This window comes from Sturnus vulgaris, chromosome 2, assembly GCF_052056855.1.
Source record: "Sturnus vulgaris isolate bStuVul1 chromosome 2, bStuVul1.hap1, whole genome shotgun sequence".
NCBI classification, from domain to species: Eukaryota; Metazoa; Chordata; class Aves; order Passeriformes; family Sturnidae; genus Sturnus; species Sturnus vulgaris.
In genome coordinates this window covers 79,398,045-79,524,654 of record NC_142244.1, presented here as the reverse complement: position 1 = coordinate 79,524,654, position 126,610 = coordinate 79,398,045, and the positions used below count along the sequence as shown (strand labels likewise).

At 40.7% G+C, this 126,610-nt stretch overlaps 1 protein-coding gene across 11 annotated transcripts; it reads right to left on the bottom strand.

Annotated features, from left to right (window-relative positions):
- Positions 1-17,118: 17,118 nt before the first annotated feature.
- Positions 17,119-123,028, bottom strand: MBNL2 (muscleblind like splicing regulator 2). 11 transcript variants are annotated; one of them, XM_088159829.1, is made up of 10 exons: positions 122,887-123,017; positions 84,921-85,710; positions 50,771-50,935; positions 47,589-47,789; positions 46,147-46,410; positions 40,528-40,581; positions 39,678-39,831; positions 36,422-36,457; positions 34,923-35,017; positions 17,119-20,055 (listed from the first exon to the last, which is right to left on the bottom strand). In XM_088159829.1, exons 2-10 carry the CDS (start codon positions 85,092-85,094, stop codon positions 20,041-20,043), a joined length of 1,158 nt encoding a protein of 385 aa, XP_088015955.1. In that variant the 5' UTR covers positions 85,095-85,710; positions 122,887-123,017; the 3' UTR covers positions 17,119-20,040. The 11 variants fall into 11 exon arrangements, with proteins under 11 accessions (XP_088015955.1, XP_014728868.1, XP_014728877.1 ...); XM_088159827.1 differs by lacking the exons at positions 34,923-35,017; positions 122,887-123,017 and adding an exon at positions 106,305-106,532 and having other exon boundaries at positions 19,535-20,055; XM_088159830.1 differs by lacking the exons at positions 36,422-36,457; positions 122,887-123,017 and adding an exon at positions 106,305-106,532 and having other exon boundaries at positions 19,535-20,055.
- Between the last annotated feature and the right edge of the window lie 3,582 nt (positions 123,029-126,610).

Genomic DNA, 126,610 nt, shown 5'->3' with positions numbered 1-126,610 from the left:
CACCGCCCCGTCACGTGGCGCGCCCCCCCTTCCTGCCCCCGGGCGCGGCGGCCGCACGTGATGCCAGCGGGTGGCGATGGGTGCGCTGCTGCGGCTGCTGTCGCCCGTGTCCCCTCCCGTGTCCCCTCCCGCGCCGTCGCCCGCCCTGCAGGCACAGCGTGCCCCGGCCCCGCTGGCCGGGCCGGCTCCGATCGGGAAGGGCCAGGCGCGGTCACGCGCGGGGCGGGACGAGCCAATGGGAGCGCGGGCCGGGCTCCCGCGGTTCCGCTTCCCGGGCTGCGGGGAGGCGGCTCCGGCGCGGTAAGTGCGGGCCGCTTCAAACCCGGCGGCTTTCCGGCCCTGCGAATCCCGCTGCTGGCTCTAAAAGTCAGCGGGGTTCGTCAAATCCATGGCAGTGATCCGCCGCGCGTTGGATCCCTTTGGACGCACTGCGGTCTGGGCTGTGCCTGCAAGGGGGCGGCCGGAGGTGTCTGTTTCCAGTGGGTGCCTGCCTTCTCGTCCCCTTCTCATAGAGAGAGAGGGCCAGAAAAGGTGGTGGTACAGTTTGGGAAAAGTGCTCCGTCAAAACAGTATGGAAAGTGAAAATGATTGATGGATGGAATTCACAGTTCCTCCCAGGAACTGGTATCGCTCCTGAAAGATGCTCACACTTGTATGCTTGTCTTTCTTCTATGAGACAGATTTCTTTAACACTTCTTTTATTTTTCTTTTTTTTTCTCAAACATAATTGTTTGGAATTATTTGATACAGGGAGTAAAGACTTTGTTTCTTTTAGAGGGTTAAAGGTCAGCCAGAACCCTGACTCTGCTGTTCAGATTCTTTCCGAAAGCTGTTGGAAATGACCACAATCCTGGTGCTGCATTTCTTGTTGTGCTGTTCTTCCCATTGCATTGTCATGTCCTCGTCTGAAGTAAGGCCCAAGGTGTCGGCCTGCTTTCTATGCAGCTCCGGTTCTGCTTCCTTTTTGGCTTGTTTCCACTTTTCCAAACCTAACAGTAGCAGATGTATTGAGGGCTTTTTGGAGCACATTTGTCCCCGTTCGAGTCTTTCTGTTAAATGCTTGCCAAATGCAGTATTTTAAGCTTTCCAGTGTTTTGCTTGGGCATTCTGTTTGGCTTTTCTTTAGTGTGTTTTTGATTTTCTTTTTTGATTGCAGAACTCCAAAACAAATTTTTCTTAGTAGAATGGCAATAGCTTTGGTGCATCGAGGAGAAAGAAGATTATTTGCCGCCTTCTTGCAGTTCCCATGTCCAAAGCTGCCGAAGCAAACTGGAAACCACATGTATTTGGGTGATTTAAATATATCAGTACCAAAGAGGCAGACCATTTTTTACAGGGCTTTAGGAATTCATTTGTAAATATTGCAGGGCTTGGTCAGAACTGAGTAGTAGTTTCAATTAATGATGTAATTTCTGTTGGTGATTTTAGACCTTCAAGTATTATAAATGAGCCTACGAGAATGTATAATATCACAAAATGCAAGATACTGCATGTACAGATTAATAACTATTTGTAGTGGAAATCCAGGAACTCTCCAGCAGAGTAATGGGAAAATATCTGCATTTATTAGTCAACAATGAAAGGAAGCTGCCAATTTAATGTGGTTGTGAAAAAACGGAGTGTGACAGTGGTGTGCACGCAGCCAAGCTTCTGAGTGACTGGTGAGACATTACTGTACCCAGTTCTGATAAGTCATGGCCAGGAAAGAGGAGTTTGTACAGAAGTACTTCTGGGAGGGTTACTGGAGATGAACAAAGCTTATCTACAAGAGTGCACTGGGAATATTTGTTTGATTAACCTAGGAAAAGCAAATGCAGGGGAGGGTTATGAGTAACCAGTAAGGCAGGGTGGAGTCAAGCTCAAGCGAGTAGGCATTTAACCTAATGAGCAACACTGATGGAAGAGCACGGATCTAAACTGATTATAATCTAGACAGAAAACTAAGCCCTGTCTCAGGGCAGTGAGGGTTTCGTCTTCCATGAAGAACAGTGAAGATGGACTTATCTAATAGGCTTTAAAATGTGTTGGGCATCAGAATAGGAAGATTATATGTAATTACACAAAACAGATTTAAGTGATCATTGTTGGAGGGAGGAGTTTTTTTGGGCCTCCCTGATTCATCCTGAGACCAGAGCAACCTCCTGATGTTCAGCAGAAAAAAGCTGTCAACTGCTGGTCCATGATGAGGAGGGTGGGAAGGCAACAATTCAGAAAGACGTAACAGGAATACTCCCGCTAAGGGGTCTTACACCAGGTTTTCAGTCTCTTAGATTTGATGGGCAGCAAAATAATATTTTGCTTAATAGTGCATGCAGAGACCTAAGAAATGTAGAAACTGGAAATGCAGAGGAATGGTGTAGACTATGGAGGATGTAAAAGAAAATGTAGGATGGTCAGCTGGAGGAGGTGCTGGATGCCATGAATGGATGACTGCCCAAGGATCTCGCCACTGTGGTTGAGAGCCTGAACATCTTGTCATTGCCTGTTTTTCTGAACTTCATTTTTGATTGTAATTCATCTGACAAGAGCAACAACAACATTGAAATTTTGCCTAATAAGTACTGGAGGCTTACCCCTAAAAACAAATATAGTACCAGCTATGTGGAGTTATTTCTAGTGAGGTGGAGAACATGGGGTCACTTAGGTGCTGCCAGTCTATTTTTATTGCATGTTATTATATTTCAGTTATTCTTTACTGAAGAACGGGAGAAAAAAAATAAGGTAGTAAATTGCAGGGAAAGAGAAACTTCCTGCCATAAAAGATTGAATTGGGCAAGGCTTGCCAGGCAAATATCTCAGCCCACAGCATGCTTTCCCAGCGTGACTTCCTTTGTAGCTTCTCACAGGAGACTCGAGAGTCATCTAGTCCCCCTGTGCTGTACAGCTGGGCTTTTGCCGGCTTCCTGGGATTTAGAAACTTCAGTTTTATTGCTCGCTTCTCAAATCTTTTTATGTCTTGTATCGAGCTGTCTTATTTCAAGCTTCAGTGGCCTGCGGCTTACTGCACTGTTATATGGTAGCCTGCAGTTTCTCAATAAATATTGAATTTTTATCTTGCGCAGCAACCAACATACTGGTTTGTAATTTTTTTGCTAGTTATTGTAGCCTCTGACTATGCATTAGGGTATGTATTTAAAAGAGGAAAATGGCTTCTAATATCTATTTCCATTCCAAAGCTAGGGTTTGCCAATTCTTCACTACTCTCAGTATCAGTCTCAAGATGTAAAGTGTAGCAGTATGAAGGATGGGGGAATCCTTAGTTCCCTCCCTCTGACAGCTGATGATGGGTTTCTGCCTCTGAAGCACAAGCAAATCTGTGAGATAAAGCTGTCTGTGCTACAAACTGTTCTGGCGTACATTTATTTTCCATGGTCAAGTGTTCTTTTAAGTGCATATTAGTAGAAGAACATGATTTCCTGTCCTTGTTTACCATCATGTCTTTACATTCAGGCTGTCAGTGCAGTTCCATCATCGCATGGATTTCTCCTAACTGTGTGTCATTACAGTATTTAGGAAGTGTTAAGGATTAAGATTTTGCTTAGTCTTTAATATTTCCCGCTAGATTAATTATCTTGTTAGTACAGTCCATAAAGTTGTTATCAAATTGAGGATGCAACTAGCTGTAGTGAAAGGCGGCTGACTTGGCTTATGCTCTCCTTAGCATTTTCAGGTAATTACACTGGTAATTTCCCTTTCATACCGGCAGTAAAGTTGTCCCATTCTTTTACCAAGTGCAGAATTCTAAATGTTTGACGCCTTTGTTGATTTCTAGGTGAGAGCAGGAACTGTCTGAGTGTACCTGTAAGACCAAGGAGGCTCCTCCGTCATGTCTGGCAGCAGTCGGGTGGCACTCGCATTGCCCAAGAGCCCATCAGTGACAGCTAGCACCATCTCCAGCCTGCTGGAGGGACTAGGATCTAACTTACCACACTGGAAGAGCATGTTACAGAAGCAAGGTTTCGTTAACTTCACTGCTTGCAGGCCAGTTTGGGTTTGCTGGGGGTTTTTGTTTTGTTCTTGAGCAAATCTGAGCCCTCGTTTTGGAAGGTATGGTGAGCTTGCTTTAGTTTTGTAGTGGTGAAACCTTGTGTGAGCTCTGAGTGAGCTGACTTTTATGTCTGTGTCTAGCCTCACAGAAGTCAGGGGTGCTCTGTGCCAAGATAAGATAGCAGCTCTCCACAGACTTCACTGTAAGGCAGAGTCAAAATCTGCAGTGATGAATTACAGTCATCATTACACATCTGCATTGGCTGGGGCTAGCCATTCCCTACAGGCAGGGATTCATTCCTGTGTGCCATCCTGGGCTCAGCACCCTAAGATGGTAGATTAGGCTGATCTGTTCAGTGTAGCAAGTGTGATGGTCATCAGTATTGCTATGCTTTAGTTCTGGTACCTGGTTTTGGGAGGACAATTCACAAAGCTGAGGTAAGCTCTAGGAAATTCTTGGCAAAACCGAGACTTTAGCACTTGGATTCCCAGCAGCTAAGCATGCTGAGTGGGGAGATTTTAAACTAGATGATGGGAAATGTTCTTTGGGCAACTCGTTTCTGATCAGTTTTAATTGCTTATAGCTTTCACTTAAGCATACTTAGAGTCAAAGTGCCAAAATCTGAAGCAGACTCTTGTACATCCTGTGATGCATAGCAATGAAAGCAGACTCTGGAAGCTGGCTCTGTTAGCTCCCCAACTCTGCCCAACCCCACACTGCCTTTCTCCCTCTGACACCTGTGCTGGGCCATTTCAGCTCACTGCATTTGTAGAAAGTGAACCCAGATTATAAATACAAATTGTTTTATAATTCCTAGCTTCCAAGGGGCTCAGCCATGAAACAGGAGCAGAGTTAACACCATCTTCAACTTAAAACAGTTTAACTCCCCACCTATTGATTCCCAAGAGACTGTTTTGTGTTGTGAGGGAAAACAAATGAGATTACATTCCAGCAGAAAGAGATTCAATTAATGTGTTTTACCTTGCAACTAGAGAGGACAACCAGTGTGAATACAATTACTGTGGCTCCACCAATAGATACTCATTAAATTGCTGTACCTGCCACTTTCAATTGTGCGATCCAGTCCCCAGAGTTTGGGTTCTTCTGTTTTTTAACAGTTTGAAAGAGATGGAGACAATAGGAGTAGACATACCAAAGTCTTCTCTCAGTCATAATTTAATTTTCTAACCAGAAAGGCACATTAAGGTGGCTTCAGTCCCATGGGTTTATTTCAAAATTTGATAGGTCTGCAGATCCCCACAGCTTTCTCATTATTGATCCTTCCTAACATTGCAGGTTAACTGTTGAAGGAAGGGGATCACTTGTTGAGAGGAAGGAAGGATGATTTTTTAACTACTTTATGCATTCGGATGGCCATCCCTGTCATGTATTAAGGTCATTGTGTTTAATTGAAGATGGTGGTTAAATTAAAAAAGAGTAATTGCTCCTGGCCCCTCTTTTTATTAATAGTGAAAACTTTGATCAAACCGTTCCCCAAAGTGCCAGGAAATCAAAGTGAAAATAGTATGAATTAGCTTGTGACCTGAATTTTACTGTTTTCAGTGGTTTTGGTGCACTTTTGCTGATGTATTATGACATTTCACAACAAAGTTTTCCTTGCTTCCCATAAAGAAAATGAGAAACCTTGATGGCGCTATTAATTTTAATTAAAACTTCCACTGCATATTTAAGTTTTGTAAGAAATGCTCATCACTAATAAAGTTAAGTTAAATAGCTGTTGTTTAGATGTAGTTTCAAAACAGGGGAAGTCAGTTTCAAGATATAAAAAACACAGCAAAACAAACTAAAAACAGGTAATTTATTATTCTATTTGACTCTTTCATTCTTTCTCCTTATGATGTTTAAAAATAAATCAATTCAATCACCAGACTTAAGAGAAAGTTAAGACAATGATAGTTTGTTTTTATTAAGATAGGAAACTTTTGCAGTATCTGTCACAAGTCAGCCTTTTTTTCTGAGTCAGACTTAATAATTCTTTATAATAATCAGTGTATAAGCATGAGGGACATATATTTCATAAGCATTAGATTTGTAAACATCAATAAATATTACAGTTACAATACTATTTTCTTTTTGTGTAGTTATTTTTAGCAAAATATTCAGAACTGAAATTGTAAGATGCCTTAATTGCTCTGAGTTATACTGTAAATTAAAATGAGATTTCCAATATGCTTTTCATAGAAAAAGGGGAAGCATTTAATGTTGATTTCACGTAATCCAATCATAACTTAGATAAGCTCAATTTAGTACATGAACTAAAAATCGAGTGGGTCATTTTGGTGCATATCTGAAGGGATAGGTTTGTTCTGAATGTTTGGATTTAGTTCATCTCTTCTGGTTGCTCTGCCAAGCATCCCAGTCTGGGTGGGAAAAGCCCCGGGGGTGTCCCTGAGGAGAGGCAGGTTTTAAGGGCAGGCATGGAGAGGTAGGTTTAGAGGGGGCTGGTCACTGCCTGGGGGATGTGACAGCCCAGTTTGCCACCAAGTGCTGACCCTGTCTCTGCACACAGGAGGTGGACAAGTGTGCCCAGCTCAGGCATGGGCCCTTCCCTGCCTCCATCCCTCCATCAGTGAATGCCCAGATGGGAGCTAATCCAGGGGTGATGCAGGGATGGGGAGGCAGCTCTCACCTGTACACTAACTTGTCCCTTTCTACATGAAGGTCTGGAGTTTCTACTTGTAGGAGCTTGTGGAGCCCCACCTCTAATTAGTGGAACAGGAAGTTTTAACTAAACGCTTCGGAATCATGTGGTTTATATATGATCTTTATCAACATAGGAGTAACTGACTGCTGGCCTACACAGATAAACATTAAAGGCCTGAAAATAATTGCCCTCTCAACATTGACTATTGGGTTTGCCTTTTGGTCTTTAGTTGTTGTTGCTTCTTTTTGCTGCTTCATGATAGATTGTTTAGATTTTTTTAACAGAAACCAGGAACCTCATTTTTTTATCCCAGTAGCTGATGCTTCAAGACAACAGAATATCATAAATTTATGATAAAATTATTTTGAGTTAGAAGAAAAGATTGATGCAAGGAAGAGCTAAAAGAAGCTGAGTTTGTGAGGTATACAAAGTTCTCATATTCTTTTTTAGGTCTTCAGTGCTATATGTGAATGCAACACTGGCTACTGTTTCCAAGTAACCTTTCAGAGGTGTGTTAATAGTAGGAGGTGTATGCAAGCAGGAGATCTGCTTATCCTACTTTGAGAACCACAGCTCATTTTCTTGAGGAAAATAATACAAAGAATTAGCTCCAGCCCCTCTTGGTATTTCCTCTTAGGCCTTCAGTGAGAGCTGATACAACTGGATGTAGGTGCTTGAAAAATAATTTGGGAGCAACCCACAGCACACTAAACAAATCCATAATATTAGATTTTTCCAGAATTATTTTGGGACGTTCACATAGATCTGGTCCCACTGCACAGAGATGAACTTTATCAGGATAGCTTTTCTGGGACAGATTCCAACAAGATTTCCTTGTGGGTTTGGGATGAACATACTGGGCATATTAGATAACTGATGAAAATGCTAGAACTACTCCATGACAATTTTCTCAAGGTGGTCATGCCTCCACTGGAAAAAAATTGTGATTTAGGTGAAAATATGTATGCTGGCATGCGTCATGGTGATTTTAGAGAAAAATGTACTTTTATCAGGTAACATGATGGGGTTTTTTTTATGCAGAGGGAGATATCAACAGCAAAATTAGTGGTCGCTGTGGCCCTGTAATGTTCTCTTAAACCATACAAATCAGCCACCACCTGTCTAGTTAAGGACTAGCTTTTCATTAAATACTCTTATAAGCAAAGTTTTAAAATTACTAAGAGCATGCTGGAAAAATTAGTGTAGTATTTTAAAAAGTGATAATTCCATTTGCATATGTTGTCTAAGTAGCTGTGTGTAGTTCAGAAGGCATAAAGGAGATTCCATGGACTTGAAAACCTTCAGCCAGTGTCTCAGCTACTATAAATTGCCAAAAACTACAATATCTTAAAGCTGTATTAATTTATGTGACCCAAGGAGATGACATCTGGAATTTGTGGCACCACTGTGTAAATACCAGAGCCTTCAAACATACCAGGGTCAAAATAAATAACGCTTTTGGTACAGACCTGGCTCCATGCTTACATTTTACTTCCTGATTTAAGCAACATTCTGTAAAGCAGAGCAGGGATAAGGGAGCCTTCAGCAACTCTGCACCTTTCCCCAGCAAAACTTCCCTACCAGGCTGTTGCCATTTTCATCTTGCAGATGGAAACTGATGAAGAGAGAACCTGTCTCCTTACTGGAATGCTAAAAAATGCACTTTCTTTTCGGTGGACAAAAGAGGCAGTGGCAGAGCTTTCCAGTGCTAAGTAAGGGGCAAACCCTTTTGAGGATCATCTGACATGACAAGAAACGTGTTTTCTCGAAGCCCTCACTTGCCTGTGGAGTGACACAGGAGGAGGTGGAGAAATGCTCTTGTAGTGCTGCAGCTCTGCCCTTGTGCCCACACAGCTGCTTCCTTTGTGTCAGGACAAAACAAATTAAATGGTCCCCACCAGCTCTGCTTGTGCAATGTGCCCCTCTGCAGGGGTGGGTGGATGGACACTTGGGGATGGAGCTGGGCAGGCTAAATTGTTACGAATGTAAATGTAAAATTGTTTCCTTTTCTCCCTGAGATAGAAAAGGCAGTAATGAAAAACATTAGGAGCTGAGGATTGGCAAAAGGTGCCAATCCAAGCTTTATTCAGAGGAAAAATGCAGCAGTCTGGGAGGTGCCAGGGATGCTCCTGGCAGGAATAGCAGAGGGCAGAGCCATTCTTCCCTGCAGGAGGTTTGCTGTACTAGCAGGCATAGCTGTAGGCTGCTATCACCATAAACCTCCAGCTATTTTCATTTCATCAAAACAAATGGAAAGTTTGCCTCTAAACAGATATTAAATGCCCGAAAAGAGTCTTGGGCTTTTTCTAACATGGGAAAGATGCAGCGAGCCAAGCCCTGTGTCCTGTGCCGGTGTGGGTAAAGGTGTGTGGAGAGACACCAGGAAAGGCTGAGGAGCAGTTGCTGGGATGCTGGGTTGAAGCTGAGGGAACAGCTGGCTGTGACCCTGTGTCACCAGCATTAAATTAATGGGGTGGCTGCATGGTTGAGTGCCTAAGCCACACAAATCCAGCCAGGGGTCTCTTCTGAAGGAGAAGGAGCTTTGGCAACCTCTTGGCTGCCAGGGATGGTGGCTCTACAGGGACCATCAATGGCCAAGGGATGCTCAAGGGCAGAAACAGGCAGGTGTGTTACAGGCCAGCTTTGTCTCACCTCAGCTGCTTCTGAGATCTGTAGTTACCCTGTGGAGCTAATCAGCCTCCTAAACCACCAGACTTCTTAACTTCTTAATTTTACTCATTTAAAAATAGCCACAGGCTCTTTAAGGGGCTGCAGCTGAGGAGGCTCCCTTGTAACCCAGCTGGCTGAAAGGGCCCTGTAAAACTCACCTGCTCCCTCAGGTCCTCCACAGGGATGTTTTTCAAGTGTTGTAGAAAAAGACATTTCTGTCTTTGCAAGTGCTCCAATTCCCCCATGTTTTGACAGAAGGAAACATGGCACAAGGGGATGGCTACAGGGGATGCCAGTGCTGGCATTCGGCAGAGATTTGGCAGAAGAAATCCCAACAAGGAGAAGCCAACAGGACTTACTGTAGAGGCCAGAGACTTTCCTTCTTCATACTTACTGACTTCTCAGAGAGGTCCTGCTACTTCTGATGCCACAGGTTAGGGGACTTTAGGTTTCATTTATTTGCAGTGATAGCATTTTTCATGTGGAGAACAGGATAGCTAGTGAGGCTGTTTGGATTCTGCCACAGGATGTGTTGAAGGAATGAAGACACATTCCCCAGGCTGTGCTTCTGAATCCTCTCCTTTGGGCCTTCCCATTACCTTCAGCTCTATCAGAAGGCTGTAGGATGCTCCTGTGGTAAATCTAGTAATCTGCTGGACAAAGCACCAAGCACCTGAGAAGATCTATGGCTTGTGGACAGCCATTCTAATTATCCCTGTGGTGATTGCCACAGGCACACACACTTTGGGATCCTGAAAGAAAAACGCTGTTTGAATAGATGAGGTACTTCATTTCTGTGAGACAGGGTACTTTTCACTGCTGAGGAGCTACCCACAGCTCCTGCAGAGCACGGGTAGTCCATAAATCCACACACTAGCTTCTCCTAATACTCTGCTGAAGTAACCTACTCTGAGTCTATTCCTTTCAGCTGTGCATCCAGCTCCAGTAATAAGTGTTTAATCCCAATGAAGCCCAACTGCTGCAGGTCTTGTTTCTGAGGGACCCCAGCACAAACTCTGGATGTTTCAATGGGTATCAGCCCCTGTGAATGGGAGCTTCTAACACCATGATGCTGCAGCATGCATTTCTAGATAACACTCACCTTGGAACATGTTTACATTGCTGAGCAAACTAAATTCAAGTTCTGCAAATGCCACATCTTATCAGGGCCATTTTCTTTATTAGTTTTATTGCAAATTGGCTTGAGTCTATAGACTCTTAGAGCATGAAGCCACATCCAGCTAAGTCTTAGAAGCTGAAAATTAAAGGAGATTCAGCTGTTTCTCTCTGGAGCATTCATGAGGTAATAATAGTAACAATAAGGGGAAGGAAAATATAGCAGTTTCATTGTGTATTTTTTTAGAAAGTAAGGATTCTATTGAATATAAAATGATCATTGATTTTAGGCACTTTGGTAGACTAATGTTTGGTTTTAATGGAGTAATTTTCTGAGAAGAGCAGAAAAAGCTGTGTCAAGAGGGAACAACCCTCAGTTTGTATAGAGAGGTGCTGCTGAGTAGAAGTGCTGGAGTCCTTTATTTAAATAGGAATAATTATATTACTCAGGAAACTTGGATTTGAAAGCAGTTCCTCTGATACATTCCTCTTCAGGAATAATTATCTGCTGCATTCACCAAAGCCCAAAGACTGATCTCATATCGCATCAGATCATCTGCATTAGCTAAAATTAAAACAAAGGGAGAGGAAACAAATAAGAAAGGATGTAAAACTCCCAAATGCTAGGTCTAAAAGGAAGTCCTTTTCACCAAGATGGAAGGTGGAGTGCCTTTTAGAGTGAACATTTGATAGAGGTGAAACACAGATAAGAGAATCATTATGCTGCACTTGGTTTCCACCAACTGGCTTCTCACCACTTTGCAACTTCTGCTTTCCATGCGGTTTCCATCATAACCAAGGAGCTCTCATCAAAACCTTTCCCGTGGACAGCATTCACTGGGAAAGACTGGAAGACTTCTCTGGCCAAATAATAGTAAGCAGAGAGCTGCTTCTGCTGTTGAGGTGGAGATTGGTTTGCAGTCAGCCTGCTCCATTTGTCTTCTTCCTGACCATAAAATGTTGGACAGAGCAGAGGGGACATTGCCTGCATGGAAGTCAAATCCTCTCCAGGAAGGCTTACACCACTTTACCTTCCATGCAAAACAAATCTGTTATTAAATGATGCTTTAAATGCTCAGACTGTTGTGGTTTCCTGCTTTCGTTATGAAAATTAAGTTCATTTGGTCAATTCCACGGGAACTGACTCACAAAGGCTTCCATAACCTTGCAAGGAATTTCTCTGTATGGTCAAGAACAGCATGGCCCATAATTTGCATCCAAGGGTCTCTTAAGGAAGGCCAGCAGAATCAAGTGGGTGAAGATGAAAGCCTCTGTGCATGAATTAAGACAGAACTGGCTAATGCTTCTCCTTAAGTAGTGAAAGGACATTTCCCCCCTGAAATTTCTCAAAACAGTAAAGGATTCACATTAATGTGCAAGTGTAATGGTGGGGAAAGGTGTTTGATTGCTGAGGAACAGCTCACTTAAATCATCTCCACAACTTTCAGGCAGTGTGCTCAAGATAAATCAGCTCATTGCACCCATTACAGTCCTGCAGTGGTGCCAGGACCACAGCGTGCTCCCCGACCACACGATGCTGTGAAAGCCTACATCATCTCTAGAGTCAAAGGAAGGGAAGGGGAACAAGACGCTTTGAAAAAACAACCACCCTCAGACAAAAATAAAGGCACGGAAGCCAGCAGGTGGCATGGGGTTCCATGGTGCATATATGCTTAGAAGAGAAGCTCAGGTGAAAGCCAGAGCACGGAGGAGCTGGAGGCAGGACTGGGAATGCACAGCGCCCTGCTGTGTGCCCCAGCTTGATGGAGGAGGGGTCTCACTAGGCATGTCTGTAGGCAGCAGGGCTGGAAAGGCTTCAGAAGAAAGCCTCAGTCACTCTCCACTTGCTTATATAAGAAGCCTGGGGCTGAATGCAAAAAGCCTGAATTTTGTGTGGTAAAAGCATGTTTTTGTTCTACCTGCATACAGAAGAGGATGTTCAGGAAGAAACTATTGTCACTGTTCAGGCAATCCATACTGTGCCACATCTGGCAAATAGAGTGGCTGCAAGTAAGAAAGTGCTGAGCTGGCTGACAATTGGATTTAATTTGGTTTCATTTGCTTTATAGGCTCTTTGTAGAGAGTGATAGAATGGTTTGGGCTGGGAGGGAATCTTTTGATGTCATCTAGTCCAACCCCCTACTATGGGCAGAGACATCAACTCAACCAGGTTTCTCAGAGCCCTGTCCAATCTGGCCTTGAATGTTTCCAGGGATAGGGCATCTATAACTTCTCAGGGCAACCTCTCCAAGGTTTTCCTCACCCTCATTGTAAAAAACCCAGCAATCTGTTTTATATCTAATCTAAATCTACCCTCTTTTAGTTTAAAACCATTATCCCTTGTCCTATCACAACAGGCCCTGCTAAAATGTCTCTCCCCATCTTTCTTATGGAAAGGTGCTCTAAGGTCTCCCTGGAGCCTTCTCTTCTGCCAATAATTACCCCAACTGTTTCAGCCTGCCTTCACAGGAGAGGTGCCCCAGCCCTCTGATCATTTTCGTGGCCCTTCCCTGGACTCATTCCAGGGGAATGTCCTCCTTATGTTGGCGACCCCAGAGCAATTGATTTAACAAGTAAGTTGGTGAGAAAAACACCTAACAAAAGTTTCCCTACATACCTGCAACTCCGGATAGAACTGGACTTGAAGAAGTTCAGCCTCTCGATCTAATTAAAAGGAACTAAAAGAATTCCCGTGTCACAGCAGGAGATGCAAGCATGCTTCTACTGCTTCCCAGAAGCACTTACCATGGATTCCAAGGAGGAATGGTAACAGCAGAAAAATGGGCAGTACCATCAGCCCAGGGACTTCGTCCAGTCCAGATTGCTCCTGCAAAGTTCACACTCATGGAGGAGTGCATTGATTTTCTATTAGAAGAGTTCAACCTCATTTATTTCCTCTGGAATGGGTATAAAGTAGCCACTTTTAAGGTCAATAGAAAAGGAGAACACTTTTTATCCTACTCTGTAGTTAGAAAGTCTATTGAAATCTGCTTAAGGCTGACCACTTTTTTTCCATGGGAGTTCTCTTTTTACTTTTACTTGCTTATGTAGCTTTTCTTTTGAGCCCATCTGGTTTGAGGAAGGACACAAAACGGGACTCTTGCCTTTCACCATCATTTATCCTGAAATGAAATTGTAGAGATGAAAGTGTAGGCTCCACCAATACCCGTCCAAGGACAGCTTGGTATCAAGACTTAGAGAAATTAAAGCAATATAACTAATTTGGATAGAGTAGGGTACAGTCATTTCACACATTAAACAGAACAATTTGCTTACAGGGACAGTCCATCCCATTGCAACTGAACTCAGCCTATGTTGTACTGACAACATTACACCTTCATTGGCATAATAATTGAATAAAGTCCATGTGGAAGTTAAGTCTGAAGAAATCGTATCACATCCTAAAGGGTTACCGTATTTTGTCACTCCTCCCTACAACATGGTAAGACACAAGAACTGCCTGAATTCCTGTTGTCAGTTTTCATGAGTTTCTCAAGAATTTTATGAACTACTCTCTAGCTTTACATCTGTGAGCACAGGAACACGTTAGGTGACTCGAGAAACATTTCTGGGTACCATAGTAGGAGAGAAAAAGATTAAATACACAAGCTGAACATTCTCCAAACACCTACAGAGAAGATCTGGATTTTTAACTATCAGACCATTTCAGTCGATCTCATGATTTTGTGATTTCTTGTGCATGATGGGTGTTTTAAAAGCCATCAAAACCATTGTCCATTGTGAAAACAGGTGGGATTCATTGACTAAACTAATCTAAGGTGTTGTAGAGTATCTGAGACACTTGCAGGGGGCTGGCAGACTTAACATACTCACCCAGACCTGTGCTCCTCTATGGCAGCAGCTTTAGGCCAAGTGGGTACTCTACAGTGTCTCATTTGAGACTCCAGAGCTACAGAAAGCTGGATCCCACTCTAGCAGTTTTCCAAACGTGATAAACTTGTCCACTTGCAGTCCTGAGCTGTGCTGTCAGCTACCAACGTTGGCATCTTTGGATGTGCTCCACTGGCATTCAGTGCTGTGGCTACAGCCATAAAACAAGGAAGTAAAAGCACTTCCTCCTAGCCCTGAGTGAAAAGGAGAGGCAGTCATGGCAAATGCAAACACAGCTCAGGTTTAGCACAGGCAGCACCTGCATGACCATCCCTGGGGGCTGTTCCTACAAGGTGAACCTCACACCACTGTGGTCACCCTCGCCACCTCCACATCCTGGCATCTCTTTGGTCTGGTGGCCCTCTGAGGAACCATACAGGCCACACCTTGACTGTTTTGTGACAAGACTAAGGAAGACACTCACCAGAATTTGTTTTCCTTAAAAGTGGTATCCAAATCCAGCCCTTTGAAGATGAGTGGAGCAGGGCGTCTTTCCTGTAGTGATTTTCCTAAATCATAAAGCCAAGTGTCTTCCTCACATTGCAAGAAGCCTTGATAGAAATAATGCAACTGCAACCCAGCATTGAATAAACAGCTCACACCAATACCTTCCTTTCACATTTCTTAGTGCTGCATATTTTCCACTATTACAGCAGAAGGTATTTTCATGTAACTAAACATGCAATTTATTTTCTACAATTTCTGTGGTTTCTATAATTTACAGAATTAGAAGAATAACAATTTAGAATGCATTTCCAGAATTTATCCATTCACAGATAATCAAACTACCTATTCCATACCTATATGCTTGAATACATCACATACCAGCAATAATGCAACACCTGAGGTGATTTTGCTCTCACACACACCCACTCCAGCACTAAAAATCATCTTGACCCATGTAAAAAAGCTTCCAGAACTGTCAATTATATGACATTAAAAAGGCAGGCTACTGGACAAAAGGCTTGGCTAGAGAACTGATTGCAGGCATAAAGAGCATGGTGTGCTCAGATGACTGTACAGATACCAAGGAAGGTGTTCAGCAATTCCAGGCGAAGTAATTTTTTTGGTCCCATGAATTCCTGCAATAAATGTCAGTAGCAGGAGATTCAATGCCTGCACTGTTGAGCAGCCTTGCTCACAAGTCCTTTTATCTATTATCACTCACAGTACAGAAATGGGTTGTTCCTGGGCTCTCTTCTGGAGTGAAACAACTCTTTCTGAAAGAAAACCCAGTTGCTGTTTAAGTAACTTGCTCAAGAGTGAGTCCCAAAGTGCAGCATGAACAAGGTTCAACCAGTTTTGGCTTCCTTTGCTGTATACAAACATGCAAAACTATCCCAGCAGGCTCTGATCCCACAAATGTCACACCCCCTTTTGTTTCATGCTTTTAATTCCAGTGGACTGCAAAAACACCCCAGTGCTCAGATTACTTGAGACTTTTGAACTGGCAACCAAGCAAAACATAAAGAATAAGTCTTATGGCCATGGGTACCCCACGTGGGGCCGGGGGAGATGTGTGGTACACTGCTGCAGCCCTTGGCCTGACATGAGGGCCACAGCAGTGGCCACAGACTGTCCACGAACATGTGCATGGCAGGGGGAAAAACCAAAGGTATCTAAAGGCTCTTCTCTCGGAGTAACTTGCTTCATTTTGGAAATGCTGATGTTATCTGAAGGGGGTATGCTCTGCATGTGGACACAGACACTGGGTTTGCTGTGGCACCTGAAAACTCACAGCTTCCATGAGCATTTCTCCAATGCCAAGAAGTGTCAAAGTCGACAAGAAACAAAGCAGCTTTTAGACAAGAAAAGTGGCATGTCCTGACCCTTCTTGGCAGCTGACAACTGTCCAGGGTGGGGTTTAACATAAGAAAGTGTCAACAAACAAGCTTCTCGCCCCTGAATCATTAGGAGTTGAATTTTAATAATTTGTTGCTTTTGCTCTACAATGCCCTTGCAGCCCTCTAATGCTCCAGTCCTTCCCTGTCCCTGCAAGTCACCCTGTTTCTCCTCTCCATCCCACACACTCGTTCTCAGCAGGCTTCTGGCTCAGTGCATATGTGATACATCCAAATAGACTGGTTGACCTGGTGGTTTTCCACATCACTTGTGACTCTGGGCTCCTTTCAAACCAGCCCTGTGCTGCGTAAGTGTAGACAATTTTATGACACAAACTCATTTTGATTCTGCAGGAACTATATTTCCTTTCTTTAAAAGCATTTAAAAAAATAAATCAGAGAAGGCAGCGTGAAGAAACCACGGAGCTGCTAGCCAGAGGTTTTAATCCCTCCTCTGTCACTAGCTTGCCATGCAATCTCTGCCAGTGGGCACACAACTCTGTGATACTGCTCTTTCCAGAGGAACTAGTAGATAACAGGGATTATTTGTTGGTGTAACACTCTTCAAGATGTAGGAAAGAAAAGAAGATGCAAAGGATGTGCCACCAAAAATTCCCACAATGGTCAGGCAATTGCGAGCCACACCCCTGGGATAACCAGTACCTGCCTGCAGCCCGGCATGCACGGGTGGGCGGGAAGGGCTGGGGATGGCTGCTGGAGGCTGCATCCTCGGCAGGAGAAGGGCATGGGCTTCCTCACACAGCATCTGCACGTCCTGCACCTGGGGACTGCACTAACGGATCTGCTACCTTAAGAAGAAGCAATTAAGGAAAAAATAAAATTAAAAAAAAAAAGATTCCCCCACCTTCTTTAGGCTATTTTTTGTTACTCCAGGTCCCTCTTCCCAGAGCACGCCACCACAAGAAAGGATCGCTCCGACTCCGCTCTCATTTTAAAATGCTTCTTTTTATTTCAGTGGTTGTACATTGGGTGAATGAATTTAACGTCACAACAGAAATCGAATGGCTATTTAACAGACCACTAGTAATTATATATGCTGGAAAAGAGTGAATGGAGGGGTTTCTTTTAACTGTTACCGAAATATTCATTGTACGTGTCGTCAATTATGCTGGATGAGAGAGGCAAACAAAAAGGTATTTTGGTGAGGTGCTGTATCCTTTGAAGAAAATAAGCACTGAGACATCTCAAGTTGCTTGAAACCATGTCCCAGCTACAGTATTCACTGTCTCCGTGTTGGCCCATCTCATGGTTCTTTTAGGGGGTTATATTTCTTGTTGTATTACTTTAATTAAACAAAGCATTTAAAATTTAATCATTTTCATTAGACTTTTTTTTAAAATATAAACAAAGTTTTGGCAAATAATATTTATACAGAAAAATAGTTTTAGATCTTCCCAAATTTTGAAATAGTCTATAAAATTACTTTATAAATAAATAAAATGCAGAATCTGTTGTACACGTATTTGCACATTTCTGTAATTGCCTCCTTACTGTTAGCATAGGTTTGTACTTGTACAGTTTTCAGGAATATTACAAAGTCATAAAGTCGGAAAGTGGATCTCTTATTAAAAATACATTTTCTCTTTTTGTCTGTCAGTTTATCTGGATGAAAGACCTGATGTATCTGAAGCTTCGTCATCCATGGGCAAAAAATAGTAATATTGGATTAATTGTAAAAAACATAGAATAACAGTAATTTTGAAACATAAAAAGTTCACACAAAACGATGTCTTGAAGAGTTATCTACATAAAATATTTAAACATGGATAATTTACCATTTAGTATTATACAATAAGCTACCCAAATGCCTAAATTAACTATTATAAAAAAATAAAAACAACTTTGACAGATATAGGCAAGTTGCAGTGTCAACTACCTAGTTATAATGACTGAGAAAGTCTACAAATATTAGTGTTTTAATAGTATATAATGGTGATACCTTAACTTCTAAAGTAACAAGTTAAGATACATTATTTTCCCACAAATTAAACTAACGCAACGTTACAAGCACTATGTTAATTTTACAACCGAATTGTAATTTTTTTCTTTCTTTCGGATGATCAAATCTCCAGCTTTATATATAAATAGATAGTAATTAGACATCGGACAAACAAGATTTAGCCTGGAAAATAATTTCCTAGACAAATAATAACATGGTTAGTGCCTTCAGTCGTTCAGAACAGGCAGTACTGCCAAAGTTTAAAATAGTTTACAATCAATCTGAAGAGGTTAAGTTAAAATACTGCAATCACTAGTAATGTCCACATAGAAAACTTATGCTGCAAACAATTATACATAATATCCACTTATAACAGCTGTCTTGTTTTTTTAAACAATAATTTAAAAACTATGTCATTTATGTGATACATGTGCAACATATAAAATGTGAAATATGAAATATTTGGTACAATAGTGCTTGAAACAAATCTCAAATCAAACAAATGAAATTTTAATTATACATATATAATTACCTTGTAAATCAACAAAGTATTTAAAAAAGTAAACAACATTAAAATCTGCTTCATCCATATATATGTATGTATGTATATATAACATGTATATAATTGTATTAAAGATATCTTCATACTTTTGTGACATAAAATATGTTTTTAAAGGAAAACAAAAGAACTATTTTTTCTCCACTCTAATCTGGTTACAATCTTATAATCCAATTAAAAAAATGCAAATACAGTAATGATTTATTAAACTGAATCTCATTCTACATTCTTAGTGTTCAGTTAATAGCCTAGATTAAAGTCACCTATGAAGTTTCAGTGACTCAACTGAATTTTAATTAAATTAGAGTATCATACAATCTCTTCATCTACAGCCTTCTTTTTTGCCTTTTCTTTCGTTAGTTTGGTCTTGTTTTGTTTGATTTTACACTTCTAGAAATTACTTCTTAACAGCTTGGATCTTTTTGGTAACCTGACTATGAGTTTCAAAGATTATTCACGTCCGGTGAGATTTGACTGTTGGCATCAGGCTCACTTTCATCAAGTCTGATGTGAAAAATTTAGGCACTTCTGCAAAGTCTATTTTAAAAACATTATAAATATAGTCGTAAAATAATATTCTCAAGACTTTGTTCTTTTGGGGATTGAAAGGGGTATGAAGTTCATACTGTGCAAAATTTTAAAAATTTTCTTCTGCTATTCTGCTATGATTCAAATGCAACTTCTCCATACAAGTCAAACACCAACCATGTGCATCTAAAGACTTTGTGCTTTACTTTGGACTTCTGGCTAAAAATATCAGATTGGCAGGATGATGTGCAGGACACCGGGCTGTGTTTCACTTCCTCTGTCTTGGAGTCAACTCACCAAGGGAGCAAAACCAAGATTTTTTTTTTTTTTTATTGAGAAGAAAACCCCGAATCATAGTTTGGGTGAAAATTAAACCTGCAACTGGGGAAAGTTTTTAGCCAATGCAACTCAATTATTGCTGAGCTCGAAAGATTCACAAACATGGAATCTCACGAGACTGACTGATCTGGACCATTTCCGTTAGGTGTAGTTATGGAGAAACGACAATATTTGCAATAATTAAACTATGCTTAGAAAATCTTTAAAACTAAATGTTATCCTTTATGTCTTGAAACATCACAGCTGGTATCAGGTAGTTAACTATTTTAGGTTGGAGTATAGTAAGCATACCATATTTAATATTCATATATGACATAGCAGCACTAGCTTTTTTGAGTTTTTGATTTGTCCATAAGAACAAATTCTTGACTTAGCATGCAGTTTGTGGCAACTCTAGAGAGGAGGAGACGGGGTAGTATGTACAGTAGCCGTGCTTGGCCGTCCGCAGGGAGGCTTCGTGACACTCGGTTCCGCTCCTGCCGGCTATTTCAGGATTATCTGTTGGGAGAAAGGGAAAGCGTGATCGCGCTTTTAGGTGACGCGGGGAGAGCAGTGCGCCCAGACGGCCGGCGCTGGCCTAACTGAGCTCACACAGGACAGCATCCCCTGTGGGATAGCATCCTGTGTGGGACAGCATCCCGAGTGGGACAGAGCCCATGTGGGACAGCATCCCATGCAGGACAGCGTCCCGTGTCCTCAGGCTGCCTGGAGGCGTTTGTGTCTCACACACCTGGTTGTCTTCCCCTGCACACAGGTCTTCGTGTGCATGAGAGTACGCAGAGGGGGTACTTTATGTGTGAAAATACTGCAGGGCAGTGCTGAATCCAGTGCTGAATCCTCAGCACCCAGCCTATCAGTTGAGGTGGAAGCCCTGCACCTCCCGGAGGAGCTCAAAGTGCATCCGTTGCTCCCAGAAAGTCAGGAATGACCAGGGCAAACAGTGGAGGCAGGGCTCCTTGCCACTAACAAGCAAAATGATGTACCGGGCTGGGTGTTTTCACGAAGCAAAAGTGGCTTTTCAACGCAATTCCAGCAGCTGCTAATTCCCTAAAAAAATTAACTGCAGATCAGTGAACTTGAGAGGTTTTCTCACGCTTCCTTATGGCAAGGATTCTAGGGGAATTACCTTAGTGGTATATCTGTACACCTAACTAGTCACTAACCTTGCTGCTTTACATTCAGGGTGTCTCAAATGGGGTGAAGCAATCATTTTACAGGTGCATTTTACTCGTGCTTCCAATATTGTGAAGGTTAAAGGCACAATGTGCTTAGTAACCAACTCTGCCTGCTCGCAGTTTTGGAAAATGGTTCAGATTTCCATCACCTGTCTGAAATGGCTGTCGGTGAAAGTGATATCAAAAGGCAGGGTGTGATATTTTATCACGCCATTGCTATCCTGTGCTCCAGACTTAAGCATGAGTCAAGGAATTAAGAGTGTATTGCCTGCTCTTCCTGTTTCATCTGGCACTTGGCATATTTTTAAGCTGTATTTGCAGGTGGTATGCAAAACAGTCAAGACAGCACTTGGACCTATTTGTGTATTATGAAGCTAGACCACTGCTTAATGCAATATTTATATTAAAAGGGAGGGAAAAAAGGGTGTTTGGAAAGTAACTTCAGCAACATACTACCTCTGACATACACATCACCAAAAAGAAACACGCTCAGCTCTGCGTGGCAGGCACTCATCCCAGTCCCCTGCCCATCACCCCCACTGCCCCTCACAGTTGCACTGCCTTGCTCTCTGTACACAAGCACCATCTCCCTGACCTCAACGACCTTGCCAGCAAGCCAAAAAGCCGTCTTTGATTGCCATCAGCTCTGGAATTCTGGTGACACGTGAGGCCCCATTGTAATGACACTGTACAAACACCTGCTGCTCCAAATGACTTAACATCTAAATACATCATGCACACAACAAGGACATATATTTTTAATGAACTTCCACCCATTGTGAGTTTGTTAGCTTATCGCCTATCTTCTGTTTCCTTTTGAAATAACAAAGAAATGCCTTTGCTCAAATAATGAAGCCCTGTCTGTGATAACCCTGGTCCAGCTCCAGCATGTGATTTGATGATACGTATAAAGGACACAGCCGTGCTGAAAAAAAGAAATGACCAAGATTTTCAGCACTGGTATTTTTAGCATGTTACAACCCAACATGTCAATGTAATTAATAAAGCAGCTTTAGCTATACTGGGTTAGCCATAATCACATAAGTGTATTTAAAGGATCCTAAGGTCTCACTTAATGGGACGTAACCCAAAACTTACTCAGTAAGTTTTTTACTCAGTAAAATCCCAGAATTTCAGACACTGCAGCTGACTACATCATCTGCCAACCTTTGAGGGGATAAACTTGCATTTTTCTATAGCTTTTTTTCCTCACGCTACAGGGAGACAGGTAACTGCCCCTCGTGCCAAGATTACTTTGGTCAAACAGTCCTATAAGACCAGTTCACAATTCCCCCAAAGTGTGTGACAGACAAGGCAGAGGGCCCAATCTCACGCTGTTATTGGGAAAATGCTAGGACTGTTCCTGGCATTGTGATTAACCCAAGTGCCACTCATCCTGCTGTGTGCCAGGCAGGACAGAGGGGTCCTGGGCAATGTGAAAGAGCAGGGACCCCTTCTCTTCCCTGCCCTGGTAAGAGGCAAAGCCCAAGGTAAGGACTTCATTGCCATATCCCTATTCCCACTTTTTCTCTCCTCCTGTCAAACTCAGGAAAACAGCGAAGACAATGTAAACGCTTTCCTTTTCTGTGCAAGCAAGTGCTGTTTATGGGTTGCAGGTGCCAGAGGAGCAGCTGGAGCTGTCGCTGCCATGCCTCTCCTGCTGCCAGTGGCTGTGGCGCTGGCTTGCTCCCACCACATCGTCCTCGATGTGCCGCCCCTTGTACATGGGCCGTAACTAGGGCATGTTGCATCCGGCTATTTCTAGTACACGTAGGAGTCCTCCCAGGAAAAAACCCTCAAGTGTCTCCTTCAGAACAAGCTTCTCCAGTGCAGAGCCGCAGAAATGAGGAGCTCCATTTCTTTTGAAACCTCAGCCACAAAGTGCAAAACGTCTCCTGTAGCCTCTAATTATATGTTCACACCCTATTTCTCAAAAGATATCACAACTCTGCCACAGCTACATACACAGGCATCAGCTTCTGCCACTGTTTTTTTTTCACTGTGTCTGACAGAGAAACAAAAAATTCTAAACTACTTTACATGGAAAACACACTGTGAACCTCTCCTGTTTAATTTACAAATGAAGTAATAAACTGTGATGGAAGGCAGAGGTTATCTAAATCTGCATCGCTGCTAATTGCTCCATCATTTGCATGCTGAAAAAGGAGAAGCTGTACTGGAGAAGGAACATTTCTGCAAACACTTTCTATGGAGTCTGCACTCCCTTGTTACTTGTAAATACGTCCAGCCACCTTCATGTTCACTGCTCTTTGAAGAATTACATCTCAAATGCACATATATATGACTTGTTGTATTTGCTCTGATACTATTATAACATTATACTTCATAGCAACAGGATGTAATGACATGACACTTTTACCATATTATATATAAGAAAAAACCCTGAAGAACAAGACTACAATGAGTGTGCATTGTCCCATGTACAAAGGTCTACGGGTCAAGCATGGGAAGCCATTTTCTCATGCTCTGTATGGATAAGATGCACAGGTGTGGATATGGACATGCCAGAAAACACTGCTGCTGCAGTAAAAGATCTAATAAGAAGACTATTTCTAGCATAAGCAGAGTGGCCTGGCACATAGATTCTTGAGTAGTACCTCACAGAAGATTTAATAAGAGAAAAGGGCACCTTTTGGAGGTAATCAGATACCTTTATCTGATCTCTCCATCATCTTCTTGCTTGGTACCCATTTGAAGTGGCAGAAGGCTGTCTACCCTTTAGATTAAAATTATTCACACTGTGCTAATGATAGTTAGCAGACCTCACTGAAACTAGTAACACAACGAGTGAACCTAAATTTCTGCAAACTACTTTCTAAATTCGCTCCTCAAAATTTTCCAGCTCTTTAGAGGTGACATTTTCAGCTCCTAAATGTCAAGACTTTCTTTCCTACCAGAGCATGGCTCTTTTAGACCTTTACCTTCAGGACGTCTGAGTGATCATAGTGGTCATTAAGCCCCTTGTGCAACACAGAACATCCCAAAATTCAGGGTTTGCTCTTAAGGGTGATACAGTTCTGCAGTGTCATCCAGGGGAATGACAACCGAGAGAGATGTTGCTGACAATGGTTTCTGCTTCTCACCAACTACTCGTGCAGATAAATCGATTTGGGAGTTACTCAGACCTGGCAAAGGTGGCTGTGATCAGTTATTGTCTCAAGACTTAAAAAGTAAAATTGAAAGTCTTTTAAATTAAAGTAGAAATTTCATTTTTGTAAATTCTTTTCTGACACCCAGGTTACTGCTTTACTTGATACAGTTCATGTAATTGACCAAAATACAGAGAATCATGACTAGGTTGTAGGAATTACAAGAACACTGTTTGGTTTGAGATTTCTGTTCTGAAGCTACAATTCACAAAGCTTCTTTATAGTCTCTGACTTAAATTCATTTCCCAAATTTATTATATAATGATGAATACAGAAAATTTACCATTCTGCATTAATTCAGTGTACATGAACTCTTGTTCAACTAAAGACCTGTCATTGTGGATCAGCTGGAAAACATGACTTTGCATCTACCAATGACATGTTTCTTTTTCAGAAGTTTTGAAATTATTACTCCAAAATACAATGTGCTTTATAAGCCCTAATATATTTTAATAAGATGTTAAGATTGTATTTGATCTCTACATTGCAAAGCATTTACCCTCCAAAAATTAACTTGTACATAGCAAACATTCTGGTCTGCTCAGCCTTCCATTTTGAAAGCAATGTAGTAATATGAGTTTCTTGTAAACAAGATTTATCTCAGAGCATTTCAGACACGAATGCCTCAGCCAGTCACCCATTTTACATCTTCCTAGGCTACCTCAGGCAACTTATTTTAGCATGAGACAGATTACCAACTCATGATGCTTTTTTGCCCTCCACCAAATGAAAGAGTCTGTGGTGAGCAGTTTGCACCAAGGTATTTAACTTTTGGACACCTGCATCAGGATAGATGAACCCTTCCACAGAGACATGTTCTGTTTTCATGTTTTTCACATGAGTAGCAGACTGGTCAGATATATCTGGGGTATACATTAAAAATGACAGATATTTTCAGACAGCCGGCTCATATCAGGCTGTCTCATAACTTCTCCCTCTTTCTAAAAATAAAAGTAACACCAAGTATTTCTTCCCTATGACAAGGAACCCAAGACTATTTATATTTCCCCATGCCTTTGGGAAATGCCTCCATGTCTTTATTTTTCATTTTCTCTTAGAATGTTCTCTTGTGGTATGTGCCTTGCTCCTTTTCTTCAAAATAAACAACTTCTTTTTAAAATTTTTTTTAATTAGTAGTGGAAAAAGATGAGTAAATGTTCAGACACTTACTGAAAGTAATCTCTATTGTATCAGTTATGCCCGGTCTTATTTAATTTTTACATAGTCTAACAGATGGGCTTTTTCCACCTCATTTTCCCCACAGATTGTGCAGCACCACCTCCATGGAGCACCATCCCAAACACTCCACTTGCCCACACCAGGCCTCCCACCAACACTGTCCCATGGGATTGGTTTTGCCCCTGTCTTGACCGCTGACAGCTGATCCAGCTTCAACTCCTGCTTGCATTAAATGCAGCCTGGACTTTTTCCTTTGCTACTCCTTCTCCCCTGAAACCTGTTTCTCATTTCCAGCATATTATAATTTAATGAATATGTGCTTTGTTTTATTCACTAACCATGGTTCTCTCCTCAATCCCGGGCTGAACAAGGATTTTATCTTATTGCTTTTCCATTAATCCAGTGCAACCCCAATATATTTGTGTACTTTGCCCATCAATAAGGTGATCTCTGATTTGAAAATAGTGAGTGAGATGTCTGAGCCACAGATGGCTGCCTGGGCCTAATATGGAGGCATCAGGTGTCTCATGAGGGCTGAAGGTTCTATTTCCTTGACCTTCTCACAGCCCATTCCCTCACATGGTAATTCTGGTGCTCTGCTCCATCCTCTCTTTTCTTCCCTGAGTGTGCCCAGTTTTGCCTGTCCCAATGTTGACAATGCCTCTAGAAATGGCTGAGGGTCAGATGTCCATGCTGAAGTGGACACATCTGTTTGCACATTTTCATGCCATCAGGCACAAGCTGTTGGCCATTAGGGTGTCATAAAGCTGACAAAGATCGTGTCTGAATCCAGCTCTTCATGACAATATAAAAAAAAAGTTCAAGGCAATTATGGGATCCCAACGGGTTCAAGGGTTCAGCAGCATAATTTTTCTCATTTAATTGCCACAAGGTCCTGAAAGAAGAGACTAAAGCCACTTGTGCTGCCAACTCCTTAGCTTGCTTATGAACTTTAATAGGTATTTACCCAAGTAATAATGTACAAAATTTAAGTTCAACTTAATAAGCATTTATTCACTCTGGAGAAACAGAGAAGTAGTTCGTTTAGAAATGAAAGCAATCTGGCTTTATTTATTCTTCTTTAAAGTAATAAATAATGCAGTGCTAAAAATTGATCATAACATACTCTAATATATTCTACCAAAATCTATTTTTAACTCATTACAGAGGCAACAGACAGACTAATATAAGTGAGAAAACCACTGCTATAGTATTTTAGGAGCACTCATACAGTGATTGCTTTGGATAGCCACTCAATTTTACTTCCAGCAGGTCTGAGCTACTGCAATAATCTATGTTTTCCACTTCCTACTTTTAGGTCATCTTTCTCCTCTTCTTGAATTCTAGAAACTGCCAGAATAGGCTTGCACAGAGAAACAGAGAGCACAAATGAGTGAAAGCCAAGCACAAGTTGTGCATTATCCATGGAAGTGCCCATATTCCTCTTGCAGGGATGTTACTTCTCCTCCACCCTGACATCCTCCCTTAGCCATTGCACTTTCCTTTTGGACACCAAGCATGCCCACAACGTGCAAGATGAGGCTGCCACTACATATACAGCATCCTTTTCAGGTGAAGGCACCACTGCACACAGAGCACAGCTGGCACATCTGCAGGCTCCTTAACAGTTATCACCACTCCAAAACCCCTCCTCTCCCAAAACCCGGCACTTCGGTTGAGACGCCCTTCAAAGCAAGAGACAACATCCAGAACTAAACTCAAACACAGAAAAGTACCAAATTTATGTTCATCGAGGTTACTCATAAAACCTTGTGTCAGTTTTATCAAACTCACTGTTATAACTCACTGTTAACTTGTCTGAGGAAATCTTGATCTTCCTGACTTTTGACTACTTTCCACTTCCTTTATTTTCTTCATATCTGATTATTCTCACACAAACAGACACACATACTTGTGTGTGCCATGGCAGGTAATATTGCACGAAAAATGAAGTCAGGCAAGTTAGCAAATTTCTGTGTCCAGCTGAAAGTCACAACAGATGCAATCAACAGACTGCATCAAATAAATATATAGATGCTTCCCATGCAGCCTCCTGCACACTTAAAGCCAAAGACTGGGATTTCTAGTAGACAATAAATCATACACCAAGATAAAAATATCATCTTTGTTTAATTCAAGGGAAAGTACTTGGAACACCTAGAGATGTCCAGATGAAATTATTTTAAAGGACAGAATCCTAGACAAGTACATCTGGAGCTCCATACAGCTCTGTGTTGTTAAAATTTTATGATGGAAAAATCCATACTCACATGGAGGGGTGTGCATAAACCATGAAACAAACTCATTTTCCTCCAAATCCCTACAAAATTACTGGACCCCAGAAATAATTTCTTATGTTTAAATAATAAATATATGCCCCACTCCACCTGCCAAAGTATCAGTTGTTGAATAATTGAAAGTAAGAACACAAAAAGAAGTTATCATATCAATACTTTAAATTTGTATAACAGGGAAGGGAAATCTGGTTTGATTTTTGTTATATAAAAGAATGAAGCCTTTGCTTACTGCTGATGTTGTGTGACACTGCCATCTAGCAGGATACCAGAGGAAGTCAGGTTTTAGTCCTATACCAGGGAGAGGGGATGATGGGAGAATTTCTAAAAAAGCCCAAAATAGAACAGAGATTTTTCCATTTCTTCCCTGCTGGCTTCTTGTATATGAACATGCAATCTAAAGTTCTGTATACAAGCCTGCTGGGACTTTTAAAAGAAACAACATGCTATGTTAAGAGGCCAAAAAATATTATTAAAACAAAAACTTGGTTTAAGTTTGCATGAGAATAAAATAGAGTTCCATTATATTTTCCAGGGTAATTTTTTGGTTTTGCTTCTCTGGTGCCTTAGAAAATAGTTTTGCCACTTATTTTGTAACATCAGTTGTTTCAAGGCAATTCAAAGGATGTTTTCTTTACACTGTTCAAGATTTGCTGTGGGCTTAAATGTTGGAAACTCTCACTTCTTGAGTCTGAGAGTCACAGCTACTTACCTGTAATTCGGTGTCAGACAAGATAACTTGAGTGAGATAAAGCTTGTGATTCTTGTGTGTCTAGCATGAAAGAAGCAGCAAGCAGTTTAAGGTTGCCTTTCCTACTGTGACAAGCTACTGCTATTTAAATATCTTCTCTAGAGAAATGATTCTTCATGACCAAGGGTCACTTAGGTTTGTTTTTCAAGCCTAGTGCAGGTAGAAAGCAAGATGGTCAGTCCTTGCATGGGCTTGCTAGGTGCCCACCACTGTTCTGCTCCAAGCTGGTTCCCTGAAAGTATTCCAACTGATAATGTGTCTGAGGATGGAACCTGTTCTTCTGTCTCCTTTTCTGGACTTTTCAAAATCAGATTCCAATCACTCTTTCTGTTGTTAGAAAAGAATTTTCTATAGAAGCATTTAACTTGGAACTTTATGGAGTTTTTAGATCAAAACTTTCAGCCAGAAAAAAAACCAACCAAAACTAAAATTGTTTAGATACTTATTATTCCCAGAAGTGCTTTCCTACCTGTAACCTCATTCCCTCAAGAAACTGCAATTAAAGGTTTTCAAACCAGTAGCATGAATTTTGCATAGGCTCTTATTTGTAATGTTCTTGGTATGTTGGCACTAAGGATGTAAATAACATTTGTTTCCACTTCCCACCTTCCTTCTCAAAAGCTTGCTTTTAAACGACAAAAAAAGTCCACTTCCTACTATTTACCAGATTTTTCAATTCATTTTCCCAGCATATTGCTGCTTTTCTCCCCATTTACAAGTGCAGCGGGTTTCCATGAGGAAGAAAGGGAATGTGAGTCAGTACAAGCTTAGTCAGCAGTGCTATGGGCAACTCTGCCCTGCCAGGCGGCCTCCTGGGGTTACAGAGAACGGAGAGGAGGCTGGAGACACCAAGGAATATCTGCACAAGGGAGCAGCTGGCACTTCTGCTTTTTGATCACCTCTAGTCAGTATCCCATGATGTTCTGGTCTGAGAAGAATCTGCTCCCTTGGGAGTGGCGCTGCCTTTGCAGGTACCTTGGCAAGGAGAAGTGCTCTGTTGCTGCACGTCCTGGCTCTGCTCCCTCCTGACAAAGCCACCACACATGGTGTCCCAAATCCCAAAAGTTTGGCATGTTTGTATTTCACGCTATGTTAACTAGTTTTTGAATCCTGGGGCAAATATTTTAATTGTCCTTTTGTTTGTGACACTTGAACATAACTATTTTTATTTTCGCTCCATTGTATTCTAACAGATTTTGACAGAACTGAAGGCTACTGAATGATTTCATAATTAATATCTGCATAATTGCCACCTAATTCAGTGCAAACACTGATGCATAATTTAAAGCAGCTGTGCCAGATAATCACAAGCCTTAGCATGAGCCAGCCTGTTGATCTTGTATTTCTTTTTAGACACAGGCTCTAAGTATTTCATTTTTCTTTTAGATTTGTTCTTTACTATTTCCTTCTTGATAAAAGGTCATATAACCAGGAGAATAATGTCACGAAATAACATCTTTAAGCAGCACTCTCTATTATGTTATTTTTATACTATTGGTCTCTGCCCATTTCTATTGGTACAAAAAATAAAGCCATGTACTGTATTGAACTGATGTGATATGAGCAAGACTCACATTGCTTGGAATTGTTTGGAATTTGGTAAATGTCCTCTAATAACCAGGAATTATGAAAACATTCTGCAGAGGATGCAGATTAGGACATAGAAATGCTGGGGTCTTAAGTTCCCCACCACACTTACTGAGGTGATACAACCTAGTCAGTAAGACAACAAAGCCTGGAGATTCTTTCATGTGACCACCAGCTGCAGGCTTGGGTCATGTGCCCACAGGGATTTTAGTACCACCTGAGCTAAGGGGTAATGTCTCTTGCCTGTCACTCAGCTGCCAGTTCAGAAGTAGGTGTGAAAATCTGTCTGTAGGTCCTGTGTTGCTCTGCCAAGCTTATGAAAATGTCTTGGGTAACCTAGACATCCAAAGTTATCTTAGGACAATCTCAAACGTCACCAGACACATGTTTAGGCAACTGAACCAAGCCCTGGGAGACTTTTGAAGGACAAGCTAGGCTACTCTCCAGATTTCATCTCGCTGGGCTGATAAACTTCACAGTCTACAATGGGTACTTAAAACTTTTATCTTGCACGTAGACACCCACACTTAGACACCAACACTTAAGTGTCTTAGTTTTGGGCTGAGTTTTAACCTTCTCGTCCTTGTAGGACTCATCAACATATATATATATATATATATATATATATATATATAAATATATGGAACAGTAGTGAGGCTTTCCAATTTAGAAATTTAAAGCCCCCACAAGGAGGTGTTTGCCATAATTTAAAATTGAACTTCAGCCCCAAAAGTCAGAATAACATCTCTCTCATATAAGGTCGGGATAAACTATCCTCTGTTAAACTATCTTTGGTGTGCAGAGTGGAGGAAATAACATTTTTCTGTGTTTCCATTAACATCAACATCCTCACCTCCAAGTAGGTTCTATCTAATCTTTCCCCAAGTTTCTAATCCTGTATTTTCTCACTAAGCAAACAGCAAAACAAGAAGAGAAAGGTGGGGATTGGTCTCTTCTCCCAAGTGATAGGATGAGAGAAAATCGCCGCAAGTTGTACCAGGGGAGGTTTAGATGGGATATTAGGAAACATTTCTTGTTGAAGGGTTGTCAAGTGCTGGAACAGTGCCCAAAGCAGTCACCATCCCTGCAGGTATTTAAAAGATGTGTAGCTGCTGCACTTAGGGGCATGGTTTAGTGGTGAACTTGGCAATGCTGGTTGAACAGTTGACTCGATGACCTTAGAGGTTTTTTCCAACCTAAATGATTGTGTGATTCTGCCTGTGAGTGAAGCTCAGCAGCTAACAATTTCCTTGCTTGCTTGAGTATTGCTAGTCCAGCAGCTGAAGGAGTAACAAAAGCTTTTTTAAAGATCTCTGAAGTATATATTTACACACAAAGACTGTATTAATATTTTAAGCAGGACATTTTATGTACCTCTGTCCACATGCATGCACTAGAGGGAGCTAAGACCAAACCCTCTGTACTCACATCCTAATGCTGCTTCTCACCATCATTTCACACGTTTTCAAACTTTGCTCCAAGAAAAGGCTGTCAGCATCCCCAAACAACTGAACTGAAAGTTCATCAAGCATCTGCTGCTGAAGTGGGGTTAAGCAGCTGAGGCTTCAAGCCCCATCCTGGCAGGAATGGCTGGAGCAATTGTGAAGGGCAGAAGAAGGGAAAAGGGAAGGGCCTTTTACCTCTGACCAGTCATGCTCCCGGACAGGTACCTTTCCAGCTGCCTTTCACTGAAAAAGTGAAGTCCTCTCCCCTCCATTCTCTCTCACCACAGCCTGGCAGCTACAGTAAGTGGGGCACTGCCTTGAGTGAACAGCAACACCACCAGCTCGTCAGAGATACCACCAGTATCATCAGAGTAAGATTTTAATCTCAGTTTGTAAAATGGGGTTTGCTAAAGCACTTTTGCTGCAGCCTGTTTACATTGCATTAAAGCAAATGCAATTCTCTTCCCCTCTGAAGTACACTGCTAGACAATTATTTTTAAAACCTAACCTTTGTAAGTCAGGAAAAGCAAGAGATGCCAAATTTTCCATATATTCTTAACTGGTGACCCTGCACAGATATACACAGCCTTTAAATTTACAAAATCTTCTCATGTGCCTCATGCCATAAATTGAGCACACAATGCTCAGAGCTGCTGGCCAAGCATGACTGACAGTGTGTGCCAATGGAGGTGTATTTTGAGCTCTTACTCATGTTATTTTCTGAAAGAAAGGATATTCAGAAGACATGGGACACAGTGATTTTTTTTTCAAAATAGAAGCTGACAGCACATACTAAATAATTTACTGGACCCAAAAGAGTTACTATGTTTTATTAGCCATCAGCTGAGACTCCATAACTTTTGGGATGTTGACTTTCTCCTACTACTTGTGCTTTAAAGACACTGGGATCACCACACTCAATCCCATGAAGACCAGCAATCTTTCCCCAGGTCAGAATACTAAACGAAATGATATTAAGATAAATTATTAAGCCCTACTACAACTTTCTTTTCATGCCTAGAATTGTGAGGTGAAGCCCTGGGAGTTGAAATGGGACAAGCTGAAGGCTGCAGGTTGCAAAAAGAGTATGGTAGAGACACTGGAAAGAGGAAACTGTACCTCACAGATATGTAAAGCACTGTGGCACAGACTAGAAAAGGAAATTTTATCTGGTTGGGAATAAAAAAGTCCTTTTCTGAAATACTCAGGAGAGTTTAAACCCATACAAGAGGACACAAAGAATGCTATGAGCATGAACAAAGTCATGCTAATTACCAAGTTAATAACCTGCTCCTGATACGTTGCTTGGGCTAAAGAAATACTGAGAATTTGAGCCACAGACTTACCGTGGGGCTTTCCCAGCATTGTAGCTTTGTCTCCAATCTTGTAAAAGAATGTTGTAAATTAACAGAAAACTTAGAGTTTTGTCTCTTATAAAGAAGAATGAACTACTACTGCTTTCCCTGCTTTGAAATATATGGATTTTTTACAGTAGCTTTAAAGACTTACAATGACTAAAACAGAGACGGGAGTGAGAAAAAAGAAGACTGTGATGGCACATGCTACAGAAGCCAACGAGCTCCTGAGGTGGGACTCATCTCGTCCATGTGCAGTGGTGCAGCTTTGGTAACATACCTACACTCATTCCACAGGCAAGGGACAGAGGCAAGATCCTCCAGGGCAATTTACCCTGCCCTAACACAGACTTCTAGAAAAGCAGATGATCTAAATGCAAACTTACAAGTGGATGAAGTTAAACAAGTGAAAACTCATCCTCCTGTTGAATGATCCATTAATTTCAGCATGGAATTGTATGTATACATGCATAAACACACAAATATATGCAGCTAGATAAATACAGACACTTCCTACAACTCCTGTTAAATTTAAAATGCTATAATCCTCCAGTGCAAACAAAATCTGCACTGGGAAAGAAGGGGCTCTGCTGCCATCCTGATAGATGAGGAAGAGCATTAAGGCACACCTTTGCCTTCTCAGTGGCACTAGGTAATTGCATGAAAGTGTTCCCATTAACTTAAAAAAAAATACTGCTCACTGGTCCTTTTGTAGGCATCCATGTATTTATTCTACCTTCAGCCACAGTCAGCCCCTCTGGCACTCAGGAGTGCAGGTGGTGGAGCTGCCCCAGCTGCATTCCTGTGCTGGAGAGGGTCCCTGGCTGAACCTCTCCCCAAACCATCCCATTTTCTCTTAGTCCCTTAGCATCTTCAAGCCCCTCTGTCACCACTTTGAGATCACAAAACTACATTGGATATCACCAAACAATTTTCTGCTGTAGACACTGTTCTGGGAAGGACTGTGTCATGCACCATTTGCCTGCTGCATTTTCATCCTTATCCCAAGCATTTTTTACAAGCTAGCTCTCAGAAAAGTAAGCACAAAACAACAACCATCTTTTGGTGAAAATGCTAGAAGCAAAAACTTCACAAAGTTGGCAAACGAAGCTTAAAAAAAAAAAAAGAAAATTGACTGGTTTGTGTTTCTTTAAGAAAGTAGGATGTATTTCAGAGGTAGTATATTTTCCTAAATTATTAAAAATAAACTCTTGCAGCAACTTCTATTTTTCCATGGGATACCTCAATAGTTTTGGGAATGCCAGTAAAAAAAAATCAAACTTGTTAGTATAACATTATTAAGCAAAACATTTTCACTGATTTCTTTCCAAGTCCTTGGCATGTGGAGGGGAAGGAACCAACAGGACAGTATTTCTACTGGGTCTGCAACAGCTTGTCAGTCTGTCCAGGAGAAACATAAGGAAAGATGATGGGGATATAGCCCTTTGCTTTCTTTTGCTGGGCAAATTTGCTTGTTTCCTTTTCCATCTGACCTCTCAGAACCTGAGGGAAAACACATCTCAGGTGGAAGTGCCTGAGCATGGTCCCAGAGCAACAGAAAAGCCAGAGTGGCCCAACTGCTGTGCAAACTCCTCTCCTGGCACATCAGGAGATGGTGGGAATCACCTCAACAGAGGAGTCAAAGCTACACACTCTGGGCTGCAATAGATATGTCTTCCCTGGGAATTAGGTCCTACAGGAGGAGGGAAAACCCAACCAAAATGAAAACTGCCATTAACATAAACTGCAGAAGAAGAGGAGGAAGTATCATCTTTCCTAGCCTGCCTCAGACAATAGCCCTTGGGATTCTTTCTATCAACGTTCTTCCTTAGGGAAATATAATTCCCAGGTTAGACTCTCAAATAAAAGCAGGCATAGACATAAATATTTTGATTGCTGTTTTGATCACTAGTATTTACAGAAAACATTCAATTTTTTTCCAGCTGCCTTGTCCTGCTTGTGATTCTTTGACAGCTTCCATGCTTACAAATTAGTCACTTCCACACCTCATGGAGAAGACTACATTAACACACCTGAATGTCTGAACTCTGTGATGATCTTCCTTTTGAACTTAGGAGTTAATAACAGACTTTTGTAAGTAGTCCAGTACTACGGTGATTCTAACTCCAGCTGGGTTAATTACACAATAATTAGGTACGAACATCGCAACACAAAACACAGCTACATCATTATTTGCAACAAATGTTAACTCTAAATAAGTGCAACCTGTCCCACAAACACTTGCTATAAACGACTTAAAAATAAAAGTAAAATTTGATGGGGTAAACACAGAAATAAAAAAAAAATTCTCTGTGAGAATTTTTTTTGTTAAAAAAAAATTAAAATAAAAATCTCAGCACTCATTTAGAGTTCAGGATCTTGTGAAAGAAAGCTTTAAAAGGAGCAAACCTGATTTGCTGTGGCTGTTGCGGCGAAGGGAACACTTGTTGCAGGAGTTGTTGCTGCAGAGACAGTGGCGGCCGTAGCGTTGTGCATCATGGGTACTTTCAGGAGGGGAACCATGGAAGCAATGAACAGGAGGGTGCAGCATTATGGTAAGAGAAGTGGTATTTTTGGCATGGTGAATATCAAGAGCGGCAAGCCATCATCATGGGTTAAACCGGCAGATGGCATGCAATCACAGTGCAAAGCGAGAAAGCGTGGCGGAGAAATAAAAAAAAAGGGAAAATAGCTTATTACAAGTACAATTAAAGGAAGGTTGTCAACACAATCGGCGATTCCCAGAAAAAAAGGAGTAAGGACCACTGAAAATGCCAGTGTTGTCTCCAAGAAGAAGATTACTTGTGCAAATGAGGCCTTTACCAAAATAGCCTGTTACCTGCGGATTGTTACATGCGTAATTTGTTTTCCCCCAGTACACCTACAAAGCAATTCAAAATAAAATCCTACTAAAAAAAACCCCAGTGGTTTGCACTGGGAAGAAAACTATTAAATGTTCATCTTAATTTTTAAACACAATTAAAAATAAATTATTTTCATGTATCTTCATTTCGAAGTAAGCTAGATACTCGCTATCTTCCTTATTTATGCATTTTTTCCTACTAGCACTGCATAACTGTTCGACTTTATCAGAGTTAAATTACCATCTGCTTGAGGCAAAAATCAGGAGAGGGATGATAATAATTATCCTGATATATATACACTACTTTGTTTGATCTAAAAAAGCAAGATCGATTTTGTGAAAGACACTGCTTTTGCTCATTTTAAGAATGAATTTTAATCAGCATCTTCATGGGGGAATTATTAATTTGACGTTTTAAAGGCTTGATATTTTAACTGTTTATGTGAGTAGGCCCAAAACCCAAAAATAAAATCACTTTAGATAGAGCAATAGAAGAAAGATTACTTTTCTGTTCAGAGGCTGTTGCATTGTACTTCCACTTTGCATGCCCAAAATGTTAATTTCAAGCTGCAAATATATTTAAAGGAGTGAGATTCAGATCACGAGTTTCAGCAGAACCTCTGTGGATCAAAGTGGGCATTTCTGGGAAACGCTGATAAAACTTTCTAACACACAGCAAAGGAGAAATAGGCACACCACTATGAAACTTTAAAACACTGATGAAATTTGCTGGCTTTTTCCAGTATTTTATGATTTTATAGTACTAGACAATATAAAATATAAAGAGAAATAAAACTTTGAAAACTGAAAAGCAGACTGGAATTCATGGTATTATGCTTTTGCAGCGTAGTTGTTATAGCAGGTGATATCATGTCTAAACTGCGGCTTTCATCTACAATCTAAACACTCTGCAAAGTCAACCAGAAGGACAAGCGAACCTTTAATTCTAGTCAGTGGCTACATCTCACCTAGGATTTTTGAAACAAGTGAATATACATCATATACAGTATAAAAAGAGAGATCAATAAAGAAATTTGGAACCTACCAATACTGGTAGCGGGTGTCATGCACAAAACTGACCCTGCGTGTCATGCAATGATAGGTGAAAAAAGTGGATAAAGGGAAGAAACAGGTTAGCTGTTTAGAGTTAACATTCAAAGTGAGATTCAAGCATAACCACAGAGAAGTAAGTTAGTTAAATGAAACTGTAAGGTCATTCACAGTTTTGCTTTAACACAAAAAGGTGATTGTGCTCTTACTAAACTCCTGTATATACTGTTTGGGTTTTGGCATGTTTCTGTACATATTCAAGATACTTCACAAACTTTTTTACTTATTAATGTTATCCTTTCACGTAGTGCTTTTGCAGCAACAGGTTTTTGTTTATAGAAGCATCTGTGGTTAAAGATCACAGTGTTTGGGACTTTTAGAACTCATTGCATAATTCAGACAGCTCAATGTTGTGCAGATGAACTTTCACCAATTTTTGGCCTTTTGGCTGGAAAAGAAAGTGGAATTAAGACAATATTCTACTGCAAAGGTTTTGCCAAATTTATGTTTGATGTTAATGTACTCATTCTTAACATAATGAAAACAGTACTTTGACAAGTCCCATGCTAAACACCTCAAAGTGTGTAACATTCCAGCAGAAAGCTCCCAGCGCACCTCAGAGGTGCTGTGGGATGACTGCTCACCTGCCATGCAATTTAGCTTTGGTGCCTAGCCCACCTTTAACCTTTCTGGAAAGGCCAAATGAAAGAAAGAGATCAGCCTATTTCCAGTACAGTGCATACAGCAAGCTGGTGAAGGCAAGCAGATAAGGAGACGAGTGCCAGGTTCGTGCATATTTGACACAGAGTCGAATATGCTTCCTGTGCTCCTGCTGAATGACTACTGCAGCCTCGCATCAGACCATTGCAGGACTTGTGTGACTATGAATGACCTTACCCAAGAACAGTCCCCAGAGAATACACAAAGTTCCTCCTCCAGAGGCTATAGAAACACTAACAAACAGCAATGGGAAGAGAGAAAAGATCTGCTGTTTTTAAGATTGTTCACCAAACAATAAGGAGAAGGTGACAAAGCAATCAAACTGATGTAAAACAAACAAAGTGCAGAACTTCAGAGGTAAGCCATGCTAAGTCAAGCCCCACACTTTTTATTAGGGGAGCCAGTGGTTAATAAAGCAGAGAAGTTATATAAAACAATTAAGTTTTATATATATTCCAGCAGCAAAACTTGTCTTAAAATTTAACACACACGCACACACACACAAGGAACACATTTGAAAATTATACCAGTTTAGAAAATATCACATAATCATTTAAAATCCAACAGATAATGTCATGCATTGCTCCTCAGACGTGGGTTGCATGACAGTCCTTACACCCACCAAATCCAACCTTCCCTGGAAGTGTGGGAATATCAGATGTATCATCTTTATTGGAAAGCTCATGACACCCATTCTTATAGAGGGCGTTCCCCTTTCCTGAACTCCTCCCATATCCCACTCCTCTCTTTAATATCCTTCCTTGGAGCTGATGGTGTTTGAAAAGAACAGGAGGTTGATCACTTTAAGAAAGGTTTTCTACTCTGGGGGCTTGGGTTCCATCCGCTACGTTATACCTCTGTTTCTTCTTTTTTTTTTCATGCACTTGTTTTGGGGCTTGAGAACAACCTGGCCCTTAAGGTTTGGGTTTAAGATCCACCCTTCCTACCACTAGAAATTTGTCAGCTAAAACTAGAATTGCAACAATTACTTGGAAAGAGGGATGGACAATAAAAAGTACAAAAAGTGAGCATGAACTTAAGCATGAACATTCCAAAAGTCTGGAAAAATATCCAAACGCTTTTTCACTGAAAAAGGTTTAAACTACTGTATTTTCCATAGTTAATTTGAAGTCCTTGTCAATTACAAATAAGAACAGTAAGCCCTGAAAGGGAGTGCCTAAGAAGGAAAAATACCTATCATGCTATAAATTCTCATAGTTTCAATGTAAAATAAATTAGTGGAAATTTCTGTATGTTCTGTAAGCACAGGGCAGTCTTCCATTCATGTCCAAATAGGCGGTCTCACAATTTATTTATTTTTTTTCAAACACTCCCATAAATGTCAGTGTATTTTCTGCCACACATATTCTGGTGCACCAATGTGCTAAAAATAAGGCTATGCTATTACTTACTATTACAAATACGGGGGCAGGCTCCAAGGTTGTTACTGAGGCCTTATAGAAAAATTCCATGAAGTCAAAGACATCTGTGTTTGTTTTTTATCTTTAAAAACATATGGGAATGCTGATAGATTGGGAAATCATCATGTGTTGCCTTTCATTCCTTGTTTAACCGATATTATTTCTATAAACTAAAATAACATTGCTGAAATATCAAGCACATTTGCAAACACGTAGTTTTAAACTATTCTGAAGTTCACACTTGAGAACACCCTGACACTAAAATACGTAATTTGTAAATTAGGAACGAAGTCGCAGAATTCCTTAGGAGGGATGTTCTGCTTTGGGAAGTTGGAGTGGGGGTGACTGACACAATTTAGAGGGTTGTGTTGTTACTGCTTACACGAGCACCCAGCATATCCCTTCTCTCACAGTGTTAAAGAGAAGCCCTGCCACCAGCCAGGGTGCAGGTCAAGCAATTTCTGAACGCTCTGACTTTCACAGAGCTCTGAGCAATGAAATGTAAATTACATTCACTCATCTTCAGATCATCCCTATGAAGAATTATAACCCCAGCTATGAGCCACAAATGCTAGTGGAAAAGTTCTGGTGGTGCTCCAAACCCACAAAAATGCAGCTGATGCCTAAAAGCCCTTTAGTGCAGCTGCAGGGAGCGATGTGTTTTGCCAGTGCTTCCATGAAGGTATTGACTGGAAGTTTATTGCTGGCGTTCCCCTTCTCAGGGTGCTTGTGCGGGGCTGGGGAAATCCCCACAGCTGCAAGACAGCAGCTGAGGGAGCAGGAGGATGCTGTGGCATCTCTGAAGCGCGATGTTTTTTTCAGCATTTTTGTTGGTGGAAACAGATACATGTTAAAATCCATCCAATTTATAGTAGGCAAAAAGGGGCAAACTCTGGAGAATGATGAGCAAGGCTATGAATTAACGGCATGTTGAAATTTCTGCTTGAATTCTTGTCCTTTGCAAGAGGAATTAAAATAATGTGCAATCATCTGTGCAGACTTCAGCTCAAGTGGGGCAGGGAGCATAATAAAACCTTCTGTTAAGTGCAACTGCCTGACACAGAGGCTACCTCAGGGACACAAAACCAGTTCAATGTGGATACAACATACCTGTTGGGATAAACGCTGCATGCTGCTGCAACTGAGCATTGGCAAGAGCCTGTTGATAGTGCAAGACACTGGGATTGAAAACGGCACTGGCACCATTGCTTTTTTCAAGTGCTTGTCTCTTTGGTAAAGGGTGAAGAACACCAGGAGGAAAGGCCTGCAAATAATAAAGTTAGTTAAAATGGCGCCATTTTTAAGACTTTGTCCGCAACATATACGTAAATACAAAAATTTAGTATTTTTTAAAGCGGCTAAAGATGCCTCGCCATGCATATTAACTCAAAGCACAGCAATGTAAAATGAGTGAAATTTTGTTATTGGTAGCAAAAGCATGGTACTATTAACCTAGAACTGTAGCAGCACAACTACTGAAAAGAAACGTTTGCTTTAAAGCAACGAAAATGGCATTGCCTTTAAGTAGGTTTTCAAATATTACAGGGAGAAAAAACCACTTGTGTTTCATTGCCAAGTATTTTCATTTATTTTTAAATTTAAATATCATTTCCTATTATTATACAGATTAATGGATTACTTTATGCGTTTTCAATTACAAAAGCAGTTTTATCTCAATTTGACTTTTCATGAGAGATTTAAAAAAGATGAAACTGTGTTAGGAACCAAACTAAATCGTCTGCGGTCTATTACGTATGAGAATGAGATGGATAAATAGAGCTTCCGGTAAATTAACGAGTATGTGAAATCATTTCCGGTTGATGTTTGAAAAGTAAAGCGATACAAATTTCATTAGTTGCTTCTCTGAAGGAAAAAAAAAAAAATTATAATAAAATAAACAAAAAAAAAAAAAGGAAAAAAAAAAGCTACATGCAAAGCAAAAGGTGAAAGGTCAAAGTACCAGGTCTACAGTTGCTTCGAGAGGTCGCTTCATTGCTTTGGCAGTCGACTGAGTCTTTTAATAACAGGCAGCGAGCACATGATGGCAGTGGGCCAATGGGAGTCAAGCGAATTAACATACAGGTAAACAGCAAGCAGAGGTGCGTCATGGGAACGGCATTGCATTTGTGGATAGGTGAGAAGGAAAAAAATATTCTGAATGCAATATACAACATACAAAACACTAGGCATGCACAACAACAAAAATGTCTTCTAAAGAAATGAATATTACATTTTGAATTAGTACCGAAGCAAAAATGCATCTACTATACCTTAGTTAAAAGCATATAAGAGAGTAAAATATAGATGTTTGAAATTCAGGAAAGTTGAGTAAAACAGCAGCTTGCAGACACTATTAAGCATCATATAAACACTTCACAGAGATGCAGAAAGTTCTAAGGATACACCTACTGGAATTCCTGATAAGTTAGTTCGGTCACATTTTGAAGCGAGAAAATTGATTTGGGAGGCTACATTTGCAAATACAAAACACTAGTGAAAGGTGTAATGCATTAAAAATGCTATTAATGTCAGTGCTTACAAGGTGAGTGTCGCTTAATTTAGAGAAGTGAATCATTCGATGGTCAAAATGAGAAAGGTTCTCCATTGCCAATACAAAATAGAGTATGTAGTATGTCCAGTTACACCAACTTATCATTAATTCCTTTTCTTTTCTCCTACAGCTGGGTCATTTTTGCAGTTTTTAAAAAATCTTGTAACTTACCACATTACATTGAGAGGGAAAAAGGTCTTTTAGATTGAAAATATACTTTCTAAATATTGCTACAACCTTCAGTACTAGCTTCAGGAGCAGGGAGTAAAACTGGGCTCCCAGTTCATAAGCCAACATTAATATATGAGTTATGATACTAGTCCAGCATTATTAATTTTTCAAAAGAAAGTATTTAGGCAATAGTACATAGGCATATACATTTATGCATTCTTTCAAACTTATGGCTGCATTCTGTAAAAAAATTTCTCATATAAAATATTATTTTCAAGTTTTATAGTGTAAATAATTCTTACAAACCTTTAGAAAGGAAAGAAAAATTTACGTAGAAATTGAAATTTTTACTTTTGTTTTTTAAACACAGGCTGATATTCAGCTCTTTTTAGAATATGCAGATTATGTCTACCTTGAAATCAGTATGTGGAAATAGGGAACAAAAGCTGAAATAGACGAAGACGACAAGGCACAAAATACCTGCAAACTATCTTGTGGTCATAAGTTTATCAGATGCCAACAGGGTATTCTGCAGGACAGTCCTCATTTTACTTTTTCCTTGTTCCTGTCTACGAGCCTTCTCAACACCTCCCTCATCTCTTCATTAGCACTTTTCTGGATTACATACCCTGATCTACAGGATCTGCTCATCTCTCTGGGCCCAAGAGCCAGACACAACAAGAAACACCCAGTCTTGAAGTGGGGATCTGGACAGACTTCTGCCTGAGCAGGGCACGGTGCAGGTACCACTGCAGAGAACATCACTGCCTGGGGCACAGCCTCAGAGCCACTCTGCCTCCACCACAGAGGGAAGTCTACACAGAGGTGATGCAGTACAACTGAATTCAGCATCATGCGATGATGAAGCCCACAAGTTCAAATCAACATCGCTAAGAGTGAAGTGTTTCAGTTAATTACCTTTATTATACAAATACAGATCTTATCTAATCTCACTTGGTAACTTATTATCTCTCTGTTTATTATTGCCTTTCTGCAATTCTTCTCCATGCTCTACATCACCTCTCTACTTTGAAGCTTTCTTCTGGCTTTCCCCTCATATTCTTCAGCAAGTTCAGTCTCAGCCTTCCCAACTCGAAGGCTTGATCTGTTCCTAAACATACTCATCAACCTTGGTTCCATATAGTCTCACATTCTTTTCAGGCCTTGAAACTGCTAATTTTGCTCTCCTACATTAATATTTTCTTTTATTTCATCCTGAAAACTTCCTTTGCCTCTTTCTGTTCCATCAGATTATCTTCTTCTCCTCAATATTTGATCGACATAACAACCAACGAATCAATAGCTACAGGCTGGAGAGGAAGAGGATACAAAAAGGAAATAAAGATAAAATTAAAAATGATCAAACATTCAAGGCATGGTATTGGCCTGCCATATCGCACATTGGTATTGGCTATAATATCTCCTGAATACAAACAAGATCCACACAGCAGTGGCCTCCATGAATGTGCAAGGAGCCTCTGACTAAACTAAAAGGAAAGAAGGAAAGCTCACAAGAGGTGGGAGCAGGGACAGATGGCTCAGGAAGAACAGGGACACAGCCTGAACACGCAGGGATATGTTAGGAGAGTCAAAGATCACCTGGAGTTCAATCTGGCAAGGGATGTGAAAGACAACCAGAAGGGCTTCTCAGCAACAAAAGGAAGACTAGAGAAAATGTGTTTCCACTGCTGAATGGGGCAGGCAACCTGGTGACACAGGACATGGAGAAAGCTGAGGTTCTGAAAATCCTTTCCATCTCAGTCTTTACTAGCAAGACTGGCCTTCAGGCCAGTGGGAGACCAGTGGCAAAGTCTGAAGTGAAAAAGATTTTCCCTTGGAGGAGGATGATCAGGCTAGGGAACATTTAAACAAGCTGTATGTACACAAACCCATAGGAACTAACAGAATGCACCTCGGGTGCTGAGTGAGCTGGCCAATATCACTGCAAGGTTACCCTTAATTATCTTTGAAAGATTCCTGTGACTGGGGGAAATTCCCAAAGACCATAAGAAAGTAAATTACACTCCTATCCTCAAAAAGGACAGGGAGGGAGGTCTGAGGACTGACAAGTTGGTCAGTCTCACCTCAGTTCCTGGGAAAGCAATTGAGCAAATCCTCCTGCAAACCATCTGCAAACACATGAAAGCCAAGACAATGATGGGAAGTAGTCAGCATAGATTTATGACAGGGAAATTGTGCTTAACCAGCCTGACATCCTTCTATGATGAGACTGGAAGGGTGGTGAAAGGATGTTGTTTCTCTTGATTTCTGAAAAGGATTTCAACACCATTTCATTTTCACAGACAAAATTATTTATCATGGGCTAAATGGGAAACAGGGAGGTGGACTGACAATTGTCTCACATGCCAGCCTCAAAGGGATGTGACCAGCAACACAAAGCCCAGCTGGAGGCCAGTCACCAGTGCTGTGAAACTTGGAGGAGTGTTGATACACAAGATAGACGTGCTACTGCTCAGAGGGGCTAGAAAATCTGGAGAAACGGGCACAGAGGAACTTCACTAAGTCCGACAAAGAGAAATATTAAGACCTGCACCTGGGGAGGAACATCACAAGGCACCAGTACATGCTGGGGGACCACAAAGGCTTGTCAGAAAAGACCCTTAAGATCCTAGTGGATAACAAGCCAGCAATGTGGCTTCATAAGCAAAAGTAGCTGATGGCTCACTGGGCTGCATTGGGAAGAGTATCACCAACAGGTGGAGGGAGGTGATTCTTCCCCTCTACTCAGCCCTGGCGAGGCCAAATACGGAGCACTCTGTCCAGGTCTGGGCACCTCACTACAAGAAAGACACAGGTGTACTAGAAAACACTCCAATAAAGGACCTGAAAGATGATCAAGGAGCTGGATTCAGCCTGGAGAAGGTACAGGGGAATCTCATCAGTGTATACAAACACCTGATTTCAGGGTAAAGATGGAGCCAGTGGTGCCCAGGGACGAAAGAAGAGGCAATGGAAACAAATTTATATAAAAGAAATTCAATTTAAATATAAGATTAAAAAAAACCAAAAAAACTTCTCTTTTTACTGGAAGTATGGAGCAGGTTTTCAAGTTATGGAGTTTAGATTCTTAGAGACTTTAGTAAAGCAAACAGGCACATCCTGGGCAATCTCCTCTAGCTCCCTGGCTCAAGAAAGGGATACAGGCTGGAATATTTTGTACGTATTTCCCTGCAAAATGTTACCCTGAATTATGGGTCCCCGTTGCCTTCTCTTGTGACATTAGACTGCTAACATTTCAATTTTGTGTTTCCAAAGATGCTTCATCTTGCTTTGAGGCTAATGCAACTCTAATTAAGCCTTATTTAAAACCACAGGATATATATCTGCTACCATTACTGAAGTGCGGAAAAAATTAATCCCCTCATCTCTCTCCTTTCTTATTCAGTATAGTTTCTAGAAATACGACATTCTCTAAATGTACAATAAATATTGCACAACAGAAGCTAATCAGAATAAAAACCCAATCTTCTCTGCTTTAATTTCCAGATGGTATTCAATTTCTGCAAGCACAGGAAACTTTAACTAAAAATCATCCAATTTGAAACAAAGGCTGTGGATACTATTAGAGAAAGAATATTAAAACTTGAGAAATACTCTTCTGTTTCATGGTTTATTTTCTTGCATAACTTACCCTTTGTCCCTCAAAAAAATTTTTTCTAATTTGTTAAATACAATAGCTTGGGGTAGTTATGTACTGTACTGTATTGTGTTTCTGGTAGGCTTTTTAACCAGAGAATAACTGTATTGTTTTTAACTATTGTATGCACTGCCTACAAGTCCACAAACCACATCTGCTTAATTATTCGTCCACTGCCAGCAATGAGGACAATGATTCTTTGATTTGCTGACAGAAGTTTTGTCTCTCAAGTCAGATCCTGCATATTCAATTTATTTAACTTTATCACTACCACTGCAAATTCATCAGCTTTCCCGGTAGCAACTGTAAGAGGAATCCAATCCTGGTGAAGGGGTGGGCTGTCTTGTCTGAACAGTTTTAAGTAAGAGGTTAAAAGATCTGAAAATAAAAGTTCTCACTCTTTTCTTCTGACTGTAGCCACAATGTTTCCTTCCTAAGGATTCCCATTACAGTTGACTACCTTAAAACTTCATGATTCAAGGAACTGGCCTATAATAGTGGGAGAGGCAAGAAGTCTCTACGTGTGAAATGCCATCTAATCAAAGTTAAAAAAAATACAGGCAACACTTTTTAGTCATTTGGGATAGCTGTAGATCTACAGAGGGAAGTTCTTTCTCATCCTCAGGCAGGCACTAATGGTAGATCAGATGAATGTCCTAGCTTTTCTACACTACCAGTACAGTGAGACCAAAGTTGCTGGCTAATTGTCTCATTTCTAAGGTGGACTGTGCTGAATCTCAGTGCAGGTTTCTGCTCTACTACTGATCTCTGGAGCAAGCGCCCTCTCTTTGCTTTTCTTCCAAATTTCCACATGTGTATCTGCCATCAAAGAGCTATAACAGCATATGTGTCCCTGTTTTCCTGGGAACACTGAAGCTTATCAGTTTTGTTTCTGTTTGGAAATACTAGGGGCAAATTTGCATATAATTAAGGCAGAGAACAGAAGTGGTATAGAGTGTCATTTGCTTCACTGTCTTGAATAGAAATACAGCATTAAAACAAGGGCATAAAGAAAAGAAAGTGCTTCCTCCCATCAAGCAATAGTAATAATTTTATAAATTCTTATCTTTCACCAAAATTAAAAAAAAAAAAAAGTTTAAAAAAAGGAGGCAAAAGAGAAAAGAAAGTATAAGCAAACAGCATTAAATTGAAGCAAAATAGGCATTAAAAAAAAGGCAGCCATACATGCCAGCACTTACCATCACAGTCGCAGCTGCCGCAGCTGCCTGGGCTGCCACTGCAGCCTGGTTGGCTTGGTGTTGCGCCGCTTTGATTTTGGCCTGCAAATGTGCAGGAGGGTGAAAATACTTGCATTTCTCCCTCATGCAACGACCTTTTATGTAATCCATACACACGGTTACGGTGTTGTCGTTAGTGTCAATCATTGTGCTGTCTGCCGGATGCGCAAAGCGGCAATCAGTCTCTCCACGCGCACAGTTCCCCCGCTGGAACTCCCTGCACACCTACGTGCAAAACAACACACGTTGCAGGGCCACAGCTCGGCGCAACGTGAAAGGGCAAGGAGTGTCCCACGCCCCCAAAAGACAGACCTGCCCCCTTCCCCATGTCAGCTCAAGTTTTACAGCAACTTCAGTTTAATAAACCCTTCATCTTTTGGTGGGTGAGGGCAGCGCACCTACTTTACCCTTATGTTCTTGGCTCCTCAGGTAGATCTCTGGTACTGTGGCTAAATAAACTTAACATGCAACAGAAGCATTCCCAAACGCCTTTCCTTTTTCCTGTTTAGAAAGCAGCTGGGAAGGATACTTACTCACGTAACTGCTCCTGAAAAACTAGCTGGGAATCACAAAATATTTTGTCTCTTTCTGACTACACTTTGTATTCTTGCAGGTTGACTGGTAGGGAAGGAGTTCCTCTTGCTGAAACCCAGGGAAAATACACATCAGATTCACTGTATTTTTATGGAGTCTACAAACAAAATTGAGAGCCTACTTAAAAATAATTTTCAAAAATGGGCAGAATGAACACACTGATTTTCCTAAGAAGAAATGCACTCTAGACACAGGTGCTTAGGTTTTTGGGAAAGAACATTCATTTCTGCAAGAGCCATTTGGTCTCCTTGTGTACTCTGATCACAGATTCCACTGAGTCCAGCCACACAGTGATCCAGCAACAGCTAGGAGGCTCTTTACATAGCTGGGGGCCTGTCCCTTCAGCCTGCTGCAGGGTTGGTAATATTCCACATGTCCCTTGGCAGCTCAGGGCTGAAGGGCTATACCATTCCCCTAATATTGATCCATAAAGCTATAAAATTGCCTTATTATCAGTGAAGAAAAACCAAGACAATTATTACTGAAATAAAAAAAGTGCTTGTTAGATATTTCATCAAGGCATGCCTTTACAGGAACATATACCTGAGGTTTTTTGAGATGATGAATTTTACAAAAAACAAAAACTCATGCTGATGTCTGTGTATTAAATATAAGCAAAAATACTACCTTAAAAATAACAGTATTTAATTACCACTGGCTGCAAGTGTCAAAATTGTGCCTGGTTACAAGTTTTTTATGTGTAGCAACTAAATTGAAGCTTTGCTTCTAAAACAACAGTCATATCCTCCAGGAACTCTCACATAGCCTGACAGAGAATGTATTTCTAGTCACAATGGTGTCCACAGTACCTCCAGTTTATCAGTCCTGAGGAGTTTCTGGGTAGCAGTTGAACTGGGGACTGAAACCGGTGGACTTCCAGGAACAATGACAGGCGGCGTGGGTAGGATCTCAGTCGGGACTAAGCCAACTCCTGGTGTTACTGGCGTTAGGTAAGGAGCAAAGCTAATAGCCGTGTTCGTTCCTATTGTGGGACCCACTGGAAATGTGGGCTGAAAAAGGAAAACACACACCAAGATGAAAAAAAAAGCCCCTTAATCAACAGCATACTAGTTATCTTTTGCTTGCTGTTCTTTCTGGCACCGATTCATTTTCTTAATGAAAAAACTTCAAACAGCTGGCAAAACACACAGCATCCTCTCTTCTTTTAATCACGTAACACATTCCAGCAGCACACGAAGAACCACCTTTGTAACTCCATTATTGGAAAAGAGTCTACTGATGCAAAGGAAGTCCTACTTTGAACCTGAATCTGTGTGGAGGTCCAGCTTACATTGCAGGCTTATTTACACATCTAAATGTAGAAATAACACAGACTTTATTACTTTTTCTCAGTACCTGTTTTCCTTGGGAAAACAGGCTGTTTTTTGAAGTATTCAGATTTCATAGCTGAAGCATTATTAACTATATTAAAGCCATATTTCTAATAAGAGTACATATAATGAGTTCTTTGGCATGTAACTTCCAGTATGTTTGTGTACTGTATTTTGCCACCTCCTGCAATTATATGTTACTGTGTCTCATACACTGAGAAAACTCACCTTCGCAAACGTTTGTGTGCTCAGCTGTCACCAGTGGCAAGGAAAATAAATATTGTAGTCTCAGCTGGACACAATATTTAGAATGGGATTATTCAGGCTTAGATTAGTTCATCATATGAAAAACTTTGATTGGAGGGAACGATACAGGCCTAAAAATCTTGTTTTGTTCCTTCCTACAGTGAGTCAGTGAAGTCATGACCAGAAGAAAGAGCATTTGTGTGATGCTAAAACAGCCGTGATGAGGCAGAATAGTGGGTTTGTTACCACTAGCTCCACGGGGGTGGAGGCAGAACATCACCATTGTCAGCCCATGCTCAGACCTGGAAAGTGCTTTAGTTCTGCAGAGCTGAACACTCCAGAGAGTGAAGCTATAATAATAAACGAGGAAAAACTACAGGACACATCTCCGATTAGCTTTGTCATAAATGAGGCTCCCATATAAGCCAGCAGCTGGAAACACAACAGCACAACACTTAAACTTCAAAACACTCTAACAAAGGGGAAGTGTCTTTCTCATTAAGGTGGCCTGCATGACATATAGTAGGCAGAAAATACGCAAGAGAAAACACAGGAGCTAAAAGGCAGGTCTTTTTCTTTTTTGTTTGCGTTTAGTTTACTCTAGATATTTTTGTCTTTGGAACCAATTACTAAATTATAAATGGATGTGACTTTGTACCAGTAAGATGCTCTGAGCATACAGATTAACCAGGAAAACCAACTATACAGAAATGGCATCTAACTCCCCTTATGTGCATTATGCTGTGCTTTAATCAGTGATCAAATCTGCTTGATATCAAGCAACCCAGTTTATGTCAAACATGAGCTAAATTCTGAAGAGCATAATAATGAACATTTATATGAAACAATGGTTCGACTATGTTGAAGACAATCCATGTTATGTGAAATATAAATAACAGCTTTGTGTCAGATATGATTTTAAGAATAAATCCACTCGTCAAATGACTTCTATGAAATTTTCTTTCACTTTTTATCCATTTGGTCAAGGCTGAATCATCTTAATCTGGCAATTTATGTGAGACAGGCCTGGCATTTTTATCACAGCAATCAGTACAGAAGACATTACGTCAACGAAATTGTAAAGTTCAAATGATGAAATGGATGAAAAGAAAAAAGTATAATTTTGCCACTTCAATTTTGCTCATAATATTAAGCAGTGGAATCTATTACTTCATCAAAACTTTTTCTGATGAAAACTCAAGGAGTAAATCCCCAGGAAATACCAAGACACCTTAGGAGGCCAACATCACCAGATACAATTTGATGAACGTGTACCAGAAATTCAGGGAGTCCTGACACTTAATTCCCAATCCCACTTGACAGTAGATGTTCCAAGTATAAAAAGGCATTATTGAAAAAGGCATCTAGGGTGAGCTTCCTGTGACCAAATGCAGATGTCTTCTTCTGAGATACCTACACTTCACTTCTGTGGTAGCCCATGGAAAGACAAAGGCACTCTGAAAACGGAATCATCTAATCCAAATGCTGATGCCTGGAACAAGCCAAGCAAATAGTAATTAGTTTATCAAAAGACATAGGCACGCCTATAAATGGACCTTGGAAACTCATTGCAGAAGTTCATGCTAACACTCCAGGTGCCTCATGTTAGAGAAAAAAAAAATCCCACTCCAGTGGGATGCCTTACACTAGGAATTTAGATTGAAAAAACATCATTAGCAGCCATGTATGAAAAGTCTAATTCAGATTACTTGCCAAACTTCCAGTGCTTTGGAAGTCTGCTACACTGAGGAGCCCAACTGCAAAGGCTGTCCAGAGCAACTGATCACTTTAGTGCATATCCAAAGATGCTGCTTATGCATGCCAGACTCTAGTTCTATATCACCTCCTGGATACAAAGTGTCTCAGGCACCATATGAATCACCTTGAGACAAAACACTGAGTTTGTGAAGAGCAGGCACGACCAATTCTCTGTCTTATCCTCAGACACTTCAACAGAGTAAGAAAATGCTACCCATTAAGATTTGTCCCCGGTACTGGGATTAAATAATATTTAAAGCCATTCAAAGCCATAGACTCCTGAGAAACTTTGTGTTCCTACTCAAATTTCTTACTAGCAAATTATTGTTATTATAAAAATTTTCACCTCCAGAAGGATTATAGGTAAAAATCTTGCAGACGTGACATGAAATGCCTTAAGGGGATTGGGGGGGGGAGGAGGAGGAGAGGAAAAAAATGCAAATTATGATGGAATAAAAGAAAAATGAATCAAGTCTACAGCAGCACTCCATTACATTTTGAAATGCAACTATAAATGAACATATCTTTAGCATCTTGACCATTCCTTAAGTAAACAGACAGGGACTATTTTTACTGATACTATTTAGAGAACTTTTGCAGGTCAATGGAGTCTTCAACTTTACTTACCATTAAGACCATCAGAGAAATATACTTACCACTGGCTGTAGTGGTGTCCCTGGAAACATGAACTGCATTTGCTGGGCGAGCATTGCTGCTGCAGTTTTTTGTTGGATTAAGTTGTTCCTGCCATTGATTTCCAGTTGAGTTTTTAAATGTGTTGGTGGATGAAGGTACTTGCAGTTCTCCCTTGTACAACGACCCTGGAAAAAGAAGTCACACTAATCAGTCGGCTGCTTTTGATGATAGTTCAATGCCTTTGAGCAAAATATTACATCATAAACTGAGCAAGAACTAATGAAACACAGAGTGTTTGCTGGGAACTATGTAGAGGACTGGGAGGAGCTGATGGCCTTGAGCTCTGCCTCAGCCCATCAGCTCTGATTGATCATTAAGGCTATTAGCCACAGGGAAAAAAAGAGAGAAAGGCTGTAAATCAGCGTTTTCATTGTTAAGTACACATCACTGCCATACAATTAATAAACTCAGAACTGTCCAGACAGCCTGAACTGCCTCTCAGGACATCCTGGCTAGAGTATCTGGTGTTACCGTAACATAATTTTTTTTTATTACATGACATCACATGATGAATAACAAATTGAAACCTTCTTTAAGAGAAATGCAGCTTATAAGTACATCACATTAAAATAATTGTATGATCATGGCAGTGAGGATCTAAAGTTGCCACTCTCTGCTTGTGTTCTCTCATACATTCACCCGTATTCCAGTTCACTGCCTTCCAGCCTCCTGTTTTTATTACATCAGCACAACTTTGAACTATTTCCATTCAAGTATAAAAGAAGTAAAGGTGGTACTTTTACAGCCTAAATTTAGAAGCAGTGCATGGATCTAAATCTGAAGGTACACAGAAAAAGCACAGGAGGAGTTTTTAGATAGTTATGAGATAATTAGAGACCATAAAAATATAGGTGGGCTGTCATTTTGAGATGGCTTGGGTTAGAGGAGATGGATGTACAAGCTGACCCCAAACATAGGCAGAGCGGTGGAAGACACAGTGATGTATTTTACCCCAGAAAGGGAAATTGTAGAGTGCACCAGGAGGTTGTGCAGCTGCAGGGCAGGACCTGCAGAGATCAGAAGCTCCTTGATGACATGGCTCACAAACAATCACAGAATTTTAAGAGCTGCAACTAGAGGACCTAAAGCATTAGTCAAACCACATTGGATACACTCTACTTGTATAAGTTGTTTCTAAATTGAGATGTTTCTAAGAAGTGCTTTTTAAACTTCCCATTCACCAGTGTTAGGGCTTTACTATTTGTAGACAAGCAGGAATATCCTTCTACAGTCAAGAAAGCATCCAGATCCCTAGGCAGGAATATCACACAGTACAGACATACACTGACTCCATATATGTACACACATACACACACTGCTACAAAACTTTCAACAGGCTTCAAATGTCCCAAAACTAGTGCCATTGTTACACTTTTGACTTAGACACCGAAACAGTGCAGATTCTGCCTCTAATTTGCTACAAGGATGTCATAACTAGCTGTTTAGGGGTGAGTTAAACATGAAGTTTCTCCTGTGTTGAGGCTGATGGGAATAAAAACAGCTATTTCCACACTATTAAATTATTGAGAACAGCCCCTTCCTGAGCTGCCCCTGGCTACTGCGGTGAGTATGATAAACAGCAGAAGCCAGAAAATGCGAGAAAGATAAAAAGTTAAGAAAATCAATGGTCTCAATACTTAGGAACCATAGTCTCAGTGCTGTTTGCACCACCTAGTACAGATGCAGCCACTTTCAGGACATCATGACTTCCTTCTGTTGAGAGAATCACTAATGCTGCCTGATTTAATGAATTACACAAAAAGAACATTTACTTTGTCAGCTGGCGTGAGCAGAACCAGAAATAGCCATGATCTGATGGACACAAAAGAAAGCTGGCTCTTTCATTTGGGGGGAATGTGGCCTTTACCATCATAATGCTGAACTGGAGCAGATTCAGCACAGACAATGAGCATATGGTTTTCTTCTTGGCTGATGAGGCCAACTGATTTAGACATTTTCAACTAAGATCTATTTTACCTTAGCCTATTTGCCTATGGCAAATCTAAAAATTAAAACAGCAAAATCATATCAACCTACTGAATCTGATGGAAATATCAACATATGGAATCAAACATGTTCCTTAAACAAGGCCTGAGAGCAACTCTCATGCATAGTGGCTTCTGAAATACCTTAATCCTGAAGAGCGCCTTCAGCTAGACCTCCAGTCTTACCTTTGAAAGCACACAGCTACTGTATACCATCACTTCAAGCTCTGCAAAGCAACCCACAGTGCACAAAAGATTGGTTATTTCTGAAAACTTTCAGAAATAATCCAACCATACAAAAATGTACTGTCTGCTCTGAAGTAATTCATGTCTGTGCATCATTTACTAGTTTTATGAGCTCCTGGTTAGCAATGAACGTGTGTACTATAAAAGAGCTGTGTGGTCCTGCCATGCTGCTATAGAAAGCCCTCCAAACAGATCAAGCCTTGTTGAAATTAAATGACCCAAAGTAAACTGCAGTGGAATGAGCACTGAAAATAGTGAGCAAATTAATCTACCCTCACTACCAAAATTAAATAAATTCTGAGATCGGCTTTTTTACTTGTTGGACCTACAATGGTAGCAAGAAAACATCTTTGAGGAATTTTTCATTCCTTTTTTCCCAAATGCTCCATTTCCCAACTACTAATCACTGCACAAACAAAAATTCAAACTTATAGTATCATTTCAGTCAAATGAAATTAAATTGACCCTGAAATTTTTTTGTTTACTAAAATGTTAAATATGAAGTCCAACTGACATGGTAGCACGTATCACCCAAAAAGCAGAACAGGCAACTGTACACAACATGCAGGCACATTCAATGTATTGGCTGGGTCACCATCAATGAGATCACTTTGTAAAAAACTACTATGTTAGAAGGCCACATCATCACAAATTCAGAGACAAAATCAGGTACTTTAACTTGCAGGTGCATCAATATCAAGCCTCCAGAGCGAGGTTTGCTTCATCTTAAAACCACAGCAGTTTAGGAGCTGTTCCCCAGACACTCAGTCCCTTTGACACAGGATGGCACAAACTCGGCAGGATAAGGCAGGGGGCAGGGAAAAATAATTGCTTCTTGCAACTTTTAACCTGTTCCCAGATATGAGTCAGAGTCCTGAAACTGAGGGCACAGACAGATTGGTTTGAAACTGGGTCCCTAGAAACTCCTGTCACCCATGAAGTGAAGGTTATCAACAAGCACATCATAAGCAGTTGCTCACTTCTCATGGGAGTTCATGCAAAAAAATCACTTTCAGTGAGCTGTCTCCTTATCTGCAATGGATAGGAACAATGAACAGATATCAGACTGCACTTCCAACAGCCTGTTACTCTCTTTATCCTGGAAGGATGGTACCTAACTCTGACCTTTTATTTCTTTGCCTTTTTCCTCTACAGCTGTCCAGCCTACTGCCCAGCACCACATTTCAGGCAGGCAATGGAAAGTTTTAACAGAAAATCTACTTTTCTACTGCTAATTATCTGGACTCGTGTGGCTCGTGTCAGGCTGTCCCACAGGTTTCAATCCACTAAAGCAGTGGGAGAGAAGGGAAAGGGTGCATCGAGGAGCTGGGAACTCAAAGAACTTCAGTGCCCAATACCAGGGCACAGCAAAGAGAGGTTCTACTTCTGCAGGGGCAATGGTCTTAGGAGCTGCTACCTGACTGGCTTAATTTCAAAAACACACCCCTTCACAAGCCATGTCGCACCATTGGCTTTTTTTTTAAAACAACAGATTTTCCCATTAAGAACAATAGGTAGTTTGTCTAAGATCAATGCCACAAGACAGCCTATAGACTAGAGTATATTAAAAAGCTAGATATGTGCTTAGAATTTTAAATTTAAAATAAGCAAAATGAGGTGAATATAGAAGTAACACCCCACAACTTTGCATAACACACTAAGGATCCATTTCTTGTTTTTGAATATTTCATAAATTCACAACCTCTTTCAGTATTTTACTCTTGCTCTAATAGTAACAATAACAATAATTAATTCAAGCCTGAGAATTGTTTATGTATAATAATGAGCTTGTTTTACTTATTAAAATTATCTTCCATACAAGTAAGATGTTTGAACAGAAAAGTAAAATGCAAAACAATGTGCCTGCTATCTCTTAAGGCAAGTATCAACTAAAGCTTCAAGAATTATTTTGCCCAGGTACGGAATTTCAGGCAATTTATCGATGCTATTAGTGGGAAATAACAGAGCATGACTCGCCCAACTCACAGCATAGCCTAACATCTGGCACATCTTTAAAAAACAGGCTATCCAATGAGAAGCAGAAAGTAGGAGGCCTGCTGCCTTGCTGTCCTTTGTTCCAAACCTCACTCCCCAGGGTGCTTCCAGCTCCCCCTACTCAACTCTGTTCTCTGTAAACTCCCAGCTTCCTACTGCAGCCCACCTCCCTCCTTGTTTCTCCCCCGGAGCACCCTCCCACCTCTCCTAACTATAGCCCAGGGAAGGACTCCCGGGATAATTATAACTCTCTGGAGCCGTGCGTGTCCTGAGGAGCCGGCCAAGACGAGCACGCTGCTGGCAGATCACACTCGGGAGCGGCTTAGTGCCCGCTCCTGCCTTTTCCTTAATAGGGTAAAACTTTGGATCTCTCTGCTACCCAGACACTGCTTTTTGCATAACCACTAAGAACTTTGAGATGTGTCTTTGAGATGTCTGCTTCTAGCAACTTTGCTTGAAATTGGCTACATTTTTCAGAAGTTATTAGGGTGAGAGGATGACGCTGGCAAAAATATGGACAGTGCATTTATGCAAAATCTGTTTCATTAAGAAAACAAGCTCAACCTAAAATGCAGATGAAATTGTATGAGCTCTCAAGATTGAATATGCAGTCTAATGGGAAAAGAAGAAAAGTATATAACTTCCAAGACATAAATGGTTTTAGAAGGCACCTGAGCAACTGGTTCTACAAGGGAAAAAAAAGATATTCGGGTTTCCAGATAGACACTATGAGATCTAAACATTTACTAGAGTTAGAAAAGACACACAACAATTTTTAAAAAGTAATAATCACCTGATGCCACAACTATTCCTCCCACTCGAAAAAAACTTTTGCAATTTTCTGCATGTCTTGCACATGCTTGTAAAGATCAGGACACATTTTAAAACAGTAATGCCCCTGCAGCTCTGGGCATGCTGCTTAGCTAAACATCGCCTACTGAAGGTATGACACACTGTTCAAACCCCAGCAGAGTGGGAGGCAGCACAGGCCACTGTCCAGGGTGGTGGCAGCACATGGCAAGAATAGCCACAAAGACAGCAGTGTCAGCAGCTGAGGTGCTACCTAAGGCATAAATACTTCTTCGGAAGAGTTTCTGTCAAGAGCAAAAACACTTTTTCCTCCTCTGGGATTCCTCTTCGGCAGCCTCTCAGCAAATTCTGGTTGGGAACATGTGTGGCCTCACCCAATCAATTATAAAATTTCAATATTGCATAAACCAGGAACTTTTCAATTGTGATAATCCTGTGCTCCCTGAGGCTAAAAACAGACCCAGTCAATAGGAGGGCAGATATTTTGAGATACTTAAGCTTCTGCTCCTATGCATGGACAGCCACACTAGTAGCCCAAAACATCCAGTTCAAAAACTATTTTTCAAATGTAGAAATATCAAAAAGGAAAAAAACCCCGCTAAAGAAAACACTGTGTATCCCACAGAGAGGGATGATTCCTCTTGTTCTACAGGATTTGAATGCATGCATTTCCCTACATATTTTAGTACATTAGAGTTCAATCACCAACAGCACTTTCAACACTCATGGAAAACCCTGAGACTTCAGTTTGGACTGAATTAAAAAGCGTTTCCGTCTAACATCACAATCCATTAATTCAATTTTCCTATGCAGGTCAATCTGCTTCCTAACTTCACTCAGGAAGAAAAAAAACAGATACCACAGCTCCATTAAAGTTTTCCCTTTGCATTTGCTGTGAATATGCACCACCTCACACAGTCTGTAGGACTACACATGCTCATAGAGTTATGCATGTGTCCAAGGACTTAAGGGATTTAGTTAAGCCTTGAGAATGACTAGTTATAGATTTTAAAAAATTTAACATAGCATGTTACTTTTTCCTTAAGGCATACAAAAATATTTCAATTTTTTTCATTTTGCATAATTTCACATCTAGAGTACATTGCCTTGCAAACATGTATGCTTATGAAAACACAATTTTTTTAGCCTCAGCAGAATTTTATATAATTTTATAGAAAGCAATGGAGATCAGAATAAGATCCCTTATCTTGAAAACGGGGCACACTTGAACTATTTGTGAAATTGAAAAATAATTCAAGAGGACCAAACTGTACTACTAATAGAAGAATTAAGCTTTTGATGGTGAGTTCAAATACCTCAGACTTTACTATTTGCCATATATCTGACAAACACAGACCTAAAGGAAAAAATGTATTTCAAAACAACACAAGCATCTCTTATATTACACTTGAAATGGCTGAGCTCTTGGTTCTGTTTTTCTGGGGAAAAAACAAAAAAAAAAAACCCAGATAAAAGCTACCAACAAAAACAACTTAAAAACAACTTTAAAATATTGCTGGGAACTTAGTTCTGTATTTATAATGCCACCTTGCAAGTCCACCCACCAAAGTTAGTGAGTGTGCATACATATTTATATGCACCTACACACTTCCGATTCAAGGAAAAGTAGAAAAATTCACTTCCCTACTTTCAGGTAGAAAAGAAAGAAGGAAAAAATTCTCAGGTGACTTCAATCTGATTCAGTTTCCAACAAGCTAAGAAAACCCATTAGCTACTCTTTTAATGACTTCCATTTTTTGTAAAAAAACTAAAAGCTGGTAAAATAAAAATGATCATTTTATTCATAAAAGTAGAGAACAAGAACTGCCTGTAACTGACAGAAAAAAATAGAAAAATATTGAACAAAAATGGAAGCCTTACAAAAAGATGGAATGTCTAAATGATGTAAGAGTCTTACCACTAAAGACTTAATAGGAGATATTTATTTAAATGGAAAAAGACAAAATGTTCTCATGAAGAGCACATTTGCAATGCACAAAGAGCTCTGAGTCTCTCAAGATGCTCTTTCAAACAAATGTTGAGCATAGCTATAGAGAATGGTTTAATAATTTGCCTTGCAATATCAAGGGAAGTGTACTCAATATTAAATTGCTCAGAAGACAAAGAAGTCAGGCAGATATTGCAGAAGCCAAAAAAAAAATTATGAAATTCTACGTTGTTTGACAAAGATCCTCAAGATTATTCTAACAAATAAGAAGAGAACTCAGACAAAGAGACAACAGTCTAATATCAATTTCTTTAATTTCTGTGTTTACTGCCTTGAAAATAATTTGAGAATAATAGGGCAGTAGATATTATTTCTTCCCCAATTATGTAGCTCCTTTTGTTTTTCTTTTCCCATTCTCCCCCCTCCCCCTCCACTGGCACTCAAAATCAACCAGATTATTTTTATCTTAGCTGTAAGTTTGGCTACCAGCATTGATCAGCAGTACATCACAAACAACTGTGGACAATCCTTGGAATAAATCTTCACTCTAATGCACACAGACAACTTCCATGGAATGAGAGGCAGCCAACAGGTAGTATAAGGGAAAAACCCAACCGAATGAATATAAAGAAAGCAGAGGGAATTATAATCTTATTTAGATTAAATTCCTCAGACGTCTGATTTCTATTACATGGGTGGTGAGAGTCTTCATATGGGGCGAAGCTGCCTTGTGCAGGGCTCCAAAAAACACAGATCCCCTGTGGGAGGACCGGATGCAGCCTGCCATGGGAATCAAGATGGGCTTCAAAAACAGAGCCATGATTTAAGCCCTCCGACTCTGCCCAGCCAGAGAAGTCAACATATTCACTGATTCCTGTATTATAGAAAAAAATGTCTAACACCTTTATAGAGTCTCAGAATAGATGGTTGGGTGGCTTTAACACACCTGCTCATCTCAAAGACTGAGTGTTTTTGTGGAAGGCAGAGGAGAGATGTGTAAATTGTGGGCTAGACCATACAGTAAGTCAAGGTGACACAGATTTTTGCAGGTAAACAACATACTCCACCATTAAATTTAACTTGACTGAACTGTAAAAGAAGATAACAGCTTGATAAGAGGCAATTTTCTTCAAATTTTCTCCATATCTCAAGAGCAGACGAAAGTAGCCATTCCAGAATTCATCCCAGCAAAAAGAGGTAAGTTGTTTGGTTGCAGGGCAGCTGGCAAGAGAAAAGGCAACAGTGGTGTAGCAGAACAGCAGCGCACCAAACAAAAAGATGGGTACGGCACAGCACCACTTCCTGACATACCCCTTTCCCCACCTCCTTTCCAATTCCCACAAAAACCTTAAAGCAGACATATGCTGACTTTAATGCAAGCTTGCTCATAGGAAGAGGACTGAGATTAAACTCCTTGCTTTGGAAACACCACTTTGCAGCAATAAGGTAGGCAAGGGTAACTACAGAACTGACAGTCAAGCCCTGAGGCACCTTATTTCTCTCTCAGTGGCCTGTAAAGGAAAGGCACTGTGGCTCAGCACACAGACTTCACCCTCCAAAGTTCATAGCACATATCCTCCACCATATCCAAGTTAGAAAAGAAATAGTGAGTAATGGGGAGAGGTCTTTTCCAATGGGATGCCCTTAAGCCTAAAGAATGAATAGCTCAGCAAGGATCAGGCAACGGGCTGGTGTGCTGGCAATGGTTCCCTCAGCAACACACCAGGAATCTTAATGTACCTCAAGAAAAGCCATAAAATCAGTTATGTGGCATCAAAAAGGAGCAGAAGATATGCCTTGGCAGTGAGGAGCCTAGTTGACTGGATCAGAAAGAAAATGGGAGTAGAGTGCTATAAAACTGACTACACTGGGTTCCTACAGCAATTCACCTGGCCAAGGGAGCCTTGAAAAGGTGCTTCATTTGAGAGTTACAGTGAATTATATGTGACTTGGAAAAGGCCCGTTATTTGGAAAAGTCTCACCATATGGAAAAGGTCATCAGTATGATATAGCAAGTCCCCAACAAACTAAGGGATCCACTGGTGTACTACAGAGAAGGACAGACCTAATGTACACCAGAAACAAGTGACTGGTGACTGCCTTGGACACCAGCATGCCACAGCCCCCAGCTCTCAAGGGGGATGCCCAATAGCCCTGAACTGCTACCAAGTGACATGATATGCTACTGACGTGTCCCTGTGCTGCTGAAAGTATATCCTTTGGGAATATACTTTCACTCTGGCCAGGCCACCCTGCACTCCTCTCTTTCCTGGGCTCCCAGTCCAGCTAGGGCTTCCTGGGAATCTTCCCTGTTGGGGATTTCACACTTTCATGGCCAATCATTTTGTAAACAAATGGAAAAAGCAAGGGCCAAGTTAAATACACAGATGGCCAAGGACACCTTACATAACTGCAGAGGTGAAAAGTACAGAGTCTTGTCCCTCTGCAGAGGAGGAGTGTTTACCCACTCTCAGTGGCAGCGCTGGCACCGCTGCTGCATTATTAATAAATCATCCGCTTTGCTCCTAGGACCAGCCAGCAAGGGCTGGAGTCTGACACCAGCTCTCAACTGATTGGAAAGTTCCTGAAAACAAACAGAAATTAAAGTAACAAACACCTAAAATGAATATATATGCCTTTTCAAGGAAGAATCACACACAAAATCCTCCTTAAGTTTTATAGCTGCTGAGAAGCGGAAAACAAATTATTGAGATTAAAAGACACCATTTCACCATGGGGCTGCCTACAGACAGCAATCAGTGTACCTGATCTGAAAAGCCAAGGGGAAATAGGGCACCTTTCCTCGCCTTCTCTATACCTAGTTCGTGCTCCTCCTCTTCTGGGAATTGGTTTCTTAACATCAGTAAAACATTTTAGCTTCCATCTTTTCTTGCAGTCTGACTCACCTTGAATTTCCCTCCTCAGGGAAAAGGGAAAACTGCACTACTAACAAGAGGGGCAGTGAGATCCCCTACTCTGAAGAAGCAACGCATAAGAGTTAGCAGTGAGAAACACCCAGAGAATCAACAAACTAAATCAGCTTTTAAAAAAAGGGGAGAAAGAACACTGGTAAAAAATTCAAGCAAGAGGAAAGAATGAAGCCATGGCATTCCAGCAAGCTAAAAAAAAACCCTTTTCTTTTTGCTGAAGGGCTATCTATCCCCTTCCACCAGGTATTAGGAAGCTTCCAGAAGATCCAGCAAAAATAGCAAGAAATATAATGCAGTTACATTTATCTGAAACGGTAGCTTATGGAATTAGGCAGCTAAATCATGGTTATGAGAAAAGATAAGACACATTAGGATGTCTTATTACTTTCCCTGAATACTATATTCATTCCAGTACTAGAATATGGGATTGTGGTCTCAAGAGTGCTTATACTTTCTCAATACTGTGTTGAAGGAGCAGATAATTATTCTCCTCCTTAAGACAGATTCTGCACTGACTAAATAAAATTCTAGGTTAATTTCAAATTAAAATAATGCCTCCAGGTTTTCCGAGGCATATATCCGTGACTCTGGGAAGAACACACACACTAGACTCCCTACCATTTATTATATGGCAATGACATTGGAATACCCTGACAATCTCCATGTCTTCATCAGTAAAAGCAGTGATACCAACCTCAATTACATGACCACATCTATTATTTTGCATAGCCTTTTCCACACAGTGAATAGGCAGTCAAATGGTATTTCTTTTAACCCTGATAGTCAGTTGTCAATACTCCAACACATGTTCACTTATCTCCTGGCCTGGATGCAAGCTACTCACTCCCTTTTAGGCCTATGCATAGGGCTGGCTCTACAGGATCGCATTAGGAATGGCTCTGTTAAAATTATTAATGGATTTCTCGGTCTGCTTGTGATACTAGCCAGCATTACTCCCATTCTATGCAGAATAAACTAAGATCAAGTACAGTTAGAGAGTTGAGAAGTGTCTGCAGTTTTTGGCTTCAGGCGTCTGTCCTTCTAATTTGCCATTGCATCCATGTGGCACATGCAAATGCCTCGCTAGACACTTACTGCCCTTGGGATTTGGGAGTCCACCCACCTCATTGCTAGCAGCTAAGATGCCAGTTTCAGGGACCCACTCACTGGTTTCCAGAGGAAGAGGTGAACACCTGACCAAGAGTCCATCTCCTACCAACTCTGCTACTTCTTCCTCTCTTGGTGCACCATCACGCTTTGGGCAGAGACCTGGCCCTTCCACATGCCACCCCACACCGAGGCACAGGGAAACACAGGGCTGGAAGAGAGCACGCACTAATGTTGCCTGGACAGCACATCTCCAATACATTTTCCTCAACTCTTGGTTCCTACCCAGTTCACCTGGCCAAACTCCCACCTTGCCCCAGCTCTCTTCCTCTCCATTTCCTCACCTTCAGCCTTACCTTTTCCCTGCTCCTGGCACTAGCACCTGATACCAGATGGAGCTGTGTCACTGGCCTGAAAACAGTTGAGTGTATGTGGAATCTGCCTGCCTGCACACAGCCTCTGCTAGGTGTGCATGGATGGTGAGTTTTCACACATACAAAATTACCTAATTTGGGTGAAATTTCACAAAAATAGCAGAAGGCAAATTAGTGATACCAGAGCAACTGTTCTGGTGCTGGATCTCAAGGTTCAGCTATAAACAACGAGAAATCAAGTTTATTACTGAGCCAGTTTAAAAAAAGTGGAAGGAAAACCAAGGTATTTACAGCTCAACTGTTTTTCAAAGATGGTTGAAGTGTTTCACCAAAATTTTAAATAAACACTCTGACTCAGTAATTGAAATGTTTCAGCCCAGATAATTGCATTTTGAGAGACTTAGAAACCACAGAAAAGGAGGATATTATTTGGAAAGTGGTGGGGAAGATTAAATCCAGGTGATGATGATGGCACACTGTTTGTTGGTAATAAAACACTCATGTGTGCCTCATCAACATGCCTGACCAAAGACTAATGATCACAGCAACCCCAAGCATTTATGGGGCAATAAAAGTATTCAAACACAATGGCAGTAAGCAAAACATTCATGTTAAAAAATGAAATCTGATGGACGACTCATCCAGAAATACTTTAACACAAGCAGTTGTTATATGCTCAAAGCTTATGCACTCCACTGACAGAATAAAGAGTTACCAAACAGCATTTTGGAGAACATAGTGCTATAAGCACATCAACATCATTTCAAGGCAAAACACTTTGTTTTACTTCAAATTTCATTGAAAGGGATCATGTACTAGTGTACCAAGATTTTCCAGTGTCACAGCAAAGCCCCAATGATTTATACAGAAAGAAAAAAAGCCATGACTTGAATTGACCCATTTGATTTGAACAAGGACTACTTTAATTTATTCTCTTCAGCATTTTGAAGATGACACCTTCCCACCTTTAACTCTTAGCAGGGAAAAGAAGTTCATCAAGTATTAACAGGTTATCACAACATCTAGTATGACGTGCAAACTCACTGGGAGAAAGGAACCACTTTTGTTTACTTGTTCTTCCTTCCCCCTAAAGTTTCTATCGGAGACAACCAGGCTCCGCTGCAAGAGTGACAAACTGACAACTTCCAGTGTTCTATCTCCTGGAAGCCTTCACCATGCTCATCTGTTTCTCAGGAGAAACTAACTCAGGGTCTGAAATACTGTTCTGCAAACAGGAACCAAAGTACAACATAATTTATGACTTCCTTTTGTGGGCAAAGTGTTTTCACTGCCTGCACCTTATCTGAGTAGGAGTCACAAGACAGAGATTCCCATCAAACCTCTTTTTGTCAAATGTTTCCTTTTGTTTGGGTGCTGGGAGGGAAGAGGCAGGATGCGGTCAGGAGCCAACAGCACAGCCAAGGCTTCCATCACTGCTTTTTATGCCAAAGTGACAACAACAACCAAGTGAGAAACTCTAAGTGAAGATTATACCACCTTCTCCCTCTCTCTCTGCTCCCAAGCAGGAACAGAGAGACCAGAAGTGCTGAGAACTTTCCTCTCAGAAGCAGGAAGGAAAAGACCTCAACCACCAAGACCTCAAAATTGCACGCAGACTTTGAGAAGGTACTCAGCTCATCACCTGACCCAGAACGTGTGGCTGAACCATCTTTTCATTACTCCCAGGAGACTCATTCATCACAGCTACTTTAAAGGACTTTGGTTTAAATATTCTTTATAAATGTCACAAGGCTGAAGAATACATTAAACTAAAACTCTAAAAACCAATGCAAAGTTTTATGGAAGAAAAAAATTAATAATGATCTCATGCTTTCCACAAGAGTGGCTCTTTAACAACCAAAAACCATTCAGTATTTGCTTCTATTTTCTATTTGTCTGATAGTGCACATCCTAGAGTGATTACAATAATTGTGGCATGTCAGATTCAACCTAAAGGACATACAGGTTAGAATGCAGTATGGTTAGAAATGTTACTCATAATTGAAACCATCTTGATTCAGATTTTTCAAAAAGCCTTTGTAATTGCAGACAGTCTGGAAAAGAAGTATTTAAATGGCCAATTCAGTGTTTTTTCCCATCCTGCTGCTTTTCAGCAAAGAAAAATTGTGATGGATGGTACTCTTAATTATGAGAAATAGTCAAAATATGAGATCACTAACCAGCAACTAGACAGGGTTTAGTCAACTCCCTTGTTTAATCACTGAGGATTTAGTGTCTGGATGGAGGGAGGGTGGAAGAAAGTTTAGAGGATTCTGCAATTTAACAGTAACATATTTTAAAAAATTTAAAACATTATAACCATTAAAACCAGGCTGTATTAGCCTATTTCCAGCACAGCACAGAGAGGGACTCTCTCAATCAAGAGTGACTGCATGAAAATTGGCATATGTAGCTATTTTGGCATGTTAACGAGACAAAGACTAGAGTTAAGTCTTCTTCGTCCAGTGCAATCTGAAATCATGCCCTAAGGTACAGTTCCTGATACAGGCTATCATTTATCTCCTACCACTTATTGACAGGGCAGCTTACAAAATATTACTTTTCAGACTATTAAATGCTATACTACTTAGTAAATAAATAAAATAATAAAAACAAAAGGAAACTACTTTCAAAGGTGTTTTCACATCTTCAGGCCAGTCTTGGTGGCACATAAGTTGTTCTGTAGGATAAGTAAGAGGGTATCAAAACACACAGTATGGGAAGGTAAAACTCATTAGGGATCTTCCAGACGACCTGTGAGACAGATGGAGCATCTTCCTAAGAGGGCAAATCTCTGACCCGAGACACTGCTGAATCGATTGCAAGCACACAGGTAAAAGATGGAGGAGGTTGGAAGGACTGCACTCATTTCCCTTCATTGGTAGGCAAGCCAAAGCCAAACACTACCGAGTTAATGGATTTTATATATATATATAGGCAGACCAATCACATACAAACAACTTTGTAAGAATACCTCTCTCTGTCTCCTCTGACACAGAGATTGCTTTGGAAATGACTTAAACATGAAGGCACCCCAAGCACATCATTATTAGCTTTACAATTATAAAGTTTAATTTGGTTTTAGATTTTTAGATACCTTTAAAGAAGACTGATTACAAGTATCTTGCCTTCCTACTAAAGATATTGTGGAATATAGTAAAAAATCCCAGTCTTCCTTGACAACTTTGCTACAAAAGAATATACTGCCAATGGGGGAAAAGTCTTTTAATTAATTTAAAATCAACACTAAGATTATAGAAGTGCTGTTAACATTTTTAAGGAAATTGTCTCTTTCAGTAGACATCAATAGGATTTTAATTTATTTTGCTTTACCATTCCACACTAAATATCCAGTGTATCATCAGCGAGTATTTATCTGAATTCTTCTCATTAATGGTAGTTTCAGTCTTAAAGTTTTAGTGAATGGAAGATACCAAATTCGCTTTAAAAGTCAACTGTTCTTTAAGAAGAAGAAACATGGTGAATTTTAAATGTATTAAGTCCTCAGTAGAAGGTTCATCATATCTACAGCCACCCACCATACGATAGACTGTGCTCTATTCATTTTCTCATGCTATAATCCTGAGAACAATGAAAGAGAGACAGCAAAGAATGGAGACGTATGCCTGAAGGGCTCCCTTGGCTGGCTATATTTAACAAATAAAGTGTTCAGTTTTAACTAGTTAAAGAACATTTGATTAGCATATCATAGAAACCAAAGAAAAGGTAAGAGCTATGAACAACCTTTTCAAACATCAAACAGAAATGAAACAAGCTTATAAATAGAGTTGCCTGCAAGCAAACAATTTCTGGAATGTACTGGGGGAAGCAAGGGAGAATCCCACAACAAAGGAGATTGCAAAAGCCAACCCAGTTTAACAAGTGGAATTACCAGTTTGGAGACTACAGGGAAACAATGTAAAAACACCAGCAAGTCTGATACAAAAAACTTTTCTCAGCATTTAATAAAAACACCAACATAAAGGCCAATTTCTAGGCAATTAAACACAGTGCTTTGGAAATGCAAAGCCTTACACACACTTGGTTAACTACTCTTGGAGTATTAGAATTAATGAGGAACTGCAGCTCTCTTGGAGTAAAGCTGAACAATATCAGACACATCTGATCACAGTTGGAAAATGTTAGGCTATTAGAGTACCAGACAACAATTTATATATAATCAAACAGCTGTCTGCCAATTTATCATCTACTTGCAGACACACAAAGAGATGATAACCTGTAAAGATCTCAAAACCACCATTCTAATACCTTAAATCTTCCTTTTACGTGTGTTGTTAAAAAAAAAAGTCACCCATACACCCTAGATGTATAACAAAGTATTTTTCAGATCTCTGACTGCAGCTAAGAGGATGATGAAAACCCTGCTGTGATGGAAACGTGGTGGTTGCCACTCCAACACCCTTAAAACCCCCCAAACCCCCTAAGAGAGTACAGGTAATTGAGATCTGGCAGTCTGGAAATGAGAGACTCACTTTGTGACATTTCTCCATGCCCGTGCACGGCCCAAGCAGGCACTGTGGCTCACGGATCCAAGCAGCAAGCTGGTGAAGTTCCTCAGCTGTTTGACACCACGCACATACTCAGTGTCCCCAGCTCCCATTGCCTCTTCCCACAAGACAGTGGGGTTATCCAAGGTAGCCACACTGAGAGGTGTGGGATTGCTGGTGCTGACTATAAACCAATGCCCATCTCTGAGGAACCAGCAGAAAAGCCAGCAACCCTACCCAACCCAACCTCCCTTACCTTACCACTGGCAGTTCCCACAAAACATGGGGTGAGCCAGCCTGGACTTGTGTGTTCAAATAATTAGCTACATAAGCACCTATTTAATGGACTTCAGATAAACATCATCTTCCATTTGGAAAGGTAATTTGTATACAAAATGAACTGCATCCAGTCTTGTCTTTTGATCATGTTCATGAAGAGATCAGGAACCAACACTGATATTCCGACATCTCTTTAGCTGCCTTATACTTAGGAAAAAACTAATTAATAATCCAGAAGTTTAATTTTTTTCTTTGTTTAGATCTAAAATAAAAAGACATGTAGGCGTTCCTTAAAATGAAAGTGCTTCAAGGACAGTGGAGTCAGATAAAAATATATTGCCTGTTGGCTACTGCACCATCACCAGAGAAGTGAAAACTGCTATTCCAAGTACTACAGCCAGGAAGTATTTAGGACAGCTATTCAGCCAACTTTAAGTAACTCCTGAGCAACAAGTCAACAAAGCCCAGTATCTGTAAATGCTCTGACAATTTATGACATAAAGGGTGAAGGTCTGCAAAATTTCTAGCTTCTTTTAAAAATATAAAAAAGAACATAAGGGTAGAAGGTGAATGCATCATGCAATAAAAATGCAGTTAAGTAAACACTAACCTTCTTGAAATTAATTAAATCAGATGATAATGTACTTCATTACAAAATCAGTTAATGATGATAAAATGGGCAAAAGTACAGTGAAAGTAAAGTAGAAGTCTTACTTTGGTGTCTAAATGTAGAAATTGATTGAAAATTCTGGGAAGGTAAATCCTAATAAAACTTTCATATTTACATATGGACAAATAAGCAGGCAAAATTAATGCCCAGGAATCCTTTCAGATTTGTCTCTCAAGCTCTCATTGTAAGACCATTTTCCTTAGTAGAGTGTCACTAACAACAGTCACATCATTTGAGTTCACTGCAGCATACCACGAATGTGTTGATGAGTTCAGTGGTACATAAATTCAGAATAGCAAAAAAAAAAGAAAATTTACATCATAAGGCAATTGAGTTCACATTTCTGTCTGCTTCTTAAAAAAACCCAAACAAACAATAACAACAACAACAACATCATAACCACTAACTTCTTAATACATTTAAAGATCAAAATTAATGTTAAAACAGAAGTTTCAAAAATAACTGTGAAAGGTTCTAGCTGTGGGCCCTTATAATTCTGCTAAACTGACCATTTAATAAAATATTTACCATTGACACCTTTGATATAGTATTATGGAATTTGGACACCTCCTCTCTCTCATTTTTTTCCTATTCCCTTTCTTGAGCAGTGGCTGCAACAGCTACCAAGAGTGGGGCAAATTTTGTTCCCGTCTGGCACCCTGTATTTCCTTCAGGAGTGCAAGCTGGGTTAGCTGCCCTCTTTCTCTGCTGTTGCGTCTCCAGCTCTTCTCAAACATCCAGGTTTTTTTCGAGTCACTTTGTTACAATACTCCCTCTTTGCCTCTGCACTCAACAGAAGGTTACAATTAAAAACACTTCTGTAATTACTTAGATGAGCTGTTGTACACCTCTGAATTTGTCTTCATATTCTCAAGAGCAAACCGCAGACTCTGCTTCTCAAGAGCCACTGCAGCTGCATACAAGTAAATAAATAGAATTTTTTTTTTGACAAATGATTCAGCGTTTAAGAAAATAAAACAGCTGTACTGTGTTAGACCAAGGTCCATCTAGCCCAGTATCCTGTTTCCAAAAGCAGTCAGCAACAGATGCCTAGGGAGTAGTGTAAGAACAAGGAAACTATTTAATGATATATATTGAAAATATTTTTCACATATCCTTGATGGAAAACAGAGATGGAATTTTGACAGAAGAGGGGGAAAAAAGCAAAAGAAAACAAAGAGTCCAACACACACACCCTTTGCAAAAGCATGAAACATTCCTTTCAAAACAAAAAGAGAATTCAGAGGAAGATAAATCTTACAGATTTCTTTCTTTTTTCTTTTTGTTCTTAAAGGAAGTCCTCAGGAACCAAAAAACCCAGGAACTTACTCGCTATTCAAAGAAACAGTGTAAGTACATCACTGGCCAGCTAATTTTGAAGAACCCTTGACTATCAGTTTCAATGGCTTTTCTCTTGTGGAAGGGCCCTCATGGAAAACTACTGGTAGGAATTCACATCATGAAATCCCAGATGAGAGCTCCCAAACAATTAAAATTAATGGATTTATAAATATAGCTTCAAAAAGTATATACCTCAGTCAGAGGGAAAGCCTGCTCCACTTAATTCCCTGGGTCAGACAAGAACCATTGAGGCACTAAACTGGAAACAGACAATCCAGGCTGTACTTTAAAAAGTATACTGTGTGGAGACAGTGAAGTGCCCCATGAAATCAACTGGAGGTTTACAGTTGCCTTAGTTGAATATGGATCGGTTGCAGAAGTCACCCATGGGGACACAGGCTGGAGGGATGATGAAGTCACAGATGTAGAAACCAAGTACTTTGATTCCACTGTTAAGCTTCGTATCTCCAGTACACCAGATCTGTGGTTTTAGATCTGTGTTTTCCAGAAGCTCCAGCTAAGCTAATGAAACATTGTGATGATTCTTGCTTATTTGGGAATGGGAAGACAGAAGCATCAGGGTACGACAGAAGACAATGAACTTGAAATTCAGAGAGCAAAAACCAGCATGAAAGAACAGAGCATTTCCAGAATGTGACATGATCCCCACCCATAAGTGCAGACACAGATTGAAAGGTGTGCAGCTGTAAGCTGGAGAGGGAGCTGGCCATGGCAGAAGAGAAGATCATGGATGCTTTGACTGACGGTGGAGACACAGGTGTAACACACCGTGGAAAAGGCAATCACAGCCCTAGGGATCTATCAAAGGATGACTGCTGGGGAAAGGCAGCAAGGCTTCTTCCTCCCCTCTGGTGACTCTACTTGCAGTGCCACAAATGCCTCTGGTCATCAATGTCCAAATCAGCTGGGTTAGACCTGAAGCAGGCACGGACAAGGGCTGCCAATGTGACTCAAGGAAAGGAAAGCCTGTCCCACAAACAGAAAAACAGTGTGGTGGGGTTTTTTGACTGAGTAAAACAAAAGCTGAGGCAAAGCATGTACTAAACATTTCCTCTGTATATCTCCATGTATGTATGTGAGCTATGCATTCATTGACTCCTAGGTGCACAGTAAGTTGTGTCAGAGATGCTGTTTTTTCCAGATATTTTAAACTACTCTCATTTTTTTAACAAGCAAGAACTGACAAGCATGCTCTGTGTTTCCAAGATAATCTGTAAATATTACCCAAAGAAATGCTTGTAAATACAAAAGTTGGTCTGTTTTTCTCTCAGCTATGTTAGCAAGTTTAATAGAAAGTATTGTCCTTCCTTACTAACCTTGAATGGCTTAGTAATTTCCCCTACTTCTGAAAGAAAAAGAGAGAGTAAGCAATAAAAAAACCAAAAAGAACAAAACCTAGTTGCATCCCTTTCACAAAGAGGGAAAAAAAGGGGAAGGTCGTTAAACAATTTGCTTCAAGTAACAGAGAACATAATGTAAAAAACCACCATTTAAAAAACCATCTTCCAATACCCAAGGTTATCTATGACGCAAGTGCTTATTATGACTGAAGACTATTTCATCTCAAAACAGATTCAAGGGTTTTGCAAGAGAGGTGCATTGAAACATAAGATGGATATCCTCTGATTTACTACTCACGAATTTTAAGGTTAATATGAGAGAAAGCCAGAGTCATTGTCAATTATAACTAAAATTTACAAATACTGTAAATGTTGCACAAATTTTTAAGAGGTTTACGCTGCATCATCAGACAAATGGAGCCTTACAGAGAGAATAGAAAAAAGTATCACCTTTAGGAAATTGTAATTATATAAAATTTCAGCACATCCTCTCCACATTCTTTAGGGAAGGGAAAACATGCTAAAGTTGCTGTATATATACTGATAAATTATGGTTATCTATTTAAACTAGAGTTTTAATTAGACACGATGTGCACATAAGAAATGCAAAATAATAATAAAAAAAATCAAACTAAATTTTAATAACGATCCTGCAGATACCATATCAGAAAAATTCAGCCTTCCATTCAGATCACTTGAGGGCTTTTTTCATTTTCTTTGTCTATAGTTGCCCAGTAACTTTTTTCCATATGATAACGCTGTTCTCCAAGCCAGTCTGAAAGAAGCAGCCAAACCTGAGAACATGCATTGCCATCTAAACATCCTCATAACAACCCTGGTACTTCCATGCTCTCTGTACCTGCTGGGTTTTTTTATCATGCCAGGAAACAATGAGTTTAGAGAAAAGGTTGCTTCATGTCATGAACAACAGCAGCACATCTGTCTGCAGCTTTCCCCTTTCTATATATGTGCTGTATTCTGTGGAATATCACTGAAAAACCAACAGTTTTCCAAACTATGCTGTTCTCTCTGTGGCCTTCTGCTGGCATGCACAGAGATGCAGAGCACCAGAGCCTACTGCTAGGCCCTGCTACCTCACCAGCATCAATCTCTCTTCCTTTGGGCTGCTCTAATCACTCTCATTTCAAGCCATAAAGCTGCTTGAGATCCCAAGGATGCTGGAAACAAGAGAAACTGTTAAGTATAGCAGTTAATTAACTTCTGTTGAACTGAACCAAAAATCAATTTGCTACCATTTCTTTATGGCATCCAAAGATGCTACACATTTATTAACTTATTGCACTACTTTTTCATTTGATATTTCCACATCTGTATTAATAAGTTGACCCACTAAATAGAATTTGGCCATGTATACAGATATATCATGAATTAATTAACCTTCACTTGCTACTTAATTAGCCACTGATAACATTTCTTATTTCACATTAAAAACTTGCTGGCTACTTTCACACCCCTGATTCTCACGTGCATTGCTGAGATGCACAGCTGCTTTATAGCAAATCAAAGCACACCAAGATACAGCTGACACAGATCACAGTGGATCTTTTTGCAACATCCAGGACTGAAAGGCAAATAACTAATTAGAAAGAACAGCCTTATTTAATTACCTAATAATAAACTCCCTTGCTCGTTAAACACATTACATATATTGTAACAGCTGGCATACTGAAATATCTGATAAAGGCAAACCTGCTTATAGTACTGTTGGTACTTTAGGGAAAGCTGGATAAATGGGATTTTTTACGGTAGTACTCATTTAAAATACCATCTACAGGTCCAACAGTGGAGGACTTAACTATACTGCAACAATATCAAGGTTGGGTAAAGACAGTAAGAGTAACCATCTCTTAGGCCAGCCTTCAGCGATGCAGAAGACCAGCTTACTCCTGCAGGATAAAGGAACAACCCTAGAGGGCTGCTGCCCTGAAAACTAAATGAGATGCTATGAGTTTAGGACAAAACAGCATATGGTTCTTACATAAAACACAGTCACCTTTATTTCCAGGACAGTATTTTTTTTTTTCCCTTCAAGTGGCTGTCTAAAGAAAAAATGCATCAAGAAGCCTAGCAGCAGGGATGGTAGCTGCAAACCTCCTCCTTCCAGATGAGTGCCCACCACAGACTCTCGAGTGTTACATCTCTCTTACAGCCTGCAGAATTTCTGTGGTGCTTTCCATACAACAGCCAGCTTCAGTGAGGGGTGTCACCTTCCCCACCTATCACCCAGCAGCCTTTCACTGCCTTGCACACCACTACGACCTAAATCTGCATTCCTAGTGGAAATTTCCTTCTCTCTGAAGAAAAAGAAGTCATGGTAAGTAACAATGAATCAGTAAGATAAATTTGCTATTTGAAAAGATTGCATATGGAAAATATAATGAAAACTAGGCTCAAGAAGCAAGTAGAGGCTAAAGGTAAGGGGGCATGGCTTTTTCCTTTAGCACATGTCTGCCCAACGCCAAGACCATTATTATCATTAAATGGGTAGTGCTGTAAACATCGGCTCAAATGAAGGTGGGGCTTTTCACATTTGACTGCAAATCCCAAACCCCAGCTTCTCTATGGTTAACTGAGTTTCAAGGATCTCCTCTTGCCTGTGTGCTCTAAGAACCTCTTCCATGTGGGATGGCTTATGGCTCTCTCTCACTTCACTCTAGTATTAGGCTACCAATTTTTAAAAAACGTGTATGAACATTATTACACTTGAGACTATGATCTCTGTCAAATTTGGCTGAAACTGGCCAGTGGGTTTACAAGTTAGCATGGGAGGAGGGAAAAAGAAGCAGACTGACTGTGCAAGCCTCATTTCCTCAAGAATCCAGGCTAAAAACAATTATAGCCAGAAGGTTCAATTAAAGAAGGAGACTCATAGACATTTGCTGCACTTCAAACACAAACCGGTTCATGCATACTAATCAGTTAACACAGCTCTCACTGAAGGAATGAGAGTTTTGCAGCAAATTAATATTTATATTGATTTAAACCAAGAACTGTGGCAAGCTGGAATTTCAACAGCATCAACATGTTCAGCATGAAGCACACAATCACACTCATACACCTTCATACTAACACTAATTTACTCACATGATAAGATGCTCACAGTATCTCCACAGTAATACCCACACACCTCCAACTCTGCACATACAAATCCCATGCCTACATTTTTAGTAATACTGACACAAATGGTATGATCAGTGCTTTGAAGCACAATGTGAGGCAAAATGTGTGTGGGGAATAACCTGCATTTTCATGACATTCATTATTATCCACTAGTTTAGGAAAATTACCATTAAGATACTGTTGGAAAAGCAAATATTCTTCTCTCTTTTGTATCTGAAATTAACAAGCTACATGCATATTTGATAGCACTTGACAGATGTTCATATGTTCACATCTGCAAATGAAGTAAGGCAGAATTATACTTCAGAGGAACAAGACTTCCTTGTAACTTTCATGTTTTTTCAAATGCATATTCTGGTTAATTTCTAGCTTTAAAATCTTCATAAAGCAGTAGTAATGGTTGGTATTTAATTTAAATTTGCAGAAGATTCTCCACCTTATTTTTAACAGGCTGAGTTCAGGAGTGCCATAACACTCCTGTGCCTAGAGAGATTTTCTTTGATTTACCTTTCTTCTCATACGTAGCAAAAAATGAGCCCAGTTCCATGGGTCACAACTACTTCAAACTAAGGAATTTACATTAGCTGTTCATGTTACTGAGGGTGAACTCAAAATTACCTCTCAGTTCATCCCCTCCTGGTCTCCAAAGGCATTCTTCTGCTATAGAAGCCATTTTTTTTTCTGAGTCTGGCCTATACCCCAGCTTTTTTCTCAGCCAGGTCATCACTATGGCAAATGCATTGTCCACCTTTTTAGTCAAAGCAGTTCACACCAGTTTCCAGTTAGTAAAAGACCTAACACTGCCTCTCAAGAAGGGCTTCACTCTGTTGCCACAGACAAGTCAGCAGGACAACTTGGAGTACCTGGGATATCCTGGAATGTTGCATGGTGCCAGCAAAGGTGACACACTCCTCTGACAAACCACTGAAAAGCCATCAAGAGTATCCAGGGCACCTCAAACAGAATGTGACTGGGCAACTGAATGAAGCCCAAAGACTCACATCCTATCCCCAGCAACTAAATACGTATTAATTTTAAAGCGATGGCCTAATCTAGCAAATGGCTTTGAAATAAACCCCAAACAGTCATCATACATCTCCTGACCTTCATATGTTATACCTAGCTTAAAACATTGGCTTTTATTGTGTGTTTTACTCAGCTGGGGCTGCAGGGGCTAGGGGCCTGTTTGATAACAGCCAGTAGGGCTTGGTCCAATGTCTGACGTGCTAGATTTTATTTTTTGGCTCACTGTGAACCATCAGAGAAGGTCCAAGCAGCTCACTTAGCTTTGAATCACAGCTGGGCAGTTCTTATGGCCACTGCATACCTGAACAGGTGCCACCAGCCTGCACTGGGTAAGCTCCTCTCCTGACATGTACAATGATAAACAAACCCACTCAGAGGTACAGCTTCACTGTGCAATGTTCAGGGCCCAAACTCAACTTCAAATTAGAGTAAATAAAACGGATTTTTACAAAGTTTAAAAGTTGCCTGGCCTATTGGACATGCAGATGCAGCAGCACACCTGATGGGCTGCTAGGCCAGGCCAGCCCTGCAGCTGCCATGACACTGCACACTGTAGATCTCCTCTCACTCAAGCCAAGGAGGCCCATGAGGAAGCAAGGGCTGAGAACTTGAAATAGCTCATGAGAAAGGGAAGATCTACAGTGCAGTGACTGCACCAGGTCACCTGTCAGTCAGGAGCATGGCATCAGTGCCGTGCTCTGGAGCAGCGTGTGACCCTGCAGGGTGACAGCAGCCCACAGAGAGCCTCCCTTGGGCTCCTGAGCCAGCAAGTACACACCAGGGCTTGCACCACAGCTGCTACCCACCTCACGTGTTTTTCATATGCAGTGTTCCACTCTGCTTCTTTGTTTTTACTACTTGATGACTTGATCTTTCGAAGCATTAGGGCTCTCTGACTCTAGAGGCACTGCTCACATCACCTTGTCACACAACTCATTAGCAAAGCAGATGAGAAGACAGTTTTTCTTCTTTATTGTGGTCAAGATCTTGCAGAAATCTAATACTGAGTGGCACACTATGCCCACAGCCACAGACAAACATCAAGGTCAAAGAAAAGGGATATTTCAAATTGCCTTTTGCACTTCAGCTGTGGGACTTATACCTCACAGCAGGCTTTCAATAATGTTCCAAGATCTCTAAACGCACAACAGTTTTCCTTTTATTGCAATACGTTTCCAATGACGTCCAGCTCCTCAAAAAAAGGTACCAGTCCTCATATGAGGAGATAACGAGTTGGGTGAGTGCACAGCTGTCAAACAGACTTGCAAATAAACTCGCCAATTCTTGTTGTGTTGATTTTTAAATTTAAAATATCTTTCCAATGCTGGGGATGAATCGGACCAATAGGAATACAGGTCTTGTCTCTGCTAGGTTTTTCCATCAGACAAGCACAACCTTGTCTTTTGTATTTTATGATGCAGTCAAAGTATAACAGCTTGGGAAGAACAGCTGACGCCCAAGCTGAGTGAAAGCTACATATACAAGGCTAAGCGAAAAAAAAAAAAGCACCTGGAATGAAAGAGGAACCACCTGCCAGAAAAATAAAGGAGTAGGTGGGGAGACCTGGAGAGAGCAAGCCTGTGGGAACAGTGAGTGACCTGAGTTAATAGGGAGCGTGGGGGAGGAGTGGGCAGTGAGCAATTGCTCTTGTGTTCAAAATCCTAGTGATGGGATGAGTCAGAGACTCTGATTGAATTTTGCCTTCACTACACCCACAAAGTGTAGTTATTATAAGGCTTAGGGGAGCATGGATTGGTGCAGCAACAAAAACTACACAGTGAATTGATGGGTATATGAAGCACCCCGGAGTGCCAGAAAATCTGAAGAACATCTGGCAAACACCATGCCCTTTCATACAAGGTTTCCTGTGGCCATAACTAATCTCCCTTGCTGCTCTTCTTTGCATAGTAAGATTTAGACTGATAACTGATCTGCATCTGCTGCATCTGATGTGAAGGGGTATGGAACCTGGAAATGTTCTTTGCAAGTCTCTTCTGGAAGCAGGAAGCTCCAAGAGTTAAGCCAGCAAAACCACTGCCCAGGAACTACTACATACTCCTTTGGTCCTTCAGGACAACACAGTTCAGCAAACAGAAGACAGTATTACCTCTCTCAGTGACTGTCCTTTAACTGCTTTTGCTTTTCAACCATTTCTGCTCCTCCTGCTCATCTTCCTCCCCAGGCCAGGTGTCCTGCTCAGCCAGCTCAACACACTGAAACCAGCAGTGGAAACAGCACTGGTAACACCCCTCGTTCACATCTGGTAACAGCCCCTTGCTCTCCTCAGGTGGCCCTAACAGGCCAGAGGACGACAGGCTGCTGTGACACATCTGCTCTGACCACTGAGACGCACCACTGGGAAGAGGGGCTTCCCATGACTTCAGAGGGCAGGAAGGCTGGGTGACTCAGTATCCAACTGCATTCTCCTTTGAAAATGGAACTTCAGTTGTAACAAGGTGCACAGTTTTAAAATCTGGCAGGTCAGGTGGTGACAGGTGATAGCAGTGACAGCCAGGAGAGCTTTGTGCTCTTGGTGCTGCTGCTGAGAAAGACAAATGAGGAAACAAAACAGGGCCTTGAAGGAGACAAACAGCTTTTGTAGCAGGCTGTGTAATGAACTTCAACTGGTTCAACTTCTCTGCTCTTCACAGCCTTGGACTGAAGGCAGAGACATGGGCAGCAGCTTCAGACTTACTTCTCCGAGCTGACTTGCTGGCTAGTGACCCTCTACTACAGAGGCCAGCCCTCGGCTTAGCCCTGGCAGTTCACCAGGGCTCCTGCAGGTTAAGCACCACAAGTGGCTGGGATGAGCTGTGCCTCCAGACTTTGTTCTGAGATAAATCAGAAATGTTCCTCTCAGCAGAGAGACAAGCCCTAGAAAGGAACATGGTGCCCTCTGCAGTTATCAACAGCCTTTTTAGAAAATAAAATTAAAAAAAATAAAAAGCTGAACACCATGTAATACAACAGCTAAAGGCTTATTGCAGTTTCTCTCTTTACCAATTTAAGTCAAGCTCATGAATTTTTAAGTGTGTCAGCCCAGCAGTTCAGCTACTTGGTTTTTAATTTTACCTTCCTTTTAACCCTTCCAAGCCAGAAGAGCTAGCATGGAGATAGCTGTATGAATAAATATGAGGGAGACAAAAAGGAAAAATGAAGTATTAAAGGAACTTGTGCCTGCTGAGGACTACAGGGGAACATAGAGAGTTTTTATAAGAAAACAAACAAGAACAGGTGATTAAACAAATAAGAATACTAAGAGTCCCTTAGCTAAGAGATAAAGGAGGTGTCCTCAAAAAAAGCTTATTCATTCTTAAACCCCTTTTACCTCAATTTATGCAAGATGGTGCTGCCTAAATTTGTAGTTGCAACTTATATTTAATGCAGTTCTTCCCTTTCCATTGGATCAACTCAAGTTGCATGGCTGCATGACCACCTGGACAGAGACAAAAATGGGAGCTAGCTGTGATAGGCCTGCATGTAACCACCTCTTTTTAGCAGCTGCTCACAGTTGCATGGACTGTGTATAAGGTGAAATATAGTATCAGGAAACAGAATGGCATAATTCCATGCAGCACTTTATTCTGGGCACAAAAATTGCCACAGCCTGAAAGAAAAGGGCCTTTGGGAATCATACATGTCCTGAGAGCAGCATTTTCAAAAAGCAGATTTAAAACCTTCTCTTATAAAGCTTCCTTTGAACTCACTAAGGAGAAACATGCCCCTTCCAGAGTGAAGTCAGTGGAAAAAAACCCACCCAGTTTCATCCTTAGGACAATTCAGAAGAGAATCTCTTCTGTTTTCCAGCAGAAGAAATGGGGGCATCCATGAGATGGGGAGGCTTGAAAAGAACAACAAAAGTTGGATTCCATGTATTACATACATACTTCATGTATGAAATGAAGTTGTGGAGGTGATTGCTGGGCATGCTGAATGGGAGCATGATTAAAGAGAATGACAAATACAGTGGAAAGATGGTGACTGAGAGCTATTAGGTACAAGCATACCATGTCTGGCTCTCAATGCCCCTGGGCAGCACATCCCTAGGAGCCAGCAGAGAACTCCAAGAAGCCACTGCATGTTTACACACCACCTCTAAGACATCCACTATTGGCCACTACTGGGTCACTGGGCTAAATGAGGCTTTGGTTGGCCCAGGGTGGCCACTGATATTCTGAACACAGAGGAAGCCCACAGAGTTAATTCAGTCAGAATTAATTCCACAGAGTTAACAGAGTTATTTAAAACTGGCCTTGATTGGCCCCTTCTCTTCAAGCCCACACTTTGCATCAACTCAGACACATGAAAGCTTCTTCCAGGTAGTGCTCTCAGACTACCTAGAGATTATTGGACACTTTACAAGAAAAAACAGAGGTTTTCACCAAATCAACAACCAAAGTTGTTCTGCAAAAAGAGTGAAACCTGGATTCTATATCCCCCATCTTAAAAGTTACACCCTGCAAGTTCCATATCCCCAGAGCCCACAACTACTGAAAAGAGCAGCCTATTCCCCAACATCCTGCTGGAACTGGGTCACTGTGAAGCAAAGCAGGCAAAATTCACAGGCCTAGGAGGTACAAGCCACTCTGTCGCCCAAGAGAAATTACTTTGCCCATTTCAGTCATTCTTTCCCACCAGCTATAGGCACAGTCCTTGAACTCACCTTGTCTTTGAACAGTGTCACACCACATAACCCAGTGATGAACAGAAATTCAGCCAGCTAGGATACTATAAATACTCATTTAAATGCTTTCTAGTATAGACAAAACCAACTAATCCCCTTTCCATGCTCATCTATACTCTGTTCAAAATGCTTCACCTGCCAAATGTGAGCAGTTATTATTTATTTCAAATTGTGAATTGATCCTGTTTGTAAAACATTTAGAGACCCACAAAAGAATTACAGGAAGACAAATGACTACCTACTGCCTCCCAACTCTGAGCTCATTCTCATACAAACACCCTGCTCACTTGACAAAGCCTTTTTTTCCCCTTTTTCTAAATAAAGCTGAGGCCATCTTAAAAAGATTATTTTCAGTTCCAGATCTTTCAACATAGTGGATGTTCCTAAAATTTCTTTTTTCTCCCCTCCAGTAACCTCTTAACTTCGTAAACAAGTCTGTGCACAGCTTTCAACTACTTTTTATTCTGTGGTGCCAAATGAGACCAGAAAGACATACTCTTAAAAGGCTTTCATGAAAATGTAGATGACCAGTTCACAGTAGTCTGCTGGCTCAATAAACAGAAGAGTTCAAAGTGTCTGAACACTAATGAAAAATCAAAAAAGTTATCTGGAGCCCTAAAAAACCTTTTGCTTCCTTGTTGCCACCATAAACTTGCAACAACAGTATCTTCAAGATACCATCTCTGTTACCTGTATTAACTTAGACAACATATCCTTCTAGTAGCTGACCTGCTTAAAGGGTATAAATTTGAGTCAAGAAATGACACCTGGACTGAAAATTCAGACTTGCCTGCAAACATGAGTTAACTCTCAGCAAAATGCACACGATTATTTTCTCATCTGCCAAAGTTTTCCCTTTCCTCCCTCCTAAACATCACCATTCGTTTTAACATGTTGCTTTTTTAAAATTATTCCGATTCAAATACAGCAAAGTGTTGCATGTTTTGTCCTCACACATTATATTATATATTAGTATTCTTTTGAAAGGATTTTGTTGTCTACTACTAACAGGACAAGAAAGCCTTGAAAATGGACGTGCTTATAGTGACCAACTTGGAGGGATCTAAATGTTATATATTAAGTGTTATACATCCATGTTATTCAGTTTTAAATTAAGCTACTTCAACCCAGGGAAAAGTATAAAATGAATGAAGCAGCTTCTGAAATTCAAACTTTTGTGTTAGACAGGTCACTTCACACACCCTTCCAAAGGCATCCAAAGGGGAGTCTGTAAGGGCTGATGGTTATGGCAGCAGAAAAGGCTCTGGCAGTGCTTCCTCAGCACCCTTTATCTTCTCATCCACCACCAGGGCTCAGGGCCCTGCCAGGAAAGGTCCCCTTCATTCACCTAAAGCAGTGAACCAAATTAGCCTGGAGACACTTTCATCCTCACATCAGGCTCGCCAAGGTCACTTGCCCAGTACAGTTTTGGGTGTGTTTGTGTGGCCACAGTGGTGACCCAGCCATGTGGGGCTTCTGCTAGAGGCAGCTCACTGCTGGCAGAAACATTGTGGCCAGCTAAGGGGCACACATCTGTCCAGCTGCTACATCCACCATCCATGGGGTGCACAGGGATGATCCGCCTGCATTCTCATAAAATCCCACAAATGCCCTGCTCAGAACAGAGCAGACTCTGTCCTTCACCAAAGAGGAAGAAACAAATGCTGGGCTGCCTCTCAGAAGTCCATGCAGCAGAACCTGGCTTGAAACCAGCAGGTTTCTGGCCTGAATCTGACCCAGGCTCATTAGTCTTTAGCTATTTCTGTCTAGCCTGGAGCATCTCACAGATGAAGGATATTCAGAGCCCAGACAGTCTTCTACTGTGAGCATTTTGGCTCCTCAGAGCTATAATCAGTCCAATGGGTTGCTGTTGCAACTTTTTCTGGGTTTAAAGTCAAGTACTGCAAGGACAGGTACTGGGAGCCAAAAACACCTTCTCAGTTAAAAGTAAACAGGGTCCATTAAATTCTGTTGACCTTTTACTTAGTATTACCGGAACTACAAATATACTTCTTTAATACAGAAAAATTTGGATTATGATGCAATTATGTTACTCCAGAAGGCCAGCCTAAGGCCACAGCACTGTCACTGGCAGAACTGATTCAGTGCTCTGCCACATCACCCTTCTCTCTTCTGCAGCAACTACAGCAACAACTTATGTTTCCAACCACTGCACAATCACAAAGATAGCAGTGGGAGCACAAAGGAGGGCATGGTATGACATAGAGGCAAGTGTCCCTGGCTGGGATTACATCCTTTGGTCCCAAAGCCAGCTTTTGCTAGTTTAGAAAAATCTTAAAACTATGGGAAAATCTGTGTGAAGATGTTTCTGGTCACACAGTCACAGGATAGTTGAAGTTGAAAAGGTCCTCTGCATGTCATCTGGTCTAACCCCCTGCTCAAGCAGGGTCACCTAGAGACAACTGCCCAAAGACTGTATCTTAGACAGTTTTTAAGTATCTCCAAGGATGGAGACTCCACAACCTCTCTGGGCAGCCTGTGCCAGTGCTTGGTCACCCTCACAGTGCAGAAGTGTTCCCTGATGTTCAGAGGTGACTCTTGTGTTTCAGATTGTGCCTGTTGCCTCCAGCCCTGTCACTGGGCATCACTGAGCAGAGCCTGGCTCTGTCCTCTTTGCAGCCTCCCTGCAGGTATTTACATACATTGATGGGAGCCCCTTGAGCCTTCTCCAGGCTGAACAGTCCCAGCTCTCTGAGACTTTCCTTACGAGAGGGATGCTTCAGTCTCTTCATCATCTTTGTGACCTTTCACTGGACTCTCTCCTGCAGCTTCATACTGGTGCTCTGATAGTCTGATCCAGCTGGCAGATATGGATAGCATGCTCCCTTGTCTGCCCTGGAAAACTGGAAAGAAGATGGCAGGCAGGGGAGCATATGTCCCTATCCAGAACAGGGGCACTTTTGATCCATCAGTGTGTAAAGCAGAGTCTGTCTCAAGAGTTCTGTATCTTGTGTTTGACTGACTTCTAAGGGAGCAGCTGTAACTACCAGGCACCACCTAAATGTAACATAACTCCATCACAGACTAAAAAAAAAATTCTGTCTTTTCTGGGTAGAAAGACGTTTATGCAGAGACTCAGCATAATTTATTTTTACAGCAGGTATAGCAAACTAAGACAGTTAAAAGGCTAAGTCTCCAGAGCTCTAGATGCTATGTAAATAAATGCTAAATAATTGCCTGCATTAAACTGTGGTTTAATGTTCAGCAAGGAAAATAGCTTTTGTTTTTTTTAATTAAGTTCTGATTTTATCTATAATTCTAGACTGTTCTGCTTGTTCGTTTACATGAAAAGTCATCCCACTTGTTGAGTGTCAAAGCCTTATTCTGAAACTGCATGAATAACACCAGTACTTCCAAAAGCTATGTATCAAATAGCTTTATGTGACTAACCTAAAGTCCCTCAGCCAGCAATATAAGCAAACTGAGCTAACCAGGCACACACATTCTTGCTGTGGATATGTCAATTTACAAACACTCTTCTGAATAACAGAGATAATGACTGTGAGGACACCAGTCAGCACTGCGCACTCACAGTGGTCCCAGTTAGTCTCCTGTGCACAGCAGGATCAGGTAACACGTGGAAATGCACAACTCTAACTCATGCTCACAGTCAAAGAGCTGAAGTTGAAGGCGCTATCATCCCACTATTGGATTTCCCTTGATCTGTAGCAGGGTTGGTGGGAAGAAACCCGTGCCTCCACCTCTGCTGCTTTCAGGCCACAATTTAAATTCTTGCTATAATCCCATCTTTCTCAGCAATTTAACCCATTAGACTCAACTAGAAGATGCAAGATGGAAGGCACAGGTGCATGCTCTCCTCTGCATGAGAGAGGGTGATGATGGGCAGTGGGACAGAGCAGCACTACTTCAGCCACCAGAGCTGGGCTGGTGTGGGCTGGCCCTTCAGGACAGATGTCCTCCCACACTAGGCCAAAACACGGCTGCTAGCTTTAACTACATTTTTTTACAGGGTTTTGGACTTCTCTCTGATGAGCAATGATGCTGGTTGTCAGTAAGTTATCCACTGTGATCCCTCCGGATTTCTCTTCACGGTATTATTAACTTAGTCTGTGACTCCAGTTTTTATTTGCAGACAATAACCATCCCTGAACAAAAGTCTCCAGCCTGAATAGCTGGCAACCCCACTGTGAGTACCCAGTACAACCAGGGAGAGCAATGCTGTCCCCAGGCATCAAGGACAGGTGCATCACTGTTTTGGCCAGGATGATGCAGCAGCAGCACCTCTTTCACTGCAGAGCCACTGTCCTGCCAGCCCAGGGGTGACCGAGTCCTGGTGCTTATCTCCAGCCTCCCAGCCACAGACCCGAGACTTTATAACATGTAAAAATAGTACATAAAACCCCCCTTCTAGTGACCTGCTTATTTTTTGTAAAATCAGAGTATTGCTCACTTGCTGCAGACACCAGTCTGCTTGTTTAAAAAAAAATTATCCCATTGGCAGACAACCAATACACAAGAACATTTATAAAGAAGCTGTTACAGTTTATCGTGCAGTAATCCATGGATTAAGGTCATTAATAGCCCTTGGTGACATACTGCCATGACTCCAAAGGTGCTCTTCGGGCTTACAGGATATACAGAACATAACCCCCTCATAAACATTTCCCCTGAGATACTGTCTTCTAAATCTTCAAAAGAAAAGAAGAAATGAGAAAAAACAGAAGGCAGATGCCTAGCACAATATCTTGCAATGCATTAAAAAAAAAAGTTATAATGTAAATAAGCCACCCTGAGTTTTCTTTCTTTCCACAGGAAAAGAGTTGTTGGTAACTGGAATTTTGATCCTCAGAGCTAAAACAGCAAGCCAAGACATTCTCCCATGCCCAGAAGATAAAGCTGTAAGTAAAACTTTCAAAATAAAATCTGAAATTCTCAATTCTACTCTTTAATTATTTATATGAAATAAGCTTTCTCCTTCTGTTGACACAAGAACACAAATATATCATCATGGAAAACACTGTGTACTCCTCAAATCCCAGGGGGTCATTAATCTTCTTTTATGCAGTACATGAACTATTTTCACAGAACTTTTAAAAATAGTTTTCTAAAGGATGCCTAATGTCATTAGGAAGTCAGAAGAAGCTCATGCCCTAACAACGTAATTGCTAAATATCCTCCAAAGAAGAGAATCCCTTTGCTCTTCCTAAACTTATGCTCATATCTGCACTATCCATATACATAATTTCCAATGCTATTAATTTACCTGAGTCTTCAATACCAAAAGTAAACAACCCTTTGTGTCAAATCTGAAGTAATGGATAGCATTTTCTCACTTCTGTTGATCTGAAAAGATCTGCACCCTTTCCATATGATTTGTTTCTTCAGGACTCTGGGAATGGCATAGTATTGTGCCACTGTGTATTTTCATTTACCATGAAACAATTATAATTCATAAAATGTACTCGGGAGAATACAATTGTCCTACCAGCTGCAACTAATTCTGTATCCCACAGTCACATGCAATTTTTGTAAACAACATAGTGACATTTGAAAAAAAAAAACCCTTAGAAAGAAATCTTAAAAGCTTCAGTAAACAAACGTTATGAAAAACAACATTTGTTTCAATATGCATCTTACCAAGAACGAATCCCTCATCATTTCCTATTTTACTTTCACTACGATGTAGTAGCATTTTCACTACACATGCAGTTTCTTTTTCTTACCTTTAAGGAATCAAAGCAGGCAATAACTCTTCCATTTTCAACCTGGCAACTTTTAGGGGGATGTGCAAATTTGCATTCTTCATCAGAGCGTGAACAAGTTCCCCTCTGAAACTGCCTGCACACTTCTAATGTCAGCCATTTTGTGTCTCTTACGGGAGCAACATTCAAAGCCATGATGAGAAGCTGATTTTGAACTTGTAAGTTGCTGTCAGGTGAATTATGCTGAAGAAATTTCCAAAACTAATGACAAGGGGGGGATCAGAAAAAAATAACTTCAATTTTGATTGAAAAGAAAGTTAAAAAAACAAACAGTGGGGGACGATTAACGGCGTCCAACACACACAAAGCAGAGAAAGTTTATCAGCAAGCAGTCACTCATCAATCATTAAGTCCCGCTTGTAGACTTTTGGCTGGGAAAACACATGCTCAGTCGCATTTCTGTCTGCAAAACACGTGGGTTTGTTGATTGTAATCACGGATGCACTGGTTTTAAGCCAAGGTCCATCAATGGAATGGCACTCCTTGATAGAATAGCAGTCCTCTGACGATATTGATTACATGAGAAAAGCAATGCAGTCATTTGTTCATGTCCCAGGGATAATAATAATAATCCTTTTTCTGCTTTCAGTTTCCCATCAACTAATTGGCAAATGGAGACAGCTGAGGTATCTTCTGCCAGGTGTAAAGTGAAGGCAATGTCTGGCTGGCAAAGATGGGATTTTGAGAACACAGACGTAGCAGTCCTCACTCGTAAAAGTGACTTGGCAAAGGCACTTTTTAAGTCACCGACCTGACAAAACAAATACAGCATCAGTTCACATGCAACTCATTCAAATCAACATTATGAAACCTATAGCCCCTTTTTATCAGATATTATAAACATACAGCCAAAGTTCACTTTTTTTTTCCCCCCCCAAAAAAAAAAATCATCCTCCTTTGTGAAGCTACACACACACACACACACACACGTGACAAGGGAATAACCAGTTGAAACATGTACTGCAGTAATATTCCAGGCAGCAATCCAAAAGTTGGGAATGATTTAAATAGATGAATGTGGCAGACACAATAATTAGGCACACTAGTTGTGAAACAATTCAATCAAATGTGCTTAGTCTCCAAAACATATACAAGAACTTGTTTCCATTAATTTATCACTTGGCCCTTAAGATTGTGTTACTGCATTATAAATTGTTACTCTTTATTTGTTCTTCCTTAGAAATGAAGGCGCTGATATTCTGCTCAGATTTTTTGTGTCTCTATTTCTCAAGGGAAAAAACCCAAATAATATAATTCCAAAATTATAGGAAATAAAACCTTCCATATGCAGACAATGGAGTTAGTTTTCTTGTTAACCTAGAGGCTGTTCTATAAAGGCTTCATAAAAGGGCTCAACCTCCAAGTCACCATGCTCCAGTAAGTCCTTTCTAATATGAAGCAGTCTTTATCTAAATATTATTTTGATTTAATTAGCATTTGAGTACCTCTGCAAATACATCCTTCAGCATCAAAACCTCAGATTCCAATATGGCACTTAAACTATTTGAGGACTTTAAAATACCTAGGATATTTTACAGAAAAACAGATCTGAAAAATCAAAGGGTTAGATACTACAAAAAATTTTAACCACTAACTATATTTTATACACAGACAGCGAAACCATGAACATGATGATTCCTTCTATTCAGCTTCAGAAGAACACAACTTCTACTTTTCAAATACCAGCCAGAAACAGTTGATGGATTGTTTTTGAGCAAGAAAAAAGAAAAGAGGAAGGATTGGAATAAGTGAGATTTTAAAATACGTCAATAAAAATAGTCCTAAAAACACTGTCAGCTTTTCCGTGTCCAAACAATTACCATTCTGTGCTTGAATTCATTGGTCTTAATTGAAGTCAGTATTGCTAGTTAAGTGAGTAAGAATTACTCACACCCAGTTTGAGGATCAGATCCCAGTTCTGACTTCTAGGTCTTCACATCAAAAGGCTTTTCTACTACTTAGCAACGCTACCAGAAGGGGTTTTACTATGTGACCAATACTTACACCAAAAGTTCCTACTGCTAGCATGAATAAAGGCAATGCAATGCTAGCTGTTCAAAAATTCATTTTCAAGTCCAATGTGCAGTGAGATGGGTCTGGATGACACTTAGATAGCTTTATTTGTCATAAAGAGCAACAAGGCACAAGAGAATCGGTACATTTTTAAATAATTCTATACAATTATAGTACAGTATATAAATTACAATCTCCTCAAATTAAATATTCCATCAATGTTGTCTGACAGCATCAATGAAGAATGAGATTAAGCTGAAAGCATACAAAGAGGTGAGAAAATACTCATAACTGATGAAAAGGAAAGAGAGGAGGAAAGACAACAAGAGCCTCTCCACAAGGGCTTGTTGAGCTGATAGCTTGTTGGGCTGATGATTTAGCTGGCTAAATGTAAAAAAGGAAATACTCTCCCTAGGGCCACACATTCCAATTCAGAAATGTCAGTAACGGTTTTCAGTAATAGATGTAGGAGACAGACGGAAATTTTGGGAAAAGGGTAAATGTTATACCGCACACTGCTGAAAGTCACAAGTAGTAATACTCTGCAGGGCTGCACACCATAAAATTGACAAAGCTGGTTCTCAAGTAGTAGGTGTTAAGCCTGAAAAAAACCAGACACAGCACGTGGCAGCAAAGCAAACAGCACACAGTATAGAAATGGCAGTAGCCATGGTTTTTCAAAGAGAAGTGCACAGCAGAATCACATACAAGATTTGTGAGATTACAGCAAGAATTCTTACCAAAAAGCATTTGAGATTGGAGGGTAGAAGAGTGAAACACAGTATCGTTCTATTTCTTACTCTCATGCTACATGAAGATTTTCTAAAGAAATGGAAGCATGGAAAGTTTATCTCAAAAATCCATGTCTGGTCAAACATAATGCCTCCTGATTTCTCAAGTCACCAAGTGCCTCAGGAGCTTCTACTGGTACAAACTCAGGAGACAGAACGGAGTCCTTTCTTCAGGAGGCTATGTATTCAGAAGAAGGCAAGTGCAAACATAGTGAGGATAGAGTAATTTGGAGTCCTTCATCCCTACCACTTACATGGCCTATGTGTTCACAATCACATGCTAGGCAGCTGTCATACCTCCTCTGCCCATCACCTGCACCAGGAGGATGAAGGAAGAGAGGCCACCTTGAAAAACTGAACACGGGGGACGCAAAACAAGAAGGGAGAGAAAAGACAAATCAGGGAATAAAATTATGGGACAAGCCGAGAAAAGTAGAATTCAACATATGAGGAAAGTGCTCAAGAGGAGGAAAAAATGGGAGAGGAAGACAGGAAAAGGAAATAGCTGGTTGTGAAACATCTAGCTTTTTTCCCAGAAAGGAAGGGAGAGACTTCATAGGAAATGGAAGAAAGATGGAGAAAAGTTGTGAATATTGCAAGAGAGAGGGACAAGAGAAAATTTTAGAAGGAAAGTTTTTATAGGGAAAAATCCAGCAGTTTGAGTAAACAGGAAAGCAAATAAAGGGAAAGAATGGAATTTACATAAGAAAATACAACAACAACAACTATAATAATCCTCAATAAAATGCCTGCCAGGTTACACACCATTATTAACATCACAGCTTACCCTGACCTCGTGTGTTGCAAAACCCACTAATCTGGAGAAAACCAGTGTCTCCAGCAAATGCAAACCCTGCTCTTTTTTCCTACTATTTCTAATTGTGTCCCAGCATATCAGCCAAAGTTAGCTGTCCTGCCAAAACCATGGTACCTCACCAGCATAAAGCCCTCAGCACCAAGTGTCCCTTATCCTGGCAGAAGGTTTTGTTTGTTTGATGATTTTATTTAGTGGTTTAGTTGTCATTATCATTAATGATCCCAACTCAAGACAACACTCCCCACTAGAGCCAAACAAACTATCAAAACTTACAAACAAACAACAGAGCTGCAAAATATTCTTACTGAAGATGAAGGAAGTACTCAACATAAGAACAAATTCTTTTTGCATTTTTACAAGTATTATTGTTTATTTTCAGTCTCTCACACAGTGGAATCAACGGAATTGATCAAGAATGCACACTTACAGATGCAGTTTTCTGTAGGTTAAGTGACATGAAATTCATGGATACGTATTTGTAAAAGCTGTTTAGCTTTGGATCCCTTTTAGGATAAGCCTTTCACAGAAAGCTAGCAAGGCATAGGAGTAGAAGGCCTTTGTCATGGTTAAGGAAAAAAAATCCTTTTAATTATTAAACACGACAGAGCAGAGAGATACTAGAAGCCCACAGAAAAAGTTCTCAGAGAAATATGGGGCAGGAAGCCTCATCTTTGGGAATTGCAAGTGAATACAAAGCCTTGCCCTATTACAAACCAGTTGGATCTTTCAGCTGGAAAATACAAGCTCTTACTATCTACAAAATATGAGGCACTTTGATGCAGTAGTTTTACTTATCAGCCAGATTATGTGGCAATGGATGATGCATTATCTGTCTAAAGGTGAAGCTGAGACTTCCTGGACACGATGTATTCACGCTTCAGTAGATAACATGTAGTAATGAGCAAAGACCTCATCTTCAAAAGTCATCTCTGCAGGTGATGACTTCCAGTAAAGGAGCACAGTCTTCTACATGGTCTCAGCACAGATCTCTAGAGGAATACTAAGTCCCCTCAAAAGGTGTTAAAACAGTTTTACACTTTTTGAGGTTTAAACACTCTGTATTATTCATCACATAAAATCTTCAGTAAGAGATGTCAACACTGGGGGTCAATTTGTTGCTCCTCCTGTCAAATTTATCAACATGACCCATATATTTATCCTATAAATATACCAGAAATTCAGGAATTAAAAAGTTAGAAAACCCTCAGTTGTACTTAAAGGGGACTGTGCAGTTTTAAGTACATAAACTCTTCTTTCCCAGATAGAAGAGATGAACCAAATGCAATTAGCCTTACAAGTTTGATGATCTGTAAACAATGCTCTGTTTTAAAAACAAGGAAACAAAAACCCAAAACCAAAACACCCCCAAACCCCAAAGACTCACTATGCTGTGAAAGCAAGGTGAGCCTTCTCTAGGTCACTAGCAGGGAGAAACATGTTGACTTACAGACTGCTGCCCAAATTTAATCAAACACATGAACTCAGGTGAGAAAAAACCTTCAGGACCTATCTACAGCCACTAAAACTGACCTGCTGGATACTCCAATGCCAAGAAAATGTATTGAGAACTTAGTTTTCAAACCCAGCATGCATATACTGACACTCTTCAGAAACAAACTGTTTTCTTCGCCAAATGTGAGATCTTTTTCAGGAAGACCAAGGTCAACTCTCTAATCCCAGGGAAATGATACTGTACAATTTTAAGCCCTTGGCCCAAAGCACGTTGCTGCTACAACTTTTATCCATTTACACACAAACAAAAACTCATGTTGTTTTCGCCCAGAGAATTATGTTCATAGTCTTAAATTTCAGAAACTTTTTAACAAAGAAACAATAACAATGACTGCAGGAGACACCAGGCCCAAAGGACTTCATGACAATATTTTAAGGTCTGGCTGGAAGCTGGGAGAAGCAGAAAACAGGCTGTCTGCCCTTAGACAGGGTTAACCATAAGCATCACTTAGCTTCACACTCCACAGAACAAGTTCACGAGCCAGAAATGTCTTGACCACATACTACTTTAACTCAGATTCTCATGATGCTCATTTTTGTTCAGGAAATAAACTGATCTCTAAGAAATAAATGGTTTAGCCACTTCTTTCAGTCTGGACTTACTAGTTTTGAATCAGTGATTTTACCTGGGTCAGATGATGTGGGACAAAACACAACCATCTCCAGATGCCTCAGGACATCTGAAAACACAGATTAATCAATGTGCCCCACTCCACAGATGCATCTTCAGACTACTGACAAGAATTGTGTTCCTTCAAAAAGCTGTTGCTTCTTCAGCAATTTACCTAGTTGCAAAGGAAAGTTGCTTTGCATTTCACTATGTTTATAGACAAAACCCAGTGGAAAGATTCCCTGCGTAAGTTCAACACATAGGAATGCCTCTGTAACTAGATCAAGTTACGTATCCTGAACATTCACAATGGACATGCAGATATTCAAAGACTAACAACTACTGAACCCTCACTCTTATTCCAGGAAAAGGGATTCAAATCCCACTAAGTCACCTCTTGTTTGCAGCTGCATAGCAGACTCCACTTTCAAATCATTCAGGACACAGACCTATGTTTAGGAGACACTGGCAGGTGCTTTAGTCCAGAAAACGGTGGAACTTTGCTTCCGTTTTTCAACTAAACCTCATTGTTACATTCTTAAATGTCCTTTTCCCCCATTGTTTTTGCTTTAAATAGCATTCAAGGCCTCCAAACAGAAGAGAAGCTGTCTACTAAAGGACAGCCCCAGCCCCACAAGCTCACTCCACTGTTGCTTTAAATTCCACCTACTTGCCATTTTCTTGACTCCCCTGTGAAGTTCTCTCTTGAGCTCCCCCAAACTCCCTGCTGAGGAAAGCAAGACTGCAGCTTAATCCCAGGCTACAGCTGGATCTGTTCTGATCTGCCTCATCAGGTGCAGAATAACACAGCAGCATAATGTCCCCTGCTTCACACGTGCTGGCCAACTGAACAGAGACATGGCCACCTGCTCATGTCCCACTCCTGATGGAGTAGGGAGCAGAGCAGGCAGGACAGGGCACCCCACCTGCAGCAGGTCTGGCTCCTCTAGCCACAGTGCTGTATCCCACAGGACATGTTCCCTGTCCCTGGAAAGCAAGGCTGGCTCTAAGGCACCACACACTAATTTAAGCCTCACTGTGAAAGATCCCCCACTGGCCCACACAAGGGGGTCCTACATCAGAAGATGCCAACAGGAATGAAATAAAAATAAAGTAATTTTACAGACAAATAATGTGACAGTCAGCATGCTTGTTAATCACATTTTAATAAACTACATCTTAAAGAAAGAACATGCAGGAGATTCTCCTGTGGTGGATAGGTTTTTCTCATCCCAACAGCTTTCCAAACTAGGGAAAACAGGACCAGAAGAGATGCAATAGTACAGAGTAATCATTCATCAGTGAGTACTATGTCAACTTTGTGTTCTTCTCTTTAAACCAATCTCTAATATTCATCTTTTTTATATGTACCCTTATACTAGATATCAAGTAAGACTGGACAATGCACAGTAGAGTTTAGTAATGTCTGCACGGTTATGAAAAAGACAGCATAAAAACCAGAATCAATCTTTTGGCTCTCCTCCACACTATTGCAGAGTCACAAAAAATAATAATCCTAAATTCAAGAAACAGAAGAAAATCAGACAGGTTTTCCATGAAACATCATCCATTCTTTGATGGCAAATATGAATGGGAAAGCTTTCTGTCACCATAGCATTTTTAAGAAGAGCAGCATTTTTAAGAAGAGCCACTTAATTACAGTAAAGCATGATGAATGCATTTTCTTCTATAAATTTCAAACAAAACTTACAAGCATTTCTTTAATCATTTTCAGTGGTTTTTTTTTCCACTTGGTGTTAAGCAGCTCCCATGTGACATTGAGGAAACCAATATTGCGCAAATGAGGAAGAAGTCAGAACTGTTGTAGCGGGGAAGCAGCCCCCTTGTTGATCAGGTGGCTGGTAGACAAGAATACTAAAATTCTAATCCTGGGTCTTGTATTAATTTAACATGAACCAGCTGAAGTCAGAAGTGTCAGGACTTACAAAAAAACCCATTATTTATTTTATTTGCTTGACTTGGAGATCAACTATTGCCACATCTCTTTGCCTGTTATACAACCAGTGATGAACACTTGTGAACTGTAATTCAGATGAACACTTTACACAGAGACAATCCTAACTATTTTAGTTAAGCTGACTGAAGTCCAGGGACAGACTAGAAAACACCAGTCTGCTTTATTTAAACTGAGCATGACCTTCAAATCAGTTTTGCTAAATGAGCCATGTTTTCCTTGTCACGATTACTAATGTGCCAGGTTCAGGCTTTTTAGTATGTCCCCCACTATTTACAGTATGGCAATGAGTTTCTTGTAAAAACCTGCCGCTTCCCTTTGAAGCTGGCTTTACAATATAATAACACCAATGTCCTTTGTCCCCGGGGAACTAGGTGAGGAGGAAGGTGTACCACCAACTGTGAAACAACTGACACAGCCTGGGACCTTTTCAGCAACCCACTGTACTACTTTGCTAATGGATCGTGAAATATTTCTGCTGAACTTTAGGCCAGTGGATGACTACAGCCCACGAGTGTATTTTCTAATACCAAAGTGCTTCGAAGTCATGCCGGAAAAACTAATGCTTATTATGCTTCAGTTAAAGTGAAATTGCAGAAAAGAGTTTTCTTCTTCTAGCAAACTACTTTTGTTTTTATTCTGCTCCTCCTCTCTTGGTTTGTACCTTCTCACAGTTTTTAACTTAAACACTTTCTAAGTCCAAACTAACCTGATTTTATCCTCTAGGTGTATGAATTTCATACACAAAATTCTGTTCCCACCTTGACAAGAGGGCAAAAGCAATTTCTGCTTCTGTGCCTCGGCAAGCAGAGTTAATCATCCCCGGCAGCAATGACGTTACCACTTGGCCTCTTGTGGACACAAATGTTTTGCTTTTGGCAGAGTGCAGCACGTAATAGCAATTAATCAAACCCAATTCCCCAGGAAAGGGTACCCCAGTGCATTTAGGAGCTACCACTCACACTCAGCTGCAGATACGTATTGTATTTATGTTTTTTTTAGGACTGTAAAATATTTATGGAAAAGTGTAGGTACTTATGTATTGTGAAATTTTTATAGACATGGAGGGAACGTGTGATCAAATGACTGCTCTCACCTGCCAAAGGACCAATAACATGCTGTTACACAGGAGCACAATATAGAAGAGCTCAGGCTGTTGTCAATTTTCTATTTTCTCTAGTCCAGTTTTGCTCTAAGTTAAGAAGGCAGAACTTTTGCCGAGGTATTTGTTTATGTGACAAACACCATCTCTTTGCACTGAAAGACAAGGATAAGTCTGAATAAACCAAGGACTGTATGTAAACTAATGACATGTTGAATTGACAAGCTGCACATGTATTAAGACTGCCAACAGCATTATTAATATACTCCTGCAAATTACCCAGATCCGAGAAGTTGCATGGCACATCCAAACCAAGCTCCTGAGGCAAGGGCAGCAAGAGCACTACCTAATGCTATTAACTCCGACTGCCTCTCAAGTGCTAAACCCATTCTGCTGAACAGATTCCCTACACTAAATTCAAGCTGCATCACTGTTCTGACATAAAATACCTGCATTCCTGTGCCATTTTCTCCACCTTTTACCTGAGGATAACAACACACACGAGGATGACCTTAGCAGATGAGACAGAGTCCATCTCTGATGACAACGGCTCATACTAGGTATCTTCAGAAGAGTGCTGAACCAGGGCAGGCAGGTCGTGTTAATTTCCATGAATTTTCTCCCAACAACCTGTAACTGATGTCTTTGTATTTTATAGGTCTCACTGAATTTTTCTTCTGTGGATTTCCTCAATCCCTTTTTCAAATGCTGCTCTGTCAGAAATGTCTTTTGTAATGTGCATGAAAAGTAGGATACCAAGAGGAATCCTGACTGGCTCTCACAATTGTTGACAAAAGCACAGACTCTCAGGAGAGGAGCATGGATATAGAAAGAAACATTTCAGGACTTCTTTGGAGATTCACAAATACTTGAAAACCACATTTGGAGCAGGGGAGTAAGATGACTGATTACAAAAGCCTTCAAGAGAATCTTGGATCTTGTTTTAGCAGTACTCCTGAATGTGTTAAACTAAAAGCTCCAGCAAAAGTGGAGCCTGGAGAAAAAGACTTTTAAAACCTACCACAGGAGAAAGAAACACCAAGACCCCCTCCTCTGCACCCCAAGCTGCACCACCCTGGAACACTCCCAGAAGCAGGGATCTTTCTTAGCAACCCAACAGAGAAGGAAGAATACATGAGAGCCTGCCTAAAGGAGCCCAAGCAAGGCACTCTTGCATTCTACCAGACCCTAAGCATTTCACAACCATCTCAAACATATTTTGGTCGCCCAAGCAAGCCTTCACCAAAGTCCATTTTATCATAGGATTTAATTCCCTTTTGCTCCATTAGTGGCATGCACATAACACACAACACCAATTTTATTTACTTCCAAAACTAAAGAAATCCTCATGAAGCAGAACATATGCAAGTGCTTTACTGCTTAAATATCTCACAGGACATACTGCAAAGCCTGATTAGGTACCTATGCCAAAATACTTCACATCTCACAGCAGTTAAAAAGATGGAACAGCAACCTAACTTTAAAGTCACCTACAGAATAACAGGTATTTAACAAGTACCTACAAAGATGATTTATTTTTATATTTTTAAATAGTGTTTTTATAGTAACATTCAGACAGCAGCTGAAATCTCCCACTAAAAGCCATTTCTTCATAGACCCTTTCCAGTTAAGAAAAAAACAGAAATTTGGGGTTTAGCATGGCCTTGGAGAAAAAAAAAGGTAGTATTTAACAGGTTGGTCTCTATTGGTCTCTTCTGAAAGTAGGTTGCCTTTTTGTGTTATAAACAGAGATGGCTTCCTGCCTGATTATCTTTGGTCCTCCAAGGTGAATAAAGAAAATATTTAATCACATTCCACACGAAGATGACAGTAAGAAACTTTATTTTCAAAATTCATGCATTTGTCCACAAGAAAAAGCAAACGATAAAAAACCCTAAATAAAACCAACATTTAAAACTTCAAAGGCTACCTGTGTTGCATTTGACAATACATAACGCAAGCTCATTCTTCCTGGAATAAAATAAATTTGCATTTAGTGAACCACTATTCAGTTGTCAAATAGCTATCACTAGTACAGAAAGAGAATGCTTTTCCCTTAAAACTGTTTTTGTAACTGGTAACAGAAAAGAAAATAAGAGCTTTTCTCATATGACTGGCAATGACTGGCGAATGCCTGCTTTCCTGGAAGTCTTGAATACTTGTATTTAATCCTGTGGCAAATAACAGTTACAACTGGAAGGAGTGCACAATAACCATCTGCAGACATTGCCTACCGAGTAAACTTTTTTTTTTTTTCCTGAGCTCCAGGATGACGAATTTTGGGTTGGTGTGCAGTACTGCTACTGACCTTCGTTTTAGCTTGAGCACCAATTAAGAAGCAGTGACCCAATAAAAATGGGTCATATCGATCTGTTGTTTTGATTAGTGTAACATGTCTCCCTCAGTCCAAAAAGCTCACCACCCGTTGCCACTTGAAGAAAGTTACTTTTCAACTCAGTTTCATTTCAGAGAATAACGTTTTTTAATTTTTTTTTAAATTTACAACTAACAGGAGATAAAGTACTTAAACACAGAAAGGCTACACAGAAATAAGCTCAGAAAGTTTATTGGCCTACCGTAAGTACATTGGATGAGTTAATACTCATTTTTCTAACATGTGCATAGTTCATTTGTCTGTTAACAGTAAGAGGACATAAACTACATTCAGGTTTCTGTAAGGGAAAAAAGCCCCTAAACCACAACAAAAAACTCCAGCCAGTATCTTTGAAAAGCAACTTCAATATACAGAGTCTTTGTTTTAATCTCTCTTAGCTTAGAAGTTGAAAAGGGAATGGATTTAGGCAGCCATGCTGACAGGTTAGCAGTGTTATCTATGTCTCAGAGCCAGGCATGCCCCCACCTTAAATCAAAAATTTTCTCTATATTCAAATTACAGCCTCTATTTTAACTCAGATATTTATTGTGAAGAGAGCAGTAGGAAAAAAAAAAGTCTTTAAAACGTTGAAAAATCAAGTGCTTTCATGCTTTGACACACTGAACTGCAATGTTTTGCAGTGAAAACTGAACACATTTCCTATAAATGGTTTGACAGAGCCCTCTTCCAGACCTTTTTCTACTATCTCTGCTTACCTGTAACTGCAGAGATTTCTCCATCCTGCTAGGGATGGCAGAACAGGTAAGCACAGCCTGGCATTTACCAGCACTTCCAAAGCAATGGAGATGCTTCTAACAATGGAGCACAAGCAACTGGCTTTTGACAAGTGACAGTTTTCTGCTCACATGGCAGTGGAAAAAATTGGACTGGTTAAAGTAAGTCCCGACATTTTTGTCCTTTCCAGAAGCTTAATTCATTTGTTGTAGTTCAAGCTTAGTGTCAATAAGATATTTAAAGACACACTTTGTTTTGCACTTTACAGAATGTATTGCCTTGCATAACTTGTGTTAAACCATAATTTAAGAGCTCCCTTTAACCATGCACAAATAACAACTTAATGTGCAACACCAGTTTTGAAAGATGATGTCAAAATTTCTGTGTTACAAAGTAAATAAATAGCAAAAAAGAAAAAATGAATTTGATTTGGTCAAATAAGTAACATCATTAATACCACTCAGAGATTAAAAAAACTATATAAACATAAGAAGCGGATTGTTGCTGTTATGCTTACACACATTTCTATTCCAAAACCAAGTTTTCAAAAATGACTTAAACATGTGTTTTGAATGAACCTCATTTTAGTGCAATTTTTGCTTAGAAAATCTCTTGTTTACAAGCTAACTTCTAACCTTCAGCTAGTACACGCTCTGTTCCCTGACACCTTGTAGGAATTCTTTCCATTTCATACAACATTTTCAGGATAAAACAGGTGAGACATAAAATCAAACCAGACCAGGAAATAAAACCCAACCGAAACTGAAATAAATAAATAACCAACCAACCTCCCTCTCGGTCAAAGTTATGCCCTCTAGTAAACCTCTGCAACTTTATGGTTTGCACTACTAATATTTGGCTTTCACAGAGATAACCACTTTATAACAACACACATGTTCTAGAAATCCTGTAAACCTACTTGAATAGCTCTTCTCCACATTTATACTTCTGTCCATCACCTGAAAGAATAGAAACTATGATACCACTTCATAGCAACTGAACAGAACTGTCTGCTACAAAATAATAAAAAAACCCTGAAAATACAAAAAAATCCCAACAACAAAAACTCCAAAACAATGAACCAAATAAAAACTCCAAAAAAGCCAAAAGCAAAAAAAAAAAAAAAAAAAAAAACAAACCAAAACCCCAGAAACAAAAAAACCCACAAAATAAAAACAAAGAAACCCCCCAAAAAAACGAAACCAAAGTAAATCCCCCTCAACCCCCCCCAAAAAATAATTCTTTGAAAAGACAGAAAAGAGACAGATAATAAAGTTATAGTGGTATTCCAACAATTAAAGAATAATCCTGCATGATGTTCCCTACATTCCCTAACTGCAAAACTGGAGTCAAAATAGCCACAAAAAAAAAAAAGAGAGAAAATTGAAATCAGAAAAGTAAAAGCCTGTCCACAAATTTTAAAGTCCTATTTCAGTAAAATAATTTTTACCTTCCAGTGAAGCACCTTAAAGTTTATAATCATCACATTTACCTTTCCCCTAAGTGAAAAGTATGCTGATGTTTTAGTGATTAGAGACACAGACAGGTGAGATACAGGTGGTTATTTTCACCAAAGGAGAATATTGCTACTAAGTCTGTTTTAATTTAATTCTCTTTAAGAAAAAAAACAACAAAACCTCCCAAACCATCACCATCTTATATTGATTCCTATTACAAGAATCTTCAAGATTAAGAAGAGAACTCTTCTGCAGCACAGCTCTCTCTTGCCCACTTCACTGGAAATCTGAAAACATCAAGTGCATTTCATAAAACCTTATCACCTACAAGTATGTTTACAAGCAACTGTCACTTTTCATTAAGGAGTACAATTCTGACAATGGTAGGGAAAAGCTAGGAAATAGAAATCCTAAAAGCTCAAGATTAAGCAAAATGAAAGCAAATTAATAATCTCACCTTTGTAACCTGATGATTTTTGTGGAACCCAGTAATCGTGATGACTTAGGCCTCATGGATGTTGAATTTAATTTAAAAGAGCATCTAAAAGTGCTAAGCATTTGCAGACAGTATGAAGACTAAAGTCAGAGCAGAAGTTCACAACAAACTCACAAGATTAAATATTGTTTTACTTCTAATAATATACTGTAATTTTCATAATTAGGTTTTCCAAGAGAGTTTCCTTCTCTGCTTTGCAACAATAGCCATAACCAATAAGACAGTTTGCAGTTAACATAAAATTTTTGCGAAGTCATACCTGAAGCCAACTATGAAGAGTCACAAAAAGACCTCATGATACTGAGTTCACTGGGTGATAAAATTACATCAGTTTTAACATAAAGATAGGCACAATAATGCAGATGAGGGAAAAACAGACAAATAATGAATAGCAAACATACAGCACTAGGTTCCAACAAGACACTGCTACAGACGAAAGATCATGTGGACATTACAGCAATTCGATGAAGACTCCTGCAAAATATTCAGCACCTGATGGGGGTATAAAATAAGCAGAACACTTGGCACTATCAAAGGAAAACAAGAAAGAATTACACTAGTGTGTATAGCCATGGAGCATGTAACTCTGGAATGATAAAAGAGTGAGACAACAGTAACAGCACCATCAGCACTGCAGAAAGGCTTACATGTACAAAGAGGCAACAAGGAGGTTTTTGACAACAGAAAGAATACGAAATTCACACAGACTGATGATGAGGACGCCAGATTTTGACTAGGAGGCAGGAAGTGTTCAGTCATTTACCAGTGGGGATGCCATGGAAAAGACAGCTGTTTTTGCACACAGCAAGCACAAGGGTGAAATTAAATGGTAGGTGATGCATTGAGGGTCAAAAATATCACCAAGTTAAAAAATAACTTTTCAATTGAAAATCAGATTATTTAAATAGTCATCAGAATCAGCAATGGCTACCATGCTTGAGAAGCAAAGCCCTTCTCAAAAAGCTTCTCACCCCAGGTTGCTCAAGCCACGTGCCTGTCAAAGCACTGCTGTCTTCTGCCTTCTTCATTTTTGGAAGGCAGCTCCTTACAAGCAGTCTAGCTGTGCAACCAAGACTGCTACAGACCCATAGGGACACACTGATCCTCAAGCCCCACCGCGAGAAACTTTCATCTCCTATTTCAAACAAATCTATTTCAGAGATGACAGACTCATCCCACCTGGCTTTGAGCACTTAAATGAGCCATTGGTGACGAAAAAGCACTATTTCCTTCACCCTCCTTGTGCCAAAGGGGAGACAAGCACCTGGGAGACCACCATGAAGCCACCAACCTAACTGGACAGACACATGCCCACAAGGACCAACAGATGGATTGTGGCACTGGCTCTGCACTCCAGGGAAAAGATTTACCAACTCGAGAGAGCAAACAAACCCAAGAACAAACACATTTGCTCTCAGGCTTTACTCTCGCCTTTTAGTTGTGTCTTCCTCCTCAACGAACCGGGCAAAGAAGCTGGGACAGAATCAGAGGGAAAAACCAGAGAGATGAGAGGGACTGCATCCCTCTTGCCCTAGAGAAGTGTCCAGCCAGTTCTGGCTCCATGGATGAGGTCCAAGATACAGATTCAGTTGCAGGTATCGTTCTCCAGCTCCTCCCACTGAGAGGGATGTTGTGGCTTCTTACCACTTAGGACTTTTTACACCAAGGATTAAGCTGAAGGCTTGTTCCTCGCTGGAGTTTCCACTTCAAAGAGCTGCTACTGTGGATACTAAAGCCTTTGAAAGCGGCCTCTGCACAGTCCTGAGCATTAAATGAGGTCTTTAAAAAAAAGGAGGGGGGGAAAGTAGAAAGTGCACTGGCTTTATAAACACATCAGTGGGGCCACTTTCAAAGCCTTTCATGCCATCTCCAATGTGACAGAAAAACTTAAGAGTTTTTTAGCCCCCATCCCAACTCCCTTAAAATTATGGCAATAAAGTAATCCATCCTCAAACTGTTTCCCAGCATTAGCAGAGGGGAACTAAAACACACAAGGGAATTGTAAAAAAAAAAAAAAAAAACTACAATCACACACAAAGCAAAAAAGTTTTTAAAGACAAGCACCAGCCTCCAGGACAGCGGCGCGCCGTGCTGCCAGAGCATGTTCAGCATGCCAATAAGGACTGCAGCACTGCAATCCCCAGCACCAGCAGCCCACGCGCCGGCCTCCTCCTCTGCAAAAGCCTCTTGCCAGCTGGAGGAGGTGCCCCAGGCCACAGCACTTTTTGGCTACAGGGTGAGGAGACAAAGGTGGGAAAGCTGGCATTGGTCTCCTCACAGCAGAGAGGCTGTAGCAGGGGATGCTGTGCCACAGGTGAGCACAGCCGTCAGAGAAATCCCGTACACGTTATCGCAGCCTTCTAAGTAAAAAGAGCGAGGCAGCGCTGAAGTCCTGAATCATTAACTGTGTGCAGAGGTACGCTCCTGCCAGCAGTGAACCTGCCTGTCCTGCCAGGGCACAGCCAGAGGGGTCTGCTGACAAACCAAGGCAGATCTAGGCTTGAAATATGCACATAGCTGCTGATAACAGCACTGCAGATAGTCTGAAAAGTGGAAGGAAATAGCCGAATAATATTTTAATGGACTAAAACAGGGTTTGCTGTCCTACGAGGCAGTCACTTTACCCACCTCCCATAGAGAGCTGCCAAAGGAGACTGTGAAGGCACAAGCCTGACATGCTGAAACCCAGCATTGAAACATCATCCTTTCAAACAATGGAAAATAATGGAAAACTTGGCACTTGGAAATTGTAGGTTAGTTTTAGACTATGTTCAAAACACTGCCCATGACACCTATAAAGTACATAAATCATGACAGATTCAGAAAACTAGGGGCTGGGGGACTGAGCCATTCAACATGCCTGAAGTATATATAACAGAGCAGTAGGGGGAAAAGACCCAAAACAAGAAGCTCAAGTTAAAATGTATTCAGTCCAGATAGGAGTGAACACTAGAGAGTTAAAAAACCAAAAAATTATTTGCCAGGCCTCTTAAAACAGATCATACACAAAAAAAAAAAAAATACTGAAAAGTTGCCTTCAGAGTTCCCACAAAAAAAAAAAAAAAAGAAAAAAAGAAAAAAAAGGAAGAAAAGAAAAAGGCATTTCTAACCAAATCCTAGCTTTCGTCTCTTCTTCCATAAAACTACTACAGGAAAACATTTCTGCATTTTTCCTTATTTGTATTCTTTAATTCTGCCTACTGTCAGAGGTGCTGTATTCCCTGCAGGAGAGATTTTACAGCTCATGAACCTCCAGACTGACCTTGTCTCTAATTATGAGTTCAGCAGTGTATGGTGCCCAGATCTTCCCAAAACGCTTCCCAAAGTGTTTATCATCCACTCAGAAACTGATGAAAAAAACACATTGATCTAAAACAGAAAAAAATGAATAGACTCTGATATGAACCATCTGTTCCTATTTCTTGATCCACTTCTTTATGCAATTACTGTATCATTTGATCCCTCCCACTGTCTTTATTAGCTATTGTTTTTGTAGTCCAAAAATCACAAAGATGAAAAATTATATTTTTATGAGTGTGTGTATATTACGTGTGTATGTACTTGTGGACATTCATCCAGGTATAAAAAAGGAGAGAGAAAAAAAAAAAAAAAGGAAAAATATAAAATAAATCATAGAGAGAGTGTGAACCTCTGTACTTTTGTTTACAGCTGAGCTCTTCTAACTGGCAAAGTTTCAGGTATCACAAGCCCACCAGGTCTTTTGCCAGAATTACAACTCCAGGAATCCTACAAGTCTTCTTCAGAAGCAGCAAACTGAACACTGGCAGCTCTCAACAGCTCTAGTAATCATCAGTAGCACAAAGAGTCCCGCACATAATTAGTATTTCTTTGTGTTAGTTATAAGGATTTTGCATATAATCCCCTGTTAGGTATGCTCTTAAATCTTCACAGCCCCAGACTTTTCCTTTTTTAGCACGCCTGAAATACTGAACTAAGAACTCGACATCGCCAGCATTATCAGAGAGGGAGCTCGGTGTTTTAAGGGCCTGGTTGCAAAAGAAAAATAAAAAATAGTGGTGATTAAGAAGTTGGCAGATTTAGAAAGGGGCTGCATAACTTCTTTCTCCTCATGCACCTTCTACTCCAAATAAAGCCACAAAGCTTGGTTATAAAAGAAGACTTTTTAAAAAGAAGACTGTATATCAATAACCCACAACTCTCACTGCATTTGCTAATAACGTATAAGGAGATTAGTTTAATTAGTCAAATTGTTAATACTGCTATTATTTGAACTAGTTTTCAGCCTGACACTCTCTTGAAATGAGTTTTATTTTCCTCAGGCTATAATTTCAGCCTGTTTACAGACCAGTTACATAGCACTGGTGCACATTAGTTAACCATAAAACATTGTATTAAACATATCAAATTAGCTTCACCTTCAAAGGTTTTTAAAAGAAAATACATACTAACAAACTTTAAAACAAGTAATTTAGTTCTCTTTTGCTAAAATTTTGCAACAGCTATATGCGTAAAATAAGGGAAAAATAATTTGACTTTTAAAAAGGTGTTTCTTCCCTGGAAGAGAAAACCAATCCTCGGAGTCAGAAATTTCTAGTAACATTAGGAAGCACCGTATCACTAACAGCTCTCAAGTGAAATTTAACTATTAGTAATGTGTTAAAACTGTATGCAAAATAATTAATAAATAATTTAAACACTCTTTTTCTTATCTCTCAGTATTATAAAAACTGAACATTTTACAGAGCTTTTACAAATAAACACAGTACAGATTATTTCTGACATATATCTGAGCAACCAAGAAGAAGATTCATTTACAGCTGAGGTGATACTCGAGTGCCAGAAATCCCACGCAACATTTAAGAGCCATTTTTCTTGCTCAGAAAAAAAAATTAAAATGGTAGAACAATTATCTCACATTTCTGTAAAATGTACACTTACAAACTAAGAAGCTGATTTGCCTTTATAAACGCTCTAATGTCAAGCACTATCCTTCAGGACCTCTAACTCATTAGAAAATTCTATCTTAGGAAAAGAGAGTAATTCTAAACAAAGTAATTATTCCTTGAAAACAGACAGACTGCACATCAGAAGGTGACGACACTAATAGCTCTGATGAAATACACAGAGCAATTAAACAGAAAAGATATTACTAAATGAAAGGAGGCACCAGAATCTGGTCTGAAATACTTTTATATACCAAATAAATGCAAATGATGAATATTTAGTACCATCTCTACTCTCTAAGCCGAATGTTCATTCACCTAACCATATAAAGTAGCAGTATTTATGCACCTTGACCAGAAAATAATTTTTTAAATCCTTTCGTCATTTGATTGTCTGTCAGTAGTTTGACAAAAACTACTTGATTAAGGGACAAATGCAAATTTTCACTCTGGTAGTCAGGTACAACAAGACAACTCTAGATATTGTGATCTACATGGTATGGAAACCAGACACTGAAATTATCTGAAAGTAAGAGATTGCCTCAAAACAGGAAACTGAAAAGTTTTCTCTGAAAGCTATGCATGAAAACAGTTTTATTTGCAAAAACTAAATATTTGTATCATATTTTATTCCTTGAAAAAAGATTATTTTACTTGCTTCAAATTACTGGTCTTGCCTCACAGGCCTAACACAGTCTGCATACGAATAACACATTTAAGCATCAATAGTGATAGAGAGTTTAACATACATATCCATACCCTATGGACTTGTAATAATAATGTTCTACATCCTGACATGTGTTTCATTTGTTAGTAGATCTTGAAATTCTCAGAAGGCACAAGGTTGTTTCTACTTAGAAGACCATAGCATTGAAAAATGGTTCACGAACTGAGTGTGTGTCAACAACCCAGCCCCAGGTCTCCAGCAAGCACTTGGCCAGGGAGCAGGGAAGTGCTATCAACCTTCTCTGAGCAGAGTCAGCTGTGAGGAGTTGGGAGGTGACATCAGGAGGTCTGAGTACATGTCCTGTACATCTCCTTGAAAAATGGGAGGGGCAATGGACAGTTGGTCTAGAAGGGCCTTGCCACAATACTGTTAAAACTCGTGTAAGTCGTTCCTGATAAAGGAAATCTTGAAACATTCCCCCCAAAATTACATCACTGGAAGTTTTTTTAGGCAGCAAAAGGTTCTTCTATCTGATTTCTCTTTAAGAAATTGATCTTTATTCTTTCTCACTACACACACTTGTTTTTTCTATCAACATCCTAGCTGAATGTAAGTATCCACATGCAATGTACATGACTATTACAGGATAAATAAGAAGACAACATTTTCTTGTTGTCTCACCAATGAGTAATCTTAGGGGGGAAAAAAATTTTAAAACTCAACTATATTATATACTGTACATATAAATGATGCTGCTGTAAAACAACTGAAGTCAGCATATTAATTTAGATCACTAACTGGGTAACATCCTGTAAGGTACTGAGCACCATCAATGCATATGCCAGTCTGAGAAAGCTGAAGAGGCTTCAGCATATCACAGGATGAGGAAATGTTCTCAGAGCATTCCTGAAACATGACAGTAAAGTTTGCTTCCTATCTAATAAATAATAATAACAACTAAAACCTACTACATTCTTCCAGAATTGTACAGACTTCTGCCTAAATATCTCTTCCTTCTCTCTAGAGCATTTAACATAAATCTTCTCCATTCCTTCCTGAGGCTCCTCCTCTGGAAGAAAGTTGATGTGCCTTAGCACAGTGATTTCAGTGGCTCTAAAAGCCAGCCTGCTCATTAAATTATTCTGCTAGCTGTGTGTTCTCTCATTAAAAATGTATAAAGATCAGATAATTGCAGCACGTATTATTAACCTTGTTTTCCTTGTTTTCACGTACAGGTTCTGTTTTGCTGCCTAGACAAAGACCTGGAAAGGGCAGTTTTTTCCAATAAGCTACAATAAGCTAAACTAGGATATGAAAAAATTCCCCCAGCTCGAAGAGCACAAGGAATCACAGAGCAGTCAAAAACACCTATACTTTTATAACAGGGAAAAATACCGTAATCTTGTTGTATACTCATACAGGCAGGCAGTCTTGGCTTTAGTTAAAGCTTCGATAGGGAATTATTTAGATCAGCCAGTCTAATTCACCTAAATCTTCAAACATAGCTGCTATAAACTTCACAGATTTCCAGGTTGACTCCTTCTCCTTCTTAAAGCTAGGCTGCCCTTCCAGACAGCAACCCAGCTAAAAATCCAATTAGGGTAGCAGCACTTCTGAAACATACTGACCTATTTCTTTTTTCACTTGTTTTAATATGCATATACTCATGTTCTATTTCTGAAGAGAGCTATTTACACTGGAAATTAATACCCTTTGAAAACAAGTTACCATAAAATCCACCTATTTCACCCAAATAGAATCCATTCACGAGAGAAACAGTGTTTCCCCGACTGCCCCAAGCAACACATACAGTATGCAGTATACTGCAGCAAACTCTTGAAACATTCGATAAAAGACAACGATCCTCCTACCTTGTTTAGCCCTGTCTATTCGACACATTCCCAACGTGAACAGGAACATCTGATATAAACAAACAGCCATATCTTTCCCATCGCATCATGGTAACTAATTCTCACACGAAACGATGAGCAGCCTGTAATGTTTTGGGTTTTTTTCTCAGGAAGCCTTGTGACTTATCTGGGGATTTTTCCTCAGATGATGAAGCAAAGACACAGCCTAAACTCTGTTGCTGAAAGACTGCAGCCCTTCCTTCTCACAGAGCCCTCCCAGCATATGGCAGCCAATCACACCCAGCTTCGTCAGCCCTACTGCTCTTAAACTGATCCTAACGGGATGATTGACACAGCAACACAGCACTTCTAATGTGTAAAAACAATGCATCCATACCAATGAACCAGGAATTTCCCTCGCACAGGGAAGGAGTTTTACTGGTGAGGCAAAGCTCCATGAAATAACATACGCAGCAAAAGCAAACAACTCCCTTTCCCTCCACTGCAACAGCAGCCTCACCATTTCTTGCACAAGGATTTTTAAAGCTTTTGCTAATTGCAAACGTGTGCACAAACAACATTTCTGAAACTGCAAAACTGCAGTGGTGCTGTTTTGTTTGTAAAGGTGAGACCATAATAAAGCAAACCATCTCTCTTTTATTTTAACATGCAGCCAAAACACACTCCGATTCAGGCAGTAATATTCTCATTTTAATACTGCATAATCTTATGTGCAGTGTCTGCATTTAACAGCAAAACAACCATAACATCTTTTCGATTATTTCAGACCGGTTGTTATGGACTGCAGGTAAGGGATGCTTCTCAATGAAACAATCTATATGAGGGTGTTTTAATTCATATCCATGGCAGACAAATCCCATCAGCAGCATCTAAACTGAAGTTCATGCAATTAGCTTGCAACTGTTGTTCATTTGTGTCAAGGTTCTGCCATAAGGACTACAATATCAGTTGCCATTTTCAGGTCAAGCTGTGGGCAGCTCAACACGCTTGGTACACAAGGTCTGCTGTCAACCAGTTTTCCTATAAATTTTTCTAAAGTTTTAAAACATGAGAACAAAGCAGCCAAGGATTATTAAACAAGAGTTGCAATTAAGAAAAATACAAAAAGGAGTTTAAGCTGAAAGTCAGTCTTTATCCAAAAAGGGATAAGGTTGCAGTGCAACAGTACTTTAGGCAGCAGTTTAGGCAATTCAATCCATTATACAAAAAATGTGTAAAATGTGTTTAAAATGCCACTAAAAGTTTAGAAATATGAATAGACAAGAGGAAAACAAAGCTCTCATTCACTGGCAGCTCTGTCCCAAGGCCCCATTGTTTCCTGTGGACTATTTTGCATATTATAAACACAGCTTCCCAAAAATCCATTATTCCTCTATCTAGCAAGCAGCAACTCTCCTTTGGGCTCCACCATCTCCCACACAATTTGTGAAAACTCTCCCTTTCCAGGCATGGCTAAAACGTGTTCCTGCCAAGAAGGCTCCTGCCAGCCAGCCCTTACTTTCTGTTCAATCATCCCCTCCATTCTTCTCTATTCTGCCATACATTAAAAAAAAAAAATAACAACAACAAAAAACAAAACCAAAACCAAAACAAAAAAATCCAACCCTCCTCAAAAAAACCAAGTAGTTGACTCTGGTGGGTTCAAGAGACCCTGGGGACAAGGGTGGTAACTCCACCCATTATTATGATGGCTTGCTGCATCTCATCAGGATTTTCTACATTCTTTTGACTCTGCCAAACTTGAGCTGCCCTTGTTAAAAATTTTCCATGCTGGACATCTGCTGCAGGATTTACTGACTTTTCTGCCAAAACACAGTTTGCCTATTTCTGAGATAGCCTAGACAAAAACATGTTGCTCTGCCATCCTTGTAACTCACTGGGGAACTCTGGCCCCTCTGCCCATGTTGGGGCAGCCTTGAAATTTAGCAAAGTGTTGACCCTTTGCTTTTTTGATGTTGTTTTTGAGGGTGGTTTTTTAATATATCGAGGGTTTTTGTATGTTGTGCTACGCATATGAAAATATTTTCCAATTTGACAAAGCTTTAAAACCTGCCAATATTCAGCTGACTCAGAGCATCTTTTTAATTTTTGTTGCTGATCCCTACGGTGCAAATCTCTGAAAACGTTCTGCAGTAAGCATTTGATTCCTTCAGCCGTCCGTCCATATGTGGCTGGAAAGGCACCAGCCCCACAGTGCGACTGAGCATGTAATGGGCTCAAGTTACAGGAGATTAGCAGGATTTCCCCTGTAACTGCTGCTCCCATCTGCCAGAGACCAGACATTGGAGCTGACAGCAGGAAGACAACCTCGCCTGTTGCTCTCATGACCCTTCGGCCGCTGCCCCACGGACGTGCGTGAGACGAGCCCGTCAGAGCGCGCTGCAGAAAGGTCAGGTGGGCCAAAACACGGCGTGAGGCTGGGCAGAAGAGACAGAGTGACGAGAGGGAAAGGGAGGAATAGATGCAGGAGCCAGAGTCTGGCTGGTCTCGTCGAGCAGCTTAACACGTAGAAGAAGACGGAGCCCTGCCGGAGAAGGGAGAATAAGCAGCACAGGCAGCACGAGTCAGCAGAGCCAGCCGCCCTCTCCACAGACCACGGGCACATTCATACCACAATAGCCACCGAGAGCTCCTGTGGCCCATTAGTTCACTCCAAAAGAGGCAGGGAACTTGCAGGTTCCCTCAGCCCTTCCCCACCACAAACCAAAGGCAAGTCACTGACACAACCGCCTGCACAACCCAATTCCAAGTGCCACTGCTTCACAGTGCACACAGCAGACTGCAGCCTCTGCAGAGCTTGAACAGCACTCAATCAGGGCTGGGCTGCTTCCAGATAGCATTCCTAGGACTCCCGAACCACAAACACACAGCCACACACCCACCAGATCCCCGTGTGGGTTATTATGTTATAGATTCTCCTATGACAAAGGATCACAAGACCCTCAACACTTGGATGTGCTGAAAATACATCACATTTGTGAACCCTTTAGCTAAGGCCCATCAAAAAGTTCCAGAGAAAAGGCATGACTTCATGGACTGCAAAAAAATAAATTTTTAAAAATAATTGCTCTGTACATTGAGGAGTGAATAGTTCTCAAATGGAGATGTGCCCATGCATTCATTCATTTTTCACATCAGTTACAAAGAAAAAGGCCAGAATTTCAATTTTCAGTCTGATTTATGCAATCATATTATATATTTAATTGCAAAACAACATCATCTTAGAAGCTGAGAAATTCAGATGTCAAACTCAACAAAGAATAACAAAGGTAAATTCCCAACTCAGAAAATGCCATCTGCTCTGCCTGATATGCTCCTGTAATTAATGAATCAAGGGAAAAATGCTCCTATCAGTTACTATTACACACAATTTTCTGAATGGTCTTGATACAACTTTTGGAGAAAAGTGGATTAATTTGGAAGTAATAAAGAGGAGGAGAACTGAAAAATGCAGAACCCACGCAGTTATTTTCCCTTCCTTACTCTTGAATCACAGCAATTAGGTCTAATTCCAGAAACAACAAAACTTGTCAATTTAAAGGGAGCTTTGCAAGCAGGGTGGAACATATGTAACACTAGCACCAAAGTCACCAAGCAATTTACGTGATATACAGTTGCAGCAGATTGATGATTTTGAACTGTGCCTAGATGACCTATGGCAACAATGACGTTTGATAAGTTTGGCAATGACAAAAAGAACTGCAAAACTATTTCCTGTGTCAGTAATAGACTCTTCCCTTAGTAACTTCCCACAACTGTTACTACGAGCAAAATTCAGCTTTGGTAGCTATGGTCTGAATGACAGCATAAAGAAAAGTCAAAGCAGCTGCCAAGATTTTAAAACTAGGCACTCATGCATAATACCACTGATGCCAGCTTTTGCAGAATCAATCTCAATCTCTATATTGGGGCTGAAGGATGGTGGAAATAATTATTAAGTTAAAAATTTAAAGAGTAGTATCAAAATTCCAAGTTACTAACTGGGAACAGGTTCTGAAAGGACAGGTCTAATCTTTGTCTTAAAAATAGGCTTACCACAAGAACTTTAAGTCTGGCTTTTCAACTGTTTTAATTTCCAACCTCCCAGACATCGCAACATCTCCCTAACCTAGGAAAACTGGAGATTGTGCGCAGAAGGGAAAACAGATTATTCTATTTCCATTATATATATGCTGAGAGAAACATAAAATGAAACACTCCACAGAAGCAAGCATATATTCAAGTTATACATTAGGAATCAATCTTACCAAAATTAAGGTGGCTCCTGGAAGTTTTCCAAATGTTCTCTCTCCTTCCGCTGCTTGCACAAGGAGTTTAAGCCATGTCTAAATTGTGAGATCCAAACACATGGGTTCAGACACACATCCAGTCTGCATCCTGACTTTATTTTAGGATGACACCAATTCCCCATGGGGATGAAAACTAAGTACATGTGCACCATTCCTTTAGAGGGTGGTTCCAGTTGGGAAGGATGATGAAGGCATCAGCCAGAGGAGAACTGCAGTTCACTCCAACTAGGCTTTTGTAGCTGAATGTTTGAGACACATACACCAGGTGCCATGGAGAGCTGAGCTGCCTCAGTATTGTAGCCTTATGCACTTAGCTTGAAATACATTTGACCAAATATAAACAACCACATTTCACTGAGTCACTCTACTCCCCCTCTCTCTTTATAGTCACTGAAGAGAAATAGGCATTTGTGGGCTGTGATTCATCCTATCCCAAAGCAGCTATTCTAAGAGATTCCATCATATCCTAAAAGCAATTGCGTTTCTGTATTGGTTACCTGAGATGGCCACCCTTAGGCTTCTTCTATCATGTCTTTCATTAAACATGTAGGAGATGAAATCTTACTACAGAAGAAGCCTTATTACGAACATAAATATTTAGATATTTCAGTTTACACACACTGGATAGCACTTCGTATTTTCAAATTCAGTTCAATTAACTAAAGACATTAGCATAGAGCTAAAGGACACCTGTATTTTGACAATGTACAGTTAAAGCTTTGGTGTAAATCCTCAGCTTGCCATAAGCATGTTCCAGCTATGTTGCTATATAAGCTACATAAGCTTGTTCTCTAAGCTATGCTGAATATGTTCCAGGGTTTTTTTTTTCCCCTGACTGAACAGCAATCTTTGCACTCACTCACGCTTTCCTCCTCTGAACAACTGATTGACACCAAATTAACCTAAGAGGAGTTGAACTGGGATTCTCCTCTCAATTTTCTTCTTCATTCTGGAGGGGGACATTTTTGGGGAGAGGGAAGGTTGCTAAAATAACCGTTATCTTGCTGACTCTATAAGGCAGATACTATAAACTGGCAAAATAATCTCAGAAAAATAGATCGGCAAACCACCTACATGGTGGTTAGAACACTGACTTATGCAAAAGTTTTTTCAGGAAAGTGATTTGGTTTTTCTTCATGACAGCTGAATAAAAAGCCGCTTTCAGCTTGCTCATCTGAAATACCAAACCACAGAAGTATTAAAACATTGAAACTGAAATTTTAATCATCCAAACCTAGTTTCTTCTAGATGCCCTAGGGAATTTCTGTTGGTCCTCAGTGGCCACTGCTGGAAGGACTGGGTTACTGGTATGTCTTATATTCGCCAGCCCCACACAGATGTCCCAGATATAAAATTGTCTAGTACCATTTTAGATGCCTTATATTTAGATACCTGTACCCATCCAAAAAATGCATCCATTTCCTCAGAAATATTCCTATCAGATCTTCCCAAATCTTCCAGCAGAATGTAAAAGGATTATATACAAAACAGAAACTCTTTTTCGTCAGCTGCTGAACCCTATCCAGAATATGTTTTATGATTCACAAGGAATTGCAGTGTAAAAGTAAAAACACTGTTTAAGCCAGAAACATGTATCATAAATTCAAGATAAATCTCTCTCTCCTAGCTGACTTCATGTCCACCTAGTTTGTACAATGCATACTACGGCTAGGGACCTACCTGATGGAAGCCTCCTGAGCCCTCGACTTTGGCTGAAATAAACACCAAATGCTAAAGCCTTCATAAAAATGTATTTCAAATCCATGTGGTCAGGCAGAATACTTCCTAAATGTGTCAAATTAAGAAGAAAGCGAGTGTTGTACCTTTAGGTTTTTAATAATCAATTAGAAACAATCCAAATGTGTAATCCAGCACTACCCACTGATGCATAAATCATCTTTAGTGAGACCCCCATATACTGGGAAGTTCTTCCATTGCTGATAAAAACATGCTCCTTCCTCCTCAGACCCTTCCATGACTAATTTCCTCCATACCCATTGTTCTGGCCTCAGATTTGGAGTAGTTCCTATTCAAACCCACAACAGGAGGAAACCATTTGATAAATCACCTTTTCATAAAACCTACTAACCTCAGCCATAAAGTCTTGTGGCCACAGGAAAACCCTGTTGTGTTTCAAGGAATGTAGTGGAGGATGCATATACTAAATTTCTGCCCCTTATCTTGGGGATTTCCAACCTACTGGGAAGACACAGGAAAAAAATTTGTCCTCCAAGAAGTTCCTAAATGACCAAAAATAATACTTCATGTAACTATCTGAGTGAGAGATGTATTCCAAGCAAGTTTTCTGCATACAAACTCAGTATTTTTTAAATCTATGAAGATTCAGTTATCAGCCTCAAATATATATTTGAAATCCTGCATATAATTCAAGCAATGGCTCCAAATAATACATCTTTAAATGAGTGATGTAATGAGAACTCTCTAATTATCCTTTAAATCAAAAGCTCTATTTTATTAATCCACTATACACCCAAAGGGAAAAAAATGCCACTGAAACTAAGCTATATTTTGAATTTTCCCATCTTCAATTAGCACAAAAATAATTCAACTTGCTCTTTCTAATTCATTAAAATTAACCTATTGTTTTTGCACACTGCTACAGGTGTAAAACAACCTAATTTAACAGGTGATGCTGCCTCCTATTTCCCTACAAGCTGCCTCTTAATAGCCTGAGTCTATAGGGTAGATGCTCAGGGGCATGCAGCAAAATCAGCAAGCAATCTCAATTGTAAGCAGAGAAAATAGGCTCCAGGAAACTTCACAGAAAATGAAAGCCAATTGGATAATTTTTGTTTTTTAAAATCAGTAAGAGCAGCATTCAATCCCTCACCCTTTTACAGCAATTAATAACCCACACATGTAAGAGCAGAGGACTCTATATAATTAAAAAAGCATTACTTTGGCAAGAAGAGAGGGCCTGGAGTATGTAAGTGCAGGGTTTTATTTCTTTCTGTGAAGTATGGATGACAGGTAGGAGAAAGCTATGCCAAGCGAACTGTTGGCAAGCAACTAGTCTTTTGGTTAACAGGCAGCTCTGTTTTGTGAAGTCTATGAGTTTGTGTTCACTTAGGCAAGCTTTTCTTTAAACATCAGACTTAGATGTATTCAGCCATGAGTTTTGCACCAAATTTCCATTTGCACCTCAAAAGAGGTTGCTTTGTTTCAGCTTGTTTTCTGATTACTGTGAAGCGTCAGGAACACTGTTGTATAATGCTTTTAAACATTACATGTGGATCTTTGCCTAATTACTCTGCCACAAAATACTATATACATGAACATGAACCTTCATTTTTCCCAAATGTCATGTAACAGAAACCAAGAAATAAGTAGCTGTAAACACAAATAGAAAAAAGAATTGTTTTCACGCAGAAAAAAATAAGCAAACAAGTATGAGTAATCCAGGGCAAGAAACAAGGTCCTCTAGCAGAAGCACTGTGTGGGATAAAATGGCATCCAACAACATGACCTCTGAAAAAAGCATGTTTCAAGTAGCACATGTCAAAATTTAATCCCACCATCAGAAAAATGAAGCAAATTACAGAAAAAAATGCTTCAAAAATCAAATTGCTTACAGGACTTAATTCATCAGAGATCCAAAGATGGAACAGAGAGTTTATTTGTAGGGAAGTGTCTGTAAGGGGATAGCATCCAGCTTTCTAACACAGCTACTTCACCCATTCTGTAGTTTCCTCCCCCTCCTCTTCCTCTCTCTCAAAAAAAAAGGGTTATAAATTGACAAAACCATTCATTTGGCTGTTCCCCCTCATATCAGTCCTAAAAAGGATAAAATACAACCACTAATACATATTAGTAGAGCCAAAACAAGGTTAGAAGATATCCTGTCTACTACCTATGGCTTACTTTAAGGTAGTACTACTACAGCAAAGGGAAATGCAGGAAAAAAGTGCGGGATGAAGATTACACAGATCTTTTGCTGTGGGGTGTAAAATCTTATGAATTTAAGATTATAAGCTAAATTTCGCTGCAGACCACCTACCCGTTTTGGCAACTGTAATGCCACCTCATCCCCCAAAGCTCCTCTCTTCAGGAGACCCACGAGGAGAGGCTTGCCTGTTTGGGCAAGACTGTATTAACCATCAAAGAGTTCTGTCCTTTCCTTCAGGGACAGGTAAGAACAAAAGAAACCTGGTGACAAAAATATTCTGCTGGTCCTCAGGTCGTAAATACTTAGGTTAACAATACTAATCTAAGTATAGTAGACTGAAACTTTACTGTATGAACTACAAAAGCTGTATTGAGGACATGAAAGTAAGTTTACCACCAAACATCCCACAGTAGCTGGTCAGCTAAGTTCAAAGTTGTCAAAAAAATTCTTCACTTGAGAAGGAAGCAAGGGGGGATTCTCCTAGAAACTTTTCTTGTAAGAAACCTAAGGGGGTTTCTTACCTAGTCCAGCTTCTGCCTCAAAAGGAAACGATCATCAAGAGCAGACTGGGTCAGCATGGCTTTGCCTTGATGAGTCCTGAGAAGCTCAGAGGGCAGATACTTGCTCCTCTGGATCTCCTGCTGGTATGCTGCACTGCTCCCCTAGTAACAAGATTTTCCCAATTTCCAACCTGAATCTCCAAAGAAACAATTGGTTGTCACTCTCCCTTGGTGTCATCTGGCACTACTAAGTACATTTTGGTCCTACTGTTTTCATTATCATCCTCAAACAGCTGTAACAGCTACTGGACTGTCCCTTGCCTACTTTTCATCCAAGCAAATAAGCCCAGCTCCTTCAACCTAGACCCCTACTCATGAAAGCAACTTTTCACTGGAACTAGACATGGCAATAGGACTTAATCTGAGCTAGAAGTACTGCCTTGACAAAAGCGGTGATCATCTGCTCAATTAATACTGGATAAACTAGAAAGACTTCTAGTTTTGTCTTCCCTTTACTACTGGCTGCATATACAAGGAACTACCACTCAGATGTTTTGCATTTGCTTCTTTTGATTCCTCTTTGTACTGCTGACAGAAGGGATATGTAAAAAGCTCTCCATCCTGTACAGAAATGTCCACAGAATTTCAGACCTTTCTATTTCAGTACTCTCAGATATTTTGCATATTGAATGCATTTCTATTTTACAAAGGTATCTAAGATCAAGCTATCTAACAATACAAAATGAAATTACCAGCACTTATTTTCTATAGGAGTTCTTTATGGATCCTTTAAAAACCCCCAAATTTTATCCAGCTGTTTCCAATTATGATCATCTCCAAAGATTTCTTTTTGAGACAATGTAACTTCAAGAGTTACTGGCAGCTCAAAAAACAAAACAAAACAAAACCCCAAAAAACCAAACAAAAAACACAAAAAAAACCCCCAAAAAACCCACACCAAAAACCAAAAAAACCCCAAACAAACAAACAAAAAAAACCCCCACAAAACAAAAAACAACCAAAACCAAAACAAACAAAAACCCCTAACCTCTATGGATATCCATTAATTCTACTCCTTTTTTCAGTCTATTATGCAGAAATCAACAAATAAGAACCCACTGACAAAATTTTGCTGGAGTAAGCAAAGTAGAACTACAGCAGTTTTAATTATTCCTCCTGTTTAGAAAATTCATTATTGCAATCCTAAAAGCTTTCTGCACAGTTCTGCACAAATGATGTTTTCCCCCACCCCAGTTTGTTTCCAGCAGCAGACTCCACCAGGAACTCAGCAGCAGTGGGGACCAGCTCTAGCAGATTAAGAACTGCTTGTACCACGTAAGAAGAAACACTTCAGTCGACTTTGAAATTTGTAAATAAGAATGGTGTAAGCATTCCAGAAAGCAAGAAAAGTGCTCTAGTAATCCTCACGTCAGCCCCAGGGCCATCACCACAATTCAGATGACCAAACTCTTCTGCTACTTTGTGAGGGAGGAGTATTGAGATCCACCCACCTCTGGCCTCCAGTTATTGCCACACCATAAGTCAAGTGGCCTCTATACAGCTCAGGAAGAAGACAGATTTTTCTCCTCCCTTCCTCTAACAACAGCAAGGACAGGTTATTTTAAAATAAAAATGACTGCCTGAAACCACCAACACGATCTTCTGATGGAATGTGCCTTAATGTGCCACTACCCTGCCCTCATCTTTCCTGTCCACACTCACCACGGCTCCCACAGAAGGCATATCCAAGTCTAACCATTCCCAGGATTCAACAGCTTGTGCATCCAAGACAAAAATCGTGCCTCTTGTGGGACCCAGCAATTCAAATGACATGGCACACTTCATCTGCCGTGGTATAAACTGGACTGGGATTACCAAGGAATTAGAGGGAAAGAACCAGAGAAATCAGATACTTTCCAGTAGCTGCAAGTAGCAGAAGAAATACACTCCACCACAAACAGGAAGCAAAAAGCATAAAGCATTATGAAATTAAGTGAATGAATTGAGTAATGTAAGACCTACCTCTAACTGCCAACAGGCAATACACAATCCTGAGAGTGAAACACATGATATACATTGCATCACCCACAGCTCTCTAGGTGAGATATAAGTCCCATGTCTTTTTTCCCCACGCCTCACAATACAGCATCCAAGACAAGCAGACACCAAGAAGCTTTCTGTTCACCTATTCTGCAAATGTGAAATCTAAGGTGCTTGTATTAAAGCATCTTTATTAGATTTCATTAACCTGAAAAGCCAAAGCTAAAATTTATTCACTCAAAGATTATAATAAACAAACAGCTTTATGAAGGCTAACATTAATATCTTGCAATGAAAGGTAGCAGAGTGTCCCAGAATTATGAATTGCTTGAGAATTTCAACAGGTACTTTGACAAGGTTGAACATGATAAAATCCGCAAACCTTATCACCTTTTGTTTTTTATGAAAAGCCTCTTGGCACTTTCACAGATCACACTTGGACCAACCTGCAAAGCTGATCATATTTTTGACCTAACACTAGACAGAGAAGTTGAACATTATGGATATCACAACACTATTGCAGTCATGGAAAGAACTTGCCTCATTCAGGCAAGTGAAAGCATGGCCAGCATCCCAAGAACCAGAGAAAGCTTCAGCAGAATAATGACTGAGAAACTCCAAAATCTTGCAGATCTCATCAACAGCAGTAGGGCAAGGGCCTGAGGGCTCAGGGACCCACTCATCAGCAATGATCAAAACCACAGTCAACTCCTGACTGCTCCAGTAACATACCCAAAAACCACCCTGATGTTATCAGTATCTCATCATAGGGCAGAAACGCCCAAATGGAAAATGGCCAATAAATGCTGAAATATCTAATGCATCAAAGTCTGTGCTAAGGTTTTCCATGCTCAGGGCCTATGACATCCACACAGATATACTGCAGAGCAAGGAAATACACCCCTTTGTGAAAACCTTGTGCATACTTGGAAAGCCCTCTCAGGAAACAAAACCGCACTTCGCCCATATCCACCAACAGCCAGTTTACACAGCTCAAGCCAACCACATTTAGACATCACCTAATCCTAAAACAGGGTGCCTTTTTCTCTGAGACCTGTGAATTCAACCATTCTCCTTCCAGTCTGAAATCGTTAACAAAATTCTTGGAAGTCTTCCTCCTCCTTGAAAATGTAACAGTCCTACCATTGCTGAAGAAACTCATTGTGGATATACTGTCCTGAGCAACCACAGGTTAGTGCCAAATCCCCCATTCCTGAAAAAGATAAGCAACAAAACCAACTATTGGCTCACTTCAGTAAGCCTAATGGTACAGACCAGGGACATCAAACTAAAGAAAGGACATAGATCTGCTATAGGCTGATATAAACTTAACCTCACAGACCTCCTTTTTGATACCATCAGGCATTAATTTGTCTCTCACCAGGGGGGTGATATCTCAAAAGGGCCCACAAAAATATTATTAAAAGTTTGGGTCCTTCCTGGATAAACTAGGGGCAATGGAGAAAAGCCAGCAGTAGAAAGCTGCTTCCACATCACTTATTCCTTCCCCTGTAGGGACCTACAAAGTTCAATTCCCTATCCATGACTTTTTAACATCAGTGTCAAACCACCAGGTGAATTAGCCAGCAAGAGTCTCAAACACAAAAGACCTATTTAACCTTCAGCACAAACAACTGCAGCACCATCCAAACAAGGAGGAATAGCTGAAGTTAAACCTGAACCTGGAATTCAGTGGAGAGCAGAGGAAAGCCCTGTCAAGAGTTTGCAGCCACACAGACCCTAGGTTTGTTGCTTTAAGATACATGATCCCAGCTGGTCATAGGTCAGAAGTATTTCTGGACTTTACACTGACATTATACTTTCATACTGAAACGCTACTCAGTAACAGCATTGCTGTCTCAGCTCTATCTAGGCAAAGAGTCATCTGTGTCCCCAGTGCACTCTGGGCAGCCCATGAAGCCTTCCAATCTAGGAAATCTGGTTACTCCAGAACCTGTTATGTCCTTCCCCAGCAACACAGTGTCACACCATCATCCTCCCCACTTCCAGGCTGCATCCTCACAGTACTTAAACCCTACCCACTATCATACAGCACCCCGCGGCCCCAGCCCTGGGCAGAGGAACAGCCCCTGACAGTCATCACTGCCATCAGTCACCCAACATGAGCTCAACATGTTGGCATGCATCTGCAAGGCAAGATAAACTGTTGAGCTCTTCAAGATTTGTGAAGAGGTCTACTCTTTCTTCATGCCTGTAGTTGATTGAACCATATATTTTTATCCCAAAGCAAGCTGAGTGTTTTGATACTGTGTTTCTCTAAAGCCCTAGGCCAATCGATTGTGTCAAATGCAGTTACCACAAATAATCCAACCACAATGATGAAGACAGTAAAATACACAGGGAAATAAAGTATCAGCAGTAGACAAGAAAGAAATTGTTTTTGTTTTTAAAGGTTTATTCACGAGAAATGAGTGACTTGAAACTGAAAAGCATTTTTGATTAACACTCTGCCTTGACTTTCATTTCAATGACATTTTAATGAACACTTTCTAAGTAGCTTTACTTGCAAATGAACGTGGGAGAATATTGAAGAAAGGTAATGGGAGGGGAAAAAAATAATCCATCAGTCATTTTATTTCTTAGATGCCTCTGAGAAAATAAATACTAATTCCTCAGGGGAAAAGCGATCCAGCAAAGATTCGACTGTAAAAAGACATCGGGAAAGGAATAATAAGTAGGCTAGAAGAATCGGAATTATGATAGAGGGCTGTGAAGAAAGATACAGTGTGATCAGGAAGCCAATTAGGTGACTTTGTAATTCTTCAAAGATGAAGGGAGTGTGTTCACATCTGTCCTGAATACTTCAGCCACAGAGAGCTAACAATAAACTGTCAGAAAAAAAATATAGAAGAGCAGTAAATGTGATTGTAGAACTGGCTGGAGCCATGAGAAGTGAGATTTCCATGCTGGTAACTGACAGCAAGAAAATACCTTCTTTGATAACAAGTTTAATGTGATTCATAGTTCTTTATTTCTGTTTTTACTGCCAGATTCAACAAAATTCAGAAACATTCAAGTAGAACTATAGTAAGACCTGTGAGGGCCTATTAAAAGGGGAGTAGTGGAATGAAGGCAATATAAACAAGAAAACCGTTCATTCACCTAGCATGGCATGACTTTCAGTGAGAACATGCCAAATCTAAATAAATTAGGCTATATAATTTTACTTGGCAGCATAAGGAGTAAAATAATCATGTAGTGTTGCTGAGATTCCAAGAGCTACCCAGAGGATGCAAAAAATCTAACACCATCGGGCAGCAATGGGAATACCAATTTAATACACTTTTTCCTTCTTCCTGCCATAAATCAGGACAAAATGTTAACAGAACTTTTTCTACTATCTTGTAACCAAGCTTTTAACCCAAGGAAAAGCAAGACTAAGAAGGTTCCCCAAACGGCAGTCACATGCCATTGGTGGCAGGATTAATGCACTACTTTTGCTATGGTAGGTATGACCACAGTTTAAGACTCCCTACGTTAGGAGAGAAAGCATTTAGTACTGCACAGTACAATTCTAAAGACAGCAACCAGCAGAGAAACTGCAGAGCATCTGGAGTATAAGAGATGAAAATTTCACCCACCAAGTGTTAGCAGCAAGTAGACTTTATTTTTAATCTCTTATGACAACTGTTATTCTGTAAAAGCCAAATTTAAGAAAATGATGCTCAGATGAAGATTTCATCATCACAATCCCAAACATACCAATTCCAAAGATTAGAGATTTTGGCAGGGTTGCTGTTGACTAAATCCAGGCCAATTTTTCAGAGAGAGGGCCATAAATAGTAGAGGAGGTAAGTTTCAGAGGAGAAGGTATGTTGAAGTGACCCATGTTATATCATCCACCTACTTATCAGCACAATGCAGATAGGTACCACTCCTGTGGTGACAGCAGGCATACCCCAACAAAACAGCCCATCTCTTCAGCTGCAGGAAAACAGGCACTGTCCTGCAGGTTACTTTGCGTGGACAGACAGACCCCCACACTGTACAAATCACCAGCGTGAATAACCCACTGCTATTCCAAATTCCACTGTAGATAAGCCATAGCATATGCCTGCAACTATGGCAAGTGCCAAAGACTGCCGTGCCCCAACTGGGAGCTCCAGCCTGCGGCAGAAGTTCTGTTCCTATGATCTCCAATGAGCAACACTGGAGCTGGCACCCCACCACCACCCTATCACTGGAGACAGAAACCGTAGGGCTGGCTCTACCCAGAGGTTCATACATCCTCTAAAAGCATGAGGTTGACACTGCACAAAAGGGCCTTGTACACAGTGGGGAAAAACTTCCAGCAGCAGTATCAACTGTACTTGCTGAATGCAAATAGTATCAGTGCCAAATACAAGCTACAAATTGACATAATTGACGCTGGAGCAACTATTTTTTTAACTTTATATATACTCAGAAACTGTATGAAAGACGCTTTCCACTAGTCCTTGAGAGTAACTTTAGATCATTTCCCAGAAGAGTTAAAATATGTAGTTGGCCCTAAAGCTTACCGCCAGTACTTTTTAATTTGCACAGTGTGGTACGTGCACACACGAAGGGAAAATAGAGGACAGATGGCTAAATCTATGCATATTTACCAAGGTACGAATACCACGTTAAAATCGTAAGCACTAGGCCAAGTCACATGTTTAAAATTAATTACACTTCCGCTACTACCTACAAGTCCACACTGCTTTAAAAATCTACAAGTCTGAACAAGATACGTCAGTGTGACATGATCACTTAAGTATATTAATCCCACATGGATATCCTCTGCAGCTGAATTAAAGGCACACAAGTTATTCCTCGCTACTGTTCAAATACATATTCAGCCACATTACTGCTGTCTGTTTCCCTCCTAGCAGAAATGTAAATATGCCCAAAAGAAACAGAAAACAAAACATCTGGTAACAGAAGCCTATAGGCAATGTTCTCATAGTTCAAAAAATACGTGTGCATATTCTGTGTATATGCAGACAAATACCTATATAGGTACATGGAATAAATATACAGGGTTTCCAAACAAAACCAGGAGTAAAAAAAATCATGTAATTTCGGACAGTTTTTCCCCCCTCTGCCACATTCACCTTCACGGGTGGCAGTCCCGTGTCGCGTCCCCCCCACGAACCTGCCCAGCGCTATTCCCCGCTGGCTGCAGCGAGCCCCCGGCGCAGGGATGAACCAGGCGGGCATGGAGCGGGGAAGGAGGAACTGGAGGAAGCCGCTGGGGCGGCCACAGCCCCACGGGGCCCTTTCCCTTTCCCTTCCAGAAGTAACACAAAGTTATGACTCCCGCTCGCCGCTCTCCCCGCTCGCACGCCGTGCCAAATGCTGAGTTAACAAAACCATAAATCACCGCTGAACCAGACGCGACGGCCCGGCAGCAGCGCCCGCCGCCTCTCGCCCCGTCCCACGCCGCGGCGGCTTCCCTGGGGAAGCGCAGAGGAGGCGAGCGGCGGGGGCAGCGGGCAGCCACCCGGACCGGCGGGGGCTCGGCTGCCTTCCCGCGTCCTTGGCGGCGGCGGCGGCAGGGACCGCGGGGCCAGGTGCGGCGGGACGGCAGCGGCGGCGGCTCCCCGCGCAGGGAGGCGCCTCGGGCCGCCGCGGCCGCCAGGCTCCCCCGGGGCCGGCGGCACCGCTGCCACGGCTCCTCCCCGGGGCGCCGGACAAGCCCAAGTCCCGCCGCCGCCGCGCACCCGCCGCGTCCCCGCGCGGCCCGGCCCCGCGGCGAGAGGACACGGGCTGTCCCCGCGCCGTGGCCCCGCAGCCGCCCCGGAGCGGGCGTGGGCTGGCGGCGGCGCGGGGAGAACCGGCGGCGGCGCGGGCGGCTGCCTTACCTCGGAGCGGAGCGCGGAGCGGGGGTACACCCGCTTCTCCCAGCCGGGCGGAGGCGGCTCCGCGCAGCGGCAGCTTGTCACCTCTCCCGCCGCGACCGCGACGGCGGCGGCTCCTCGCGTAGGGGCGGTCCGGCCCCTCCCTGCCGGGGCCGAGCGCCGCTCGCACCGCCCCGGGGCCGGGCCCGCCCGCCGCAGCCCGCGCCGTCCGGCCGCCGCCGGGGCCGGGCAAGGGGCCGCGGCAGCGCGGGGCCGGGGCTCCGGCGCGGGTGCGGGCAGGCCCGCGGTGTTTGCCTCCAGCCCGGCCCGCCTCGGGGACGGGCCCGAGCGTTTCCTCCGCAAAACAACGGGGGCAGCGGCGGGCGGGCGGTGCTGCAGAGCGGCCAAAATCTTGGTTTTCCCTCGTGTTGTTCGGCTTCCTTTTGACTGCTGGAGCTATGGCGCGTCACCGGTTACCGTGGACGATTTTCTGGAGGAAACAAACGCGTGGCTTGGCTCTCAGGGCTTATTCTTCCCGCATTTTGGCCCGAATTCGTGAGCAGTTTCTGTTCCTGGGAAGTGCCGTTCACAGGCAAAATGGGCTCTCCTCGCCCGCAGCAGCCAGCGCAGGCCCGAGGTACCCCTGTGCCCCCGTTCTCCCACAGGCCACTGTCCCTGGGACAAGGGTTGGCACCTTTCCCTAAAAAACATGGAATATTCCCCATCCAGAAAGAGGGGCAGCTGCAATGATTCCCGGTTTGCCTCCAGCCCACAAGCGCTCTGCTCGTGCTCTTGTGCCAGGTGAAGGCTGAAGGTGCGGTGCAGCGGAGCTGTTGGAGCAGGACCCGCTCCGCTCCAGCCGTGCATCCCCAGCGACCTCCGGCCCCCCGTGGTCCCAGCGAACCCCTTCTCTGCGTGCTGGTAGGGCTGAAGCCTCATCTGGCAAACCCCACAGTTCATTTACAGGCGGCTCAGGTCCCTGAACAGGCTCTCCAGGAAGCCAGACAACGTCCAGGGGTGAGGCCACAGCTGCCCCATCCTCTATGGATCTTAACCGCTGCGGCATCCCAATGTAAGGGTGGTGGAGCAGGAAAAAATCAGAAAGCAGCTGCACTTCAATTTCAGCTAAATTCCTTTAGACTGTCCCTGAGGTCTTTCACAAGGATCAGTAACTGAACTGCTACTGAAAAATGTGTTACATTTGCAGAAGGAAAGTGACCCTTTCAACTTAGCCACATCCTTTCGGTGTTAGGCTGGAAAAAAGAGACAAGAAGAATATTTTTTTACTTTTTTTTTAAAGTAATGAGCAGAGTGACAAAATATTTTAAGGCTAATTGGAAACTAGTTCTAACCAGTCTGTTCAAGGCAACTCCATGGTTAAATGTGTTTGAATATATCCAGTGAAAAAGAATTATGGTAATATTGTTCTACTTTGAAAGGGAAATAGAGTAAATGGAGTAAACACAAAGCCAAGCTAGAGCCTAGCTGAGGATGCCACCAGGTACAATAAGCACCCTCTACCAGTTTGTAGGAGGAGACAATGGCTTTGAAAAAGGTGGAAAGTAAAATTTAAAAATCTGCTGCTGCTCCAGCATAACCCAATGCTGATTATGATAGCCTCTGGGTGACCAGAAGCAGCAACAGCAACATCTCTATCTATTCCTTCCCTCCTTTTGTATGATTTTGATCTTGGTGAATGGCAGTTTTGTGAAAGAAAATTAATGAGATTGTAACTTTTTTTTTCCCCTGGCACATTGTTTTTAATTTTCATTAAATGAGAGAAAGCAGAACGAAAGAAGTTGTTAAATATGCAAAAAACCTCAACAGGATGCTGCATCAATAAGTTTAGTGCACAGCTGACACCATAAAACACAGGGTCTCCTGAGGCCTTCTATTAAGCATCTACTCCCAGAAGCAGGATTAAATATATTTCAGGCCAAATCCAACACAGGTTTTTATCCTGCTTTTAAAAACCACCCGTGAGGTGCCTATTCTGTTCAGGCAAATTGATGTGCCCATCGACTGGCTTTGAACAAACCCTTCTTTCTGCAAATTAACCTGATTAAATTTTGTCTTCCTCTTTTTACTGTGGAGAATGACTGATGTTATCATATTTATGACAATCTTACATATACATCTAAAGATATAATGAGTTATATTTTCCCTTCAAACTTTACTTTTTGATTCAAATTGCCACATTTTCTCCAACTTGTATCATTCTTGTTGCTCTCTTTCAGTCATTTGAATGTAACATCCACAATAGAACACTGTAGACCAGCCAAACCTTAGAAGTAATGAAGAAAGTAGAATAATTAATGGTGACTTACATATAGAATTTTTGCCAATAAATCCCTCAATGTGGGTTTTTTTTTTTTTTTTGGTTGCAGTAGCAATTTCATGCTGACTCACTGAATAGTGGGTCAGTGCCAAGAGTACCCTTTCTTCACCAACTATTCCCTGTGTGAATTCTATGCCTTCCTAAGTGTCTAGCCAGCACTTGCCCCTATATTGTTCATTTTGCATACCAAATTGAGAGTATTTTTTAGTAGCAATAGTTTATCAACTACATTCTGAAGTGGCTTATTGATCTTGCAGCTTGGATCATTAATTTTGCATTTTTCTTTAAAAGATTATTTCTCAATCAGTTTAATGAGGCTTAGTCAATATTATCCTAGTTATAAACGTGCAGGCTAGAAAACTGATGAGAAGGAAAAATAAAGTTAAGTACCATTAATGTTTTAATATTTGCAGGGATTTTTTCTCTTATTTGTATTATTAATTTTTACAACAAATGTACCACAAGGACTAAAGGGGGTTTTACCATTTAAACAAGATGTTTGAATAGAGGTATTCATATTTTATAAAATTATATTCAGAAAGTATGCTAAATTCTGCAGAAATCTGACAGCTTATCTGTCAAATCTTTTAACAGAACATGAGATCCATGTTTCTAGTCTCCATTTTCGCCTTCCCTGCTGCACCAGCTGTACCTCGGGGGCTTGCCCTGAAGCTGCCCGCTAGCCATGGAATCCAGGAGAGCCCTACAAGCTAGCCCACGGAAGGGGCCAGCACACGTCCATTTTCCACCAGCAGCCATCCCCCGCCCAGTGGTGCCCTCATGTGTCTCCACACGTGAATTTCAAACACGGGGATTCCAGGAATTCGTTCGATTTATGTGTCACTAGAAACCCGGCATACACAATCTCTATGCCGTGCAGCGCCTTTCTCTGTAGTCTAAAATCGGCTTGGGAATTTCCTACAAGGGAAGGATGTATGGAGTGAAATAACTTGAACCCTTACCAGCATAATCTGTTTTTATTTGCTTTCATATGAAAATGGCTACCGAGAAAGTCCAACAGTCTGTTTCAGACCATGGCAAACACCTAAATTCAGATATGAATTCTCTTTGCCCCTTTATTTTCAAGGCTACCAATAAAAAGAAACTTTACAAATTACCCTTTTTTGTATCTATGTATTCATGTACTGCAGGAAGGAAAAGTTGGCATGATTTTACTGACATTATGCCTGCCTCCACAAGTTAAGATTAATTTCCTGTTTCAAAGGCCATCAAGTTAGTTCAAGTCTATGTCATTTTTTTAAAGAATAGAAAAATTCAGCTGAGGATCAAGTATTCCTGTGTGTGGGCACCTATTTATGTACATACAGAGGCCATTAAGATTCATAGCTCGGGCCATAACTTATTCTTTTCCCTATTTTTTTTTTAATAGTAAGAAGAAAACATGAACTC

Excerpts from the sequence above, each read along its gene's own strand:
- MBNL2 (XM_088159828.1), bottom strand. The coding sequence starts at position 85,094 with ATGGCTTTGAATGTTGCTCCCGTAAGAGACACAAAATGGCTGACATTA. Across the intron at positions 36,458-39,677 it reads TGCAGCGTTTATCCCAACAG|GGTCAGTTTTGTGCATGACA; the intron begins GTATGTTGTATC and ends CATGACACGCAG. Across the intron at positions 20,056-36,421 it reads GACACCCGCTACCAGTATTG|ATAATCCTGAAATAGCCGGC; the intron begins GTAGGTTCCAAA and ends TTCTCCCAACAG.